The 140,280-nt window shown below is 48.6% G+C and overlaps 6 protein-coding genes and 1 long non-coding RNA gene across 8 annotated transcripts; 2 read left to right on the forward strand and 5 right to left on the reverse strand.

Moving 5' to 3' along the window:
- Positions 1–1,633: 1,633 nt before the first annotated feature.
- NT5C1A (5'-nucleotidase, cytosolic IA) lies at positions 1,634–16,039 on the reverse strand. The gene is made up of 7 exons (XM_090271572.1): positions 15,983–16,039; positions 15,684–15,837; positions 8,456–8,623; positions 7,895–8,024; positions 6,327–6,449; positions 4,137–4,321; positions 1,634–2,364 (listed from the first exon to the last, which is right to left on the reverse strand). The coding sequence occupies exons 2-7, from the start codon at positions 15,807–15,809 to the stop codon at positions 1,999–2,001; spliced, it is 1,098 nt and encodes a 365-aa protein (XP_090127698.1). The 5' UTR covers positions 15,810–15,837; positions 15,983–16,039; the 3' UTR covers positions 1,634–1,998.
- A 5,029-nt stretch (positions 16,040–21,068) lies between these two features.
- On the reverse strand, positions 21,069–32,206 carry HPCAL4 (hippocalcin like 4). Its single transcript, XM_090269174.1, has 4 exons — positions 32,071–32,206; positions 26,432–26,601; positions 26,056–26,271; positions 21,069–24,744 (listed from the first exon to the last, which is right to left on the reverse strand). The coding sequence occupies exons 2-4, from the start codon at positions 26,591–26,593 to the stop codon at positions 24,547–24,549; spliced, it is 576 nt and encodes a 191-aa protein (XP_090125300.1). The 5' UTR covers positions 26,594–26,601; positions 32,071–32,206; the 3' UTR covers positions 21,069–24,546.
- Positions 32,207–36,024: 3,818 nt separating this feature from the next.
- Positions 36,025–41,011, forward strand: LOC150014668 (small nuclear ribonucleoprotein F-like). The gene is made up of 4 exons (XM_090268260.1): positions 36,025–36,084; positions 37,253–37,434; positions 37,658–37,752; positions 40,956–41,011. The coding sequence occupies exons 1-4, from the start codon at positions 36,025–36,027 to the stop codon at positions 41,009–41,011; spliced, it is 393 nt and encodes a 130-aa protein (XP_090124386.1).
- A 5,115-nt stretch (positions 41,012–46,126) lies between these two features.
- Positions 46,127–56,705, reverse strand: LOC150014669 (uncharacterized). The gene is made up of 2 exons (XR_016509680.1): positions 56,633–56,705; positions 46,127–46,481 (listed from the first exon to the last, which is right to left on the reverse strand). It is a non-coding gene; the product is annotated as an uncharacterized LOC150014669 (long non-coding RNA).
- Positions 56,453–72,328, forward strand: PPIE (peptidylprolyl isomerase E). 2 transcript variants are annotated; one of them, XM_090269175.1, is made up of 10 exons: positions 56,453–56,663; positions 57,867–57,965; positions 59,071–59,114; positions 59,816–59,842; positions 60,981–61,062; positions 61,556–61,656; positions 63,910–64,033; positions 68,262–68,447; positions 71,640–71,782; positions 71,983–72,328. In XM_090269175.1, exons 1-10 carry the CDS (start codon positions 56,594–56,596, stop codon positions 72,049–72,051), a joined length of 945 nt encoding a protein of 314 aa, XP_090125301.1. In that variant the 5' UTR covers positions 56,453–56,593; the 3' UTR covers positions 72,052–72,328. The 2 variants fall into 2 exon arrangements, with proteins under 2 accessions (XP_090125301.1, XP_090125302.1); XM_090269176.1 differs by lacking the exon at positions 56,453–56,663 and adding an exon at positions 56,768–56,828.
- A 2,219-nt stretch (positions 72,329–74,547) lies between these two features.
- BMP8B (bone morphogenetic protein 8b) lies at positions 74,548–107,760 on the reverse strand. Its single transcript, XM_090269177.1, has 7 exons — positions 107,067–107,760; positions 92,798–92,987; positions 92,257–92,405; positions 83,901–84,095; positions 83,017–83,096; positions 82,354–82,464; positions 74,548–77,933 (listed from the first exon to the last, which is right to left on the reverse strand). The coding sequence occupies exons 1-7, from the start codon at positions 107,398–107,400 to the stop codon at positions 77,784–77,786; spliced, it is 1,209 nt and encodes a 402-aa protein (XP_090125303.1). The 5' UTR covers positions 107,401–107,760; the 3' UTR covers positions 74,548–77,783.
- On the reverse strand, positions 88,486–89,935 carry OXCT2 (3-oxoacid CoA-transferase 2). Its single transcript, XM_090271411.1, is given in 5 exon segments — positions 88,486–88,657; positions 88,659–88,716; positions 88,719–88,970; positions 88,973–89,627; positions 89,630–89,935. Coding segments are annotated over 5 exon segments (1,413 nt in total). The 3' UTR covers positions 88,486–88,515.
- Positions 107,761–140,280: the final 32,520 nt, after the last annotated feature.

The following is a 140,280-nucleotide window of genomic DNA, read 5'->3' on the forward strand; positions in this document are numbered from 1 at the left end:
CTACCCTACATTGCCCAGAACCTGTGCCCACTCACCCTGGGCTGAGTCCTCAAGAGGACAAAGGTCAGGCCCTGGATGGCCCTTTATCCCTTTTTCCTGCCCCCCACAAGCATTCCAGTTCTCCTGCACACACCTGGGCAGTCAGCCCCCTCATACAGATAGATGTCTGCTCACACCTCTGGGTCTTCCTGACCCACCATCCCTCCAGAGAGAACCAGACTAGCTGGTCAGAAAAGGAGGAGGCTGACTCATCAAGCGGTGAGAATTCTACCCTGGAAATGGTGATGAAGGAGCTGCAGGGGCTCCTGCAAGGGTGAAGGATTCCTGGGTGTCCCTCGGAAGGCGTCCCTTGCATAGCATCACAGTGATGGAGAGCTCATTACCTCCACTCACGATCCCATAGCTGAAGAACCTTCCAGTGCATATTTCAGCTCCTTCCTTTCTAACTGGCCATTCCCGCAGACCAGACCTCTGCACACACCCCACATAGTCCCAGGCAGGCCTTCCCCCAGGCTCCGCCTGGACAACCTCCCACCTCAGACAGCCAGTGAGCTCTCACCCCCTCGGCCCACAGCGGTAAACCGCGATACTCCGCCTTTCTGACCCCTGATGAGTCAGATTAGAGCAGTGGTTCTCAACCTTCCTAATGCCGCGACCCTTTAATACAGTTCCTCATGCTGTGGTGATCCCCAACCATGAAATTATTTTCGTTGATACTTCATAACTGTAATTTTGCTACTGTTATGAATCGTAATGTAAATATCTCATATGCAGGATGTATTTTCATTGTTACAAATTGAACATAATTAAAGTATAGTGATTAATCACAAAAACAATATGTAATTATATATGTGTTTTCCAATGGTCTTAGGCAACCCCTGTGAAAGGGTCGTTCGACCGCCAAAGGGGTAGCGACCCACAGGTTGAGAACCACTGGATTAGAGGATCACAGGAAGCAAATGGATCATCTTGTCCAGTGTTTTCCAAATGTGTAAAATTTTTGATAGGGTTGCTGTGGACGACTGTGCATTTTTCCCAGTGGACAAAGGCCTCTGGGCTGAGGAGCTAGTGGGGGCTGACATCACACTTACATCCTGCTAAGCAAGCTGTGTGCCCAGCGTGGGTACAGCCAGCCCAGAGGAAGGGCCTTTTTATAATTCATTCTAGAGACAGCGCCCTTCTGTAATCTGCACAAAGGTGCCGTATAGACCAGCAGCAGCCCTGGCACAGAATGCTTCCTTCAAAGAGGGCAATCTTATAAAACCAAGCTTTCTTAAGGAGCATTTAGAAACCACCTAAAAGATGGGGAAACTGAGGCCCATGAAGGGGAGGGACTTACTCAAAGTCATGCGGTTAATGCCAGGACAGAGCTAAGAGAGGGTCTGCTGCATGGGCAACAGCAGACCCTCCATATCACCCTGCCCAGGCTCTGTAGCTTCAGCTTCACTGGAGAGGACACTCCAGCGTCATCGCAAGATGTCGATTCAACACGGGAGGAGACAGATACCGTGTCACTCCCGAGTTGGACTGCACAACCATTCTCGGCGGTGCAGATAGACTCTTAAGAAGCTACACCATCGTCTCTTGAGACGGACGGCTGCCGACGACGACGAGAGCTAAGAGACCAACTCCCTTCTCTCTCAACACAGTGTTCTTTGCACTACACCAAGCTGGTTTTCAGCCCAGAGCCCTTTTGAGGCCTCCTGGCTCCTCTGACCCTCCCACTCCCAGTCCCAGAAACTTCCCGCTGAAGTCCAGCCCCAGTCTTACTTTTCCAGCCAGCATCCTGGCACAGTGTTGGCCCAGAATGCGGGTTGGTGAGAATGCCGGTCCAGTCTGCAGAATTGCCTACTAGTACCTCACTCAGAGGGATGAGGGCAGACATGCAGCAAGGCAGTGTGGTAAGGGACTAGAAGCGTCGGTCCACTGGACGACGTGTTGAAGGTCAACAGAGAGCTGTGCCTGGAGCACCATGGGTCAGTGAAGCTGGTGGCTCAGCTACTGGGCAGCTGGGGCCTGCTTCATAGGTGCAGTCCGCCGGGGTGTCTGTGCCACACCGTAAGGCACATGGGCGGCCACTGTGCCCATCTCCTGAGCCCCAGCCACATGGAACATCTGGTCATCAAAGAAGATGTGTGGGCGGATCTTCTCCAGCAGAGGGCCCTTGGGTGCTCCCGCGAGGAAGAGGGCTTCGTCTGTCTCCAGGCCCCAGCTGCGCAGGGTCTTGAGAGCCCGGGCCCCGGAACTGGCTGCACTGCGTGCCGTCACCAAGTAGGTGCGGATTGGGCACTCCAGCCGCAGGCCTTTGGAGTAGAATTTTTTCTGCAGCCTACCCAGAGCCTCCAGAAAGCCCTTTAAAGGTCCCTAAAGAAGACAAGGAAAGACTGTGAGCTCATCCCTCTTGCAAACACGTGCCCCCTCTCCAGCTGGGCTCCTCCCTGAAGCACTCATTCTTGATGTTTGGGGTGGGAAAGCTTCTCAAGATCCCTAACTCTCTCAGCTCTGATATGCCTGCTCAGGCCACTGTGAGCATCAGTGGGACTGTCTGTGTCAGAATAACCATACCAGGACAGCTGTTACTATGTATGTTCGTCTCTCTGCACCGCCCCACCCCTGGTACATGGGTGTCTGTCCTGCAGCTCCGTAAGTATGACCTTCTGTGTGCCCCAGGAGAGAGGATATTAAAAACATCCTCCAGGCAGAAGGGATTCCAGCTGCGAACAACACGAACAGACAGACCAATGTGTAACTGGCTCAGGGTGTCATGCTCTGGCTCTCTAGGGTCAAGGAAAGGATTTACTCTATCTACAGTGCCAGGAATGATGAAGGCTAATGAGGACACATGACTAAAGAACCAGATGATGGTAAAAAAAAGAAAGAAAGAAAGAAAGAAAGAAAGAAAGAAAGAAAGAAAAAAAGAAAGGAAGAAAGAAAGAAAACTACAATAGCTGCTGGAAATAAGGAAAGGTGGGCTTCCAATCTTGGAAACCCCTCACCTGCTGGGTGACTGGAGCAAGCAGTGATCTCTTGGGCTCTTCCTACCACTTAGTGGGGAAATTGTCCTGCCCTGATTCCCAAGGATTTTCAAGGGAATTAATAAGAATGGAAGTGAAATGAATGTTCTGGCCATGACTGGAGCCTGCTGAGGTCTTGGAGAGAGGGGCTCTGGGATGATAGAGATTTTTGTTAAAATCACAAATGGGAGCTCCCAGGAGGGCTGGAGAATTCCAACAGCTCCAACCCCAAGGAATTTCAACCAGGCTCTAGGGCATACTCTGTTCTCAGGGAGATTCCTGAGCAGTGTGACTGTGACTGAGGGTCCCTGAGCCCCTTCCCAAGGGATGGGTGGCAGGAGGTAGTTAAGGCTGGTTGGACCAAAGCAGAGGGACTGCTCCACACCCCACATCCAGCTGGATCTCCCAGCTTCCCCTTTCCTCCAGGGAGAGAAATGAGGGCTTCTTGAGAGGAGGAGAGCCTATTTAGAGGGGCAAAGGAATCTCAGAGAGGGGATGAGGGTTTCAGAGAGAGGATGGAGGCTTCAAAGAGAGAGGGTGAGTCTTTCAGAGTGTGATGGGGACTTTAGAGAAGGGATGGAAGCCCTGACTGGTGTGGCTCAGTTGGCTGGGCATTGTCCCGCAAAGCAAAAGGTCACCGGTTCTATTCCTAGTCAGGGCACATGCTTGGGTTGCAGGTTCCGTTCTCGGATGGGGCGCATACAAGAGGCAACTGATCGATTTTTCTCTCTCACATCAGTGTTTCCCTCCCTTCCCCTCTCTCTAAAAATAAATAAATAAAATCTTAACAGAGAGAGAGAGAGAGAGAGAAGGAATGGAGACTTCAGCAAGGAGCTGCAACGGAGAGGTAGGGGATTCAGAGAGGGGCTTAGAGAGAAGATGGGGGCTTCGAAGTGGGGATGGGACTGCAGTGAGTGGGATAGGGGCTCAAGAAAGGGGTAGAAGCTCACTGAGGGGAGTCAGGGGTCAAATGAGAGGGATGAAGACTGCAGGCTTGGTGAGGGAACCCAGTTGGACTCTAGGCCAATCTTAGAGCTTGGTTCTGGGCTGGAGGGGCCCACCCAGGGCAGTTTCTATGGAGTTGCCTTGCTTCACTCAGGGGTTCTGGGGAGCGTGGAGCACCTGGGCCAAGGGTTTGTTCTCGTGGGCCTTCTCATGTTCGAAGAACCTGTCCAGCCCATGGGCCTTGACAATGCGCTCCGACTCGTCCGAGAAGAGCACAGCATCCCCATCGAAGGCCACGCGCAGCTGACTCTGAGATACAGCCACATCCCTGCTGGGGCTGAAGATGGTGGCAGCTGCAATCCCTGGGCAGAGAAAGGTGAATGTTGTCTGCCTTTGTCCTGGCCCTAGGCCAGGAGAGGGCTATCTCAGGCTATCCTTGCCCACCTGCCCCACCCAGGGCTCAGAGGGAGCAAGGCTAATGAGGGCTAATATTCAGAATACCTAAAACCTGGCCCTAAGAATGGATGGTGGCTTTTGCTCTGAGCAGGGGTCTGAGGGCCCTGACCTAAGCCCAGGTTTCCCTTTAATTGCTGCTTTGTGGGAAGGTCTGAGGGAGTCCCAGGGAATAACGGGGGCACTCAGAGGACTCAGGGCAGGAGCCACTTGTCAACCAGTATGAAGGAATGAATGTCAACACTTTAATATCTGGTAAGGTCATGCTGGTATGGACTATCAGATTGTCAGTCCTGGCTGGAAGGAATGGTCCCCCAGGCCACTGATGTCCTTCCTGGAGTTCCTCACAGGCCACTGATCTAGACCTATGAGGGGCTGGGAAGGAGCCCTGACCCTGGCTTGGCCTCACTCTTGCTGTTGATTCCAGCAAGTCCCTCACCTGCTCTGAGCCCAGGTAAAATTCAGGATGGTTCAGCTCTGTCTGGAGCTGAGATCCCAGGCTGCAGTCTAGGGTGGAGTGGGTGTGGACACCCTCAGTCCACTGTCAAAAAGGCACCCAGGCGTGTCCTGCTTGAGGCGGCCTGGCCATTCAGGGTTCCATGAAGCAACGTGGGTGGCCATGAGGGGCAACACTAGTTACATTTGACTGTGGCGTAGACTCTCTGCAACCCTGAGCTTCTGCAGGAGGTCAGGGATGCCTGTCGGAAACCCAGGCTCCGGGCTAGAGCTACAATGGACAGGATTGTTGGTGCTAGGAGGCTGGAGACCTGGTCAGCCAGCTCTGCCCATTCCCTGTCCCTCATCTCTCCAAACTCACCTCCAGCCCTGCTCTTTGGGAATCAGGGATCACAGGGGCTGGGCTTAGGCAGGACTTCGGGAGAGGTGAGCCGTGCCAACCCCACAACCACTGTGCCAGCCTGAGGCTGTCATAAGTAGGACCAGGTCCTGGGCATCAGGCCAAGCACCCTTCAGCTCTGCCAATATGGGAGCCAAGATGAACCAAAACTAGCCCCAGCCCAGGCAGGGCCTCCCCTCCTGACCACCGCCTGTTCTCCAGCCTGAGCTCAAATTGCAGACATATAGAAGCACACATGCAGGCCGGTGCCAAGGCCCCAGCCAGAGGGTGTGACATCTGTGTAGGGAAGTGGCCTCTGGTTCCTGGTTAAAGATAGCCTCCTAGAGGCCCAAGCAGCTCAGAGGAGTGAGGCATCAGGGAAAGAGAGGCCAGGCCTCTAGGCAGGAGACAGTGTGAAGGAGGAAGAGAAAAGTTGATTGATAAACCTGCCAGAAGTACTTAGCTTGACAAGCCCTCTCAGGCAGTGGGGCCTATTGGCTTGTCGGCCTGTGTCAGGGGACCAAGGCTATGGCTACCACCCAAAACTGCCCCTTGAAAGAGACACATGGAGGGAAATTTTCTTTGTCAGTACCTGTGGCTGGGTCTCCTAACCTCACTTCAGCTGCTGGAATGCTGGTCATTTACCAGACTCCACTTACTACTCAGGCTGGAGTAGAAACTTGTCTCTCTCCTCATGGGCCCAGAGAGGGGCAGAGGCTGCCCATGGTCACACAGGAATCAGAACTCCTACTGACCTGGAGGATTCCTAGAAGAGAGTAGCTTTCTGGGCTGTAAGGAGGGTTTCCATGGAAGCAGAAGCTTGGGTGGTGGTGATGAGTAAAAGCATCCTTAGCATGGTAGGGCAGGGGGTGGGAGAGGGGAGTAGGTGGGCAATAAGTGGAATAGATGGGGCCTTGTTCTCAGAGTTTATAAGACAGGTCATAGGAATTAAGAAAGGTAGTCCCCTTCCAGTATCCATTGCAACCCCTAGCACCCGCTCTGAGCTTTAGGACCAGGCCTCCCATCTCAGGGACCCCTTCGCCAGACTCCCCATATTCTCCCTCCCCAGTTTCACTCACCTTCATCAATGGCTTCCCGAACTTTTTCTGCATCAGCTGACAAGTAGAGGTTGGTGTGATAGGCCTTGAGGTAGCAGATGGGGCTATTCCCGCCCGTCATGCAGAACCTCTCAATGAACAGGTCTGGGGAAGAGGCAGAGAATACCCAGGTGATGCCTCAGTCAACCCTTAGGGCCTCACAGTGGTCCCTCCATGTCCAATAGCCACCATCTTGGTTCTGAGTGGTGGTGTGGCACTGGAGAGGTTCTCTGACTGATTTTAGGCCAGTGATCCCCCTCTCTGAGCCACTCTTTCTTTCATCCATGAAATGAGGATGATCACATCTCTGGAACAATTGCCTGGCTCATAGTAACATCCTCTTGTCAGGGAATCTCACTACCAGACAAGGTGAGTCCCAATCCATGAATGACTCTCTTGGCCATACCTGATTGGATAGGGACAGACACCTGACCCAAGCTGGGCCAATTAGATTCTCTTACAGCCTGGGCTGATTGTCACCTAGTACCTATGTCTGTACAGGTTGTAAAATATTTACTGGTTGGCTGCTGCCCTGAGTCCATTGAGTTAGCCCAACACTACACCACCCTTCAGGCAGGACAACTCACAATGGGAGGGGTAATGCCAGGCACAGCAGGGGTTCTTCTGGACAGGCTCCAGTCCCATAGGTCCCATCTGTCCTGATTACTCAGTGCCTACATCACAGGCAGTTAAATATTTTGAATATCACTCCTGCTCCCAGCAATTTGAAATTAGGATTAAAAAATGCCAACTGGACTTTCTTGGTTGCTTAAAACAAGGATTGTAAACTTAAAAATGTTGGCCATGTTCAGGAAAAGCAGAGAAGCCTGCCTAGTTTGGGGAGAGAAAGAGACAGGCAAAACAAAAAGCAAAATAAAGAAACAGACTTGCTGAGAGAAGCAGAAGTAAGGGCTCATGTGGCCCAGAGAGAGAAGAGCCAGGAGAGATTTCCAGTTCTTGGATTCAGGCCTTGATAGCCCTGATTTTACTTCTTGTCCTGTGGTTCTAAGAGACACTCTTGTAACCTAATGAAAGATTTTTTTCAACTTAAACTAGCTATGAAGGGTCTATTACTTTCAGTCAAGAATTTGAGTCAAGCCACAAAGCCCCATCCACTCTGATGACTGCACCTGTTCTCCCAGCAGCCTTATGAGGCCTGTTAGCCCCATTGCAGATAGAGAGACTGAGGCACGGAGGCAGCAAGTGCCCTGCCTGATCATATAAGGAGTGGAGCTGAGCAGTGGTATGCTGGAGCTGGCTTACACTGGCTTGCAAGAACTGAATGCTAAACATTCTGGACTTTTTAAGCCAGTTAGATTATTTGACTGTTGTTTGCTTGAAATCAGCTGTGGTGGGAATGTTTACACCCTGATAATGGCAATGCTACAATTGGGTTTTTTTGTTGTTGTTTTTGTTTTTTTTAAAGAACCAGCTTACCAGTACATCACTGGGTTTGGGGTTCTAGTTGGTATGCCCTTACCCTGCAGAGGTGTGGCCCCACCCCCAGGTGTCTGGTCGGGGTGTCCCATGGCCACATCCCTCATGCTCACCATAGTGGTTGATGCTATTGATGAGACGGACACCCACTTGAGCGTGGTTGTTGGTTACGAGGACAATGTCGAAGAGGTCCTCACTGTCGGGGTACAGCTCCCGAAGCCGCTTGTTCACAGCCTCCAGAGCCTGGATGGGAGAGGGGGCCCTGCAGCTCAGATGCCCAGGGGCTAATACCTGGAGTTGGTAGCCAGGGTTTGGGGGAGGGGGACAGGGACGGGAGGTCAGGGGCCAGGGCTCAGGTGAGATCAGTGGCCATGGACTTTTCTCCTCCTAATTTCTGCCATTGTGCGGGATGATTCACTGAAAGCATGAGTGGAGGCTGAAATCCAGCCCATGTTCTACTCACCAAACTGGCTGGTTACCCGGTATGGGGCTGCATTAGTCCAGAGGATGGGGTGGCCTCTTCCTCCCACAATGGCTCTGCCCCTAGGCAAGCTGTGCTCCTGTGGGGTAGCTTCTTCCCAGAGGGTCCCTCTTCCTTACTCAAAAACCCATGGGAGTGCTTTTTCCTAACGCCCACAAAGGCACTGTATGGCTCGCAGTGGACTGCCCCTCACCTTCACGAAGGGGAAGGCCGGCCCGGGGCTGAAGGGCTCATTCTCGTGCTCCAGCTGGTAGCGCACGTACTCCTCCACGCCCTGCTCGGCGTAGATGCGCTGCTCCTCGTCCATGCGGAACAAGGCTCGGGAGGACACAGCAATGGTGACTGCATTCTGAGGCTTGGGCTGCAGAGGGCCAGGGGCACGGCTGTCACTCCATGCCCCTGAGGTGGGTCTCCTGCGCCAGCCCCTCTGGGTACTGGGGCAGCGGGAAGACCCAGGCCCAGCCTCTGCCCCAGGAGGCTTAGTCTTGGGCAGGGGCAGACCTAGGACAGGACCCCCTCTGTGAAGGACCCAGCTGGGGACTGAGGGTGGCGATGGCTCCCCACCAAGAAGCATGATGGGATGGCAGGGACATGCCCTTGGTGAGTTTGCAATCCAGCCAGCCATCTGGACACAACACAAAAATGAATAAGTGTGCAGAGCCAAGAGTATGACTGATGCTCAAGATGGTCTGTAGATGGCTTCCATTATCAAATGAGAGCTACAGGCCCTCAGGGGGAAATGGTGCCTAGAAACATGACAATTACATAAGAAAATTTATCTCCAGCCCAGATTTTTCTCCCGAGCTCCTAACTCAGGTATCTAATGGTGCCATTGACTAACAAACAAACAACCTCAACGTGCTCAAGGCTGAATTCCCATCACTCTCTGCACCCCTAAACCTGGATGCCTCCCTCCTTCCTCCTCTCATTGCTCAGTGCCACCATGCACTTGTCACCTAACCCAGGACCCTTAAGCCAATGCAAGTCTTCCCTCTTCCTCAACTCCTTTTCCCATCAATCAGTCACCAACACCTGTCAAGTCCACTAGCCTCCATCCACTTCTTTCTGTCTTCCCTACCCTTGTTTAGTCCATCACCATCTCTCGTCTCCTCCCATTTGCCATTCCATATTGTTGTCAGGGGATTTTTCTCACGTTGAAATCTGACCATGTTCCCTCCCCTTCAGTGGTGCCCACTTTCTCAGACTCCAGTCGGTAGCCTTTAATGTAGAGTAGAAGCTCTTCATGACAGACCCCTCACTTCTCTCTCCGCTCTCGCCTGCCCATGACGCCACTTTGCCCAAGATGACCTTTCTCATGTGTGAGCACACCTCCCCGTCTTTCTCTGAGCCTTTGCACACGCCGTTCCCCTTCCTAATCTGCTCTTTCCCTGACTCTCCATCCAGCTAACTTCTACCCAACCTTGGGCACTCAAACTACATGCCACCTCTAGAAAGCCTTCCCTTATGCCTAATCATGGGTTTGCTACCTCTCCTATTTCCTTTTCCTTTCCTAGTTTTCTATTTCCTCTTTGGTAAAATTTAACACTAAATGGTAATTGCTTATTTGGTTATTTCTACTTCTAGAAAGAGTTCTAGAGAAGAAGCAGGAACCTTGCCTAAGTTCTGAGGGAGCAGGAACTATGACTACCTTGTTAATTTTTTGTATCTCTGGTACTTAGAACTGTACCTAGCACACAGTAGGAGCTCAGTAAATTTTTAATGCCTCTGAACTTTTAAGTAACGTATTTCAATAGGAAGCAATATTTGCCATGACAAATTTAACATGAACTAGAAACTTCAGTGCAGTGCTCTAATCCATTCAGATTGCTTGATATCTAGCAGGCACTCAGAGAATATTAGCCCTGGCTGGTTTAGCTCAGTGGATTGAGCGTCGGCCTGCGAGCTAAGTGTCGCTGGTTCGATCTTCCAGTCAGGGTACATCAGAGAAGGAAAACTCTGACTCCAAAAAACCTCCGCTGCCTTGCGGCATACCTCTTCAGGGGAAAGGCTAAGGGAGTAAACCCCGACAGAAAATCCGGAGCCGGAGTCCCTAAGGCGGTTTGACGTTGTAGTCAACACCGGCAACTCCTGCGGCGCACCTGAACCCAAGCTGTATCGACTCCGTCTTTCCCTTGGACCCTTCAGCTGCGAAGAGAGGGGGGGTCTGCTGCATGGGCAACAGCAGACCCTCCATATTACCCTGCCCAGGCTCTGTAGCTTCAGCGTCATCACAAGATGTCGATTCAACACGGGAGGAGACAGATACCATGTCACTCCCGAGTCGAACTGCACAGCCATTCTCAGCGGTGCAGATAGACTCTTAAGAAGCTACACCATCGTCTCTCGAGACGGACGGCTGCCGACGACGACGACTCAGAGAATATTGTTTTGGTTGATGCAAATTTGACAAACATTTACTGGTTCCTTGTGCCAGGTACCTGGGCTCTGCCTGGGGTGGTCCCGGCACAGCCTTGGCTTCTGCCCTCGGAGCTCACAGGCTGGTAGGGAAGAAAGTGAGGTAAACAGGAATGCAGAAGGGACAAAATGAGTGACAGAGCACAGGTGAAAGCCAAGTCTTGATGACGGGGGTTCAGAGGAAGTTGCCACAGGAGAGGAGGTTTTTGAGCAGAGATTTGAAGGAGTAGGGTGAAGGAAGGCATAGGAGGTGTACCCATACATGGCACACCCACAAAGGAGAGCAGAGCCCAGGGCATGGGGGTGTGAGCACAGGTGAGCCCAGAAGCGTAGGAAGGTGCCAGATTGCAGAGGGCCTTCACTCAGAGCCCCAGGAAGGCCTCAGAATTCCTTTACCACCTCCAGGGGAATGGAGACAGGGACATGCCATCACGGACAGCAGCTGGGCCCTTTATAATCCCTGGGGAGGGTGAGGATGTGGGTTGCCAAGGGACTCACAGACACCCAGAGTCGCATTACATCTCTGCGACCTGAATCGCACTGGGACCCTAATTCCCACTTTACAGATGAGGGGCTCAAGTTGAGCCTGCTCCGCATGGGCCCCGCTGCTTTCTTTCTTTCAAGCCTGGGTTCCAATCAGTTGACAGCATGGAGTGATTACCATGTGACAGGCATTGTTCTGGGGACATGGCAGGAAACAAGACAGGTGTGATCCCTGTCCTCATGGAGCTTATGACCTGTCCCCAAGGCAGAGAGATTTGTGCCATTGTTTACAAGAGCACTGTCCAATAGGACTTTCTGTGATAATAGAAATGTCCAGAGCTGTCCATGTGCCTACATGCGGCTACTAAGTAACTTGAAATGTTGCTAGTGAGACTGAGAATCTGAATTTTTAATTGTATTTAGTTTTAATCAATTTACATTTAAGTAGCTATGACTGGCAAATGGCTAGTGAGACTTTAAAACCTCAGAGAGGGGACAGAAGATCAGAGTTCCCCAAGCTTGTGAGGTAGACCTCAGTTTGCATTTGACTTTTATTCTAGCCAAGACGCTGTATTTGTCCAGCTTGGCCAGGCTAAGACAGTGGCAGGACAGGTTCCTCTCCTCTGGGGCTCAGCCCAAGTACTGTCCCAGTTACTGGCCACCACCAGGTATCTGTCTGTACTTGGGCTGGGTCCCTCCCAACCCTCTCAGCAGCTGTGAGCCTTCAAGGAAAGAAGGTAATAAAGTTAAAAGACCTAGATAAAATGAATGATAGAGGGATGGTCAGAGATGATAGGGGTGGTGTTGGGGGACCCACTCTTATAAACCCAAAAAGCCTGTTGGCCTTCAGGACAGGGCTGAGCTTGTCCTGACCCCTGGGCTTCCTGCTGTAGGGAGAGAGTCTATTATCCCTTCAAGGACACAGAATCAGCTGCCCTCTCAGCCCTCTCAGGCAGGTTCCTAAGCTGGCCACTCCAGCCCAGCCAGCCAGCCAAGGTCTCACTCCTCACTTTCTGTCCTCTGAACCTGCCAGACTGCCAGGTTCCCCTCTGGCTGACCAGCCCAGACCCCATCCCGTCCCATCTTGGGCCATTGTAAGAAAACTATCTCAGCTTCCTTGGCTCCAGGAGTCTTCACTTCTTTCTTTGAAAGATGGGGAAATAGGCCCAGAGAGGGACAGAAAATTACTTTAGGTCACACAGAAAAGTCAAGGCAGAGCAGGACAAGATCCCAAGTCTCTGGGCTCTAGCCTGGCCTCTGTCTACACAGCAGCACCCCTCCCCCGATTTGCCCCTTCTCAATAACTCCCAGGAGACTCCAACACCTGCTACTTCAGCCACTTCCCTGGGACACTCCTCCCACGAAGCCCTCCCTTTCCAGATTTGGGAGAAATGGTGAGGAACACAGTACCCACACACTGAGGATTCTAAGGGCAGGCCTCTCTTTACCTCAGAATGGAGGTCCCAAGGGCAGGCCCCTGTCTCCCCGCTCAGCCTGCTCGGACACTGTACAAGTGAGGTGGTGTCTAAGTGCCTAGAGGGTACCGAGCTGGAAGAAATGAGCTGCCCTGGCTGCAGGTGGCACTGAAGGAACAGGTGAAAGGGGTTGGCCAGAGTTGGGTAGGAGCAAGCACTTAGAGACCCTCCTAGACCTAGCTGCAGAGGGAGGTCACCCTGTCATGCGTTATCAGGCAAACCTGGGGACAATTCCTCCAGAAATCAAAAAGAAGTTTAGATTCTAGACTGGGAAGTAGGTCTGAAAGAACCTTACCTGAGACCAGGAACTCAGCCTAGGAGCACTGGCCTCCAGAGAGCCAGCGTTCTGCCAGCTCTCTCTGCCTTCTGCCGTGATGGGGACCAGGCTGGCGTCCCCCCTCTGGCTTGGGGGTAGGAGTGGGGGGATAATGGAGGGCAGCCCAGCCCCATCCAGCCTGTTCGAGGAATTTTCATTTAGGCTGATATGATTCTGCCTGTTGGGACCAAGATAGGAACATGGCCAAAGCTGTTATTTCTAGAAGAGCTTAGAGGGAGAAGGGCTGCTGGAGGAGAGAGAGAGAGAGACAGAGAGAGAGAGAGTGAGAGAGAGAGAGAGAGAGAGGTCTGTACTGAGGAAGTCCTCTGGTCCCATGAGGTGAGGGCCTCCTATGGGTCTCCAGGCTTAAATATTTCCTTCAGGCTCCTGGGAATGAGAATAAGCCCAGGCCAGGTCCTGATGTGGCCCATGAGGTCTAAAGCCCCCAAAATAGCCAGTGGGAGGAGGAGCAATGGCAGGAAGGAGCAGGGGCCAGGAAGCCAGGAGGCGCCTTGCCTCTCAGAGAATTGTGAGGGTCAGGGGCTGACAGAGAGGTCATGACTGACAGCTGGGCCTGAGTTCCCAGATTCCTTGGAGTTTGGGGAGGAAATGAATTGGTGAGCTCCACTCACCACCCTAGTGGCCAACATCCATCCCCTTCTTTCCATCCTCCAGACCATGACACTAGTCTAGCCTGCTCCTCAGACAGGGAACAGCCTCCTCACTGCTCTCCCTGCTGCCGGACAAACCCTCTCCAATCCATCCGCCACACTGCCAAGGGTGATTTTTCCAAAATGAAAATGGAAACAAGTTAATCCCTCACTGAAAAATCCTGTATAGCTCCATAATGATTTTCATGCTTTTTTAAAAAGTAGGTTAAATTTTTATTCAAATGAACTCTTGGGGGAAACCCCAGTATGCAAACTAGATATTATCATACCTTACTGGTATAAATTAATTTGATGAATTCAAATGCATTACATGCACATAAAGTATTTATTATAATGTCAACCAATGAAAACAACACAGTTGCTTGGGTAATGACAAGTTGGAAACTGGGACTTAGGATGCCAGTGCAGACTTAAGCTTCATCATCTAGTCAATTTGTTTCTGCATTTGTTGGGTTTTGCACAGTATTGAGAAAGCCCTGATTCACACCAATAAGTGGTTGCAATGATCAAAGGTGTTTGGTCTTGTTTTATACCACAAGACCCAAGAGACTCAGCAATAAGTGCCAGCAATCTCAATATACTCATTTATTAAATAGATAACAGGAAAAAGTTTATTTTGAGGTTTGCTTAAAAAAAAAAAACCCAATAATAATAATCAACCTGCAGCATAAATTAATGTTAGTGGTTTCCAATGTGCTAAAACGTCCACATAACACATTCAAGTGAGTTGTTTTATATGTGTTTAATTGTTTAAAACATACTTTGAAGAAATAAATTGAATTCATATGTGTGCAGACCCCCTGAAACATGGGGTTCCATGGAACCTAGTTTTAAAACCCCTAACCTCACTGAATAAGGTCCAGGCTTCTCACCATGGCACTCAAGGTCCTGTGTCGGTCCCTAACACTCCTCCAACTCTTCTCCCAAAGATCCTGTGTTCTCCCATGCAGTTGCTATATCTCCACGCCCTTTGCCCATCCTGTTTCTCTCTCTGCGTGGGAAAACCACCTCTTCAGGCATTAAGATCAGCTCAAATGCCACCTCTACAAAGCTTAACTTAGTGGGTAGCCACTCCTTCCCTCTGCTCCCCCTGCACCTGTAGGGTCTTTCACCTGAGCACACACCACATGCAGGGTCTTCCTCAGTGCAGTGTGAGCTCCTGAGGCAGGGACTCAACCTAACTCATTTCTCAGTCCGGTTGCTGAGGGAGCCTGGCAGAGCTGCAGGACATGACTGGTGACAGGTGGGCCTCCTAGGGTAGGGTCTTTGGAGGGAAGCAGCAGGACACTTTAAAGTCAGGAGGGTGCTCTGAGCCGGCCTCTATTCTCAGTGCCTTCCGCAAGCTCTGAGACCTGGGAAGTGGGAGTGAGCAAGGCTCAGGGGCCAACCCGGGCGTCAAGAACTTGTAGAGTGGGGAGAGGACCGCTCTCCTCTGTGCGTCCTGCAGGGCTGAGACACCACGGGTGTAGCGGGGATGTTAATGCCATGCGAGGGGAGCAGAGCCTGAGCTGGGGCGCCGAGTCCAGCGTTGGGAGCCCAGAACCAGGGGTGCAGAGCCCTGAGTACACCCTTAGGATACGGGGAGCACAGCGCTCCAGCCCAGGGCACAGGGCCCTGAGACAGACCCCAAACCGACAGGCTCTGGTCCGAAAACCGGTACCCAGATGGCAGAAACCGGAGCGCATAGCAAGGAGCCGGGTTTCCCGAGTCCGGTTACTAGGGCCCGGGTCGCTACCACAGGCGCCACTGATCGGCTGTGCCAACAAGTGCTGCCGGTGCGCCCCCGGCAGCCCTCTCCGGGAGGGGCTGAGCCGCAGGGCCTTGAGCTGGGCCCAGATGACAGCATGGGGGAAGGGGATCCTGGCGTGAACCCGAGCCCCGGAAAAAAAACAACACGGAGCAGAACTCCCAAAATAAACCCGAGCCAGCGCCAACAGCCGGGCGCATTCTGGTGCTGAGGACCTGTGTCCCCTCCCGGAGGGGCACTACATGTCCCTCTCCAGGGGCCTTACCCGGTTACCTTTTCCCTTCCCTCCCTCCACACCCGTGTCCCGTGTTTACCGATTTGGGTTTCTTCTTGGACGCGAGGTTGTCGTAGAAAGTCTTGGCTTCTTCCCAGCGCGGGGCTGCAGCGGTCTCTGCCCCCAGCCCGGGCTCGCGAGGCTCCCGGGGCTCCCTGGTTTCCATGCTCCGGCTGTGATCGGGCCAGAGAGAGCTGCAGTGGGGAGACACGGAGCTCGCGGGGCAGAGCTGCGGGAGGGAGGCGCGTCCCGGGCATGAAAAGGGGGAGGGTAGCAGCGGGGAGTGTGGGCGAGTGAGCCCGCAGGAGGGCGGGGTGGGGGCGGCGGTGCCAAACTCACCCTCTCGGTTGCCCGTGTGTGGCTGTTGTCTGTGTATGGGAGGACAGCTGGGCTCTCCCTCCCGGGCCGCCCCACGCCCGAAATGAATGGGGTGGGGATAGGTGGTTGACTTCTCCAGCTCTCAGGTGGAGGGGGCCTGAAGCGGGGCTTGTGGTCTACTGCGGATTCAGGATTGGGGGTGGGGGGTGGGGCTGACAACTTTTTTTTCCAGGATGTTGAATCTCAAAGAGAAAATAAAAAGCTAACTCCTCCACCCCTCCACCCCGCTCCGTTGCAAGCACCCTGGTACCCTGAGCGGAGTTCCCTTAAACCCGAGCCCATTCCGCTGAAGGGGAGGATGTAGTGGGTGGAGAGTTCCGCCTACCAGCAGGAGCTCGCTTCTAGCCGGACGCACAGTGGAGGGCTCAGCCCGGCAGCTCTTCCCCACCAAGGCAGAAGGGCCCTTAAAGTCTGTGTGCAGACTTGGCTCTCTCTGCCTGGTGGGGGACCCGGACCTGAGAGACTCCCAGGGACTCTGAACTCAAGTTCTTGCTCGGCCCTCAATACCCAACAGGGGGCGCGCACTCCCAGGCGCCACCTGCCAAGCTTGGGATGCTGGTTTGTCCCAGGCTATCAAGTGGCTGGATGGAGGGAGGGTAGAAGAGAAGCCTCAGAATCAGACTCTTGGACCACTATCCTGGAGTTTCAGGGCATCGGGTGAAGAGCCTGAGATGCAGACACTAATGCCACCCATTCCAAGGCACAGGCCAAGAAACAGACAAGGAGCATCTCTGTGTGAGCCTAAAAATGCGCACAGGTGTGTGGGAGCAGTAGGAGAAAATACTGGCTTAGCCTGGGGGCGGGGGCATTTTTCTGGAAGACGGTACAGGATGGAGGGACCCAGATTGACTCTACCATCCTGGGAGGAACTAACTAAACCTGTGTGAGAGGAAGGGGGAAATAATAACAATAAAAAAAGTTTTAGGATTGGGAAAGTGTGTTTCTGCTTGCCCTTCTCAGGCCCTGGTAGATTGTTTCCTTAAAAAACCCCATACTCTCTCCACATCCTGCCTGCCCTTTAGCAATATGACTTTGACACGTTTCCTACCCAGAGGTGAAATTGAACCTGAGTAAACCTGGTGTCTTGTTTTGACTAATAGAATGCTGTGGAAGTGTTGCTATACAGTTTCCAAGCTTAAGCCTTAAGATGCCTTGCAGATTCCATTGTTGCCCTCTTGGGATACAACTACTAGGTAAAGAAGTCTGGACTGTCCTACCAGAAAGTCCACATGGTGAAGCGGAACAGCCCTGGAGGATAAGTAGCCAGTGGAGAACAGTGACTTCCCTGGTGACTGTTAGTGTCAGTTGCCAGATGTATAAGTGAGGCCATCTTGGCTGTTCCAGCCCCAGCTCAACTTCAGTGGGATGCTGTGAGCCCAGCCATGAAGCAGGAAAACCTCCCAGCTAAGCCCAGCCAAACCACAGAATCATGAAAAAAATAAATAAATTGTTGTTTTAAGCACTAAGTTTTGAGGTGGTTTGTTACACAGGGATAAACAATAAAACTCTAGGAAGGGGTCAATTATCCTCAAGTGCCTCATGGAGGAGAAGGAGGTCACTTAGGAAGGACTTGGAGGGTGGTTACTTAGGTGGGAGTGAGCACCTGACACAAGGATGAGCCATCCCCACGCTGTCCAGTGACCTTGGACTTATGTGGCCTGGGTTGAAAAGTTGATCTGGGCCAGATTCCTCTTTTTCAGGAATTTGGAATTGGAAAACAGGGACTGGATAGTCAACCACAAGAGTGGAAGCTGAGGATGCTGTGAGATACAGTTGGCTTCCAAAAGGCCTGGATGAGCCTTAACGAGCTGTAGTTGTGTGACACAAAACTAAGGGCAGGGAGAAACTGTGAGCAGAATGAGCCCATGTACAGAAGACAGTAGAGACCCCATGCAAGAGGAACCACGCTGCCCTGAAAGAGAGCTGCCCCTCTGGTCCCAACAGTTTCCTAAGTCCCAGTTGAGGCCCTGGCTATACTGCCCATTTCTCAATTTCCAAGAGATTCTCCACATCGCTTCAACAAACACCCCCATTCCCTCAAAAGTTGGTGACTATTGTTTTTTGTTTGTTTGTTTGTTTGTTTGTTTTTAGCAAACTTCCCCATCCTCTTCTTCTGATAACTGACCCTGCATCCCCGCTTCCCTGCCTCCCCGGTCATAGGAGTAAGCATGTGACTTATGTCTAACTAACTGTAAAGCCCTATTTCCTTGGACACAGAGATTAAGCCAAGGAAGAACATTGGCCCCAGCTGGGCCACCCTCCCATAGGAGTGCTGGGAGATTTGACTTTTTCTCTGGGGTTATTAATTTGAGACAATGTGATCTGGGAACCCATCTTTTCCAGAGGCAGGTGAAAGATGATGGGAGATGCTCATATGGAGAGGACAATGAGGTCACACAGAGAGAGAAGCAGAAGCAGGGAGACAGGGTGCAACGTTGAGCCTCTGAATCCAGCAGAGCCTGAACTTCCCAATTACATGAGCCATTAAGTCTCTCTTTTTACCCGAGCTTGTTTGAATTGGCCTCAACTAATCCAGTTTGCTTTACTTGGTGACTTATACATGTGCCCAGGTCAGCTGATAAGGAATCACATGGAAAGCTGTATGACAACGATGATGGACTGTGTATACATGAAGGGCCAACTGTTTGAGGTTTGGGAGGGTTTCACAGAGGAGATCACTGAGATGGGAGAATGAATGGGTGGCCCAGAGTGGGGCAATGGCTTGTGTACAGGTGCAGAGCCCTCAGAGATCCCTTAGGAAAATTCAGGGTGTCTCAAATGCAGGGTGCATGAGGGGGAGGTGGGGGAAGAACAGACTTTTGAAGGCAGCAGGTGGGAGATCATGCAGGACCTTGAGGGGCTTTTAAGGAGTTTATGATGCTGAGGGCAGGGGGAAACTTTTGAAGAGGTGACATATCAGATTTGTGCTTTAGGGAGATCACTTTAATTTCTTTGAGGCAGAGAGATGGCGCAGACAGCAAGCCTGAAAACAGGAGGTGGACTAACCTGGGCTAGAGATGATGAGGGCCTGAGGGGCAAGTTTTCAGGAGATGGTAACCCAGGTCCTATACACTCCAAGACAAACAGGAGACAGGACTCCCCATTCCCGCCCCCAGTGTGATTCAGCTGGGAATAGCAGCCCCAAGTTCTCAGACTTCTGAGTCACCTCCTTAAGTTCATGGTTGCCCTGAGGCCAGGTCAGTCTCCTTCCTCCATCCTAATTGCTTCCTGCCAAGGAAGCTGGCCCCCTCCAAGCGTCCTTGAGAAAGCCCTTGTAAAAGCAATTGCGCGTTGCAGGAGAATGCAGGCACCAGCAGCTGCCACAGCTCCCAACCCCAGCCGGGAACAGTGTCTAACTGCGGGGTCTTCTGAGAACACTTCAACACCAACTCCCACCCCCAACCCCTACCATATCTGGGTCAATGTAGGGGGTCTCAGGACTCTAGGCTGGGCTCCTATGAATGGTGTAGCAAGCAGGTTACCCGCTATACAACCTCTGACTGGCAGGGCAGGTGGAGGCTGAAATCCTGGTTTCGCTCCACTTGTCAAGCTGTGCATCCTGGCATAAAAGGCCGTGTTTGTTCAGAAGAAGGGGTATGTTTTTCTAATTAGCCCAAAGGTGCCATCCACTGGTCTGGCTGCATACTTACAGCCATGCATCCACTCAGAGGGGGTTCCTTTTCCTAATTAGTACAAGAGCACACCACATGGACCACTGTGATCCTGGCTCATGGCCTTTCTACCCCCTGCCCACCACCTACCCATTTGGGCTTTTATGAAGTTTTCCCCTGGACAGAGGGAGAAACTAAGCCCTACTATCTGCCTCCACTAGCTCCCTTCTGGGGATACTGCTCTACTTTCAGACCCCATATATCAGCATCTGGTCTGGCCATAGATGATTGGACCAAGGGGTCCTACCAAAAGCTAAGCTGAACCAACCAGATTCTTTTGCTTGAGACACAGAGGGGCATTATCATCGCTGGTGAGTCTTGATACTGAGCTAGGATGCCGCAGTCACTTTGTGCAGGGAAGTTCAGAAAGTCTGGAGAGAAACAAAGGTAAAGAACACAGATGCAAATATTGCCAAGGGGATGAGAGCCTGTGCAGCCTGGAGAAAAGAGAGAGGCCCATTCTTAGTTCTAGTTCACGCAGGGCCCAATCATTCTTGATTTTCCATCTTTAGGGTCCCTTGTAACCTGCTCAACCCTTTCTTTCAACTATCGAGTGGGTCTCTTTCACGTACCAGAGTCCTTGCTAGAACAAGGACCTCAGTCCCCAGGAGTTGCTGAGGTACTCCCACTGTGTGAGCTCCCCCTCCACCCCCTCTCCCACCCCTATCCCAGCTTAGAGAGGAGTAGGGACCCTCAGCACAGTCACACCTTTTATTTACTGTTAGTGAAAATAACAAAAACCACACAGCACAGGGTTGAACAGTGAGGACAGTCACTGTGGGCACAGCCAGGAGCAGCACATCCGAAGGGGACAGGGGCCACGGTGGTGAATGAGTTGGGAGGTCCCCTTGTGCCACCCACTTCCCCTTCCTGCCCCAGACCTCCTCACTCTCAGAACCTCCACGAAGCAGGAAGGGCCACACGCGCTGGGAGGCCTGGTCCTGCACCCACTCCGGCAAAGGCAAAAGAAAAACAGAAGAGTTCAGAAAGAAAATCTCATATTTTTCTGAGACTTTTCAATGGCAAGATTTGACTTTTTTTCAAAACTGATGAATAAAATATGTACGAAATGTATTCTTGCTCCTACAATGATCCCTAAAGTCAGCACAAAACCTCACCCAGGGTGGCTCTTCAGGAAATATTTGTTGCTTTAGTAAATTTTTGTGTAAAAATATTTACAGTGTCAGCTTACTACCTTGCCTAGAAAATACAACTTATTCTCTTTTTCTCTTTCCTTTCTCTCCCCTCCCCTCCTCCTCCTCTCCCTCTTTCTTTTTGTGCAGCAGAATGGATTTCTACCTCTAGGGACACTGCCATTGTCAGGAAAAGATACAATGCCTTTGCATATAAGTTTCCTTTTAAAAATTTTTTTTATTTAAGATAAGTTATGTAATCCTGACTATAGCTCAAAGGGCTGGAGTGGCCATCTGAGGTAGACCTTGCTGATGATTTTTAGAGATAAGAAGGAGCTCATCAATTAGCCCAAAGGTTGAGTGAAAGCAGAATACGGTTAGAAGGCAGATTTTATAATTTTGCAATTCAGAGTTGCTGCAAGATAAAGAACTTCAAAGGAGAGTTTGTTTATATCAATGTTTTAACTGTCTGTGTATTTTTGAATCTATGCGAGTCATACTTCAGTCTCTGTTAACCTTGTGCTCTGTGACAGGTCCCTCTCAACTGAGGCAGAGATAGGAGGACTGCCTCTCTTCTCACAGTAGGGCCAGTGCTCTACCACAGGAGCTCTGGAGCACAGTCCTTGGGACATCCAGGAGCGTATGGGAGCAAGGCCTGGCCTGCCTGTGGCTCCTCCCATTAGCAAGACGGTGGTCCTGGTTCCTGGCCTGGCATCATGTGTCCAACACTGAAGGACTGTATGAGAATCCTTGGCATGACCAGCACACATCACCCAGGGGTATGTGTCCAAAAGCTTGGAGTGATCAAACACACCCTCACAGTTAGGACTTACCTACCAGCTGGGAAAACACAAAAGCAGGTCTCTTAGGGAGCAAGATGCTTCCAGGGTTTGGAGTCAGAAGCCTCCTAGGACAGCACTGACTTGTTAGCAGAGCTGCCCAGAAACAAAAAACAAGATACTCAAAAATGTGGAGTCTTCAACCAAGATTCTTTCTTTTTGTAAGACCACAGACTTAGCAGAAAGCTTGTAAAAGACCAAAACCAACTTAGCTCACCCCAGTCAACCTCTGTACAACTCATAGTCAAAGAAATGAGCAGGGAGAGACTCTAAAGCAGAGGTTCTCAACCTGTGGGTCATGACCCCTTTGGGAATCAAACGACCCTTTCACAGGGGTCACCAAGACCATCGGAAAACACATACATAATTACATATTGTTTTTGTGATTAATCACTATGCTTTAATTATGTTCAATTTGTAACAATGAAAATACATCCTGCATATCAGATATTTACATTACGATTCATAACAGTAGCAAAATTAGAGTTATGAAGTAGCAACGAAAATAATTTTATGGTTGGGGGTCACCACAACATGAGGAACTGTATTAAAGGGTTGCAGCATTAGGAAGGTTGAGAACCACTGCTCTAAAGGGAAGAAACCTGCTTAGAGCCTTGGGTTCAAGTCTTGATGCTGTGCCAACCCCTGACTGTGTGCTTTTGCACAGTGGACTCTCTATGCCTATTTCCAAATCTGGAGAAAGGGAATGAAAATCCTCACTTGCCTAGGCTGTGAGTGTAGAATGAACTGGAGTAGGTGGCAAGTCTTTGAAAGCCATAAGTCTGCATGTTTGGAAGTTGGGTTAGATTCAACGTTTGGGGGATAGGAACCCCACTTTGTAAAAAGCCTTCCATCGGAAGTGTCAGCTGAGCCAGGCTATTTAGTGTCTGTATCTGTGGTGCACTGACAGCACAAGACACACCTAACGGTCAACTCCTGGGAGCAACAGAACATCCTTTGCGGTGTTACTGGATAAAAGCATGCTAGTTACTGCCTAAGGATGTGAATTCCCCAGCTTTCCCATGTGGCTGGTCCTAGGCAGGAGAGAAAGAGCATGGCAACCCAGTGGCCTTGCTACCTCTGAGAGCAGCAAGAAGAAAGGTCCGGTAGAGCTTGGGACCAAAGGTCAGCATCCCTTAAGTTTCCACCTGCAGAGGGAGGACAGGTGAAGACTCAGAAGTAAAATGCATGCTGCATTTGCTTTCCTGCTGCTACGATCCACACCCCCCAATGCAGCAACCATTCCCTGCTCCCACCCTGGGTGGACAGCACCTGTATACTAGACTGTTTTCACCAGTGGTTCAAGAGGAAATCAACTGTCACTGCACATCAAAGTTAATCTCTGATCACAAGTACAGGAGAATGTAAAGTGAAAGACCTGAAGAAGCAAGGTGAATTTTCTAGCAGTCAAAGCATGCAGCTGTGTAGCCCACAGATCCACAATCAGAAAGCAGACATTGGAAAGCAAAGCCAGGGCACTGAGAAGGTGATGAATTACCTGGAAGATCTAGGATTGAGGGTTAGAAGAAGCTTTTCAAATAGAGTATGCCCAGCATATTTTTAGGCATTTGGTCCAAAAATGCAGCCTGGCAGCCTATACGGTGGCCAGGTTGCCCTCTTCTTCTAGCTCCTCTGCTTCAGTAGCATGAAAGAACAAGTCCATCCTTGAAACTAGACCAAATCCATGAAGGAACTACCAATATGTGGGAAATGCACAGTCTCACTCTTGGTAAGTCTTGTTTTGTGTGTGCGTGTTTCTGAAGACAGCACCTAATCAGGGTAAGTGTGCAATAGAGTTGTTCACTGAATTGAAAAAGATCATAAAAAAAGGAGCTGCTGATGGTGACAGCTCAGGATTAGGCCTGATAAGAAAAAGTGTTTTCTGGTGAGTTTAGTGGTATTTTCCCTCTTTCCCCCCCCCAGCTCTTTTTCCCCCATGAAAATTGGCATTTCCACATTTATTTGATCATTTTATAAGATATTGAGTAATATAAAGTATGTTTTAATATCCTAAACTAATAAAATGACTTCAGTTCCTTTTAAAGGTACTAAAAAAATAAGTATTACATAAATTTAAATTTTTCTTAAAACTTCCACTTACATGGTTCCTAGACTTCCAAACACTTTTCATTTCATCCTTCTGCAGCTGTGTGTAGAACTGAGTGGAAAGACTTAATAGTTCCTCTCAAATAAAGCAGCCTTACCACACCCTCCGCTCAGCTGTGTTCGACATCCCCATCTGGGACTCTGACCACTGGAAGTCTGCCTTACTGCTCTATGAGCTTCCAGAGGCATGAAATGTGTCTTATAGCCTACCATATCTTTAGCACCTACAGGTGCCTGACCTTGAACAGGTGCTCAATAAATGTTAGCTGAAGAAAGGACTGAATGAACGCTCCAAAGACAGGGGCCAAAAGGGTAGAGTCGAGGGGTCAGGGCAGAGACCACCTTTAAGGGATCTAGGTCTTCAGCACAGGACAGACCCAATTTGGCCCTTTAACTGGGGTGTGTGGGACTACATCCTATAAAGCGTAATCCCAGGAAGAACAGACTTTCAAAGCAGAACCCTGTTCTCCCTCCTTAACCCTGCCTGTAGGGGCAAAAGCCAACTCCCCCTGTGCCCAGTGGATGTTAGTTCTGGGCCAAGACTGGGGTGGTGCTAAACCACAGGATACCTGAGGATCTGTCTCTTTTCTAGGGTGAGGTGGTCCCTCAAAGATCTTGACTGAGGGAGCAAGAGCTTGGACAGAGGGGTAGGTGGGCCAGAGAGTGAGGCTGGAGTACCCCTCCCCATGAGAAAGGGCCAGCCAGAGAGATCATGGGGTTGGAGGTGGCCATGCTCTTCCTGGCCAGGGGCCCTGCCCCTCACCAGCCTCTACTCTCTACTTCTGCATGTCACACTGCAGCAGCAGGACAATGGATGGGTCGCTCTTGGCCGCCTCCTTGAACTCCTCCAGAGTAATCTGGTCATCCTTATCCTGGTCCATCTTCTTGAAGATCTTGTCCACACGCTGCTGGGGCGTGAGTCCATCCTGGTTCATACGCATCATGATCACGGTGCCCACCATCTTGTAGATAGCCTGGTAAGGCACAGGGGGCAGGAAGGATTGGGGGTAAATGACAGGGGTCTGAGAGTGGGTAGGGAGAACACTGGGAAATGGTGAGGATGCTGGAAGGGGATGTATGATCATTAAGACTGCTTATTTAATGAGCATCTCAAACCTGTCTAAAACCCAACTCTTCACTTCCAACCTGCTCCTCCCCAGGCATTTCCTTTCTCAAGAAATAGCAAATCCATTCTCTTTGTTGTTCAGACCAAAAACCTTGACAATCCCTCTCTCACACCCACATCCAATCCTTCAGCCAATCTTGTCAGCCCTAATTTTGCAATAAATCCCCTATCTAACCACTTCCACTGACTGATTCTCCACAGCTGTCACCTCCATCAGCTCCTGACTGGGCTGTTGTGGAAGCCTCCTAACTAGTCTCCTTGTGTGGGATGCTCTCTCCACCCCCCCACCCCCCCATAGTCTATTCTCCATACAGATCAGAAAGAGTCTTTATTGGCTTCCCATCTCACTCAGAATAAAGTCAAGTCTCTACCCCAGGCTATGAGATGCTAAGTGACTGGGCTCCTGTCTACCTAACTGATCTCCTTCCTTCCACTCTCCCCTTGCTCACTTCTCTCTACCACCCTGGCCTCCTGACCACTCCTTGAACACTGTAAATATAATCTAACCTCAGGGTCTTTGCATTTATTATTCCCTGTGCATAGAACTCTCTTCCCCAGATATCTACGGGGTATCCTCATTCAGGTTGCCGCTCACATTTCACCTCGCAAAATTGCTTTCTTCCATTGCTCTCTCTCCCTTGTGCTTTGCTCATCTTCTTTATAACACTTACTGCCTGACCCAGCATAGTTTTGTTGTTTTAAGTTTTTCTCACTAGAGAAAATGTCCCATGAAAACAGGACCTTTGAACAGTGCCTGGCACGTGGCAGGCATTCAATACATATTTGTGGAAAGAATAACAGGCTAAGAGGACCTTGGCTCTGAAGTCAGACTCCCTGGATTTGAATCACGAACCACCACCACTTGAGGCTTTTCCACGTCTATAAAATGGGGTTTCTGACAGTACCTACCCCCTAGGGTTGTTGGGTAAAGCACTTAGCACAAGGCCTGTCCGACATCAAGCGCCCAACCCATGCTAGTTAGCCACTGAATCCTGAGAGGCGAGATAGGGGGGAGATGTGGGTGCAGCAAGGAGGCTCGCGAGGCCCCGGAGCAGCGTGGCTGGAGAGGGCGGTGCCAGAGAAAGGCCTGGGAGCGAAGACAGGGGGCGCACCACCACAGAACATCCCGGCTTCTGGGATCCAACCCTAGCCAGCGCACCTCGATGATCTCCAGCATCTCCAGGCGCGTGATACGCCCGTCGCCGTCCAGGTCGTACATCTCAAAGGCCCAGTTGAGTTTCTGCTCGAAGCTGCCACGGGAAGTGACCGAAAGGGCGCAGATGAACTCCCGGAAGTCAATAGTGCCGTCGCCATTCTTGTCGAAGGTGCGGAAGGCGTGCTGTGCAAACTTGGAGGCATCGCCATACGGGAAAAACTGAGGTGGGGACGCAGGGATTCCAGCTCAGCGACACCTTGCCTGTCCTCCGGACCGCCCCCCCGAAGGGGGTGTTGCCTGGCCCCGCCCCCGCCCCTTCGGCCCGCCCCCTGAGTGCCAGGCCCCGCCCCACCCCTTTGGCCCGCCCCCGCCCGCCCACCTTGATGTACAGCTGCTGGAACTCCTCCAGGTTGAGGATGCCACTGGGGCAGTCCTTCAGGAAGCCCTTGTACCACTGCTTCAGCTCCTGCTCGCTGAACTCGGTGTTCTGAACCAGATCCTCCAGCACCTCTGGGGCCAGCTTGCTGTTGGTCTTCCCCATGGCGGGGCCTGCGGGACAGGCGAAAAGCCCTTACCTCAGCAGCGGTCCTCCGAGTCCCGTAAAACAGGGCTCTGTTTCTCTACAGCAGCCCCCACCCGTAGCAAACCCACATCCCACCGCCAGGATTCCTCCTCCCACAGCAAGGTGAGTATCCCTCCTCTCACCAACACCCTCAGCAAGCCCCATCTTCCTGCACCCGCCTCTATGCTTCACCACATCCCTTCCCATAGGATTTCCTACCTCCCCTCTCCACCCCACCTCCACAACACGGGGGCGGGGGTCCCTTCCCCTCATTACTCTCCCCCCAAAAAGGGCCTCCACAGCAGGCCACTCCTCTCTCCTCATACAGGTGTCTTCTCCCAGCAGCCAGGATCCCTAGCGTTTCAGGTCTCAGCTCTCCACGGGTGCTGCATGCCACAATCTTCATCCTCTCCTCTCCTGTTTAACCTTCCATAGCTCTCCACACCCACAGAATACAGTCTTAATTCCCTCCTTGCTATTCAGATCTTTCACACTCAGCTTCACCGGCCTCTGCAGGCTCTTCTCCTACCAGGGGCCCAAGGCAAGTTCTTCATGTGTCCCCACCTCCCCCCCACCCCCCTTGTGGCACCATCTCTCTAAGTTCTCCCTCATGACCTCCCAGGCCATCCCAGCAGGAAGCGCCTCTCCCTCTTTCTTCTGTACACACAGAAGTCCCAGCTGGTAGCATTGATGACCCTGATTACATTCATCTTTTCATTAGTTCATTCATTCCCTGAGCACTACTGAGGCTGACTGTGTGGCAGGCCCTGTGCTCATCATGGGGATAAAATAGACATGAGCCAACTTGCAATAACTCATAATTAGGTCAAAGAGGTAGGTGGCTGATTATAAAGGACCTTCAAACCATGCAAGGAATTCAGCCTTTACCCAGAGGGGACAGAAGCTCTTGGGGTTTTAAAGCAAGGGCTAGGAAGATAGCGTCCATTCCACAACCCTTACAGAATCCTTAAAATACGGCAGGTCCTGAACTAGGTATGAGGGACCCAGAGAGAAGAAATATGTTTTAAAATTTTTCCTGTGGCTACCTGTGCAAGATGACCTGGCTAGGGGGAGGTAGTGAGAGCAGAGGGGCATGCTGCATAGTTCAGGTTAGAGATGATGACACTAAGGTAAGGGTTGTGAAGAGATGAGGACAGACTGAGAACTGTTAGGTGTGGGCATTGGCAGGACTTGGTGACTGAATGGATGTAGGGTGACAGGGACGGAGAAGTTTAGGCAGATGCTCGGATCTGGGGTTGAGTGGGCGAAGCGATTTGGGGCAGATGGAGAGTCAGTCCTCAGCTGGAACATAAGCCCTTCAGGTAGCCTATGCCAGCAGAAGTGTTTGCGGAGGGGCGTACAGCCCTCTCCAGGACGCCTGGCCAGAGTACTGCCCCACCAGGCCCTGAAGGCTGGATGGACATCCTGTCTGAACTCCATGGGAGGAATGACTCTCCAGAGCTTGAGTTTCCCAAGACATGGCCTGGGAGGAGATTTTGACCTGCCTAGAGTCTTTGGAAGGCCACCAGACTCCAATCGCAGGGTAACATGTCATGAAGACACTCTAGAAAAGGAAGCCCTCAGGCCAGCAGAAGGAATGCCACTTTTACAGCCCACCCCAGGCTAGTGTGGCTTCTACTCTTTACTGTTGGGAGCTCTGTAAACAACCAGAGATTGGCCTGTTCCATACACCCTCCCTTGCTGCACGACCTCAAGTTAATTACAGGATATCTATGGGCCTCAGATTATTCTCATGGGCCATGAGGGAAATCAAGGATCAGTAGGGTTAGCTACATCCCCCCCACACACTGACCACCCTCAGAGGATGAGGACTCCTATATGCCTCCAGGAGTAGCCAGGGGGAGGGATCCATGCCATCCTCAGGAACGTAGAACTGTGGGGTTCAAAACAGCTGCACTGGAACCAGAGTCAAGGATGCCTCTGAACACCATAGGCAAAAGGAGGCAAGCTCCAAACCTAGCTCCACCTCCTCAAATCCAAAACACGCGGACAACTCTGGGTATAGTCGAGGAAGCTAGAGAACCCAGAGGTGGAGGTGTCTTGTGGGCGAGGCAGAGCCCCTTCCGTTGTCTGCTGTGAAATGTGCCTGAGTGTCTGCATGAAGTGTGGGGTGTGGGTGGGAGCCTGTCAGTGAGACTGCAGATCTGTCAGAGCGCACAGTCTGTGTCACAGTGTCTGTGTGGCTCTCACCTTCTGCCTCTTTTCTCCCCCCTCCCACAGTTCTCTGTCTGGGGCTATACCTGGTGTTCCTGGTCCCCATTTTGTCCCAGGCCCACCAAAGACTATGTCTCCTTCTTCATCTCTCCTTATTTCCTCTAGTTCTTAGTAGATCAGCAGGTCGAAGCTGGCAGTACCCTTTAAGATCATCCCTTTATGTTAGTGAAAACCCAGAGTTACACAGCAGGTCAGTGGAAGCGCCCAGATAAGCACCTAAACTGAATCCATGCTACTATCTGAACCACCCCCTCCAAATCATGGCTACTCTTGTTCATTACAAGCCTTCCCCACTCCTATCTGCCTTTTGGGGAAACCATAGCTCTGATCTTCCTCTTACCCTCAGTGGAACCTTCTTGCTAAGCTCTAAGCCACTGTGTCTGACACCCAGGAAATACCCACCCCTTGGGGTAGCCCACCAGCACCTCTAACCCAGCACATCTACAACCAAACTCATCTTCAACCTACAGCTGTCCTTCTCTCTCCATCACCCCTTCCTTCTTCCGCATCCCAAGGGGGAAATGCCATCTTAGTTACCTTTACTTTTCCCCTTTCCACTTACCCCACATCTGACTTGCCACCAAGTCCCATTCTTTTGAAGTGCTTCTGGAAACTTCACTATGTTCGTTCTCTCACCTAGTCAGGACCAGGGACACAGCCAAGGGGGCTGAAATCCGTCTGGGGCCCTGCTTGGCAAGCCATGCCTATAGGCTCAATTGCCTCAGAGGAAGTGCCTTTCTTCTGATTCCTCTCTTCCGAGGGTATGTCTTTTCTGGGTTTTCCCAGAAGTACAATATAGGCAAGAGGTGGCCATGCCCACAGACCCCCTCAAACTCCAGAATCCTCTAGAATCTGGTGTAAAGGTGCCTGCCTGTCTAGCCTCACCTCCCACTGCTCCCCTCACAACTATGTACTCCTTTCAAGCCAGGTCTCTCCCAGCCAGAACCTACCTCAGCTATTGCTTACCGGTTTTCCTCTCTCCTAATGCCTTTGCTTCTCTTCTGGATTCACGCAGCTATAATCAGCCTGTGGGCCTGGCTGAAGCCCACTTCCTAATGATCGGCCTCTCCCCACGGGGACAGTGGGCAGTCAGCAGCATGGAGGTAGCACTTGGGCATGAGCAGACCCTGTGAGGCTATGGAGTTGAGCCTCACAAGTCTTCTGACCCTCACCTGGAACTCTAAGAATTCTAGGGTGGGGCCCGATTTGGAAGAGGCCTTTGCATTAAACCATTGCTTGAGCCAGAAAAAGTTCTCCAGGCCATTTTGCTCAGTGGCAAAGAGCTTACCTGCTCCCAGTATAACCCAGTCCACTTTGGAAAAGCTCGAAGAGTGAGAAAGGTGCTTTTCTTATTGTTCCTAAGTTTGTCCTCTCATAGATGCCCTACACAAGTTCCCACTCTGCCCCTCTGTGCCTGCTCAGAACTGCCCTGCAGAGACCTAGGGGTTGTGTTGAGAACCCAGCGATGTTCAGTGAGTGTCCATTGGTGGATGACATGAGGGACAGACCCCCATTCTTCCTCCGTAGAATGGCATCAGGCTGTTTTATCTGTGTTCTCCCGCCATTGCACTGACTTCAGAGACAATGTAAGCCAGACCCAGCAAAAGGAAGGGTTCACCCAAGGTAAAGCAGAGCCCATCAGGAGCAAGGCAAAGGCCAGAATGCACTGGGGGCATGTTCTGTTGGCGTAGCCCTGCTGATCATGTACAGGCTCCTCTGCTTACCTCTTGGAAGCTGCCCTCCAGCTGTCAAGGAGCTGGCATAAGGCCATACACAAAGTCACTGCCCTCTGTGCCCAAAGGCTTCAGATGGGGAGATGGCAGCAAGGGTGGGAGGGACTGAGGGATGCAATAATCCCACACCCTCACCCAGCTTCAGAGAAGCTGGTGCTGAGATGGTTGCCATGGTGACAACAGCTTCCTGGTCAGAAGATTTTTCTCTTTTTCCTCTCCTTCCTTTGCTCTTCTCCAAGCAGCAGCCATAGTAGCAGCAGCCAGGTCTTCTCCCTCTCCTTGTTAATGAGAGGCAGGAATTGACAAACAGAGTATGGGCCTTATTGACCACCCTGGAGCTGTCCCTGCCATGTGAGCTGCTGGTCTAGGAGGGATTCCTAACAGCTGAGAAGGGGCCCAGGCCTGGGGAGTGTGTGTGTGTGGGGGGGGGTGGCCTGGACCTAGGCCTGTGTAAAAAGCAATGTCTCTTCACTGAGGACTAAAGCCTCCCAGGCCTCCTCTTTGAAACATCCTCATGATTCAGGACTAAAGGGAAAGGGTCCTGTTTTCTCATAATCAGCCATAGAACCAGAGTGTGTCACTAACTGAAGGCTGTTCAAGATCATCTCATCCAGCCCATTCTTGGTCCTGACCCCTTCCCCGTTTCATGAAAGATCAGAGAGGGAAGTGATTTGGCCAAAGGTGGACAGCACTGAGGCAAGGGCAAGATTTGAACCCAGCTCTTCTGTCCTCCAGGAGCAATACAGTCCACATGGAGATTTGGCACAATCCCTATAGAGCAGCAGGAAGATAGGAACTCAGAGGAAGTGACTGGGTGCAAGAAGGCTAGGGAGGGTACAAATTAGAAAGATATTTGAGAGGAGGAATGAGAGGACTTGGTACTTTGGCTGTGAGGGGTGAGGGGAATGGAGGAGGCTGGGACCTTGGCAGTAGTGACAGACAGGTATGGGTGGGCCGTTGCTGGGTGGAGCCCCTGCTTCATCCTTCAGCTAGGACGAAAGAGGCCAGACATGGGGTCTCTGCCTAGCAGAGGGGACGCTGTTGAGTGAATGTTGTGAGGAGAAGGGAGAGGGGAGCGTTGGGGTTTTTTAAGAGCGGGAGGAGCTGAGCGGGTCGGGGTTATCTATGGAGGTGGGAGGTTGGTATGGGACAAGGTGGATCACTTATCTCCAAAGGAGAGAGGTTGGCTGGTGCCTTCTCTAGTACCAGCAACAACACTGCACCCCCAGGTAGGTAGGGGTGTGTGTGTGTTGGGGGCCAGAGCAGTGGTTGTTCTTATCTAAGCTGGGGATAAGGAAGCAGCTGTGCCTCCTTTCCTGGGACTTACGGTGGGACCTGGACTTGGGTGGGGATCCACCCTCCAGATGCTGTCCCCTACGGCAGAGCCTGGGGTCAGGGAGATGAATCAGAGGGGGCAGGACACGAGGATGAAAATGGAGAGTGGAGGGGGAGGGGACAAGGGCCTCCGCCCAGCCCCACCCGCGTTACCTGAGGCCGCTCGCCGGGTCTCTGGATGGCTCCGAGCCTCCGCCGGCCTTGGGGACAGATTGGCTCACAGGTTGGCGGCCAGGTTCTCCAGGGTCCGTGCTGGAGCTACCTCTCAGCTCTGGTATCAATAAGTGTCTCTTGGAGGCGACTAGATTTGCATAAGCCCCGCCTCACCCCGGGCAGATTGGGCGTTGATTGGCTCCTCTGGGGCAGAGTGGCAGGCGGAGTTTCAGGTGGGGACCGGGTGGCCAGGGAGGCCCCGCTTCAGGAGCTCGCCCTGCCCGCCCGCGCTGACCTTATAGTAGTCGTGAGTAAGGAGGAGGGCTGTACCCCCACGGTACCCCTGCCCCGAGGCTCAGACCCCAGGCCACAGTCTGGGGTGAAAAGTGTCGACAATTGAAGTGAATTCTCAAAAACAACCTCACAGTTGCTATGGAAACTGGAGAGCCACAGCCTAATCTCTAAGCCTTCCCTTCCTGGGCCCCAGCGGAGGTGGGAATGGAAGAGGGGATGAGTCACAGTATGAGACCCCCTCTATATCCCACCCGAACTTGGAGGAAGGCGAAGAGGAGCTGCCAAGGAGCTGAGTGGGGGAGGGAAGAGATGGGTTGGTCAGCAGCCCACGCCTTCGCATCACCCCTGCATACACTTTCCTCCAGCAGGGAAATGGAAAAGGGGGGTGGGTGGGGTGGAGGGCACAGTACGAACGGCGAAGGACCCAACTTCCTGGCTCCACACTAGTCATGGGCTCCCTAAAGCCCCCAATTCCAAGCCTTGCCCAGACAGCCTTCCTTATTTCTCACGGAACCTCCAAAGACCTCTCGGGATCTCCCCCAGAAGGATCCCTCTGCCTATCCCATAGACCCCTCCATTCCCCCACCCTTCCGTCTTCCCTTCCCGTAGTCGGAGCCGGTCCCCAGCTGCCGCCAGTCTCCGGCCTCGGATGTTGACACAAACCCAAGGCGGTTTACACTGAGTGAGTCTGGAAGGTTTCAGGGCCCCGGGAACACCTCCTCCCCACACTTGAGGGTCTCCCCTAAGTTCGGATGGGCCGCCCCCGCTGCACTGGCACCTGAGAACTCCCGACCCAAGGCTGTGGGAAAGAACTCTTTTACTCCAAATTGGGGGCGAAAGGGGGAGCAGATAGCCTTCGGCTGGGCCACGTGCAGGGAAGGGATTTCTAGACATCTGTCCAAAGTGGGGCGGGGCGTCTGGGGGATTGGTCCAATGGGAGCAGGGATACTAAAGAGCGGGGGGGGGGGGGGTAGAAGAGGCGGGGCTTCTGCCCAAGAGGCAAAAGTTGAGGTGATCTGGGCAATAGGGGGTTAGAGGAGCTGCAGGCCAAGAGTGAGGCAAAGCTTCTCTGGCTGTTCCCAGAAATGTGAGTCCAGGCTCGCTGTAGAGCAAGAAGTGGGTCTCTCTCTCTCTCTCTCTGTCTGTCTCTGTCTTTCCCTCCCTCAACAGTCTCATTCCTGCTTGAATCCATTTTGCTGTCCCATTCTCCTGGCTGCAGACTACTATGTCTTCTCACTGGGGCCTGGGGCCCTAGCAGCTGCTCTAATTAGCAGGCAAATAAATCCCTGTTCCCTTTGGTTGGTAACTCAAGAGGGACAGGTGCTTGAAAGCCCCGACTCTGTCACTTCCTGAGCAACTTCTCTGCCCTGGGCCAGAACTCATCCCTGCTCACAAACACACCCCAAGACCTGAGGAAGTGGGGAGAGGCAGACAAGGATGCTGGAAGTGGTATCTGAAACTCCATGCGCCCCATCTTTGCCAATGATGCCACACATTACCATGGGCATGGTCCTTCTCTCTCTGGGCCTCCTGGTCTGTAAAATGTGGAAGCTGGTACAGGAGTCCCAGGGGAGCAGGGGACAAATTTTAACTAGCAGGGTGGAGAAAGACTATCACCCTGAACAGAATGAGTTGGGCTTGAATCAGATTGCTCCACTACACGTGAGCTTCTTAACAATAACTAACACAATTGAGAATGTCCTTTGTATCAGGCATTATCCTAACATTTGGTACGTGTTACTTATTTTCATCTTAAGAATTGTTCCAATTTAACATAAGAGGAAATCGAGGCTTAGAGCAGTGCAGTAGCCCAAGTTCACATAGTTAGTAAAGCTGCAGAGCTGGGATTTGAATCCAAGCAATTTGGCTTCTTCAAGTCATTATGGGGAATGACCTTGGATTGAAATACTCTTTCTAATTCCCCAAGGCACTAGAAAGGCAAAGGCCAGCCTCCTGGGAGCAGCTTCTCTGTCTGGGGCCAACAAGACATGGGATTCCAACAGAAGCAGTAGAGCTAGGAGCAGTGAGCGCAGAAGTGTTCTGAATGGCTTCTCCTGATATCCCCACCCTGGCCCTGGAATCTAGCATGTGATCCAGGAATCCCAGGTAAGCAGGGGAGGGAAGAAGGCAAGGGGCAGTTTGTAAGGCAGGATGCATTGATCCTGTTCTGGCTCTTTAAATCAGGTAGCCTCACCCATGAATCATTTCAGGGCCTGTGACTGTTTCTGAACTGCCAGTTATAACCCATCTTCACCTGCTCATAATACTTGAGACCCTGATCTTGATACTGCTTCTGCTCTTTAGGTTTGATGTTTACAACAGTAACAGCTGACATTGACAGAATTGCTTCACTATGCACCATACTCTCTGCCAAGTCCTTTATCTGCATCACCCCAGTTCCACAGATAACCACTGCCAAGGGTGACATTAAAAATATTTAACAACTCTTGCCCTGGCCGGGTGGCTCATTTGGTTGAAGTATTATCCCAGGCACCAAAAGGTTTCTGGTTCCATTCCTGGTCAGGGCACATATCTAGGTTTTGGGTTCAATCCCTGGTAGGGGCATGTAAGGGAGGCAGCCAATCAATGTTTCTTTCTCACATCTCTTTCTCTCTCTCTCCCCCTTCCTCTCTCTCTAAAATCAATAAACATATCCTTGGGTGAGGATTAAAAAATACATATATCTGCCCTGGCTGGTGTGGCTCAGAGGATTGAGCACTGGCCTGCAAACCAAAAGGTTGCTGGTTTGATTCCCAGTCAGGGCACATGCCTGGGCTGTGGGCCAGGTTCCCAGTTGGGGGCTTGCAAGAGGCAATCAATCAATGTATCTCTTCTCATGTTTCTCCCTCCCTTCCCCTCTCTCTAAAAAGTAAATAAAATCTTTAAAAATATATATGTATATCTAACAATTCTCTTCAGGCATGAGCATTACCAATGAGGACAGATGTCTGATGCCCTGCTTTAGTTCTAGGACAAGGACTTAGTAGGTTTCTGTTCTGCCAAGAGTTAACACTTTGGTTACTGGATCAAGGGGAGCTAAGCTAAGGAGATAGAGGCCCATGGGCTACTGATAACTATTTGCTAGTCAATTTGGAAGGTATTTTGATGTTTTAACAACTAGTTCAACTGTACCAGTGCATAGGGACTGAATTTCAGCCCTGGTATTATTACTTTATTTCATGGCAGTGGATGGAGGCTCAGAGAAGTTAGACAACTTGCCCATTGTAACACAGCCAGTTAGTGACAAAGTTGGGATGGCAACCTGAGTCTGACTCCAGAGCTCACACTCTGAACCACGGACTGACCTGTGCTCTGGGGAAGGGGCAGTGTCCAGAACAGAGCTGGCATTTCCACTTTTCTGCAGCTAAAGGCTGAGCCGAAGGAATGAGTTTAAGTTCTGGAGCTTTGTTGTGCCTTGTTGTTCTCAGGCTTGGAACCTTGGCAACACTTTTTCCACGTTGTTGAAGGAGCGGGCACTGCAGAGTGAGGGCAGAGCAAGCTGTGTGGAAGAAGAAACAGCGTGGTTGTGTGGGTGGCCCTAAAAATGGGCAAAAAGGGAATTGAGCCCAGCAGGGTTGTCAGTGGGGACAGAGGTCTGCAGTCAGTGGCCACTTCAATCTAGCATTCTTCCTCCTTTTGGTCATTAACAGTGCCTTTATGATGGATAATGCCTTCCTCACACCCTCCCTGGGTTTTCTCAGCCTTGATGAGTGCAGCCGGGTGACAGCTGGAATTCCCCTGGGTCCTAGATATTTCACAGTCTTCTTTGTATCTGGGAGGGAGTGAGATCACCAGCTTTCATTGCCTTCCCTTTTTCCTATTGGCTAAACAGGATTTTAAAAACACTTTCCAAAATAGAAATTTCTCTATCATATTTTTTTTTGGGGGGGGTGTCTAGTTAATACATGGTGGCTAAAAAAAAAAAAAGATGCAGAGTGGAAGTTCCCCATAATTCTTCCCTTGAGCATTACTTGGAGGGGACCTTGTGTTTTTGCCTGCCCTGCCTTCATTCTCCTCCTGCTGCTGAAGCCCTATAGTATATTGGAAAAGTGCACAGATTCTGGAGCCAGGCTGCCTGGGTTTGCATCCCAGCTCATCACTTGCCAGTTGTGTGACCACAGGCAGGTTACCTTACCTTTTTGTGCCTTAATTTCATCATAAGCAAAATAAGGATAATAATAACAGTACCTATTTCAAAGGGCTACCCTGAGGATTATAATGAGTTAATATATGCTAAGTGCTGAGAACAGATCTCACTTTGGGGAGTTACCCAGCCTGGCTTGTGTCCAGTCTTGGGGGACTATAGTTCAGGTATCCTGCCTTCCTGTGAACAAGGATTGGGCCAAATGGACTCCCTCTTTCTTTCTTTCCCAAGCCAATCTGAATCTTGAGTAAAGTGATTCAGGGGTAGCAGGTGCTTAGCACTGGTTTATTATAGGGCAGCACTCTGGTGACACCACTGTCTATACATTCCCACTCTCTGAATTCCCAAGGACCACTCAAGTGCATACCCCTTACAAGACCTGCTTCTGCTTTTTCTTTGGTTTTGTGAGCCACTGCACATCTCTCCACCCTAATTTCTTATATTTCTTTCTTTCCTAAGTTACCTAGAGGCAACTTCTGTTTGCTTGCAGAAGATACATATGGGTTTGACATATTTCTATATCGTTTACAATTCTTGATTGCAAGGGACAGAAAATCTGGCCTACAATGAGTTAAGCAAAGAGAGAATGTAGGCTGTAGATGCTCTAGGCAGGAGAGAGGACCACAGCTGGGTCAGCAGCCAGTAGCCCACAGCATTTGCTCATCCTGGGGTTGGTAAGGAAAGGAGCAAAAGAATGGATGGAGTCTCCAGGGAGCACGGGAGAGCGTGTGAACAGTGTCGCAGGGCCTGCTGAGTTTGCCCCTCAATTCCAAACCTTTTCTCAATTCATTAACAGGAAAGCCAATAATGGTGAAACTTAAGTGGGGAATGGAGTACGAAGGCTATGTGGTATCTGTAGATGGCTATATGAACATGCAACTTGCAAACACAGAAGAATACATAGATGGAGCATTGTCTGGACACCTGTGTGAAGTTTTCTTTTTAAATTTATTTATTTATTCATTCGTTTATTTTTAGAGAGAGGGGAAAGGAGAAAGAGAGGGAGAGAAACATCACTGTGTGGTTGCCTCTCATGCACCCCCAACTGGGGACCTGACGTGCAACCTAGTTATGTGCCCTGACTGGGAATTGAACCAGCGACACTTGGCTCGCAGGCCGAAGCTCAATTCACTGAGCCACAGCAGCCAGGCTGGGTGAAGTTTTAATAAGGTGTAAAAATGTCCTTTATATCAGGAGTGTTGAGGAAGAGGAAGAAGAGGGGAAAGGAGAGAATAGCATCTTTGGTGGGGAATTTTTATATATGTATTTTCATATTTCCAGACAATAAAATTTGTTTTTCACCTTGAAGAGAGAGAGACAGAGAGAGAGATAGAGAGAGAGAGAATGTAGTGGCTCAAATAACAGAAAACCCGAGGAGTAGATTGGACTTTAAGGATAGCTTGATTCAGGAGCTTAAACAATGAGATTGAAAAGTGACCTCTTTACAGGTTTTTATTCTACATAAAGGCAAGACATCTGCCAGCATCTCCAGGCCAACATACTCTCAGCTTAGAATACCACAGAAAAGAAGAGAGCTTCTCTTCCCCAGCACAGCCAGTCAACATCCTTCTCTGGTTCTCTTTGGCCTGACTTGGGACCCATGCTAGGCTCAGAATCCATCACTAATGTCAGGGGGATACAGTGTTCTGATTGGCCAGGGCTGAGTCACTTACCTACCCTTAGAACTGACAGATAAGGTGAACTCCTCCCCAAGAATATGTACCCAGGGTAGGAAAGGTGGGTCTTCCTACCAAGGACAAGAGAAGTTCCTACATCATTAAAATACGTACAAACTACTTATCAGGGTGTTGGCAGAAAACAGATGGCACTCAGATAAGTGAAGACGGGTCAGTGAGAGAACTATTTACACAGATATGGGCAGGGTTGAGAGAAATCAACAAGATATGGTCAAACACCATGAGGCCAGCGCCAGTGAATACTAGGCCTCAAGGGGCAAGGGGAGGGAGCAGAGCTGTTGTAGGAGAGAGCCTTCCAGTGGGAGCCGTGGACTTTGGTAAGGGAATACAGCCATTACCAATACATGGCCTGGTAGAGAGGGACTGAGGGTGCGGGGAATAAATATCTTTCTATAACCACGTGCCTTTCTCCTACTTGGGTTTTCCATGAGCAAACCCAACAGGGAGCCAGAGGATAAAGAAACCCAGCTGATGCAGTTCACAAGTCATCCTCATGGGGGCAGCACAGAGAGGGTAGAGAGTGGAGGCAAGCAGAGAACAAACCTAATGTGAATAGATAATTGTCTGTATCTACACACCTATAGATATATCTGTTTCAAAGAGTTACTCTGTGTATCTATGTATCTGTGTGTCTATCTAGATATATACACCTGTATTATGTATATGTATATTAGAGATCTATTATCTATCCAAGTACATAGACTTTCAAGTTAAGACAGCCCTTGGACAAATTACTTAACGTCTCTGCAATTCAGTTTCCTGTCAATGGGAATAATAAAAAGAACTACTTGTTATGTGAGGACTTGATGAGGATAAGGTGCTTAGTGGGGTGCCTGGCACAAGTAGCACTACATTCACATAAATATATAAATCACGGTTAAGGTGCTACATTAGTTGGGGCAAAGGCTAAGCTGCTATAACAAATAGATACAAACATACAATAACTCAAGTGCAATAGAAGCCTATTGTTTGTGTACAGTCCAGGATTGGTGTCAGGTTGATGCATGCTTCTTAGAGGGATTTGAGACCAAGGCTCCTTCTGCCTTGTGGTTCTATCATCCCCTAGGGTCCCTAGCCAGTGAAAAGGGAAAGAGAGAGTGGGGGAAGCTGGAAGCGGTTCATACCACTTCCTTTCACATTCCAGGGAAAACAAAAAGCATTCTAGTATTTCAAAGAAGGAATTTAGAAGGGCTGGAGACAAAATACAGAGAGGTCACCCAGATACTTCTAATTGGAGGAAGACACTACCAACCTTAGGCTGGAGGGGCAAACGGGAAAATGATGCCATCCAGAGCCCATGCTCATTGCATCACTAAGTCAGTTCCTGCAGGAAGCCAGGAGCTCCCACTCTTGCTGTAGTCTGGAAGTCTAAAGTCACGCGGGGCTGCTGCTGTCACTGCCAGAGCTAGAGTTCATGGGAGCCATGCTGCTGAGGTTGCTATAGTGCCTGTCACAGCTGCCACTTCTGGAAGAGCACTGCTTGAGCAGGAACCCGGGAATCTGCACTCACCCATTGCTTCTGCTCCTACCACTCCCGGAAAAAAGAAAAATGGGTTCTCCCTCTGCCTTCCAAAGTCCCACTAATGCCTCTCATGGGCAAAATCTAATGGAAATCTAGTTGATAAAAAAAATCTGAGAAAGGCTTCCAGCCTCTTGCTCTACAGAGAAGAGCACAGTAGGATGAGAAGAGAGTCTAGAGCAAGCACATAAGTGACTGGTGCTGTAAATTCAGAGTCCTGAAGATTGTCGTTTCAGCCACCTTTATGCAGTGTTTGCTGAGAGAGGCTCAGCTTCAGAACTAGTCCAAGAATCTCTCTACCTTCCCACTAGATTTGTACAGAGGACAGAGACAAGAGGAATACCATGACTATAAAGAGAGACACAGTGTCCTCGCCCTTCATGCCTTGTGGGTGAATTCAAATTGTTCCCTGCCCCAAAGCTCTTCCCCAAACCCCAAAGAATTAGCTCATGAAGTTTTGGGGGATCCTCAGGAAGAGAGTCTGACTCTTATTTCCCACCCATAGGTGTGCTGATCTGGCTCAGTGCTGCAATAGCAGGGGTAGGACACGGTAGGAAAAAGCACTGGCAAGAAAAGACATGGTGGCAATGCCAACTGGAGAGAGGGTAAAGATTGTGCCCTTGAGCAGTCAGTTTCTGAGAGTTGCAGAAAATTGATCCTACAGTCCAGTGCTGACTAGTAGAACTTTGTGCAATGATTGAAATGTTCTATATCCAGGCTACCCCATAGGGTAGCTACTAGTCACTTAGGGCAAAATGTGGCTAGTGTGCACAAAGAACTGAATTTTCAATTTTTATTTAATTTTTATTAATTTTAATTTAGATAATCACCTGTCAGTTGTGCTTATTAGACTGGACAGCACATGTGTAGACCCTGAAGTTGGGGGTAAAGAGACTAGAGAAGGTTGGAAGCTGTAGGCTTGCTGGGACCACCACAAAAAAACATGGCCTGCTGCCAACTGGGGAACAGAAAAGAAAATGTAGTTGTGTTTCAGAAGACCATCAATATCTGAGTATGGCTTGGGATCTGGTATCTCACCAGCAGGGCTTGTAGGGATGTCACTGCTGGCTCTGAGTCAACAGACAATCAATTTGTGGTGGCAAGACTGAAATTTAGCCATATCATACCAGAACAACCAGTGGCTAAAATATTAAAACATTTCATATCAGTTGGTAAGTAGCACTTCCCCGAGTGCTTCGTGCCACCCCAGGGACCCTGCCCCCATCCCCAGGACTTCTGAACCATCAAATGGACCAGCCACTGTCCCCTACTTTGGGCCTGGCATAGCAGGGATGCTCAGCCACTGAACGCGTGTGCGCATGCACAGACACATGTACACACACACACACACACACACACACACACAAACCTATCAGTTCTTAAGACTTCCAAGGACCTTTGGGAATACAGGAGCAGGTCAAGGCATACGGTGGCCAGCCTGGCCATTAGATGAAGTGAGCTACCATGGAGGCCTCAGGGCCTCAGTCTGTGCTTGTGGAAAACCCCTGGCTTGAGTGGATGTCTCCTGGGAATTCAGAATTTGGAATGGAGAGGCACAGAAATCTCAGGGTCACTAGAGCAGAAGCACATTGATGACAGTGCTCTAGGAAGAAAGTCCTATGATCTCCTGCTGTGGGGGGCTCTAGGCCTGCCCTTCTGTGACAATTTATTGGCGGTTCAACCCTGTCTTGGAATCCATGAGCTACCCTACGACCCTTCTAATGTTCATCCTCGGCTTTTCCCACCTACCCCACCCCTTTCTCCGTTAAATTAGCTAGAGCTGGTTTCTATGGCTTGCAGCCAACCCGCTCAACCAGTAAAGGGTATTAGTTGAGGTGCAGTGAGAGGCAGGTGCCAGCAGAGGGCAGGGTGGTCACACTTTGAAGGGCCTTTGAAGTGGCCCCAAAGGTTCTGGAGGTTTTTAAAGGAAGATGGGTAGAAGAGCCAGACAGTGGGGAGAAGGCTCTTCCTTGCAGTATTTTATCCTGGCAAGGGCAGGAAGCCACACAAGGAGATGCTGATGTGGAAAGTCAGAGCCTTTGCTCCAATCACAGCTACGTCATTCACTTCACTCACTTGGGCAAGTCACTTAACCTCTTTGGTTTCCTTATTTGTAAAACTGTGATAAAATTAGAGCCTACCTTACAATATTGTTGTGAAGATTAAATGCAGTGATGCCTCTTAAGTGCTTAGAACACTGTCTGGTGCATACGCTGTTTATATATTTTAGCTGTTATTATTGCTCGTTTCACTGAGCACATAATTGAAGGGCCAGAGATGACAGAGCCAGAAAATGAGGAGTGGCAACAAAAGAGGACCGCTGGACAGTGGTCACAGACTTTAGATGCTTCCAGAGAACAGGGATGTTGTCAGAGAGCCCTTGGTGAGGAGAAGGAGGGGACAGGATGGATGAAAGATTCTGAAGGTAAAGGTTGGTGGAACAATCTGAAAAAGGAAAATGGGGACACTTTCTCCTTTGAGGTGATAGGAAAGAAAATTAGGAAAAACACTAAAACTTGGGGGCAGATGTGGAAGTCAAGAGACTCCCTCCTAAGTTGGGGCTTGGGGGGAGGGGCAGATGAGGGCTCAGCTCTCCACCTTCACAATCCTTGGCCTCCTTTTCCAGAAAAGTTCTGCATCTGTCTTCTTTCAATTTTCATTCATCATTCATTCATTTAATACATATTTATTGGATGTCTATTAAGTTCTAAGCTCTGGAAATACAAATGCAAACAAGACTACATTAGTCTGGGTTTTCAAGAGAAACAGAACTAAAAGGAGATATATCTATAAATAGATAGATTTATTATAAGGAATGGTTCTTGCAATTATGGAGGCTGAGAAGTCTCAAGATCTGCAGTCAACAAGCTGGGGACCCAGGAAAGCCGATGGTATAAGTTCCAGTCCCAGTCCAAGGCCAGTCCAAGACCAATGACCCCACTTAGAGATAGGCAGAGAGAGTGACTTCTCCCTCATTTTTTTGTTCTACTCAGGCCTTAATGGATTGGGTGAGATCTACCCACACTGGGAAGGGCAATCTGCTTTACTGAATCCCCCGATCCAGATGCTAATCTCATACAGAAACACAGACACATCCATTATACAGTTCAGGGCACCCAATGGCCCAGTCAAGTTGACACCTGAAATTAACCATCATAAAGACCAACATGGCAGCTCCTCTCTTGGAGTTTATAGTCAAAAAGGAACAACAGGCACAGTAAATCAGTAACTATTTAATTACACATTGTTGTGGTAATATGCTGTGAGAGAAATGAACAGAGTGCTGTGATCAAATAAGGGGTGCTGAATTCAATGACGGATTGGAGATTTGGGGGAGCACCTCCAAGAAGACGACATCGAAAGGACTGGAAGTGGCCAACTGAGTGAAAGAAAAGAGTGTTCTAGGCTGAAGGACAGCACGGGCAGAGGCCCCGAGGTGCAGGAGGGCAGCTCAGCACATGAGCTCAGAGAAGGCCTCTGTGGCTAGAGAGAAGTGAGTTTGCCGAGAGAGGACTGGCCAGGATTTGGAGTGGTGTCCTAAGTGCCATCCAACTGTTCTGTGGCTGGGTGTGGGTAACATGAATCGCATTTTAAGATCACTCCGGTTTCTGGATAGAGACAGTGCTGGAGGGGGCTGAGAGTGGAGGCTGGAGGGAGAGCTGGAGTGGCCAGGGGGATGGACTGGAGTGCTGATGGAGAGGGGTGATCAGGTAAGCGTTGTTGGGAGAGTCTGCAGTCCTGCTCTCATGGGCTCCCACACCTATAACATGAAGGTGACTGGGAGTCTGACCCCCATTCTGGGTATCAAGGGCATCTGGGTGCTGGGTGGGAATGTGCCTCTGCATTCGGGTGCTGGAGAGGGGGCACCCTTACTATAGCCAGCCCATGGGAAAGGAGGCGCTAACCTTGTTCCTGGTAGACAACGGGTAGTAGCTAGAGAGAGTTCTGGGGGGCAAATCCAGGCTGGAGTTCCAGCTCCTGCTCTGGGGTGAGCATGTAGGAAGGGAAAGAGCAGGGCTCGGGACAGGTCTGATTGGAACCCCAGCGGGACTTGGCTGATACTCAGTGTTGTCCTCTTTGAAGCAGGATGAATGATAAATGAATGATGGTCCTGGCTGGACCCTTCCACTTCTTGTCTTTTCTTTTTTAAAAGATTTTTTTTTATTTATTTAGAGAGAGGGGAAGGGAGGGAGAGAAACATCGATAGGTTGCCTCTTACACGTCCCCTACTGGGTACCTGGCCTGCAACCCAGGCATGCGCCCTGGCCAGGAATCAAACCAGTGACCTTTGGCTCTGCTGAGCAACAGTCAACCCACTGAGTCTTGCCAGTCAGGGCCACTTCCAGACCTTTAGATATTATCTTCTTGAAGGTGCTCCTTCACATCTCCAATCTGTCATTGGATTTAGCACTCCCTTATTTGATAACAGTACCCTGTTCATTTCTCTCACAGCATAATATGATACATCATAAACATTGATAAACAGGCCTCTTAAAATAGCCACTTGTTGCCAGGATTAAATGAGGTAATGTGTGAAAAAATACAGAGCATGGGCACTGAGCAGGAGCTCAACAAATGGAAGCTGCTTCCCAGTGGCTAGAGAAAATTTGTTTCTGGCTAAGATTAGAGTGTAATAGGGGGCTGCGAGATCTGAGCTGAGTCTGCAGCTTCAGTCACACCCTTATTTGCAGATAGAGCTGTTTACTTTGGGCCATCGGGCTCTAAAGATTGGGGCTGGAGAATGTGGCTCCAGATCCGGAAGGCAAAGACGTGGCCTGGGGCCAGAGGAGGGCAAGGCTCAAAGAGCCCTGGAGAACAGCATAGTGTCTCAAAATTAGAAACTCTGGGATGTCTACTAGAAATCTGCATTTGTGTACACTAACATTTGAAGATACTGATTTGTCCATTTTATTTATTCATTTTTAAATTTTTTTATTTATTTGTTTTTAGAGCAAGGGGAAGAGTGGGAGAAAGGGGCAGAGAAACATTGATAAGAGAGCAAAACATCAATCTGTAGCTTCTTGCACAAGTCCCAGCCAGGGATGGAACTGGCAGTCCAGGCATGTGCCCTGACCAGGAATTGAACCCTCAACCTTTTACTTTGTGGAACAACATCCAACCAACTGAACCACACTGGTCAGGGCATCCATCTTATTTATTTTAAGGTCAGGAAAACCACAGGCCAAAAGAGGAAAAATAAAGGCAGGTGAGGATCCCTGGTTGGGAAAGAAAGAAGCCCCAGAAAAGTACCAAGTTCTAGTTATAAAATAAATGTCATAGGGATATAACGTACAGCATGGTGACTAGTGTTAAAAATACTGTATTGCATATTTGAAAGTTACTAAGAGAGTAAATTTTTAAAGTTCTCATCACAAGAAAAATAATTCTGTAATTATGTGTGGTCATTTCGCAGTGTATACCAATATTGACTCATGTCGTACACCTGAAACTAGTATAATGTTGTATGTCATTTGTACCTCAATTAATATACTTATGTATGAATTTTTAAAAAAGAAAGAACTCCAGAATGAGGACACAGGGTTTGACTGCATAAGGAAAATGTCTTCTGTTTAAAAAGAACAAACCAAATACTTCTACAATTTGAACTCTGAAAGGAAAATTTGCAAGTAGGAAAAGACCTCTAATGAAATCACCCAACTTGGTGTCACCTTCCACTCCTGCGGTGGCAGACACCGTTATAAACAGGACTGCTAAGCAGGTATGCACCGTTAAGATTGGGACAGGTAATGAACTATTGAAATCCTGGCATATGAGTAGGCAAACAGTAAGTAGCAACTGTAATGAATAGTGCAATCAATTAGTTATGAATTTAAGTTATAATGAAAACTCACTAGTTCACTCAAGGCCATCAGGAACATTGATAAACAGGCCTCCTAAGATAGCCACTTCCGAGGAGCAAGGGGGCCCTGTCTGCTGCTTCGCCCACGTCCCTGCAGACAGCACACGCTGCATTGCTCATTCTTTATGAAACATATTCTGTGCTTGGGAATCATCAGTTTGTCATTATTGTCAAATTAGTCACGTCTTAGTGCCTCTAAATAGTGTACCCGTTGGTTTGGTTTTATCACTGGTGCATTATAATATTTGTATAAGTAGTAGGTGGGCAGGGTTTTGTTTTCGTAAAATATCCAGAACTGACAGAAACATTTTAAAAATGAAACTCAGGATAAAAAGACAATGGTGTTTGCGTAGTGTTTCTTTTGAACATCAGAAATGAAAACCTCCTGGATCTATGGGAGACATTGAAAAAAATATATTAATAATTGAAGGTGCTTAAGTTGTGTGGCACTTGTACCATTCAGAATGGCAATTATGTTTTGTTAAAGTTCATGGTTTGTATCAATCAGGGTTGGATCAGACAAGCAGAAATACTATGAGTGATAGAGAAAAAAGACTTTATTAAGGAATTAGAATTCATGCAATTGTAAGGATTATTCAGAGCATAGTGGGGGGCAGCATATCTCTGTTCCTCAGTGTCTGGGGCTTCACCTGGGAAAATGACAGCTGAGGGCTACAAGCCATCTAGAGACTTCTTTACACACATCAGGTGCTTGATGCTGGTGTCGATGGGGACCTCAGCTATGGCTGTTGAGGTGTGGGCATGTGACTGAGACATGGCCAACAAAATGCAAAAGGAAGTGATGTGTGTCTCCTCCAGGCCTGGTCCATGGAAAACTCCCATGCATGATCCTTTCTCTTCTCCATCTGTCCCCTCAATGGAGAAGACTTTGTGGACCTAGAAGGAGGAAAAACCCTAAGGTGGAAGAAGTCTGGGTCTCTGAATGGCTGCATAGAGCAAAGCCCTCACCAACATGCATCAGACTATGACATGAATGAGAAATAATTTCCTATTAAGTTGCATTTTGGAGTTGTTTGTTATAGCAGCTAATGTTAACTTCCCTAACTAATAACCATCTCTGGTTATTACTGAAGTTACAAATGACTAGATATTTTCACCTGGCAATATCTGGAGTTGCAAACATCCACGGTGATTCTTCTAACCGGCACGACTGTTACATAGCTCTACTTATAGTTATGATATCAAGGGTTGGTCTTCTAGCTCGTATTACCTACAATGTATTTGATGGAATTTTGATGATCTCATATGCCCTTCTTGATTAGTGGTCATAACTCCTGATGTCATTTTATTGGCTTTTTGTTAGAAAAAAGAATGCCATTGTCTTTCTATTGCCAAATTTACAAACCACTCATGTCTGAATCCATCTCTCCTGTCCCCATGAAAATGGAGAAGTGTTCCTCTCCTATCTAAAGGGAGTCCAATAGAAGTTTTATATTCTTTTCCCTCATAATCCCTCTAACAACTTTGTTCAGTGTATGCATGCTGCATAAGCTACCTGCCATTAGTCATTTAGTACCTGTCTCAATTTATCAGATCACCCGCTGATGTATCACAATGTTTAAGTAAACCTTATTTTACTTAATAATGACTCCAAAGTACAAGAGTAGTAATGCTGGAAATTCAGATATGCCATAGAGAAGCAAGAAAATGCTTCCTTCAATTGAAAAAATATGTATGAACAACTTCTGGCCAAGATAGAGGTGTAGGTACACATGCTTCACCTCCTTGCACAACCATAAGAAGGAACACAACTAACCTCAAAACAGAAAACAACCAGAACTACCAGGAAACTGAACTGTATGGAAGTCCAACAACCAAGGATTTAAAGAAGAAATATCCATCCAGATAGGTAGGAAGGGTGGAGATGGGGAGCCAGGGTGGAGAGGATGCACTGTGGTGGCAGCGAGGCAGCAGTGACATGGCAGTGGCTGTGCCAGTGGAATGGGAGGTCCCACATACACGTGTGGTAGATAAAATCCAGGAGAGACACCTGGGGAGTGATTCCAGTTCCAGGCCAGACACACAGCCCAGGGTTCCAGAGCCAGGAAAATAAAGCCTCATAGCTCTGGCTGTGAAAACCAGTGGGGGTTAGGGTGGTGGAAGAAACTGCCTGTCTCCCAGGAGAGTCCATTTAGAGGGCCTCAGTGCTCCTAGAATGTATGCAAACCCACCCACTCTGGGAGCCACCTCCAGCGCAACAGCGAGAGGGGTGCCAGTCGCATATGGAAAGTGGGTGAAGTGACTAGAAAAGGGGTGAGTGCCAAGCAAGTGGCATTGTTCCCTCTATGACCCCTCTCCCCCATATACAGAACCATAAAGTGCTGAAACTGGTCACCACACACTGACGAATACCCAAGTCTCTGCCTCTTACAACGTAACAGGTGAGCCAAGACAGGGAGTCAAAGCAGCTCTACATAATGCACAGAAACACAGGGAGGCTGCCAAATTGAGGAAACAAAGAAATATAGCCAAAATGAAAGAACAGATCAAAACTCCAGAAAAAGAACTAAGCAAAACAGACATAACCAACCTATCTGGTGCAGAGTTCAAAACACTGGTGATAAGGGTGCTCAAAGAACTCATTGAGTACAGCAAATGCATAAGGGAAGAAATGAGGGCTACACTAGTAAAATAAAGTCCACAGAGAACAAATAGTGAAGAGAAGGAAGCTGGGGTTCAAATCAATGACTTGAAACAAGGAAGCAATAAACCATCAACCAATACAGAATGAAGAAACAAGAATTTTAAAAAATGAGGAGAGTCTGGGGCATCTCCAAAAGTTCCAACATTCAAATCATAGGGATACCAGAAAGAAAAGAGTTAGAACAAGAAACTGAAAACTTATGTGAAAAAATAATGAAAGAAACCATCCCTAATCTGGTGAAGGAAATAGACATACAAGTCCAGGAAGCACAGAGAGTCCCAAACAAGTTGAACCCAAAGAGGACCACACCAGGACACATCATAATTAAAATACCAAAGGTTAAAGATAAAGAGACAATCTTAAAAGCAGCAAGAGAAAAGCAGAGTTACCTATAAAGGAGTTCTCATAAGACTATCAGCTGATTTCTCATAAAAAAAATTTTGTAGGCAAGAAGGGAATGGCAAGAAGTATTCAAAGTCATGAAAAGCAAGGGCCTACAATCTAGATTACTCTATCCAGCAAAGCTATCATTTAGAATGGAAGGACAGATAAAGTGCTCCCAGATAAGGTAAAGCTAAATGAGTTCATCATCACCAAGCTCTCATTATATGAAATGTTAAAGGGACTTACTTAAGAAAAAGAAGATCAAAACTATGAAGAGTAAACTGACAATGAACTCACAACTATCAACAATTGAACCTAAAAAATAAAAACAAGCTAAGCAAACAACTAGAGCAGAAGCAGAATCATAGATCTTGAGGTCGTATGGATGGTTATCAGTGGGGTGGGGGAAGAGGGAGAATGAGGGAAAAGGTAGAGGGATTAAGAAGTATAATTGGTAGGTACAAAATAAGGGGATGTTAAGAATAGTAAAGGAAACGGAGAAGTCAAAGAACTTATATGCACGACCCATGGACATGAACTAAGGGGGTGGGGAGAGGAATTGCTGGAGGAAATGGGAGTACTGGCTGGAGTGAGGCAAAGGGGGAAAAATTGGGACAGCTGTAATAACATAATCAATAAAATACACTTTAAAAATATGTAGGTATAGGAAAAAGCAGTATATAGAGGTGGGCAATAGTAGGTTTATAGTTGTTTGTATGGAAAAAGACATGCACGTTATGATTATAATAATACAAGAATAAACTATTGGAAGAAAAGTTGGTAAAGACGAAGGAGGAGGAGGAGAAATAACTGTTTCATGTACTCAAAACTGTAAACCTACTTTTGCCCACCCCTGTATTCAGTACTATCCTTGGTTTCAGGCATCCATTGGGCATCTTGGAACATATTCCTCACAGATAAGGGAGGGGAAGGGGTTGACTACTGTAGTTGCTTCCTGTAATTGCTGCCTCCAAGATACCTTACTGTTCTTCTCTTGCATTACCAGTTAACCGGTCAATTATACCTAGGTAACAATTCTTTAGATTAAATTCTCTCTGCTCAAATAACTAGTGTGGTTTCTGTCTCCTGACCAGACCTTTTCTGATACACATACCTTAGTGTCCTTTGACCAGAGAGCAGTGCCTGACATCTAGGTACTCAATATTAAAAGCAATAATATTTATTGAGGCTTTGTTCTAATTGCTCTATGTGTGTCATCTCATTTTGTCATTAAAATAATCTTATGAGATAGAACTTATTATCCCAAATAAAAGAAAAATAGATAATAATATGTACGAATGTTAACCTGAATGTGCCGCCAACTCAGCAAGGACACTTGATTCAACATGGAAGTTTGGACGTGTGGTATTGGGTCTTCAGATTAAATGTTAGCAAATAACACTGACGATTAGCTTTAGCATGTAGGTAATAATGTACAAGGGAGAACAGGCCCCATGAAGTCTGACTCCCAGGCCAAAGACAAGGGTGGGCTAAAAGGTCAAAAGGTCAAAAGGCATAGTTTCATAAGGAGAGGTGATTGGCTGGTTTGCACAGGTTTTTAGTTTATTGGCACAGAATTCCGTGGTTTATAATGGAGCTTGGTCCCAATTCCATTTGTAGTTTTTTGTAATTTTATTGACTCAGTAGGCCTATTAGGTTGTGTCCAAACAGTACTGCACACAAATATAACAAGTTCATCATCCACCTGATTTGTATTTTTGTTGTTGATGTTTGTTTTGTTTTTGCTAATTCTGTTTAGTTCTCCAAGAAGCAGTTACTTCAGTGCCTTCTGTGGCCCTGACTGATTTCTTTCATGTGCTGTATTAGCAACACACAGAGAAGGAAAACTCTGATTCCAAAAAACCTCCGCTGCCTTGCGGCATACCTCTTCAGGGGAAAGGCTAAGGGAGTAAACCCCGACAGAAAATCCGGAGCTGGAGTCCCTAAGGCGGTTTGACGTTGTAGTCAACACCGGCAACTCCTGCGGCGCACCTGAAGCCAAGCTGTATTGACTCCGTCTTTCCCTTGGACCCTTCAGCTGCAAAGAGAGGGGGGGTCTGCTGCATGGGCAACAGCAGACCCTCCATATCACCCTGCCCAGGCTCTGTAGCTTCAGCTTCACTGGAGAGGACACTCCAGCGTCATCGCAAGATGTCGATTCAACACGGGAGGAGACAGATACCGTGTCACTCCTGAGTCGGACTGCACAGCCATTCTCGGCGGTGCAGATAGACTCTTAAGAAGCTATACCATCGTCTCTCGAGACGGACGGCTGCTGATCGATCGATCGATCAATCGATCGATCGATCGATTAGCAACACAGGCTCAGAGCCATGGAGTAGGTAAGTTCATCTGTATATGATCAAAACTCAAGAAAATTTTCCTTTATCATCTGATTTTTACCACTGAGGAAACTGGGCCACAGGGCAATTCAGTAACCTTCCTTTGGTCACACAAATGGTGGTGACAGAACCAGACTTCAGTAGGTATGGTAGGTCAGCCCTTACTGTTTATAAAAATCAATTTCCTGGTGCCATTCTGCCCCATAGGTACTCATATGAACCAAGCCTTCCTTGGTCAAGTAGGTTGACTTTAGAGTTGGTACATTTAACCACTTTCTTATAGTTCTATTTATGGGAAAGAAATAGAAGGGAAGGGGAGACACATACACACACACACACACACACACACACACACACACACAGAGAGAGAATATAGTGTTGCTAAGATCAAGGTTAAAATCTCAGATCTGCCTTATGCTACTTACAACTATTGTGAACTACGCAAGTTACTTAGCTTTTCTAAGGCTCAGTTTCATCATCTGTAAAGTGTGAAAATAATACATACCTAAATGGGCACTTGCTTAATCTATTTTATGGCTTTAAAAACAGCATGCCAATTTATGATCCAAGACAGCCCCCTAGAGGTAAAATTAAAATACGGGCTTCATAGCTAAGCTAAATACAATCCCCCAGAGCCTTTTCCTTCCCAATTGTCCATCCAAAAACCTAGTAGTTTCTGCAAATCAAATGGCCCAGTAAGTGGTCTTTAGTATCTCCAATGTCTTTGAATTTCTTCCTCAAAGGGAACCAGGAAGGCTAACCCAGTTGGTTACTACAGGGCCAAATGGCACCAATAAATTGATTCCCAGGAAAGGCAAGTTACTACCACCACCACCATCACCAACACACACACACACACACACACACACACACACACACACAGCTTTATAAATGTTTCCCACATTTCAAAGGAACAGATTATCCCCTATATTATACAAACTACTTCAAATAACCAGAAAAAAAAAAAAAAAAGAAGAGTAAAAGCTAATCAATTAATCTTACTAGAGTAACACAGGTTCACAATCCTTTATCTTATACATTGTGGGGGTTTGGGAGATTAGAAATATTAAGCAGTGTGTAAGTTGTATATAACATCCCCAGCACAATCTGGACCAGCTTCCACAATCAAATGTGTTAACATTTATGCAGCAAAACATACTAAGCAGGATAAATAAAAACTAAAAACAGCTTCACATCAGTTTAGACAAAGTTTTGCTGCCAAATGAACTTGCTTAAAACATACCTCCTCCCTCAAAAAAGAAAATCCTATTGTTAGTTTTCAGAACTTTTTGAATGTTGGCATTGAAGATAAGGGTCATGAACCTATTAACTAATGCCAAACCAATCTGGGATGCTAGTATGAGAAAATTCACCTCAAACTCATGAGAATATTTGCAAAAATCCTAAAATAAAATACTAGCAAGTAGAATCTGCCAGTGTATAAAAATTATGTCATGACCACTGGAATGGAAATTATAGTACTACAACTGTGATTACAAGTTCAAGTTGGCAATCTGACCCATGAGAAACAAATGATTTAAGCAGGAGATAAGGCAGATGCTGTATTTTCATCTCCCAGGGAGGCCCAGCAGCTACCCCAGTATATAGGTTCTTTTGTCACTCACCCACCGGACATGTATAGCTACCATTGGGAGAGCCTACGTGTGTGGGGGTCACCTTGAGTCACAGAAGCTGGGGCCTCTATTTTCCACCAATATCTTATATGATTCTGGTTGTGTAGGCCCACAGCCTATGTGCCCCTTGACAACTCCTGTAAACCTATGCACACAACAAAAAAGGCACATATAATATCGCCCACTTATCTTAACTCTGCAGTTTCCAAGGAAACAGTATTGTGGAAGACCAAGGTCAGTGTCAGGCAGGCGTGCATTATCCAGGAGTAATATTAATTTTCCCTTGACTCACAGAAGGAAAATTTTAATATTAGTTAATCTATCACTGTGATTTGCCTATTAACTGGTTAAGGAGAAAAATCATATTGATCCTTTCAAAAATGTAGGAATGTAGAACACAAAGTTGGCTCATAATAAAAATAATGAAATTAAGGAGGGAAATTTTAAATTAATTAAAAGATATCTACCCGAAATCTAACCTTTATACTTAAAAGGGAAGTTTGGAAGTGTTTCCATTAAGTCAGGAACAAGGTAAGATTGCTCTCTATAGCCACTACTGTTAACCATTATTCTAGAGTTCCTAGACAATGTAATAAGAGAAATAAATAAGAGGTATGAGAATTAGAAAGAAACAACACTGTCTGTATTTGCAGATTATATTACTGTCAATTAGGAAAAATCCAAGAAAACCTAGAGAAAAACGATTTAAACTAACAAGAGAGTTTGGCAGAGCCACTAGGTATAAGGTCAACATACAAAAATCAATAAATTACCATCTACAGAAATAAGAAACTAGAAGGTATAATAGGTGAAAAGATACCATTCTAAATGTCAATAGAAACTGTAAAATATCTAGGAATATATCTTATAGAAGATGTGTTAGACCTTACAAAGGAAAATACAAAATATATTTTTTAATATAAAAGGAATATAAAAGAACAAATGAAGAGGTATAATATGTTTATGGATGGGAATACTCATTATCCTCAAGATGTTATTTCTCCCTCAAAATAAGCCTACAAATTCAATTCATGTCAATAAAAACTTATCAGGATTTTTTGTGTAACTAGCTAAGTGGGTTCTGAAATTTACATGAAAGAGTAAATGTACAAGAATATTCAAGATAATTTTGAAAAAAGAAAAAGGTAACATATAAAGATTTATTATTAAACTATAGAAATGAAATAGGAGACTTCTGGCCAAGATGGAGGCGTAGACAGACACACTGTGTCTCCCTCCACAACTAAGAAGGAATACAACTACCTCAGAACTAGAAACAACCAGAAGTTCCAGAAAATCAAAGTGCATGGAAGTCCAGCAAACAAAGATATAAAGGAGAAATACTCATCCTGACAGGTAGGAGGAGCAGAGCCGGGGCAGAGAGGATGAGGTGTGGTGATGGCAGCAGCGGCAGCAGCAGCAGCAGGCCATCGGAAAACACAGTCACACGTTTTAAGAAGTCAGGAGGGACACCTGGGGAGCATTCCCAGCTCCTCATAGGACCTTGCAGCTCACGGTCCCACCACCAGGAAAAATCAAGCCTCATTGCTTCTGACTGTGCAGACCAGTGGGGGTTGGGGTGGAGGCAGAAACTGCTGGTCTCTCAGCAGAGTCCGCTTGTTTAAAGGGCCCCCACAGTCCTAGAACATCCGCAGACCCACCCACTCTGGGAATGACGGCCAGGGCAGCAGCTAGAGAGGCACCATTCTGGTGCAGAAGTGGGAGAGGTGCCTGGAAAAGGGGCGAGTCCTGGGCAGGCGGCATTGTTCCCTCTCAGACCCCTCCCCCACATACAGCACCACAGTGTTGTGAAACAGGTCTCCCTGTACTGACGAAACCCTAAGGCTCCGCCCCTTACAACAAACCAGGAGCAAAAACTCTACCTGAGACTCGGAGGCAAACAAACACAGGAGCCTGTCAGAGTGAGGAGACAGAGAAGTATGGCCTAAAAGGAGAAATGGATCAAGGTTCCAGTGGGAGAACTTAGCAACGAGGAGATAGCCAACAGACACAGAATTCAAAACACTGGTGATAAAGATGCTCACAGGCTTCACAGATATGCTTGAGTACGGCAAACACATAAGGAAAGTGAAGACTATGCTAAGTGAAATGAGGGAAAATCCACACAAAACCAATGGTGAAGGGAAGGAAATCGGAGTTCAAATCAGTGATTTGGAATATAAGGAAGAAAAAAACAGTCAACCAGTGCAGAATGAGGAAGCAAGAATTGAAAAAATGAGGAAAGCTTCCCAAATTTTGCGAAGGAGATGGACATAGAGGTCTGGGAAGCAGGAGGGTCCTGGGCGAGCTGGACCCACAGGGGACCACAGCAGGACGCATCATGATTGAGATGCCAAAGGTGAAAGATAAAGAGAGAGTCCTGGGGACAGCAAGAGAGAGGTGGAGAGTTGCCTACAAGGGGGTGCCTATAGGACTATCAGCTGATTTCTCAGAGAACACTTTGCAGGCAAGAAGGGACTGGCAAGCAGTATTCAATGTGATGAAAGACAACTGCAATCAGGATTACTCTGTCCAGCAAAGCTATCATTTAGAATGGAAGGGCAGATGAAGTGCTTCCCAGACAAGGTGAAGCTAAAGGAGTTCATCATCACTAAGCCATTATTATATGAAATGTCAAAGGGACTTAGTTAAGAAAAAGAAGATCAAAATTATGAACACTAAAATGACAACAAACTCACAAGTATCAACAATTGAATCTACAAAATAAAACCGAAATCCAACTAAGCAAACCAAAATAGGAACAGAATCATAGATATGGGGATCATTTGGAGGATTATCAGTTGAGAGGGGGGAGGGGGAGAAGTGGGGAAATGGAGCAGGGATTAAGAAGCATAATTGGTTGGTACAAAATAGACAGAAGGAAGTTAAGAATAATATAGGAAAGGGTGAAGCCAAAGAACTTATATGCATGACCCATGGACATGAACTAAGGTGGGAGGAATTGCTGGAGAGAAAGGGGGGTACTGGGCGGAGGGAAGCAAAGGGGAAAAAAATTGGAACTACTGTAACAACATAATCAATAAAATATACTTAAAAAAAATGAAATAGGATAGAATTATTTCAGATCAGTTTAAAGGGGTAGAGAGCCCAGATACAGATCAAACATATTGGAGACTTGCTATATGGCAGAAAGGGCACAATCAATTCTACCGGAGGAGTTGAGGGGGGTGGTTAGAGTATGCTATAGGAACAATAGGTTCTCCATTTGGATCAGAGAGAACACATTTTAGAACATAAATGTGACCATGAACTCCCCCTGTTATAACTTTGATAACTTCTTAAGGCTGCCAAATCCTCCACATGGCTTACAGGGAGGGCCCTGCATGGTGTGGCTCCTGCCCATCTTTCCTGCCAGATGTCATGCCCGCCATGTTCTGGCCTTTTGGTTCCTTGAGTGAGTAGAAGCTGTCTCCTTTCCCTGAATTTCTTTTCTCTGCTTCCTCCTCTCTCTGGCTCCCTTCCTTCAGGTTTCAGCTTAAATGTGGCCTCAGGTAGGCCATAACCCATCGCTTTATCTAAAACAGGTGGCTCGTAATTTTCTATCACATATGTCAATCTGTCATTTAAGTATTAGTTGGCTTATTCCAAGAGTCCACACACTTCTTTCCTAAAGAGCCAGGTGGTAAATATTTTAGGCCTTGTGGGCGTAAGTCTCCTGTCCTTGTAGTTTGAAAGCAGCCACAGACAATACTTAAAGGAATGAGCATGACTGTGTTTCCATAAAACTTTATTTATGGACACTGAAAATTGAATTGCAGTACTTTTACTGTCACGAGCTATTCTTGTTTTAATGTTTTTCTCAACTATTTAAAAATGAAAAACCAGTTCTAGCTTGCAGGCTGTCCAAAAACAGGCGGCCAGGGGTGCTCTGCGGCCCGTAGTTTTCTCGCAGTCGTCTACCATTTGCGGACCCCGACTGAGTCGGCCCAGGATTGTTTCCAGCAGCACTGAGCACAAGCAGCGATGGACCCCAAGCAGCTTCTTTCACCCCTGTCCACCTACCTGGGCGCCAGATACTGCCTAGGAGAAGCAGGTGGGTTGGGTCCTCGCAGGAGTGGGCGGGATCTGCGAGCGCCACGACGCGGGGGCGGGGCCGAGCGGAGGGGTGGGGTCGTGGGAAGGGGGCGGGCCGGACGCAGGTTTCCGGAAGGAGAGCGCGGGAACAAGATGGCTACCACCAAACGTGTGCTGTATGTGGGTGAGCAGGCACGGGCGCCAGGCCGGGTCTGGCAGAACCCGATCCGAGTGGGTCCGGGCGTGGGACCCGACGCGGAGGGCGGCGAGTAGCTGTCTAGGCGGAATCTATGGCAGTATTGCTTTGCTCTGTGTGTTAGCCCGAGACGTAGAGCACCTTCCGGATCCCCTCCAAGCCCTCTAAGCTCTTAACAGGTACCCCTTCATCTCCTGGGTCCGGAGGATTGGTAGAGGAATACTATGAGCCTCCAGATCCTTGCGCCCATTCATTTTACAAATATTCATTTGCAGCGATGGCTCAGCCTTGGTCCCTGCCCCAAAGGAAGGGGTCCTCAGACTAGCCAGGTAGAAGTGAGACTAACTTAATTAGCACAGTTTGATAAGCGCTTTGGTGGGGACAGACATCGGTGACCTGGACCTGGATGCGGGAAAAATGGTCCTTCCATCTGGAGAGATGAGAGCAAATTTCCAGGATGCGGTGACGCTAGAGCGGATGATCCGGACTTAGCCAGGTAGTCAAAATAGGGGCAAGTGTACTCACTGAAAGAGAGCAGCAAAGGCCCAAGGATGTGAAATAGCCTTACACTTGTGAGCGAGTGGGTCATCTTATGGGACCCAGAGAATTGGGGAAGCAGAGGGAAAAAGGCTAAAGAGGTGGGCAGGGCTCCAATTATGAAGAGCCTGGTAAGCAGTTCGTACTTTATCCTGAGAACAGTAGAAAACCTTTGAAGGAGTTTAAGCAGGGAAGTAATGGGTTTAAATCTGCACATTCCCAAAATCGTTGTAGTTGGCTGTGAGGAGAAGGAGATCAGTTATGAAGCTATTGCAGTAATTCTGGGGCTGGATGCGGGTCTGCAAGAAGGGTGAAGAAAGAAATGTGTTCTGTAAGTAAGGGGGAGGGAGCAGATGAGAGGGGTGCTCATGTACCCTAAGGACTGGATGGAAGAACCCCTCCCCTTAGCTATAGGATGCTAACTGGGCTGCAGGGTTTTCTCAAGAGAATAAAGGACAGTGACTCAGAAGGGCCTCGGCTTTTTTGCAGGCGGACTTGCAGAAGAGGTGGACGACAAAGTTCTTCATGCTGCCTTTATTCCTTTTGGAGACATCACAGATATTCAGATTCCTCTGGATTATGAAACAGGTGAGTCCTTTTAGTGTCTCATCGTCAGAATCCTCCTACTGGGAAAAGAACTTAAAAAAAAATTTTTTTAAGTCCTATCACAGTGTATTATATGGTTGGTATATGTGAAAGTTCTGGAGGGTGCCTCAGTAGGGCAGCATGACAGTGACCTTGATGCAGAGGGAATGTTTTGAGGCTTGTGGTTGTGAACCGTAACAGCACTCTTAGAGAGTGCCATCTATTGGATTTGAGATAAAACAATTTTCAGTAGCCGCATAGGAAGGTAGATTTTGAGCTACATGGGACTCAAAATGGACCTGACTGTTGCTTCAAACTATCTGCTGGGCACCCCACCACACCTGCTTCCTTCTCAGCAGCTGTGCTATTAACAGGGCATCAGGAAAGCCTCGTGCTAACAATAAGGCCTTGGCTTCTGTGTACCTGGTTAAGTTTTCCTTTAATAGATATCACAGTTACAATTCAGTTTTCTATTTTTCCTCTGTTGTTGTTTTTAAGATTGGAGTTTTAGGCCCAGACCTATTGTCAACCCTGCATGGTTGTTAGCAAGGTCTTTAAATTCTCTGGACCTAGGATCTTTATCTGTAAAAACAATAAGGTTATATTGGTTCTCTAAGGTTAGTTTGTTAATTAAATTAACCCTGCTGGGCTTGGCCTTTCTAGGTAGATCAGCATTTTCCCAAGGATAAAGAATGAGTATCCTTACCTAGGTTTTAGGATTCATGCTATATTTACAATTGATACTCAAAATGTATATTTAGAATGAATACGTTAAATGACTTCATTTTTCTAGTTGCCTTGCTTACAAAGGTTAAGGTTTTAATTTGGCTTTGGTAGAAGAATTGAATGCTTATTTTAAAGAAACCTATAGTTTATTATTTCACTACGTTCCCTAAAAAAGAGAGTTTAATATAGCTTGAAATGTTGTTTGAACCAGGAAGAATTAAAGAATGAGATTCTTTCTTCTGAAATAGGGATTGGGTAGAATTTCTAATGTCCGGATATAGCTTGTGACTGGCTTCACTTTCCTTGTGATGATCTTTTTCTTCCCATTGCCATAAACAGTAATTACTTGTTTTGTTTTGTTTTGTTTTGTTTTGTTTTTCAGAAAAGCACCGAGGATTTGCTTTTGTTGAATTTGAGTTGGCAGAGGTGAGAAAATTCTGTTAACGTATTTTTCATCTTTGGCTTGTATGTTACTACTTATTACAAAAGGTTAGGTTTCTTGGCCTTATGCTAATACTTCCAGAGAACAAAAAGTGCTGTCCAAGGAAAAACTTCCCTCAGCCCTGGCTGGCTAGCTCAGTTGGTTGGAGTGACGTCCTGTACACCAAAAGGTTGCGTGTTCAATTCCCAGTCAGGGCACATACCTAGGTTGTGGGTTTAAGCCCTGGCCAGGGTGTGTATGAGAGGCAACTAACTGATATTTCTCTCTCACATCAATGTTTCTCTCTTTCCCCTCCACCCCCCAAAATCAGTAAACATAGCCTCAGGTGAGAATTTTTTTAAAAAAACTTTCCTCACTTAATCAAAGCGTAGACTGGTTAACATCGCAGATCTGCCAAGTCCTGCCCCTCTTGCTCTGCAGAGCTCCTGCAGCCCTGCTCTTGGAGCATTCTTGCCTGGCAGCACTGGTGATTGCTTCTCAATGCCCTCCACTAGATGGCAAATTGCTGCACCTCCAGCTCTAAATTCAGCCAGGAAGCACTCACTCTTTCATTAGACACACACAACGTAGGCAGGAACTGTAGAAGTGACTTTTTCCTGTTTTGATTTTCTGTAGAGTTCTTCTGCTACTGAGTATATGTTTAGACACCGCAAGAAGCTAAACTTGTACTGTCTTTTCTTGGCAGGATGCTGCAGCGGCTATTGACAACATGGTATGGCTGGGAATTTTCATTCTTACTGAAGTTGGTTTGGTGGTACAGAGGGGTCCCTGTTCATATATTGGTTTGCTGAGCCTCCAAAGTTACAAGGTTGCATGGGGAAATAAAAATGGTCATCGTGTGAAAAGATTCACTGGTAATTCATCACTTACAAGATTAAGCCTTGCTTGAACATCCTTTCCCCATTTATCAATAATATAAATCCTAATCATCCTTATTGTTCAGTCTCGCTGACTACCCCATGTCTAGGATAATAAATTGCAAGCACTATGCCAACTGATTGCACAGTGAAATCGCGTATTTTGCAAAAGAAGCAGGGTTTCATGAACCATTAGAGCAGTTAACAACTGAGAATAGAAATTCAGTAAGGATAATGGCAGGGTGTGTTACTGATGCAAATGATTTCAAGGTCGTGGAGAGGTCCTTGGGGAAAATGGTGAAGCTCTTGAGTATTTGTGCCCTCTTTGAGTTTCCTGGGTTTGCATATCAGATCTAAGGTGTCAGGTTGACTGTTGATAGAATTTTGTTGGAAAAAATACTGCAAATTAATCAGCATCTGCTACATATTTGTTCTACAAATTCATGCATAGTTAAAGCTGAATTTGAACTACAAGAAACTTATTTTCATTATTTTTAGTTTCATCACAATAAAGTCCCAGTCAAACGCTTTTCCCTTTACTTTTTACCGTGAAATTTTCTTCACTGCTCTAAATGGATTTACAGTAAGTGACCTTTCCTGGTGCCAATTATGCTTGGATAGTAAGGCTCTCCTTTTTCCCTGGTCTCTGTTACCCATTCACTGAATGTAGTCCTCAGCTCTCAAAAAGAGATCACTTCTCACCATTTCAAAGCTGACCTTGACTTTTGAAGATGAACTCAGGTAGTTGGAAATTACATTTACCCTTGTAACTCTGAACCCAGACTTACTACTGGTAGCACAGTTCTTTGCTGGCCTTGAAAGGTAGGTGTGGGATGGCTCCGGGGAGGCAGTTCCCTGCCACCCACAGGCTGCTCTGTGGTGGGTGCAGAGCTTGTCGAGAGGGGCTCAGGGATGCAGAGAGAACAGATTAAGAGCATGTGACTCTCCTTTAACCTAATAGAGTTTAAGCAGCTGAATTTGCCATCTTTTCAGAATGAATCTGAGCTCTTTGGACGGACAATTCGCGTCAATTTGGCCAAACCAATGAGGATTAAGGAAGGTTCTTCCAGACCAGGTGAGTGGGATCCTCACAGATTCCCCATCTTGTCCTCTAGTGTGGCCCGAGTTGCGTTTTTAGCCCTATTCCATGGAAGTAGGTGCCGAGTGCCATTGCTGATGAACAGGGCTAGAGAATGGTTCAAGTTGACGAAGGGCACGCACCACTTTTAGTTTGAGCTTCTCAGGGCAATTGTTTCCATCATAGAGAAACCCTGCCTGATTTTTTACCTTTCCCAGTTTTCTCGTTCCTGGGGTGTCCCACCAAGGGCTAGAATAGGCAAGACCACAGCTTTCCCTTCCATGTAGCTTTTTCACTTCGCCCTGCTGAGAGCTGGACTTCAGGGCGGACATTCCCAGTGGGAACTCTCCTTGCCCTTGGGTGTTCCCCACGCAGAACCCTGTGGCTGAGAGGGCCACAGGGTGCGTTTCGCTAGGCTGACTGGTGCAGCTAATTAGCAGGGGGCTGATAGTGCAAATCTCTTACCATTGGTTTGACGGTTTCCCTTCAGTTTGGTCAGATGATGACTGGTTAAAGAAGTTCTCTGGGAAGACTCTGGAAGAAAATAAAGAGGAAGAGGGGTCAGAGCCTCCCAAAGCGGAAACGCAGGAGGTGAGATTGAAGGCGGTGCTTCCACAGGAGACTCCTTTTTAAGTTTTATGGAAATTTGAAAATATATGTACAACAGCAGAGAAAATGAGGAATGAACGCTTAGTACGTTGGCGAAGGAGGTATTGAGTGAACTAAAGAGAGAGGCTTTAAGTGTCTCATCCTTGTGCTGTGGGGAGTAAACTAGTCAGCCTCAGCTCATTTTAGGTGCTGGCTTGTGATGGGCGGCTGACGAGGAGGAAGCCCACCACGAGGAAGGGTGGTGAGTGCTCCTCTTCACTGCCCCCCCCATCAGCCCCCCTCCTTCACTGTAGCGTCTGACAGCAGGCTCACGGGATTCCTCTTCCTGCCCTGACGCGGGAGAGTCAGGACAGGGTGGCGGTACCGTCCCTGCCGTCTCTGCATGGGTTTGAGGTCCTCCCTTGCTCAGAGAAGGCCGCCCTGGCGCTTTCTCCTGGTTCTCGGCATACCTCTCCCATCATTGCTCCTCAGGCTCCTTCCTCCCCTCCTGTGGGCGTCGCTTCTTTCCTGGCTCATGGCACGCTTTCTTCTTTCAGCCAAAATAGTAGCAGTCAGTCAGTTTTTCGCAGCCCCTCCCGTGCTATTGACTCCTGTGATCTCTATTTCTAGCGTTGAGCTTCAGGCATTGTGCTGCAAGTCTCACAGGCAGCTTGAAGTTGCCGAAAATGGGTGCTCTCCCTTCTCTAATCCTGTACTTGCTGTGTTCCCCAGCTTGTTTATTTGCCGCCATCCATCTACACGTTGACCCGAGACAGAAATTTGGATACAAACACAGCGTATAAAAGGCCCTCACAGTCAGTGGAATAACCCTGGGTCATCCAGTCCCCTCTTTAAAATAGAGACAATATATCATCATGTTCTGCACGTTTTTCTCATAAGTCTTCCCTGTGTCCCTCCTTCCTGATTGTTCCATCATCCTCGTTTAGCCTCTCATCTCATTTGGATAATTACAGTAGCTCCCTAACTGGTCTTCCGGCTGGGATCTTGTTCTCATCCAGTCTTTCATAAAGATGGCTAGAATGACCTCTTGAAAGCACAAGACCAACCATCTGATTGTCTTGCTGAGAACTTGTCTGTGGCTCCCCATCACCTGTCCCACAAGATCAAGTCCAAGAGGGGCTCTCCGAGTCCTTGACCCCGCCCACCCCACCAGTCTCAGTTGCACCTCTCCACATCACAGGCCCCACTTGACACTCTTGGTAAAAGTGGGATTTGTATTTCCCTCTGTGTCTTTGCTTTTGTACAGGCTGCTCCTGTGCTTACTGCCTTTCCCTTCCTAGGCAGCAAGCTGTGAGGGTGGGGGCCTTGTGTAATGCATCTTGTAAATAAAGAAAAATGCCAGGTAGGGTAACCTGATTAAGAGCATGGGCAGGGTGGGTGGTGTAAGCAGTGTAGGTTTGAATTCCAGCTTTACCACTTACCACCTCTGTGACCTTGGGCAAGTTATTGAACTTCATTGTGCCTCGGTTTCCCTATCTATAAAGTGGTCCTGATCCCAAGGGTGGTTATGAGGATTATATGAGTTACTATGCATAAAACGTTTAGAATATTTTTCTGTACATGGGAAGTGCTAGGTGAATATTTGCTGCTGCTGCTGTTAGCAGCAAGTGATAGGAAAAATATCCTCAGTACGTTTTTTAAACTGAACCACAGACAAGTTACAAACCTTTGACTTTTCTCTTTGAAACAAATGTGATAGCTCTATTAAATGTCTCCTTCTCCTCTGCTTAGCTTTGTCTACTTGGATATAAAGCAAGAACCCCTCAACCTCCTCCATTGTCTTCTGCGCACTTGGGCCCAAGCTGGAGGGCAGCCCTCCTTGCTTCCATTGTAGCCAGCCTTTGGATACACAGGGCTAAGCATAACAGGAGGAGATGGTGTTACATAAATGGGTCCGTTTAACTGGAGTGAGGTGGGCGGGCTTGAGCTGGCTGAAGGTGCTGAGAGTCATGTTGGGCCAGAATAGTGTCGTTCTGTGGCTGCGGGGGGTGAAGCAAGCTGACGTGCCTGAGGGCGAGTGTGATGAGATCACGTGCCTGTGGGATGGGGCTCAGGTAGATAGTGCTGAGGTCCCGGTGCTATGGCCCTGCCTCTGCGTCCTGCAGCCCCGCCAGGGCCCAAGGCCGTCGGCACCTTGCTCCGGCCTGCTCCCCGCAGTTGGGTTCTGAGTGTGTTTTGCAAAGAATCCTTGGGAATCAGAGTTCTCTCTAACCGAGCAATTTCTTCTGCACCCAGGGAGAGCCCACTACAAAGAAGGCCCGGTCCAATCCTCAGGTGTACATGGACATCAAGATTGGGAACAAGCCAGCTGGCCGCATCCAGATGCTCCTGCGTTCAGACGTTGTTCCCATGACAGCAGGTGAGTGGGGCTCCAGTCAGGGCTGCCAGGAAGTTAGTGCCCTTGACATTGTTTCTGACATAAATGGATTTGACCCTGAAATCTAGTAACAGATGAGTAAGAGCAGGCATTTTAAAGCTTTATTAAGTGCTGGTTTACTAGTTCTAAATTTTATTTTTAATATAAGTAAATATGCCCTGGCTGGTGTGGCTCAGTGGACTGAGTGCAATTCCGCTCAAGGCACATGCCTGGGTTGCAGACCAGATCCCCCGTTGGAGGTGTGCAAGAGGCAACCCTCTCCTTCTCCCTCCCTTCTCCTCTCTCTAAAACTAAATAGACTTCCGGTCAAGATGGAGGCATAGGTAAACACGGCTCTCCACCTCACACAACCACATCAAAATTACAATTAAACTACAGAACAACCATCCCTCAGACCTGCCAGAAATCAAGTTATTGAGGTGACTGGGAGTCCAACAACTACGGAACTAAAGAAACCACATCCATCCAGACTGGTAGGAGACATGAGAATGCAGAACGGGCTGGTCCCACACCCACGGGTGGTGGGTAAAAATTTGAGAGGGATACCTGAGGAGTGAGGGGTCTCAGCCTCACACTGGGCCCCCCAGCCCAGGGTTCCAGTGCCAGGAAGATAAGCCCTAATAACTTCTGTCTGTAAACAGGATTTGAGTCAGTGAAAAGAACTACTGGATTCCCAAGAAGTGGCTCTTAAAGGGCCTGAGTAAGGGCTTACTCAGACCCACTCCCTCTGAGCTCCAGCACTGGGGTAGCAGCTTGAAAGGCACCAGTGGCATACAGGGAGGAACTGAAGTGTCTGGCATTGGGGTGAGAGCTGGGGGACAGCTTTCTTCCAGAGGTGGGCAGAGGCCATTATTCCTTTCCTTTTTTTTTTTTTTAACTTTATTTATTTTTAGAGCAAGGGGAAGGGAAGGAGAAGGGGAGAGAAACATCAATGTGTGGTTGCCTCTCACATTCCCCCCATTGGGGACCTGGCCGATAACCTAGACATGTGCCCTGACTGGAAATTGAACCGGTCACTCTTTGGTTCACAGGCTGGTGCTCAATCTACTGAGCCACACCAGCCAAGGCTGCATTGTTCCTTTCTGAGCCCTCCCCCTTACAGAGCCACAAAGCTGGCAGGCAGGGACCATATCTGAGACTCCGTCAACCTGGAAATTCCTGAGGCTCCCCCACACCAAATTTACAGCCCACCCAAGCTGTTAACAATGGCTTTTCCGTATGAATGGCTGGTCTCATCTCAGGCTTCACATCTTCTTAAATCTTCTCAAACAAGCAACAAGGAACCTCAGTGAGACCCCAGCTCCCTTACCTCTGGCTAAGCAGCCCCACTAGCAAGCCAGCCTTGGTTCCCAGCTTGGCTTCACCTTGGAACCTCCAAGGCCAGCACAGGTAAGCAGCCATCTGCAGATTGCTTTGTAGCTCATGCTGGGTGGCCCCAGGCAGAATATAGGTGGGGGCTGACCTTGGCCTGCACCACTTGAGAACCCCAGCACCAGTACACCCAGTGGACAACTACAGACCATGTTGGAACACCACCACCCTACCCCAGTATGGCTGATCCTCGAAGGAAAGTGGAGGATGGTGTTCAGTGGCCAGAGCCAGTCTTTGCAGCTGACTGGCCTGGCTAAATCATTCCCATTGACCTGCCAACAGCAATCAGTGCTCAACTACAAGAGGAGGGTGTATTCAGCCCACGTGAGGGTGCACCTCGCGTACCCAGCTTGGGTGATAGGGGAGGCTGTGCCACTGGGCCGTACAGGACACCTACTACATTAGGCCATGCTACCAAGACGGAGTCGTAGCAGCTCTACATAATACATACAAACAAACACAGGGAGGCTACCAAATGAGACAAAGAATCATGGCCCAAATGAAAGAACAGATCAAAACTCCAAAAAAGTAATTAAACAAAATGGAGATCAATTTGTCAGATACATAAATCAAAACGCTGGTTATAAGGATTCTCAAGGCATTTAGTGAGGACCTCAACATCATAAAAAAGATCCAGTCAGAAATGAAGGATACACTAATGGAAATAAAGAACAATTTATAGGAAATCAACAGAGTGGATGAAGCTGAGAATCAAAGCAATGGTTTGGAACATAAGAAAACAAAAACAGCGAATCAAAACAACAAGAAGAAAAAAATATCCAAAAAAACAAGGGTAGTGTAAGGAGCCTCTGGGACAACTTCCATTGTACCAACATTTGCATCATAAAGGTGCCAGAAAGAGAAGACAAAGAGCAAGAAATTGGAAATCTATTTGGAAAAAATAATGAAAGAAAACTTCCCTAATTTGGTGAAGGAAATAGACATGCAAGTCTAGGAAGCACAGAATCCCAAACAAGATGGACACAAATAGGCCACACCAAGACATAAGGTTAAAGATAAAGGGAGAGTCTTAAAAGCAGCAAGAGAAAAGCAGTTAGTTACTTACAAGGAAGTTCCCATAAGACTGTCAGTTGATTTCTCAAAGAAAATTTACAGGCTAGAAGGGATTGGCATGAAATATTCAAAGTCATGAAAAGCAGGGACTTACAGCCAGACTGCTCTAGGCAGCAAAGCTATAATTTAGAATGGAAGGGCAGATAAAGTGCTTCCCAGACAAGAAAAAACCAAAGGAGTTCATCATCACCACTATTATATGAAATGCACATTGATGTTTCTTTCCCTCTTTCTCCCTCCCTTCTCTCTAAAAATAAATTTTAAAAATCTAAAAAAAATTTTTTTTATATAAATAGACTCATAATAGTTGTGCTTTGTGTCTGGCTTATTTTACATGCATAATGATTTCAGTGTCATCTGTTGTAGTATGTGTCAGTGCTTCATTTTTATGGCCAAACAATATTCCATCTCATGGGCATACCACATTTTGTTTATCCATTTGTTTGTTGATGGACACTTGAACATTGCTTCCACTTTCTAGCTATTTTAAATAATGCTGCTGTGACCACTTAAAATCCATGTATGTGTTTAAATCCTTGTTTTCAGTTCTTTTGGGTATACAGTATTCCCTCAGTTATCATGGGTATTACGTTCCAGACCCCCACCCCCCGTGAAGTAGGAACCTTACATTTATTCTACACTCTTAAACCTACGTAACTTTAACAACATACGTACACAGTAGCACAAAATCCCGCGATATAGCGAAAAATACGCAATAAATAATTAAATATAATATTTTTTTAAATCCTGCGGTACAGTGAGGCTGCAATAAGTGAGCCACGATATAGCGAGGGACTACTGTATACCTAAGAGTGGAAATACTGGATCATAAGGTAATTTTATGTCTAACTTTCTGAGGAGTTGCCAAATGTCTTCCATAGCAGCTGCACCGTTTTACCTTTCACCAGTGATGTATAAGGACTCTAATTTCCCCACGTCCTTGCCAACACTTGTTATTTTTTGCTTATCAAAGCCATCCTAGTAGCTGCGAAGGGCTATCTTGCCATGGTTTTGGTTTGCATTTCCCTAATGAATAATGATGAGCATCTTTTCATGTGCTTTATTGGCCATTTGTGTATCTTCTTTGGAAAAAGGTCTTTTCCCATCTTTTGCCCATTTATTAACTGGGCTGTTTGTCTTTTTGTTGTCGAGTTGCAGGAGTTAGTTATATATTCTGGATATTAAACCCTTGTCAGATATGATTTGCAAATATTTTCTCCTGTTCTGTGGGTTGCCTTTTCACTCTAAGAGAGTCCTTTGATGCATAAAAGTTTTAAATTTTGATGAAGTCTAATGTATGTATTTTTTCTTCTGTGAATGCTTTTTGGTGTCATTTAAGAAACAATTGCCAATCCAAAGTCACAAAGATCTGCCCCTGTGTTTTCTTCTAAGAAAATTCATAGATGATATATCCTACCGGCCCACATAATTATTTTAAAAATCAAGTTTAATCCACCCACTAAAATATCAGTATTGTTCTGTAACTAATAGAACATCAAAGGAAAGTAAGTTGTAGTAGAAGGTGCGTTTCCGCATGTAAATTTTTTTTCTTTAAAAAAAATGACCACCAGTTTAGTATGGAGCAGAGCTGGAATGCATGTATTCATGCCTCCTTTAGTCAGAATCCCCTATAGTCCTTTAAGGTGTCACTATCACGAAACTTAAAATGAAAATGTAATCAAATACAGTTTTCAGAGTCAAGTTAGAGGAAGGTTTTTTGTTTGTTTCGTTTTAGCCTGAGCACCTTTTTCTTTCCCAACCGCAGAGAACTTCCGTTGCCTGTGCACCCACGAGAAGGGCTTTGGCTTCAAGGGGAGTAGCTTCCACCGCATCATCCCCCAGTTCATGTGCCAGGGCGGCGATTTCACAAACCACAATGGCACCGGGGGCAAGTCCATCTACGGGAAGAAATTTGATGATGAGAACTTCATCCTTAAGCACACGGGGCCAGGTGGGACGCGGTGGGTGGGTGGTAACGAGTGGGGTTGGTCTGGGGCAGGATGGCACGACGGGCTGGGGTTCTGGCAGGGGGTCGGGGTCCGGAGGAGACCCAGTGAGTAACAGAGGAGGAGGGGTCAGCCTGGCTGGAGCAGAGGACACGCTCCATCGCCCTCCGTGTCCACGCTGCCCACAGCCCCTAGCTTAGCTTCTGTGGTCTGCCATTATCAGCTCCTTCTTACTGCCCAAACCCCACTGCCCCTGTCTCTGTCAGACTTACCCAGTGAAAGAGCTCAGTGGTTGGTCCCCCAGCAACTAGAGAAAACCACAGAACTGTACTGAGTGGTCCCACTTGAAGTTTATGACTGTAGTTCTTCAAAGAGCCCAGGGCAGACTTACCAGGTTTCCTTCGTGCTCAGGCCCAGAGATGACAGTTCCATGCCTTCCTCCCCTCCCAGGACGTCTACATCACCCTCTCCTCGGCCGTTTGGCCTCCTGTGTCTCTCCATACTTACCCACTCTGACTTCCCTCCAAGTCCAGGGGATGAGCTGTCTCCCTGCGGCCACCCCCTCTCCACCACTTGGCTTCTGCAGTCCCCCCCCCACCTCCTTGCGGCGCTGTGACCTCCATTCCCCTGCTCTGCTAGGGCGACCCATCTACATGAACACACGTGGTATCAGTCAGAAGTCATCCTTGGCTCATGCCTCCCCTCCTCAGCTCTCATGCCTTTGGTCCCCTTTCTAAGCAAAACTTCCTAAAAAAGTTGTGTAGACCCCCTGCTTTCTGTTCTCTCCATACTCCTCTCGCCAGACTGCGGCCCCACCTGTCCACGCTTACGAAAGAGGCCGACAGCCGGTTATCCACCGCGTCTTGTTGCTCCTCCCAGCAGCGCTGACCCTCCTAACCCCGTGCTTGTGGGCTGGCAGGACTCCTCCCTCTCCTACCTAGTTTTCCTCTTATCTAATTGGCTCCTTTTTCTCAGTCTTTGCTGTCTCCTCCTTTAACTGACCCCTAAAAATCAAAGTGGCTCCGTACTGTCTTTCCTGTTCTCCACAGAAGCCTGTTGCCGTTACCCCTTTTATCTAACTGGGAGTTTGTAGTGCCCCTCTTTACTGTGCTTAAACAGAATTTATAGATGATGATTGTTTTAAAAGTCAACTTTAAGCCACCCACTAAAATATCAGTATTGTCCTATAACTGATAGAACATCAAAGGAAAGTAAGTTGGAGTGGAGGAATGTGGGTTTCCGTATGTAAATGTTCAAGCCCAACTGCCCGATGACAGTGCGTGTTCAGGTGCAGCAGCAAGGACGCGGGTGGGCGTGTGGACCGCAGCCTGGACACCATGAGCAGTATGGCCATTGGTGACATGATTTTGCAGAATGGAAAGGGCAGCTGGTTCAATTCTGAATTAAACAAAGAATAGTATTTTCTTGATTTATGTAGTATTTGCAAATAATAACTTTGGGCTTGAATGTATAATGCAATTAGGTTGTAGGTACAGATAATTGTAAACGGATCTTTCACACCCATGTCTGGCAGCATATTTGAGAGTCTTAGAGGAAATGGGACATTCTTCATTAAGTGGGATTTTGCAGATCATCTAGCATTTCAGGCCCCCTCCTGCTAATGCCAGCAGCACTCCATAACATTTCTGATAATCAAAAACATTTAAATTTCCAAAGGACTCCTAGGGATAGGACCAATGCCATTGAGAACCACTGGCCAGGCAACTTCTAGTCCCAGGCTTTCAGTCGCCTCTGTTCCCCCTCCCACACTAGCCTCAGGCCCGTCCCTCCCTGCCCCTCCCCGGGGCCCCCCACAGCGTCACACGCCCCACAGCTCTTGCTCTTCAGCCGACACACATCCTCCACCTCTTCGCGTTTCAGTCACTGACGCCACCATCCACCTGGCCGGGGAGTCAGACACGCAGGACTCCTCCCCGACCCCTGTGCTCCCTCACCCGTACGGCGGGCCCCTCTGTCTTCAGTCACCTCCTGGCCCGGCCTCTCTTCACCCCCCTCCACCACCAGGGCTTCCGGGCTTACCCCCGGTTCCGCTCTTGCCTCTCACCCCTCGTGGTCTAATATCGGGAGGTAGAGCGGTCCTCCCAGCTAGACACCCAGGCACGCCATTCTGCTGACAGCCCTCCCAGGGCCCCGTCCCCGTAGGATCCGGTCCAGCAGGGCCGACCGACCTGGGCCCGGCAGCTCCCCAGGCGCAGGGACCTGCCGCTCCGCCCCCTGTGTCCCCGCCAGTCCTGCTGCTCCTCACACCCCGGGCTCACTCCCCTCAGGGCCTCGGCAAATGCTGCTTCCTCCCGGGGGCGATCTCCCTCCAGGCTCCATGGGTCACCCCTCCCTCCCTTCTGGTGCCACACACGTGTCACCTCGTCCCAGGGGCCTGCCCTGGCCTCCTTCTCTAATGGACTTTCCTACCACCTCGCTCTTATGAGTCAGCTCCATTTTTTGTCACACGCTTGCTACCTGAGATTGTATTATAAATTTATTTTTCTACTTATTTTCTGTCTCCCTTCTGAGAATGTCAGCCTCGGGAGGGCAGGGCACAGGCTTTCTTTTCACTGTTTCCTGCAGCATTGTCTGACACAGTAAACACATAATCAGTGTTTGACTCTTTAAAGCCGTTGTGTGTCAGGCACCCTGCTCGCTGTGGCCCTGAGCATAGGAGGGGACACAGTCCCCATCCCAGGGAGTACGCGGTGCAGAGGCCTGGCCGTGAAGCGTGGCTCTCTCCCGCTGCCCCCTCAGCCCCCAAACCCGGGCCTTTTAGACTAAGCTCCGATGTCCCCTCCTCCAGAGAGCCTTCCGTGATGGTGGCACCAGCACACGTGACACACACTCAGTCTCTGTGACTGCCCTGTGCTTCCATCCCCTGCACAGCTGTCTGTCACTGGCTTCTCTGTCATGGCTGTCACAGCACAGGTCTCTTGAGTGACTTTTGCACTAGACGGAGCTTCAGAGCTGGAACCTGTGTCCAGGGCTCAACGGGCCTGGCTACAAAGCAGGCAGTAAGTGTTGAGTGAACGGAACAAAGGACAAACCAGTATAAAATGAAACCACCCTGCTTATCGTTCCATGGACTGTCAGTTGAGTGGAAGACAGACATCCACATGGTCTGTCTGTCCCAGAGTTAGTCTGGCCGAGGAGCCCGGGGTCGGGTGCTGACCTGCTCGTCCCTCCCCCAGGCCTGCTCTCCATGGCCAACTCCGGCCCCAACACCAACGGCTCCCAGTTCTTCCTGACGTGTGACAAGACGGACTGGCTGGACGGCAAGCACGTGGTGTTTGGGGAGGTCACGGAAGGCCTGGATGTCCTGCGAAAGATTGAGGTGGGTGACTGGCCAGCCCTCGGGCACAGCCGTGTGGGACAGCGGGAGCAGGCGCCCTGGGGCCTGGCGGGAGGGCTCAGCTGCTCCAGGGGAGGCCGCCTCTGCTGGGGCTGGGAATGGGAGGCGGGATGGCTGTCCCCAGGTCCCCCTTAAATCTTCACCCTCCCTCCTGTTTCTCCTCTCCTGTTCCACCCACAAAGGCTCAGGGCAGCAAGGACGGGAAGCCAAAGGAGAAGGTGATCATCTCCGACTGTGGGGAGTACGTGTGAGAGGTGCTCTCTGCACTGCGCCCGTGGGTCCAGGATTCGGCCGCCCGGGGGTCCAGCACTTGTTAAGCAGGGGTCAGTGTCACGTCCTTCCGGGGTCAGCTTGGAGCAGCTCCTCTGATGGCCTGGGAGCCGGCATGGCGCCACCCTTCCCACCGTGGATGGCTGTGCGTGGCCTTTCTAGGTCTTTGCTGCCAGGGCCTCTCCTGGGCCCACCCGTGTAGCTCCTGGATGTTTCTTCTGGTAAAATAAACTGTAATATAATAAATCCAAAAAGAAACCCTGGTGACCACTCTCTTGAGTCCTTAAACTGACCGTATGAAGCCCACTCACATTATGGAGGGTAATCTCCTTTACTTCAACTACTGGTTTAAATGTTAATCACATCTGAAATATACCTTCACAGCAACATCTGGACTGATGTTTGACCAAAAACTGGATACCATTGATCTAGCCAAGTTGACACATAAAATTAATCAGCATAGTCCCAAAAATATTTACTACCTGAACCTTCACAGAAAGTTTGCTGACCCCGAAATGAGCCACATGGTCCCAGCCTCATGCTGAGCTCTGGTCCTAGTGTGTGCAGCCAATGCTTGGAGCCAGGGTGGGCTGGCTTCACTCCCCTTCCATATTCTGGTTGGCCAGGTGGCTTTAAAGATCCTTCACCTGCAGAAGGCTCTGAGCAGGGACTGAGCCCTGTAGCCACACCATTCAGAATCCAATGGGCTGGGTTTTTAATCTTGAGATCCGGATGAGTCAGGAGGCAGGAGAGGCCTGTGCCTTCCACCCTGTGCTCCCAGGATAGCTCCTGCCGAGGGATGGTGGCTTTCTGGCCCCCGTGTATCAGGTGGACTCCCAGCCTTCAGCTGAGCGCCGTCTGCTGCAGCTGGCCAGGTTTCTGTCTCCTTGTGGCTGGGATGTACCACATAGTTAGCCCTGAGCTCCCAAGAGACCCTCTAAGCAGAGGGCCCCATCTGTGTATACCACAGCCACTGCAGGTCAGGCACAGGCGTGGGCAGGCTTTAGTTAAGTGGGGGTGATGGCAGCAACTTCAGGGCTTTTATAACAACCAAGAAAAGATGTGTGTGAAGAAATTAGCACAGCCAGCCTCCTGAGAGAGGACTGACTCCTGCTATGGGGACCTGGCCGCATTCTGCTCTTCCCTGAAGGCCTAAGGAGGCTGAGACTGATTTCCCTAAATTTGGGAAGCTTAGCAGGTTTGGACTCATTGGGTGCCACTGCCCCTCCCAGGGGTCCACCAGGTGTTATCTCACTGTGTCCACATTGGGACCCTCAACAGAGGTAAACCAAGGCTCAGGGGATGTGAGTGCAAAGGTCACGTGGGACAATGTGGCAGAGCTGTGGCCAGAAGCTTGGCCTGTCATAATGAAGTCCTGGGAGGTCTGCTGGGCTCTAGCCTCAGTCTATGGCCAGTGCCCAAGGACCCAACCTTGCCAGGCAGGAGGAAGGCCAGTAACCTGGCTGCCTACTTCAGCAGCTCCGCACAGCACCGACCCTCATTGCTCAGGAGGGCTCTGGCCTATGGGGAGTAGACACCAGGGTGCTGTGGGGCCTTTGCTGCAGCCTGAAGGTCAAAGCTGCTTTCCTAGGACTGCCTGGCTCCCACCTAAGGTGGACTCCTTGTCCACGTAGCTGTTGCTCTAGGACTGAGGACATGGGGCTCGGTTTTGCCAATTCATTCCCTAATTCCTTCAGGGCTGGGCCCTGCCCTTGTCCTGGCCCTCTGACAGCAGCACCAGCGAGAGACCCAGGGTTGTGGCCCCAGGATCAGGCCTGTGGCTGCTGGATTTTCCTCTCTAGCAGCATATCTGCCTCCATATGCTGTTGGCACGACGCATTTGTCACAGTCAAGGCAGCCTCTCAGCAACCCTGAGGAAGGAACTGTGGGACTACGTTTTTAGTAGTGAAAGCTGAGTCTCACAGAGCTCAGGTGACAGAAAACTAGAAAGCCATGTTTTCAAAAAATATTTATTAACAGGGAAATTTTCACCATATAAGAAAGTGGGAAAAGCATATCTCAAAGAAGTTTAATACAATAGGATAACAATCTTTAAAAATACCTATCTATAATACGTAAATCTCTATATGTTTATCCTAAGAGGAAAAAAAGCCTAGAAGTAAATTCACAAAATATTAATAATGTGTTTATCTGAGTTGTAGGACTATGGTGACTTGTATTGTTTTTGTTTGCTTTTATTTAAACTTATTTCCAAAACTGCATTATTTTTATAGTAAATGAAAAACACATTTTTTAAAAAAAGGTCAGGTGTTTGCACGAGTCCTTTGCACAAGTAGGAAAACCTGGCAAGGACCAACCCCTGTTCAAATTGCTCACAGGCCCTGGCCAGGTGGCTCAGTTGGTTAGAGCATCATCTTGATACACCAGGGTTGCAGGTTTGATCCCTTGTCAGGGCACATACAAGAATCAAGCAGTGAATGCATGAATAAGTGGAACAACGAATCGATGTTTATCTAAAATCAATAAATCTAACAATTTTTAAAAGGTGTGGTACATATACGAAAAAATGCAAATCGCTCAGAGGCACTTGTTGGGTACTGAGCACCCTCTACAGGACAGTGGGATCCCCATGTCAGGGAACACAGCGAAGTTTCTCAGCCCTGGACATTGCTGGCAAAACTGGGCACTTGCCTCAGGCCTTTCAAGCAGGTGAAAATTCCAGTCCCGCCCTTGAATGATTGCAATGTGTAGATACTTTAAGGAGAAGCCCAGCTCTGAAATTAATACACCATCACCTGCAGGACACATTCTGGGACGAGGTTTGGTGGATAAGCATGGAAGGGGCTCAAAATCAGCAAACTCCTTTGTAATAGTATCAGCAGGAACCTGTTGTGAAGCATTTATAAACCAGACATGGTCCTAAATGTTTATGTACATATCTGGTCCTTCTAACAGCCTGGAAGGAAAGAGCCAACATCCTGCTGTGCAGAGGAAGGACCAGGATTCAAATCTATTTAGCTCCCAGAACCTGTACTCTCGTTCTGCTGCCTCTTTCCAATTTCTTGGGGATGTTTCCAGAACATGTGACTTCCCTACCTTAGTTAGAAGACAACTTGATCTTGAGGCCAAAATCGTACTGTCACTACCAAGGCTGACGCGCATTTCTCCTCAGCCTGTTTTTCCATGTGTCCTCCCTTCCCGTCAACTGTCAATGACTTTTCATTGCTGTCAGTGGGTGTGCACTGACCACCCTTATTTATCCTTCTGGTCTGGTGTGGCCAGATAAACAAGCCGTGTCCTGAGTAAGAGAAAGGGAAATAGTGGCTTCTGTGCTGCATTCCTGCCAGCCTGGGCCACCCACTGTAGCTGCCACGCGTGGCTCAGCAAATAAGATAACTTATGGGATACAGCGTATGGGCTCTGTGTCCACAATTGTTTCACTGCTTGGGGCTTTTTCTGTTTGATTTCATTTGGTGACTAGATCTCAGAAGTTGTTGGAAGTCTGATGGCCAGGTGGGTAAGCAATGACTTACTGTTTTTTAATTGTTCGACAGCTCCTATTCATTCCTGCTGTGCACAGCTTGATTGACAGGAAAGGCGTATGTCATATCTACAAACCTTCAGGTAATCTGACAGACATTTCTGGTGCACCCCTGCCTATGCCAGGCCACTGCTGGGCACTAAAGATACCAGGGGAAGTAAAACACTAGTTCTTAAAATAATTGGCTAATTTTAAATTTGCAGTTACCTAAAAGACAATCCTTGATGTTGGGAAGAGAGGACTGTTACGTAAGTAATAGAATGGCAAATAGGTTCCATGTTATGTGCCAATTTGTGACGGCCACCTGGTTCATGACTCGGATTTGTGATGGCCGCCAGAGTTCCAAGTTCAGGGTTATGAGGTTGCAGCTGGGCTCAGTGCTCAGACACGGATTCCTTGGCTGAAGGTCCTTGGGAGATCAGAAAGTGCCCTGCCTTCATGTTAAAGATAGGAAATGAGGCCCACAGGAGGAAGCCACCTACACATCAGGTCTCCTGACATCTAGGCCAAAGCTTAGATCCCTACACTGATGGAGAACTCATTACCTTACAGTATGGGCCCATGGGAGGGTGTCCTCCCTGCACTCGCTTACAGCGTCCCTCCAGGTCTGGGTGTGGCGGCTGCTGCTGCAGCACAGCCCCAGCCTCCACCCCTGCCTGCTCCAGGCCTGCTCTCCTGGCGTCTGTCCTCAGGGTGCAGAGTGAACCCCAGGGATGCACGTCTTTGGGCACACAGGTCGTTCTGCCTCTGTGAGCTGCGCCTGTGGGTTGGGGTGGGCCCAGGATCTTCTATTAATGACACAGTATTTCAGGGTTCGGGCAGCTGGACTCTGTCTGCTCCAGCAGGTAAATTACAGGTTTAGCGAGTCAGAAATCAAATAAACACTCCAATTGCTTCTGCTGTTCCAAGAACAGTGGTTTCCGGGAACCTCCCCACCCAACTCATCCTAATTACTGCCTGTCACTCCCCTGGGACAGGGGCCTTTTCTTTGGCTCACAGGACCAAAGAAAAACAGGATGGGGCTCCTGGGCACACGGGATGACGCAGGCTTTGGTGGCCAGCCTGTTTTCGAGAACTTATGGACACAACAGGTGCTGACAGGTCCCTGTCCTGGCCCCACACCTGGTCACAGACTGCCCAGTGTCACAGACACATTGCCCTGGCTGGAATGGATTGCTCCTTAGCAGGAGATGGCAAACAGTTCTCACTTCACATGCCACTCTACTGTGCTGGCAGCGCTGCCTGGCACTCTGTTCTGATCACAAAATTCCATCCAGATTTGGAAGTAAAAATATCAGGGTTGATTATTGATGTCTGCCATGTAGAAAGGAAAGGAAAATTATGTCATATGTGCTGGACACTGTCATCCTGGCCCACCCAATGTATGCCTGACTCAGTAAAAAGATAACTTTCCCACAGAGCTGAACTCCCAGTGGTTCAACATGGTGACAGATAGATGGGTCAGTGAAGCCCCCAAGATTTTTTGTTTCTCCAAAGGCAAAATTTCAATGCACTGTACGTCTTCCCCAGAAAGCAGAGACAGATCAAGGGCAGGAAGACAGAAGATAAAAGCCATTGGCTGTAGCCCTAAACCATGTTGTTCATTCAGCTCTTTCTGGAGTTGCCTACATGCCTTCCCATGGCCAGCAGTTGGGTAATTCAGATCTATAAATATAAAGCACAGAGGGCAAGTCCATGCTCTTTAACAGAAGTGCCCAGAAGTCCCAAGGTTTGCATCTGAGAAGGACAGGCAACCAGAGGTGGACAAGACCTGTCTACATATCCCCAACCCTGCAATGGATAGCAGAGGGCCTGACGTGGCCATCTTGGGTTCCAGGTGCTCTGAGGTCATTCCATATCTGTCCATGGCCTGGGCCAATGCGTACGGGCAGGTCCTCAGACAGGGCTTCTGGGCCAACCCCAAAGAGCCAGTTAGCATAGGCCACTGGGGGAGAGGGCTGGGGCAGAACCCAGCCAGATGACTAAGACCACCAGGACTGCAGGCCAGAATCTATCACAACCTCAGGCAGGGGAGGGGGCAGTGGGGCCTGAGAGGATCCACCCCTGGAAGGAAGGAGGGAGGGCATGGACATGTGGATCTCTGAGGACTCTGTGCCAGTCCTGCCTGTGGTCTGGCTGGGTTTGAGGGTCTCAGCCTCTGCAAAGGGGCTGGTCCGAGTGGGAGACACTACAGTAGCCGGGGGTGGGGCCTCAGTGGCAGCCGCAGGCCTTGACCACCATGTTGCGGTGTTTGCGCAGGATGACGTTGTTGCTGCTGTCATAGTAGAGCACGGAGGTGGCGCTCAGCTTGGTGGGCGCACAGCACGCCTTGGGGACTGTGTCTGGCTTCATCAGGTGCACCTGGCCAGGGAGGGGGCAGCAGGCGGAGGCATGAGCACACGGACTTCTCCCAGGTCCCGCCCAGCCCCTGCCCCCAGCTCCTGCCTGCCCCTCCGCTGCTCCATTAGAAAGTCTGCCCTTCACGACCCCTTCCCTTCCCTGCCTCGAGGCCCTTAGGGCACAGCCTGGGCACCAGCTTGGCCCCTGCCACACCCTCTCCCCTCAGACCCTCAGACTCTGCTGGTCCCCAGCACACAGTGCACCTAGTGGCGGGTCCCTCTGCCTGAGGCCCCTGGAGCACCGCCCCCGCACTCCTCCCTCTTCTCTGTGCTTCCACAATGTCCCTGATCATGTCTTGTCCACCTTTGCCGTTTATGGTCTGTCTCCCCCTCCTGTGGCCCAGCAAGTGTGCAGAGAAGAAATGGATAAAGCCTAGGCTTCTGGGTTCACCCTCAGGTGTTCAGCACCATTGTTTCTCGGAGCACATTCACCCCTCAGAACAGCTTCTAAGCAAGTGTCGTTCCTGCAGATGAAGGAACTGAGGGCACACAGGCCATGGGGGGAACCGAGGGCGCACCGGCCACGGGGGGAACCGAGGGCACACAGGCCACGGGGGGAACCGAGGGCACACAGGCCACGGGGGGAACCGAGGGCACACAGGCCACGGGGGGAACCGAGGGCGCACAGGCCACGGGGGGAACCGAGGGCGCACCGGCCACGGGGGGAACCGAGGGCACACAGCCCATGGGAGCTGCAGCAGGACTTGGACCAGGGGAGGTGATCCTGCTCTCTCCTCCTAAACAGCTCTGCCCACCAAGAAGGAGCCTGATTGGGGAGCTATTTCAGCCTCCACACAAATATTTATCCTGAGACTTGGCAGGATGAGCTGAGTTTACACTGGACTCCTCGTCAGGGCCCCAAACTGATGGGCCCAGTGGCAGTCCTGAGCCATTGGGGACAAGAGAGAAGAGGAAACCTGCTTCCGTGTGTGTGTGTGTGTGTGCGCGCGCGTGTGTGTGTGTGCGTGTGTGCACATGTGTGTGTGTGCGTGTGTCTGTGTCTGCTCTGAGGGCCCGGGACCACCCAGCCCTCACAGAGGCTGTAAAGCAGGAAGGACCTGGACGCAGCTGTCTGATGGGGAGACCTGTCTGGCAGCCTAGTCTCTGTCCCCCAGTGCCCAGCCTTGTCCCTGAAGCCCCAGCTCTGAGCCCACCTACCAGGACTGTCAGCTGGGCACTGGGCAGGCTGGGGCCCAGAGCCTCACTGCAGCCCACCGGGGAAGCTGAGGCCTCTGTGGGGACACGGGGGACACTGCTCCCCAGCTTCTCAGCCTCCACACATGGTCTCTGGCCTTGGCATTCACAGGCCTACGTGAAGGAACCAGGCAACGCCTCCCTGGTGTGCCAGTCATGGGGCTCCAAGTGGCTAAACACCGGGCAAGGTCCTTCCTGACTTGGGACACTGGAGAGTCTCTGAGTCCCAAGGAAGGCAGGGATGCTGCCTTTCTGTGACTCCACCCTGGACCAGGGCTTATCAGATCAGTGACAGAAAGACAAACTGTCTTTTATTCCATGTGGCACCAAACAGATCAATTTGCAGAGCCTAGTGTGCCATTCCATTCTGTTTGCTTTTGAGCCACTAGGAGACCACATCAGAGGTTCTGTTACTTTGGGTATAAATCGCACATCTGTGGGTCTCAGTTTACTACTCTGCTAAATGGGTGTAATGGTACTTTTTTCATTTCCAACAGAAACGTATCTCTCCCACATGCCTTATGGCTGCCACGCCAGTACAGGGGGCACAGAAATATCCCAGGCATGGTCCCTGCTCTCATCCTCAGTGGGGAGGGGAGGTGACACAAGGGGAACACTCCAATAGACAACCAGGACCCACGGGAGTGGCACAACAATCACAGCAGGCCTTCAGCGCTGCAGGAGCATTGGTGCTGGTGACCGCCCCTGGCAGGGAAGGACCATGGGAGAAGCACGAGGGGCAGTCAGTAGCTGGCTGGTCCAGGGCAGAGGAGGCCCTCCAGCTCAACGGCAAGTGCAAAGGCAGGAAGGCAGGGAGGTGAAAAACCCATGGCACACACTGGCGCTGAAAGCGTGTGCAGGGAGGTGGGGGCACTGGGATGTGTGCTGGGGGCATTGGCGGGGTCGGCAGAGCAATGAATGAGGGGCCCCAGTCTGAGGCTGAGAACTCAGACTTTTTTCCTGAAGACAACGGGAAGCGAAGGGAAGTTTCTCAGCCAAGAACGAGGTCACGTTTGTGCTTTAGCGAGACCCGCCTCCAGCTGCTTTGTTGGATAACAACCCAAAGTGTGAGCCTGGAGGGACACTTTCCTTCTCTAGGTCCCCAGAACACCCCAAGCCCCCCCCCCCCCATCATGCCACAAGCCTCCCTGAGTCTTCTCTTCCTTCCCAGGACCCTCCACAGGGGAGGCCAGTCCTCACAGCCTCTCCTCTCCTGTGCCTGCATCTCACCAGAGAATCTCACCTGTTCTCAGAACCCAAAGACCAGCCACATAGGCCACATCTCTCAGTGAAGAGCTCCAGCCCAACCTCCTCTGTACTCCAGACTCTGGGACCCAACTGTCCACCCCACTTAGCCACATGGGATCTCACTGGGTGGTGGCAGAGCAGATGACCGATTCCCCCAATCCTCCCACCCCAACAACAACTCTGCCCCTTGGGCCTCACCCGCTAGTTGGCTCAGCCTCCCCTAGAGGCCCCTGGTTCCTCCCCTTGTCCCTCCCGCCCTGATCCTGAGAGCCACCCTGCCTCCACTGTCTACAGGGCCCTGGCTACTTCTCCCTAGCCACCAGCCACCCTGGTCCTCTTTTCAGGTGACTGTAGTGACTATAGTATCCACCTCACTGTCTTCAGGCCTCCACCCTCCACACATGGTCAAGTCCCCCCACCACAGCCAGAGAGATGCTTCTAAAGTCAGTCAGGTCATGACACTGCTTCCCTAAACCCCTGCAATGACATCTCAGTTTACTTGGGATGAAACCCATCCACCTGCCCAAACTTACCAGGGACCCCAAGGCCTGTGTTAGGGACCCCTGCCCACCCAACATCCCCTCCCTGGGCCCTCCTTCGCTCCTCTCCAGCCTTGCCTCCCCACAGGCCAGAGCCCACCCAGCTGCTCCTCTCCTGGGGCCTGTGCACCTGCTCCTTCTGCCTGGAATGTTCTTCCTCCTCGTTCAGAGGCCCAGCCTTCCCTTCTCACAGGATCCACCATCCTGGCTGGTCCCAGGCATGTGTGTCAATGACAGCCCTGCCCCCATAAAATGGCAGCTGCTGTCCTGTTTGCACCACGACAGCCTGAGCACTCACTCCCGCTGACCAACGTGGGGGCCTAATGCCTGGACAGAGGTGGGGGAGGAGAGAGCGACCCCCTGGAGGTGCAGGTGCAGTGGCCACCCCACACCCCTCACAGGGCCCGGGAGATGCACATGCACGAGAGACGGGTGGCCGTCACACGTGGCCTCTCACCCCTGAGTTTCACCGAGGAAGGCAGCCCCCGGGGTCCAGCAAATCCCACCTGATTTGAGAAAGGAGGACCCACAGGGTCAAAGCAGCTTTCCTTACACCCATGTCCTCTCTCCCTAAAGCATCACCCTGACAGCCTCTCGCATGTAAACATATGGCTCAGGCGTACCGGGAACTAGGGGTCTAGGCAAGCGTTCTAAAAAGAAGTCTCAGCACGCGCATGCACACACGCACACGCGCGCGCGCACACACACACACACACACACACACACACAAACCATCTAAAGCATGAGCAATAAGCAGCAGCGATAGTCCTCACGGAAATTATTTCTCAGCATTAAAGTTACCCCAGACATTAAAGTTACCCCAGATACCGGCGCATCAAAGGCCACACCGTCTGTGGGAACAGGAGCCGGGAGAACCAGGAGAAAGAGCTGACGGGGAGCGAACGGAGCGGGAGCCCCAGCCCAGGAGAGCCCGGTGCACAGGGCTTACGGGCGACTCTCCGCGCTCACCGTGAAGAGGGTGGGTGAGCACACACGCCTGCCTCTCACCCCGTGTGCACCTGTCACAGGAGGTGGAACAATCCAGGGTACACGGGGCCCGTGAGCTCAGAGCACACAGGTGCCCAGGTGGGATACATGTCTGTGGGGTGTGTGCATGTGGCCACAAGCAGGCCGCCTTTATGAGTCTGGGTCCCACCAGACGTACCTGCACATGTGTGTGCACGTGTGTGCGTACCAGCAGTGAGTCTACATACAGTGTGGTCACACAGGGACAGCACCTGCACAGGTGTGGGAACTTAACTACATGTGCACGCAGCCAAGGCCCCACGCGGAGAAACTTCCCTGAGACCCCAACAGGTGCTCCCGTTCACCTCCTACTGTCCGGCCCCTCTTCTCAGGGCACCCTCCCCTGGGGTCCCACAGGACAGGTTGGGTACTGACCAGGGACTGCACGATGGCATGGTTGGTGGCGTTCATGCAGGAGTCCAGCGGGAAGGAGCACTCCCCCTCACAGTAATAGGCTGAGTAGCCTTGGGGGGCGATGACCCAGTCCTGGGTGGGGGGAAGGAAGAAGGTGAGTCCCACCCATGAGGCCCCTCTAAGCCCCCCCGCCCCTCAGCCCCTGTCACAGGAAGATTCACGGCTGCCCCTCACCCTCCCTCACTCAGCCTCAGGGACCTGTCAACTCACCCTTGTGCCCCGGCAGCCCCCCAGAAGCTTGACATGCACCCCAAGACCCTCAGCAGACAGGACTGGAAGCAAGCTCTGTCCCTGGCACCTGCCATCAGCACTCGGCATCCTCCCCCGAGCCCGCCCCCCGCGGCCCATGGGTCCTGCAGCGGCCACCCTGGCTTCAGTCTTCCTGTTTGTAACTCTGACACTTTATGGCTCAAGATTCACATTATCTCCATTTTCATAGTTTTTACCAAAAAAGCACCTTTTCACTATAAAAGAAAAACATTCTCCTTTTAGAAAACTTAGAAAACAGAAGAAAATAATACATGAGAAAATAAAATTGCCCATAATTCTACCTCCTCCTGAAGCCACTTACAATCTTCAGGTGGGGATTGTCATTTAAGAACATGAGGAGGGAGTAGCAATTACCAGCCAGCCGAGGTCCTGGAAGCTGACATAGAGCTCGTGCCGACGGCAAACCTGCCGACTGTGGGAACCATGGATGTCATCTGCAGGGGACAGACGGTACAAGGTCGTTTCTGGGGTCCTGCCCTGTGCAGCTACCATGGGGGCTCCCAGGGTGGGGGATGCCCTGATGGGCACATTTGTGGAATAAATCAATGATGGAAAACTAAACTGTTTGATCTCACAAAGCCCATCCCTGCAGCTCTGCTGGTGCCATGGCCCAGCTCAAGGACCTCCGGTGGCTCCAGATGGCTCCAGAGTCACCCGTGCTCAGCCAGCCGCCCCTGACTCCAGCCTGCAGGGCTCCTGATGCTCCAATATACAGCCCCGGGGACCTTTCTGCCACCAGGCTGGGGCACCTCCTCCTTTCCTACTGAGACTCGTCCTGCCCTCTCCCTCCTCTCCCGCCACACTCATCCCACAGGCCAAGTGGCTCACGTTGGGGCCAAAGGGCCGACTCCCATGAAGGGAAGGCAGGCACACGGGCAGGGCAGGCTTGTCCCTGATCCTCAGGGTCTTGGCCTGGTGGGGAGACCTTTGCCTCAACAGCTGTGCACCCTGCAGGGCGCCTGGGAAAGAACCGAGGGCCACAAAGGCAGGTGCTGCCCGGAGGAAGGGCACCTGACTCTGCCGGACACAGGGGAGGGCAGGGCGGGGACTTCTGGGTGGCAGGGAGGCCAGAGAGTGCAGTCGCTGGTCCACAGGGGGCATGGGGCAAAGGGGGGTGTCAGGAAAGGTGGCCGGAGGGTGACCATCAGCTTGACCCCTTCTGAGGACCAGAAGAGTCTGTCGCCACCACTGGTGCTCGGCCAAAAGCCTGCGCAGACCCAGGCCGCCGCGGCGCTCACCAAAGATCCCCGGGAGCTTGTTCGGCTGCGGCAGCTCGTTGGTTTTCTTCAGCAGCCGCCTCCTCAGGGGCCTCACGGCCCGAGGAACTCGCGTGGGGCTGGGGCTCTCCCTGAAGAACGTGACCATGAAAGGCTGTCTGGGGCGTGGCGCCCATCGCCCCAGCAGACCGGCCGGGCCGGGGTCCACGCTGAGCCCTGAGACGGAGAGAGGAAAGAGAGCGGTCACCTGGGACTCCGGCTCTGCACATGGACACGGCTGCGACCCCTGCCAGGGCCTGGGCGGGCCCAGGGGCGTGAAAGCTGAGGACCTCGGCTCCCTCATCTGGAGACCAGTCCTGAGCCCAGCCCCAGGCCCCAGGCAGGCAGGTCTGAAGGAGATGGTGACAGTCGTGTACACTGCCCTTCGTGAAGCACCTTACAGCTGTCAGTGTCATTTCAGACTGATGACGTCACTCGTGTTTGCAGTAATCCTGGGCCTCATGTCACTGAGACCCTTCAGAGTCACTCCGTGACATCCCAGAGCCCCATGGCCAGGGACCCACTTTGGTCTGAGGACTCCTGGGCCTGAGGTCTACCTTCCCCCCATATTTCTGGGGGTGTTACTGGCAGCTGATTGGAGCAGCTGCCAGGGCTTAGCCAGTGCTTGCTCTGCTGAGCGGTGCCCAAGAGCCGGGCACACACTGTTTCCTGATGCCACAAATAGACACCAGGCTCAGTGGGGCAGAGACAGTGGACCAAAGTCACAGAGTCGAGGTTTAACACAAGTCCAACTCCAAAGCCCAAGTTCTCATCCACAAGATCTGGTTAGTGGTTCAAAAAGAAAGAGAGATGGGGCTGCGGGCAGAGACATGCTTGGGGCCTCAGCCCTGGAAATAGTGAGGATTTTACCCACAGCCGCTTAAAGGCTGAGGCCACCGTGAAAAACACTCATTAGCACTGCAGATGTCGACTCCACCAAGGAAATGATCTCCCTGGACGTCTTTGTGTTCCCAAATGACCTCTTGATGTTTTAATTGTCAAAGCAATATAATAACAACTATAAAAAGGCTTTTGAGAAAAACTCATACACCATCATTTACTTAGAGATTAGTTTATCGTTATACATTTAGGTTACTTCCTGGCTTTCATTATAAAGAAGAGAATGAGATAGAACCTCTTCATTTTCTTTTCCTGTGGAATTTTAACAACAGGAGTGTGATTACTAACTCATTTTTCGGTTTCTTAAAACACAGGGACAACTGTTCCACTTCTGTGTATATTTCCTCAATGCTGCAACACTGACACACACACACATACATACACATACATAAACACACACCCATGCATTTACATATATAGTGTACATAGGTCCACAAACAAAGGTATATTATATTCGTTCCATTAGCAGGTCTAATAGGATGCTTCATTATATACTACAGGTCAAGGACGTTACCTGCCCGACCCACAATTCTGCTCAAGGGTCAGCTCTTAAACAGCTGTGCTTTACACCTGTGTCCAAGGGAATTGGGGAACTGAACACCTAATTAATCCCAAGACTAACCTTTGACCTATGACTTCACCTGCCACAAAAAAATGCATTGGGCCCATCGGGGGCTCCATTCAGCACCAAACCTGCTAAGACAGAAGGTTGCAACTGCAGGAGCTGTTGCTGGAAGGAGGGACAGAAGCTGTTGGGAGAGTTTGGGTCATGGCAAGTTGCAATCATGAGGACACAGTGGAACCATGAGGACACAGGACACAAGACACCTGAAAGGCCTGGGAGAGGCCTGTGAGGAATGAGGCCAGGACGAGGAGGCCACAGTGCAGACAGGAGCGCAAAGGTGACCGTCATCAACATACCACTGGAGTGGAGTTCTGTGGCCCAGCTGGAGCCTGGGGACAGTTCGGGACCAGGCAGCCCTCTGGGCCTGTGTGTGCTGCTGCTGGGGTCCCTGTTCCCTGGAGAGCCCTGTCCACTGAGGGGCCGGGGGACTGATTGGTCCCCTGAGGCTGTGTTCACTGTTCGCTCTACTTTGTGCACCTGTCAGTTCAAGGGTGTTATTGGGCTCTCCTGGGTGTAGAGAGAATGACAGAGCAGTTCCATGGGCAATGTCACTGAGACCACATGCCACAGAGGCAGGCCTGTGGGGGGCACAGGGGAGCCTGACCAAGGATCCTGAAGCAGCTGATCCTCAGTCCCCATTTCACAGAAGCAGAAACTAAGGCCCAGAGAGAGCAGCATCTGTTCAAGGTCCAAAGCCCGAAGCAAGCTGCAGCCCAGGCAGGACAACCCTACCGTTCCCCAGCACCCTGTGCAGAGGCCTGGCTGGGGGTGGCGGGTGGGGGGAGGGCACAGGGACCGACCCCTGGTCTTTCAGGAGACCTACTCTGAGAGGCCTGGGAAAGGACCCCCTGGCCCTCCTTCCAGAGCTCAGAGCTCCCCTCCCAAGAGCTCTGCTTTTTGCCCATCCCATCATGAACAGGGCTCCCTGCCTTCTTCTGACTGTTACATGGGTGGGGCCCTAGGCCGCCCAGCTCTGGCAGGTCCCTTTCCAGAAAGACAGTGGTGGGAGCTTAGGGGTCTCTGGGGACCCGGGTCCCTACCCTTAGACCTGACCATGTGAGGGTGCTGGCAGGCACCTGTGTGGCCATGCCTGGAGATGTGGGCCACGCAGGACTTCCTCCTTAGGCCCAGATGGAACATGCTGTTCCTCTGAGTCAGGGGGGCCCAATAAAACTTCCCGCTCCACCCCATTTCTGAGTCTGCCCCATCAGGGTCCAGATGTCTTGGCAACTCACCTGCCCTATCCTGTCCCAGGGCAGGTGTCAAACCCTAAGTCATTCCCCTCCCCAAATGTGCCAGGCCAAGATGGCTGCCTTCTCTCCCCCAGGCTCTGGGTGGCACCTGGCCCTTCCCTGCAGCCCCTGCACCAGTCATGGATGTGACCTTGGTGCCACATTAAAGGACACTTGGGGTGCATTGTTGAAACCTTGAAGGGAATCCCAGCTGTTAACCTGGTCTGTTTTTGTTCCATAGGTGTGGCTTCTACCCATGAGGATGGGAAACTCCATCCTTTTCCTTCTTTCTACTGCTTAACAGCCCTGTAACTTGTCTGCCCCCCAAACCTCTGCCTGATCCACACTGCTGATGCAAAGTTCTCCTGACACCCAGGGCACTTCTGCCCAGAAGCCCCCAAAGGTGCCCCTGTCCACTCAGTGACATTCCATGCCACCCACCCCAATCTGGTCATGGTCCTTGGCCACTTCCCCACCACCACCACCAAACGGTCCCCTCAGTGAGCACTGTCTCCCACCTCTCCATTCCAGGATCTGCCTGAGGCACCGATGAGGCCTCCGGGAAAAGCCTTGCTGGTCCAGCAGGAATTTCCTGTCCTTACCCCCCGGGGTTCGTGTCGGTTGTGCGCCCCCTAGAGCTATGCTGAGGAAGTGCAAGCTCCATGTCAGGTTGTAACACCCCCTCCATCCCCAAACACACACATAAAAACTCACTTTTTTCTTTGTTCTCTTTGACATGAAGGATTCAGGATAAACTACCTCACAGCCCCTTTTGGATTATAAGAGAGTATTAACAAGAGGCTGGATTGGGCTCCACAAGAGAGGAAGGATCTCAGTGTCTGTTCAGGATGACACAGGAACACTATAAGTTAAGATGAGAAAACCCATTTCAATCCATTGGTTAGGTTTCTACAACTCCTCCTCTCATAAGCCATAGCCTTTGGCAACACACAGGTGGACTGTTTATGGAGAAACCTTCCCGGTGGCACGTCAACACCAACAGGCTCTCCCCCTACAGCAGCTTCCATTACCCAGTCACTGTCCCACTGAAGAGGTCTTGCTTTCTTTCTAGAGACACCTATTTAGCAACGAGGAGGAGACATCTGGAGTTGGAGGGGACGAGGCTGCAGGGAAACAGAATTTAGTCGCAAAATGAAGGGCCACAAAAGAAAAGTCAGAAGGGCCAAAAGAGCCCTGGCTGCTGTGGCTCAGTGGATAGCCGGCCTGCAAACTGGAAGGTCAGTTAGATTCTTGGTCATCTCCCTCTCTTTCTTCCTCTCTTTCCCTCTCTCTAAAAGTAAATAAATAAATCTTAAAAAAAAATAAAGTTGAGAGAAATTAGAAAGGAAAAAAATAAGGCCAAAGGAAAAACATTTCATTCAGGCAGCATGTCTCGGATCACAAACAGACTTTAATGTTTGTAGTTTTTCATTGTACTAGTGAAATGGAGCCTCAGCTATACCCTGGGTGGAGCAATATATTGCCTCCCTGATCATTTTCCCCTGCATTCATGATTCATTCATGAGGGAAGAAATCCTTCCTATGGGGTGACCTCAAGCTGCACAGATTTAATGTAAACATCACAGTGAAGAGGGCATCCAATGTCTGTGGCGACTGTAGCAGAGCTTTCTCAGTACTCACAGACCATACAAGATAAACATCTGTGTTCCTTTTGTTTTGTTAAAGTCAGTCCCTCTTGAGAAAACAAAGTCTTTCTAGCCTGAGATGGCAGGAGAAAACTGCTTATGAAATGAATAAATGTGATTCCTGCCTTCCTTTGGATGAAATCCTGAGGTTAAAATGGAAAACACAGCCTCTGTGAGCAAGGCCACCTTCCCAGTTAGGGTGTCACCTGCTGCATGGGTCTGACATTGGGCGAGAGGGCAAACGTGCTGCCCGTGCTGTTTTTGATGTCCTCCCTGGTCAGGCCTTCCCAGAACTCAATCAGTGTCAGTCCTTCCTTCTTGTGCACACCAAACAGACTTTTCCATGATGATCTGGTCCACACACTGCTTCCCAGTCAGGGGCATTGTGCATTTCTTAAAATTTTGGGTTTGTTGGCCTTGCTGCTATGCTCCATGGTGACTACTACTCTGGTCTTGATACTGGACACCAAATCCATCTCACCTCCCATTCCCTTCATCCTCCTTCTGGGGATCATCCAATTAGCCAGGTCACCATATCTGGAAAACTGCATGGCTCCTACCATGGTCAGGTAGAGGTGTCCCCCTCGGATCATGGCAAATGAGTCATCGCTGGAGGAAAAACAGCCCCCGGGAAGAACTGTCACTGTTTGCCCACATTGATGAGATCTGTATCCACCTCCTCTTTTACTGGAAATGGACCCAAGCCCAGGATTCCATTTTCACTGTGAAGATGAACAGTTAAATTGGGGCTGATGTAGTTGCTGGCCAGAAGAGGGATTCCTATGCCCAAGTGGGCATACATGCCATCCTCAAATTCAAGAGCTGCTCGTTTGATGATTCGCATCCTTGCATCATCCAAAGACCCGGCTTTTCCATCTTCATCTTTCCGAATTGTTACATGCTGAATTCTTTTCTAATTCTTTCCCCCATGTATCATGCGATCTATGTAAATGTGAGAAATATGAATATCTTCTGGGGCAAATGACCCCACATCCACAACTTCTTCCACCTCCACCACTGAGGTTTCCGCAGCTTTACACATGGGCATGTTGAAATTCTGGGCGCTCCTCCTGAAGATGACATTTCCCACACGGTCGGCCTTCCACCCTTTCACCAAAGCAAAATCCGCTGTGATGGCGTGCTCCAGGAGATAGTGCCACCCCTGAAACTCCCTCATCTCTCTGGGCTGACTCATGACGGCGATGTGGCCATCATGGTGGTACCTGACGGGGGCGCCTCCCTCCTGCACCAGGGTCTGGTAGGTGGTGGGCGCAGAGAAGGTGGGCCCCCCCGGCCCCCCCTGGCGTGGATGTGCTCGGCCAGGGTGCCCTGGGGCATCATCTCCAGCTCCAGCTCTCCAGCCAAGAACTGGTGCTCACAGAGCGCATTCTCACCCACATAGGAGCAGATGATGCGGGTGATCTGCCTGGTCTCCAGTAAAAGGTCCAGCCCGAAGTTGTCCACGCTCACGTTGCTGTTGACCACGGTAAAGTACCTCACGCGGGTCTTGAGCAGCGCCCCTCTCAGGTTCTCTGGAATCCCACACACCCCGAAGCCGCCAACGGTGATCTTCGCTCCATCGGAGATGTCCTTCACGGTGTCCACGGAATCCATTTAGAACTTGGCACGGGCACGAGTGCTGGTGACGAAGCTGCAGACACTGCCCGAGCGTCAGGCGGGGACACAGCGCCTGAGAGAAACCCCTAGGAGCCGAAGGGTGGCCATCCTATTATGCTGCTCTGGGGCATTCCAGGATAGACCGTACCAGGAACAGGCTTTGTGCGCGCCGAGCTGCTAGTCAAAGAGCAGGGAGGGCGCCCATGCGGTGATGCGCCAGCCCGTTGGTGCCCCCAAGACGCCCAGCCACTTCTCCCACTTGAGGGGCATGGGAGATGCCCAGCCTCCCGGCCCAGAAACAGCACACAGAGAGGTGGTGGAGGGGACCTGCTCAGGACTGTCCACTCTGACAGTAGGGGAGGGGGTGCATCCACAAAGACCATCTGCTTAGGGAGTCCCCAGTGGCACCACTCAGCAGAAGACTCAGTCACAGGTCCCCTTCAGGCTCCATCACTGAGCCCCTTCCCCAGGTGGCCTGCTCCAGTTTTAAGACTCTAAATCCACTTTCCTGTCAGTGGTTCCCACCCACACGTGTGTCTCCAGCACATACCTGTCCTGGAATGCTATTTTTATGGACCTCTGCCAGGGCTATGAATGATATTGGAGCCCAGAGAGAAATCTTCATTTCCTACCTCAAACCTGCCCCTCCTCTTGTTTCCCCAACAGGCAAGAAAAAGATATATATATATATAATGTGTGTGTTTGTGTGTGTGTATATATTATATATATATAATCTTTTTTTTTAATCCACTGGCACACAGTGGATTTTTAAAATAGATATACTTCTCAATCCCTTCACCACTGGTTCTCAGAGGGTAAGGGGGCTGTGGGACGGAGTGAAAAAGGTGAAGGGATTGAGAAGTACAGATTAGTGGTTACAGAATAGTCACAGGGTGAAAATATAGCACAGGGAACAGAGTCGATAATATTGTAATAACTATGTATGGTGCCAGGTGGGTGCTGGAAATATCAGGGGAACACTTCTTAAAGTGTATGATTATCTAAGCACTATACTGCACACCCAAAACTAATACAAAATAATGCTGAATGTAAATTGTACTTAAAAAAAATATATCCGCTGGCTCAGTCCACTTTACCCTTGAGTCCTCTACCCACTTTTCTCCATTTCTGCTGCTACCAACTGCGTCACAGCTCTCAGCTGGATACTGTGGCTCCTGGGACCTCTCTGGCTTCACTTCACTCCTGTCCCCAACAGTTCACACATCCTGCTAAAGTCAGGACATGTTTAATTCATGCAAATGATCAATAAATAAAGTTTTTACTTTACAGTATTTAAGATGTAGAGAAAAATTGCAGATAGTATAGAGCATTCCCATGCATCCAGACCCAGCGTCCCCTGGGAACATTTCAATTACTATGGTACATTTGTCACAACTAATGGACCAATGTCAGTGTCTTCTTATTAACTAAACAGCACTATTTATTCAAGTTTCATTAACTTTCCCTAATGTCCCTTTTCTCTCCCAGGATCCCATTCTCAGGCACCTCTGGGCTGTGACAACTTCTCAGGCTGTCCTTGTTTTTGATGACCTTGACAGCCTTGAGAAGTACTTGTCAGACATCCTGTAGGCTGTCCTTCAATTTGGGTCTGTCTCATGTTTTCCTCATGGCTATGCAGGGGTTATGGGTTTCGGGAGAAGACCAAGAAGTATCCTTCTCACCCCGTCATATCCAGGGTACACGGTGGCCACATGACTTATTCACGGGAACCCGGATCACCTGGCTGAGGTGGTGCTGGTTGGCTTTTCTGCTGTCAGGTTGCCTCCCCTCCCCCTATACACTGTTCCCTGGGAAGCCAGTCACTAAGGGCAGCCCACGCCGAAGGGGCGGGAGCGATGCCACACCTCCTCAAGGGATCTTCTGTAAAAGCTGAATCAGATCCTGCCATCCTCCACTGCTATTAAATTCCAAAAGCTCCCTAAAAACCCCAACCGCTTACCCTGGTTTACCCGAACTCAGAATGCCCCTGCCCGCCTCTCTCAGTCTCCTCTCCTCCCACCCTCTCCCTGACCCGCTCTGCTCCAGCCACGGCGGTCCCGTGCTGTGGTCACACACGCCAATCTGGGGTCCACCTTCAGGCTTCCTATCCCCACTGCCCAGGATAAAGGAGGCTCTGCCCCCAAACACCTGGAGAATGAATGAACGCGTGAGTCCTCCTATACATGAGAAAACAAAGGCCTGGAAGGGTAAGTAACCTGCCAAGGTTTCAGTGGGAAAGCTGCTGGGCTGGGATTCAACCCAGGCCTCTCCGATCAGAGCCCCAGGAGAAGGTTTGCTGCCCAACCCCAGAGTCTTACCGTCCTCCGTTTCCACATAGAGGCGGAGTCCCAGGTCCTTGTTACGGTTCAACAGCCAGCGGTCACTGGCTGCTGTCACGTCCAACACCAGCCAGCCCTCGTCCTCAGCTCGGAGCGTCTGAAGATCCAAAAAGAACAAGTCAGACTCCCTGTGGATACGAAAGAACAATTAACCGAAGCCGGCACAGCTGCCTTTGTGTTTCCAGTGCCCACCTGGGGGACCACTCATGGGGCATCGACCCTCCTGGCTCTGAGCTGGGCGCCTTACTGCTTTACCTCACCATATCTACCGTAGAAAAGTGCTACTGCCCCTGTGGACAATGGGGAAACTGAGGCTTGGCAGCTCAGTGACCCATCCAAGGTCCCACAGCCAGGACAATAGGGAGGCGACTTGAAGCCAGGGCCTTGGGCCAAGCATCCTTCATCAGAAGGGTGTGCTCCCAGGAAGCTCCCTATCTGTCCTCTGGGAAATGTAGCCCACAAGGCCGGGCCAGACACACCGACAGAGGCTTGGCTGGGAGGTGGGGTGTGGGGCAGGCACCTGTTGGCTCGCTCCCTGACCACCTCAAACACGCTGACGTGGAGGGTCCTGTTGAGCGGGTGGGTGCTGGGCAGCTTGTAAATCCGGAACTCGGCAGCTGTGACCGTCTCCCCTGCTGGGATCTGGGTCAGGTCAAAGCGGAACTCCTTCCAGTGGGGCTGCTGGTGGCCCAGGGTGCGGTCGAGCTCCACTGCAAGACAAAGCAGGCTGGTGTTCACTGCTGGTTTCGGGCTCGGGCTCCAGGGTGGCAGGGCCTGGTGGGAGCAGGGGCCTGGGCTGCCTGGGGAGAGGCGCTTCCTCCTTGGGGACCGGGCTTGGCTCCATCGTGCTGACAGGACCCCGTGAGCCCCGTTGTGAAGTACCCAGCACAGCACCTGACACGCAGCCGGGTCCAGCAAGGGCAGCTTCCATTTCTGGCCCCCACGCCTCAAACCCAGCAGGTCCTGGCTCAGCTCCTGCTGGCTCTGGGACCCACAGAGGAGGCAGGGACGATAGATCCTCCTCTGGAGAGATGGACCTCAGGCCCAGGGCAGAAAAGGCCACGTGGTGGGCACACACATGACTGAATGCATTTCAGAGTCTATCGATGTGTGTCGATGGGATGTGGGGGACAGTGAGCGCTCACAGCTGGCACTGGAGCTGGGCCTAGAGGGGTGACAGTAAATTTGCCAGGAGGTCATGGGAAAAGGATGCTGTAGAGGAAGGGATGAGCGTGAGAAAAGGCCTAGAGCCGAGGGACTAACAGCACAGGCAGGAAAAGAGCAGCCATAAAACACAGCAAAGGGCAAAAGGATGGCAGGTACTTTTGGAGCAAGATGAAGGAGGAGGGAGAGCCAGAGGGAGAGATGGGAAAGAATAAGGAGAAGCAAGGTAGGAGTGATAGCTCCTGGAGAGGCCCTGCCAAATGCTGGGGAAGTTGAAGGGTCCCATGGTGTGGTGCAATCTAAGCAGGCTTCCTGAAAGAGGTGACATCTGAATTGGACTTGAAATATGGATGGAGTCTTGGCAGGTGAAGAGTTGTAGGGAAGGCATTCTAGGCAGAGGGGACATTGAGTGCACAGGTTGAGTGGGCCAGGGCCACCCACACATCAGCGGGGTTGGGAATGGAGTATGAGTCTGGCTGTGTCCCAACTGCAGAGGGTTGGAGCTCTGGCCTAGGACCATGGGCTATGCCTCTGGCCAGTGGTGGGCCAGGGTTCCAGGCAGCAGGGGTGCAGGTGATTGACGTGGAGTGAAAGCTGTGCGTCGAGGCGGGGTGAAGCACAGGCTGGAGGGGAACCCAAGGTGGCCCCATTGTGGGGCTGGCCCAATACTTTGGGCAAGAGGCCTCGGGTTCAGAATGAATCCCACATTTCCCCCAGCTGCCGGAAATGCCCAGGACAGTATATTTAGGGCCATCTCACTTTAGCCTTCTGTCACTTTCAAATACTAAAAATCTGTGTTTCCGGAAAGCAGGGGCGGGAGCCGCCCAGCACCTTCCCCAAAACCCAACACTGAGATTTTAATTATATGTCTGAGAGTCTTTTAAAAAATTCTCTCTCTGGCTCCTGGGCTCAGTGACCACAAGTCACCAGGCGGGTGGCGGAGGTGGATGTGGGGAGCACTTCCTGTCCTCGCGGTGGGACCCTGGTCCAGTGATGGATGGGGCAAACAGCTGTGCTGCGTGGAGCCAGCAGACACACGTGTTTGGGCAGGAGGCGATGAGTGTTTCATCCCCAGACTGGGAAGAAGAGGAAATAAAATGTCCATCGTTAGATAGGGCGCGGGACATGCAGCAAATGCCCAGCGGGAGCCAGGCTGTTTCAGACACACAGGTTGGCATCAGGTTCCCCCGCACAGGCAGAGAGCAGGGAGGGCAGGGTTCTGGACAGACAGACTCATGCACACACACAACTTTGGTGACAATCCTGTTAATTCTGAGACCACACAGACCACCTCCACTACGTGGCTGTTTAAGAATCCCGGATCTGCAGGATAAAAGAGGTCCAGGCTGTTGGCTGTCACAGAGTGTGGCGCAGAGTGAAGGAGAGTCATTCCTTCGCACCCTTCATCAGACCCTGTCAAAGCGTCGTTATGTGTATCTATCCCCAGGCACCGCGGGAACTGACGGCTGGGTCACTGGGAATCTGCAGGCCTGACGCTGACTTTCATGTTGGATCCACCGACTGAGCGAACAACCCACAAACCTGCCAGGTCCACGCAGGCACCACGCCATGCGGCCTCCCTCCTTTGCAGGGCGAAGAGCGCCTTGTTCACCTGAACTGACTCTAGTTCCAAACTTCCGTTCTGTGAGTTTTGATAAGCCACCCAGTAGCTTCAGCACAGGAAACTGCCCACCCTGGCTGCCCCAGGCAAACACCAGAAGGTGGGAAACTTTTAGAAAAAAGATTTTCATCAAAAATGATGAAATTTCCTGAGGTGTGGAACGGGGTAAAGAGAGCGACTCATTTATCTGACGGTCAGTGGGGAGAGTGGGAAGAGGATACCTGTGGATTTGCAGCTTTTTCAGTGGTTCTTGCTTTGCATTAGGAAAGATATTTCCCCAAAGTGGTGTTCTGGGAAAGCATTTTCTGGCCCCTCTATTTCCTCCCTGTTAACTGTGCAGATCCAGCCGGCTTTAGCCAGTGAGGCAGCTTCGGCAGCGTGGAGCGCTCTGGCCACTGGTCATTGCAGGCCTGGCGCTGCAGGCATGTACTTCCCCTCTTGGCTTTGTCTCCTCCTCTGTGAACTGGGAATAAAGATATTGCCCAGCTTTCCTCACAGGCTGTGAAAGAGCTTTGTAAACAGGCAGTGGACTGGGCGGGGTGGCCGTTCAACAGGAGTTTAGAATAAGCCTGACTTGCAATTGCCCAACTTTGTGCCAAGATGTGATACTGTCAAGAGGCCATGGCAGAAAATCCAAGGCTGTGGGGTGGAGGGAAGGGGAGACTCAGAATGATGTGTTTCTAAATAACTGTACTCATTTGATGATTTATTTATTCATTACTTTATCAAGTTCAACCTATCACAATTATCAAGTTCACACTGTATGTAATACTCTGTGTTGGACACCGGAAATACAAGACAGAGAAGTCATGTCTCTGCACTTGTGGAGTTTACAGTCTAATGGGGGAGACAAAAAAATTTTAAAAAACAAGTAAAATAGGGGATGTCATATCTCTCATAAGTGAAAAGTAGAGGGTTATGGTAATGGGAAAGGGGTGAGGGCTTCTTTTCATAGGGTGGTCAGTACCGCATTCCTTTGAGAAATAGGTAAGAGCGAACGTGAACATTCTCACACGTTGCTGGTAGCAATGCTGTGGAGAGGAACGTGCCAATATCTTCCTGCAATACCCTAGCAAAATGACATAGGAATTTACCCGTTGACGCAACAATACCAAGGACACAATGGCAAACGTGTGAGAAGCCATGAGCACAAAGCTATGCCTTGCTCAATAGGGACCTCTAAATGTTTATTTTCCACAGAATTATAAAACCTGCCAAAAATGTTCAAACACTGAACCAGCTTCTGTCTTGGGAAGCAGCAAACAAATTTAGTTTCTGAATGGCCTTAATGTGGCTTCCGGAACAATAAACAATCATGAATCACCATGCACTAATAGGACTCTGGGCCTTCTCCTCCAGCCCGATTAAACAACCTCTGGGTCCCACATTCGCAGGAAGGGCCCCTGTGGGCAGGAGGTGGCCTCTGAGGCCCTGCATCCACCACTCACAGGCTACACCTCCAGATGCCACACCCTGTGTCCACCAGTCCGACACCAGCAAGGCCTTTGGCTATTTTTGTGTCCTGGACAAAATTGAGAGTCACCCAGATGACCTGAGTCGATCTTGTTTCTGTCCAAAAAGTAAGACTGCAAAAGAACCCCTCTTCCTCCAGCCCAGAGCAGCTGTTAAGAGAATAGAATCTTCTGACCTGTCCGTCTGTCCTTCCTGCCCTCAAACCATTCCCCAGCCCCACAGGGCCCCAGGAGGGGCCTAAGCTGGGCTCTGCATTTCAGGACCCCCCTGGGTTGGCCTGGCTCATCCACTCGCCCTCCTGGGCCTTCTGGCTGCCAACACCCTCCCTTGAGTCCCTCCTCGAAGCCGCTCTCCCCTGGGTGGCCCCCATGCCATGTCTGAAGACTGCTTTCCTCCCAGTCCAGCTGTAAAAGCCCTCCATCTCCTCTGACCCCACAACAGGTCAGCCTGCTGGTCTCCCCATCTCGGGGCCCCTGTCCCTGGTTCATCTGCCCCCGTGGATGGGGAGCAGTCTGAGGGCAGGGACCAAACAGTGAGATGTGGAAATGGGAGGCTCCGTCCCCTTCTTCCCAAGGGCTGCGGGTCCCCAGGACAGTGGCTCAGTGTCCAGCACCCCCACCCTTGCTGCTGGTCTGGGAGTGGCTTCCATGTCACAGTATGCGCTCCATCAGAGGACACTCATGCTTTTCACTTTCCTGGGGGGCTTGCTGGCCCTAAGGTGGAGGGTAGGCTCCCCCAGGGCCCCACAGGTGAACGGGCTTGGCCTGTCAGGCTGTCCTGTTGGTAACAGAGGCCAAGGGGCCCATTGCAGACCTAAAACAAGGCCTGGGTCCCCACGGCCTGTGCAGGCCCATGGAGGAGCCACAGAATTGATCACCTATGGATTCTGCATCCTGAATGGCTTTCTCCCACCAGAAATCTCAGCGCTGCCGAGAGCAGGCCCAGGGTTTCATTGCTGAGGTATTTTTAGTCAGTTCTCATTACTGACTTTTTTTGGAGCTCTTTCCATAAATGGCTCTGCACTCATAATTACCGGTCCGGGCCTCAGACGGCTTCAGACCCCAAATTAAAAGGGAACACCCGCACACTCCACCACATCAAGCCCGCCAAGGCCAAAAATAGATCCAAGGAGATGGGAGCAAGGAGGATGCAATTCCTCCAGTTCAAACCCAGGGAGAGAACTGAACTGTGGGCGTTTTCCAGAAAGATGTGGTCTGGGTGACACATCCTTCTCTCCTGTGGGGAATGTGTTCCCAGGAGGAGATGGGCTGATGTGCCTCCATTCTGTGCCTCACCCCTGGAGGAGCCCCCATCAGTAGACAGGGGTGGGCACATTCTTTGGTCAGAGCTGGAAAGGCCTTTGAGGCAATCCTGCATAGGTGGGGAAACTGAGGCCCAGAAGGGGCAGAGACTTGCCAGGGGTCACTTGTCAGGTTAGGGGTCCTTTGTGTGGACTTTCAGACTCGGAGCCAATATAAAATGAGTGGCCCTAGGGTTCCTCTGAGTGGCAACACTGGGATGGGGGTCACCTGTCTTCAAGGTTCTTCTGTCAGCAGGTGCCCTGAGAACACCTGCTGAAGCCACCTTCCTCCAGGCAGAACCCTGCAGAGACTTGGGGTCCCAGGGGAGGACCCAGGGGAGGCCCCAGGGACATGCTGTACCCATTGTCACCTTCCAAAATGACAGAGAGGGGTGGCACCACCGGCCAGGCCAGACTCCTTCACTTGGTCCTGCCCCTGCCTCCCACTGAATTCCTCTTTCTTTCAGCTTTGCCCACACGCTTTGAGCGCCTGACTCAGAGACTAGGATGCATAGCAGGGGGAGGGGCATGAAGAATCAGATTTGGTCCCTGTTCCAAGGTGGTTCATGGTTTCCTGGGGAGGAGCAGAAAGGAGGTAGACACATCCCTGAATTTACAGGTAGAAAGCAACTAGAATCCTAAGAACAACACACATGAAAGAGCATGAAGACCATAACCACGCAGGATGCCTTGGGGAAGGGGGTCAGAGACGCTTTTCTAGAAAACATGTTTGAGAGTGGGAGAATTCTGACAAGCAGAAATGGAGATGGGTGTTCTGGTCAAAGGAAGAGAGGTGAGAAATAATGTGCCAGCTTTCATTTTTTAAGACTTGACCTGTGCAGGGCACCATAATGTGCACATTACACATCCTATTTCAGGCCATGCTCACCCAGGCAGCCTAATCAGAACCGTGTTCTTCGCCAGTTGGAGAGGGGCGACGATAAACACAGCAGCCCTCACCGTATTGACTGCCATCTTGAGCAGTGCCTGGCATTTGCTAAGTTTTTAAATGCCTGACCTATTTAACCACTGTACGGTGACATGGGTATTATCTCAATTGTAAAGCTGAGGAAACTGAGATGCAGAGATTTTAAGACAACTGTTCCACATCTCTCAGCTCTTGAGTGGTAGACACACGATTAAAAATCCAGTGTGTCTTACCTCGGAGTAACTAACCACTCTGATCTTCTCCCCCAGGGCTGACCCTCCTGATGCTGTGATCCAGTTTTCACTGCAGATCTGGGTACTCAGGAACTGGGCCAGTCACTTACATTCTTTCAGACTCAACTTCCTCCTCTATCACCTGGGGGCAATAGTACTCATTTATCCCAGACAAGTGAGAGAACACTGAATAGATGAGGGTTGGGGAGGAGGAGTTAGTCATTAGGAACTCACAGGGCACACCATCCTGGTGACCAGACAGGGTTTTGGAGAAAAGGGACCCACCGTCAATTCAGAGGAAGAGAAATACCTTTGGAAGCCATCAACAAAATGAAAAGGCAACCTATGGAATGAGAGAAAATATTTACAAACCATGTATCTGATAAGGAGTTAATACCGAAAATATATAAAAAACTCATACAACTCAAAAGCAAACAAAAAACAACAATCTGATTTTAAAATGGGCAGAAGAACTGAATAGACATTTTTTCAAAAAAAATGACGTACAAACAGCCAACAGGTAGAGAAAAGAGTGCTCAACATCACTAATCATTAAGGAAATGCAAGTCAAAACTACAGTGAAATATCATCAAAAAGACAAGATAACAGATGTTAGTAAGGATGTAGAAAAAAGGAAACCCTTGTGTACCATTGCTGGCAATGTAAATAGGTACTACCACTATGGAAATCCTTGTGGAGGTTCCTCAAAAAATTAAAAGTAGAACCACTATATGACCCAGCAATCTCGCTTCTGGGTATTTATCCAAAGGAAATGAAAATAGAATATTAAAGATATATCTTCACTCCCATGCTCATTGCAGCATTATTCACAATATTCAAGATATTGAAACAACCTATGTTGTTTCCACCAATAGCCATCAATGAAGAAGTGGATAAATTATATATATATATATAATGAAATATTACTCAGCCATGAGAAATAAAAATATTCTGCCACTTGTGACAACATGGATAAACTTTGAAGGCATGATGCCAGGAGAAATAAGCCAAAGATAAATACTGCATAGTATCACTTATATGTGGAATATTTTTTTAATAAGTCAAACTCATAGAAACAGAGAGCAGAGAAGTGATTGCCAGGGGCTGCGGGTGGGGGAAATAGGCAGAGGGTGATAAAACAGTACAAACTTTCACCTGTAAGATGAAGTCTGAGGATCTAATGTAAAACATGTTGACTACAGGGGACAACACTGTACTGTATAACTGAAATTTTCTAAGAGAGTAGAACTTAAATGTTCTTATAAGAAAAAAAAGGTTAATATGTGAGGCGATGGATGTGTTAATAAATTAGATGGGAAAAGAGAATTCCTTAACAATGCATACATATATCAAATAACCACAATGTACATTTTAAATATCTTACAATTTTATATATCAACTATACCTCAGTAAAACTGAAGTAAATAATTTTTTTTAAAACAAAGACCTTTGGGCATGTGGTCATTCCAATAGTAAGTTTTTAAGATGGATAAAGGATTTACTGTTAATTAAAAGACAAAATAGCAAAACAGTGGGCATTTATGTCCCACTTTGTAAAAAAATAAAAATAAAATGTTAGTATCTATATTAATTAAATATCAGGTCTGGTTGGGGAGCTACACCAAAAGATTAAAATGATGAGTTTCAGTGTCATAACTTCTGGTCAAGATGGAGGACTAGGTAGACATGCTTCGCCTCCTGGCACAATCATAGAAAGAATTACAACCAGACCTCAAAAACAAATAACAACCAGAACTGTCAGAAAATCAAGCTATATGGAAGTCCAACAACCAAAGATTTAAAGAAGCCACATTCATCCAAATGGGTAGGAGGACAGAATCATGGAGACGGGGCAGGAGAGGCAGTGTGGGTTGGACAAGTGAAGGTGGAACAGATGGTCCCACATTCACATGTGCTGGATAAAAGTCAAGAGGGATACTCTGGGAGTGAGTGATCCCAGTCTCATGCCAGACCCCACAGCCCATGGTTCCAGCACTGGAAAGATAAATCCCCATTACCCCTAGCTGTAGAAACCAGTGGGGGTTGGGGTGGCTGAAGAAACTGCCAGATTTTCACTGCTTAAAGGGCCCGCATGGTCTTAGAATATACACAACCCCCAGGGCAGCAACTGGGAGGGTGCCAATTGCATTCCAGGAAGTGGATGAAGTGACTGGAAATGGGGCAAGTGCTGGACAAATTGCCAGAAGCCAGGCAGTAGCATTGTCCCCTAGGATGCCACCACAAACAGAGCCACAGAGTAGTGAGATGGATGGCCCCACCTTGGCAATTACCTAAGGCTCCACCCCACACAGGTTCCCTTGCTTCTAAGACAGGGAGTAAAAGCAGCTTTACCTAACACATAGAAACAAAACAGGGAGGCTGCCAAATTGAGGAGGCAAAGAAATATGTCCCAAATGAAAGAACAGAACAAAACCCCAGAAAAAGAGCTAAACAAAATGGAGACAGCCAACCTATAGATGCAGAGTTCAAAACACTGGTGATAAGGATGCTCAAAGAACTCACTGAGTATGACAAACACCTAAGGGAAGAAATGAAGTTTACACAACATGAAATAAAGAAAAATATAGAGGGAACCAACAGTGAAAGGAAGGAAGCTGGGATTCAAATCAATGATTTGGATCAAAAGGAAGAAATAAACATTCAACCAGAATCAAAAAGAAACAAGAATGCAAAAAGAATAAGGAGAGGCTTAGGAACCTCTGGGACAATTTTAAATGTGCCAACATTCAAATCATAGGGGTGCCAGAAGGAGAAGAGAAAAAGCAAGAATTGAGAACTTATTTGAAAAAATGAAAGAAAACTTTCTTACTTTGGTGAAGGAAATAGGCATACAAGTCCAGGAAGCACAGAGTCCCAAACAAGTTGGACCCAAAGAGGACCACGCCAAGACACAACATAATTAAAATGCCAAAGGTTAAAGATAAAAAGAGAGTTTTAAAAGCAGCAAGTGAAAAGCAGAGAGTTACTTACAAAGAAGTTCCCATAAGACTATTAGCTGATTTCTCAAAAGAAACTTTCCAGGCATGAGGGGACTGGCAAGAAGTATTCAAAATGATGAAAAGCAAGGACCTACAACCTAGATTACTCTATCCAGCAAAGCTATCATTTAGAATGGAAGGGCAGATGAAGTGCTTCCCAGACAAGGTAAAGCTAAAGGAATTCATCATAACCAAGCCATTATTACATGAAATGCTAAAGGGACTTATTTAAGAAAAAGAAGATCAAAACTATGAACAGTAAGATGACAACAAACTCACAACTATCAACAACTGAATCTAAAAAACAAAAACTAACTAAGCAAACAGCCAGAACGGAAACAGAATCATAGGTATGGAGATCATTTGGAGGGTTAGCAGCTGGGAGGGGGAAGGAGGAGGAAGGGGGAAATGGTGCAGGGATTAAGAAGCATAACTGGCAGGAAAAAAATAGACAGGGGGAAGTTAAGAATAGTATAGGAAAGGGATAAGCCAAAGAACTTACATGCACAACCCATGGACATGAACTAAGGGCGCAGGGGATTGCTGGAGGGAAGGGAGGCACCTGGCAGAGGGGGGAAAAAAAGGGAAAATTGGAACAACTGTAACAACATAATCAATAAAATATACTTAAAAAAATAAAATGATGATTGTCTCTAAGGTAGAGGGAGGATTACTAGGGACTTCCATTTTATGTTTCTAAACATATAATCTGAATTTTCTATAATGAAATTCTATAATAAATCTATATGATATGAATTTTCTACAATGAGCATGAATTAGTTCTATAAATCCCAAAACAAAAAGAAGTTTTTAAACAGGATTCTCAGTTTACAACATACATTCAGTACAGTCCAATTCAGCAGCACTTACTGGACCTAATGATAAGCCAGGCCTCGAGGTGGGTGGAGAGGCAGTTTCTACATAGGAGAAGAACAGAGTATGTACAGGCAGGGAGATCACCTGCAGTGTACCTTTGGGAAGATCACCTCACTTCTCTGAGCCTCATTCTTCTCCTTAAAACAAAGATGTGACAGTAACTATGAGATGGAAATGAAGAAACAGATATGGAGGTCTGGACATGAGGTCACCCCTAGGTGTCATCTCACATGATCTCTGATCAGCCCTATAGGGTCACTACCATGAGAGTCTCCATTTTACAGTAGAGGATACTGAGGCTCCAAGAGGTGGGCTAGAAAGTCCAGATCACACTAAGAGTAGGTGGCAGAGTCAAGATGCAAATTCTGTCGAAGTCCCAGGTCAGTACCCCCCACCCCAGTCCTGTGTGCTCTCCCACTGTCCATCCTGTCCTGGTGTCCAGATAGAGGGTGTCACTGTCTAGAGTTGACAATCTTCTTTATGGCTCCTGTGTTGTTGTCTGTCTCTCCCACTACAAGGTCATCTCCCTGAGGGCAAGGACTCCGGTTCACTATTACAGCTCAGTAACTAGAACTGTGCCTGGCACAGAGCAGGTACCGCATGACTATTTGCTGAGTGAATTGATGAAAAAATTCCCTAGTAAAAAATCAAAGAAAGTGACTCTGGGGCTCATGGAGGTAAAGAGTCAGCCCTTCAAGGTCATAGGGCTGAGCAGGACCTGGGCTGGAGTCCTGCCTCTCCCAAATCCAACAGCCTTAGTTTGTCAATATGCCTGTCCTCAGTTGCCTGAGACCCAGGAATAAATTAGTCTGGTGCAGGGAAAGGCCGGGACAAAAGTGAAGATGGTTCATTCGTTTCTGGCTGCATTTCTTCCTGAAGTGCTATTCATGCCTCAGCTTCTCAGTCTGGAAGATGAACACCAGACACCACGCTGACGTGAGGTGGAGGATTCAGGAGGAACAAGCGGAATTGGTCCTTCCTGTCTCTTTCTTCCCTCAGGAGGGGCTCGGCCAGCCTGACAGAGCCACAGGGTAGAGCTGGGAGGCCCCTTGTTTTTCTGACACCATCACTGTAGACTGGATGGGAACACAGAGGCCCAAAGAAGAGAAGCAGCCTGACCTTGGACATGGAGGACCAGAACCTGGGTGTTGCTCCAGCTCAGGACTGTCCCTCCCGGAGCCCAGGCAACACTAAGGGCAGGCTGTCTGCTCCACGTGGATATCTGCCCTCATTACTGTGTTCTGGCCATAGGAAGACAAGATTCTACAAGGCTAAGATTGACAGACAGGCCAGGCAGGGCCACCAGGTCTGGTCACGGAGGCCTAACCCTTGGTCCAGAGACCTAGGAGAGGCCCATGGCCACTGGATCCTACAAGCTGCCATTGCTGGTCACGGGCCTGGCCGGCACCAGGCCTGGCTTCTCAGGAGCCGGGTGAGGCTGATAAGAGAGGTGGAGCAGGAGGCAGCAGGTGTGGGAGACTGGGCGTGGGCGCTGAAGGCTCAGAGGCCTGGGGCCTGGGCCTCCCAATGAGGAGAGCGTCCTGCTAGGTGTCTGCTCCCTCACATCAGCCTAGGTAATTACCAGCTAAAACCACTCTCACTGAGGTTTCTACTAGTGCAATTAGTACGTCAGAATAAAGAGGGCCCTTCTGACAGCTGGCTGGGCCCGCCCACAACTGGGCTTCCACCAAACAAGGATAAGCCTGTTGATCCTGAGGGCCTTAGATTTTAATGAAACACGCTGAGATGGTTGGGGAAGAAGCTGGGGTTGGAAACCACTGCCTGGATGATGTCATGTACTTGCTGTGTGGCCCTGGGCTGGCCATTCTACCTCTCTGAGCCCATGAATGAGGCTGGATGAAAAGAGGACTTCAAAGATATGGAACTTCAAATGCTAGGTTTTATTCTAAAAATAGGTGGAAACACCTTTGGCTAGCTTTTAAAATCTGTTTCTGGATTTTACACATGTAGAAGACACATGGGGACATTCCTGTCACATCCACACCAAGGCTGGGCAGCAGCTGGGAGGAACCAGAGTCTGCAGTAATGAGGCCCAGGTTCACCCTAAAAGAGGGGGCTGACTTATTGCTCCTCCCCTGTATCAACCAATCACACAACAACTCTGATATGCACTGGTCACTAAAGAGGGACCTGAGGGTCAGAGAGGGGAGGGACTTGCCTAAGGTCACACAGCAGAGTCAGGAGGGAAACCCGGTCTTCTTGAGCTCAGGGCACTGCTTGATTCACAGCAGCAGCTCCCACTAGGGCTGTGCACGCCTTGGCCCAGGGGATGCTGGGGGAAACAGGACATGGGCTGGGCGGTGACTCACTCTAACAGATGGCTCCCTTGGGGGCATTTTCCGGGTGACTCCATCCACAGCTCTTCTTGGTCCTGAGCCATGGGTCAGCTTGTCCCAAGGACAGAACTCCAGTCTCTGTTCCACATACTCTCTGTCCCTAGTCCCCAACCTGCCCTCTAACCAGGAAGGCAGCATCCAGGACCCAGTGACCCTAGTCCTGTGCCTGGCATTGGGCTCTCAGCAGAGGTTAACAGCTGCCTCCTGCTACTCACTCCCCCACCTCAGCCCACCATCAGTTCTGGGTTGAGAGGGACAGAGGTCTCTTTGGCCTTCCCCTCTTCCTGCCCTTGTGTAGGAAGCAAATGGCTGAGGATCCCACCCTGCCTGTTGCTGCTCCATCCCCTCGGTTCCTCTGCCTAAACCCCACTGCAGGCTCCCTCTGCCCTGAAAGCCTGCTCTCCTGTCAGCAGAAATGTCCTTGAGAACCAGATGTAGGGTCATACAACCTGGGCCTGTCCTGGCTCGGCCACATAGAGGTTGAGCTATCCTGGGTGTGACGTTGCCTCTCCCAGCCTCACTGTCCTCATCTGGGTGATGTGGATGAACATCATGGCTGTTAACTGGGTTGTTTGGGGAATTAAGAGTGATGCTGTAGCCCTGGTGGTGTGGCTCAGTTGGTTGGGCATCACCCCACAGACCAAAATTTTATAGGTTCTATTCTCCATCAGGGCATATGCCTAGGTTGTAGGTAAGGGTACATGCAAAAGGCAATTGATCCGTATTTTTCTCTCATGTTGATGTTTCTCTCCCTCTTTCTTTCTACCATCCCCTCTCTCTCTCAAATATTAAAAAAAATGTCCCCTCCTCACAAAAGGAGTGATGTTGTAGGTGAAGGGAGGCTGGTGGCATTGGCAAGGGTCGTCTCCCAGCTCTCAGTCCCTCAGCTCTTCCCACCCTGAGCTCAGCTGTAGCCCGTGGACCCCCAGGTCCAGTCTGGCATCTGCCTGAGCCCACACCGCTGCCCCTCACTTGCCACAAACAGGAGACAGAGTGGATGGGGGATGAATATTCATGACTGTAGATTAAAGGGAGCTTAGTAATGGAAAAAAAAGATCTTTGAGAATTTAAGGGTAAAAGGCGCCAAGATTTGGCGGCAGAGGAAAAGCTGGGCTTTGCCTGGGAGAACGATGAGGGTCCAAGCTGCCCACCCGGCCATTCCTCAGACCTGGACATTCACAGCACGTCAAACCCTGTCCCAGGTGCTGGGCGTGAAGGACAAGACCACAGACTGCGCCACTGAGCTGAGTCTACTCCTTCCCCATCTGATCCCCTGACAGCCACACCCCCACCTACAGGTTCCGGAGCTCTGCCCCAGGGAGGAGGCTGCTGCGGACTCAGGACATCTGGGTTCTACTCTCTGGCTCTGGTCATTTTGGTGATGTGACCCGGGTTTTCTACAGTGAACTTTGTCCCTCTCTTCAGTGCTGTCCTTATCACACTGACAGCATCACAGCCTCTGTTTACTCACCCGTCTCCCCAGGACCGGACTGTCTTCCTGGCACTGCCCAGGTCCACCTGACATTACATGATTCCTACTCTTGGGCGTGTTTGGGGGCGGGGTGGCTGTACACACCCCAGGGACTCACATTCCTGCGTCTGCCCCGCCCGACCCACACACAGCTCACTGACCCCCACACCCCTTAACCCTGGCCACCCTAACCTGGGCAGTTCCCACTCCCCTCTGGCGCCCTGTCCACCACACGGTGACTCCTGGTGCACCGCAAGCGGCACCCACTGTCCAAGGTTGTGCACTCTCCCCTGCGGCCTATGTTCCACCTTGGGGTCGCCCGGACAATCGGCTCGCTGTCCCCACACGCCCCGGAACCCGCACTCACCCATGTTGACGAAGCTCATGACCAGGTCAGCGCGGCCCAGGCCCCGCTGTCGGGGGCCACCGTCCTCATCGTCGTCGCCGGCCATGGCATGGTAGAGGTCCAACATGAAGAGCGGCGCAGACGCGGGCAGCCGGGCGGCGGCGGGCGGCGCGCGGGGTCGTGGTCTCCCGGGTAGCCCGAGCACTGCCAGGATCTCACGCTGCAGGTCACGGCGCTCGCGCGGACCCAGGCGGCGCTGCGGGCAGGCGGCCGGGTGGCGCGGGCTGGGGCCCCCGCCACTGAGCGCGCACAGCGCCAAGCCCAGGAGCCACAGGGGCCCGGGGCGCGCAGCCATAGCGGGCAGGACAGGGCCGGCGCTCACTAGGCGCGCATCCGCTTTGCTGCCGGCTGGGGCCCGGGGAAGCCAGACGGCGAGCTGCGGGCCGGGCCGGGGGCCGGTGAGACTGGAAGGTAGTTGGTCACGGCCGCAGCGCCGTCACTGGAGAGCCCTTCGCGGCACCTGTCTCTACTCTGGGTCGGGTGCCTGTGGCCGCCAACACCTGGGACAGAAGCTACTCCAGGGACTGCACACCGTCTGCCAATATGTCTGTCACCACTGTTCCCTCCAGTCCTCCTATTGCCAAGGCCCGCACAGGCCAGGCGCTCAGGGAGGTGGGGACCCACGAGCTCCTGCTCAGCTGGACCTGTGCTGTGTCTGTCCCCAGCGCTGCCGCGGCCTCCTGGGGTCCAGTGCCCAGCCCCCGGGGACCGCCCCCTCCAGGCCTAACCAATGGGGACACGGGGGCGGGGCCAGTGCCGCAGAACCCATCTGCTCTGGAAGAGCTGAGTTGTAATTGATGTCGTGGGTGTGACGCCCGGGAGATTTGACCTCTAGTGGGTGGTGGGCGGATCCGAGGGATCCACAGACCAGCCCACAGGGAGGTCTGGGTCGTCCCGGGCTGCCCTAGAAGCCTCTGGCCAAGCCTTCGGGTGGGTTCGGGAACTTCTGGGTAGAGGCTGGGTCAGGAGAAAGCAATAACCTGCGCTCCCGCAGGCCGTGTCCTTGAGCGCCCTCGCCGGGCGGGAATCCCGAGTCTTGGTCTGGCCAGGGAGTGACCCGGCCGCCCCGCCTTGGTGCGCTGTGTCCCCCAAGGACCCGAAACAAGACCTCAGTCCCGTCTGGAAGGGCTCTGTGGGTGCGAACCAGGCGCGGAGAGTGGACGCCTTCTTCTGCCAGCACAGCCGGTTCCAGGTTCCCTGCCACCTCAGCTCCTGGCCGGCCACCCAGTGCCTTTCCTGCTGTCCCCTTGCATATATTGCTGAGGGCTTCTCCCTCCCTGACGCCAGCTCAGTCTGCTCCCAGTGCAACCACTCACCTGGCTCCCGCATGCCCTAGCCAACTCCCCAGAAGGGCCGCCTCCGTTGTTCCAGGGGCAGGTGGTCACCGCAGGCTGTCCCTGCGGACCCTGTGCTGATCCAGCCAGGCTGGAGACGCGCATTCACCTCCAGCCCAGCCAAGGAGCTCTGGGGCCCTTCCTGAGTTCGGGGAACGCTTTGCGCTTCCATATTGTGAAGGCCCTCCACGGCTTCTTTCACCCTTGGCAACACTAGGTATTATTGTCAAACACACAAACAAATCTCTGCCAATATGACAGGTAAGAATAGCTTTCTGCTGTAGTATTGTGCACGTCGGGCGGTTGCTAACTGCTCTCTTCTTCGTGAAACACTCTCCTCCCTTGGATCCCTGCTTTTCCTCCTTCCCCCTTCCTGCCCACTTCCTCAACACTGACATCCCCCTTGCGTTCCTTCCCAGTCCTGTTCTCCCTCTTAGACTTTCAGCCTGGTGATGCGCTCACCCACCTGAGAGACTCGGGAGCCATTATAGGTCATTCCTAAATCCCAAATACATCCCAGCACAGACTCTACTCCTGGAGGTCAGAAGTTAACATTTAATTGCTGATGAGAAACGATCAAAGCCAGTAACCTGGGAGCCCATGCAGACCTCTCCCTCGTGATGGCAGTGTGGTCTACCACTATACCTTCTAATGCTTCGTAAATTCCTGAGCCTTTCCACACCCTCCTACACTACATGGTTCACATCGCATCTTCTCCACCCAGGACGCTGTAACAGGCTTCCAACTGGCCTCCTTGGTTCTCATCTCATTCTTCCTGCCTTCCTCACCCCTCATTCCCCAGACTGTATTTCTCAATAAAAATCTGACTTCCATGGCTTTTCACCGCTAACAGCAGAATTTCCCAAACTGAGGTTTTTGAGGGGTTCCTACAAAAAGGAGTTTGGTAAACACTGTTTGCTGCATTTCCTCCAGGAGAACCCTAATGCAGTCTGCACTTTGTAAGCTCTGAAAAGTCCTGCAGTAAAGAAACTTGCTTAGCTTTAACTCGATGTCTTCCCAATGCCTTTGACCATGACTGCTGGGGTTTCTGAAGATCACATCTGGAGACCAGGAGGGCACTATGTGATCAAGTGCCCAGTACTCAGTGTTCTGGCATCTGCCAGCTAGTCCCTGCTGTTGACCCCTCTTCACAGTCTTGCCTAGCCACTAAAGGTGTACACTTTGCTTCAGTCAAATAGGACCACCTGGGACCCCTCAACTGTCCTGCTGTTGACATTTCTGTTCATCAGCACATGTGGCTTCCTTTACCAAGAATGTTCAGATCCCCTTTGCATGCCTGGCCCATTATTACTTCTCTGTAAGATGCAGCTGAAGCAACAACTTATCTTTCTGATGCCATCTCCACCTTCATGGGTAATTAGAACTCTCCCCTTCCCAACTCACTCATTTTATCAAACTGAAGGACATTTATTTGTTCACATTTGTTCCCTCCACTTCCTCTCTCCACTGTGAAATTATTGAGGCAGAGATTGATCTTTGGATCCCAATGTCAGACACATATTTAGGGTCTCAATAAACACTTGCTGAATTTACTAGTCTCTGAGAAAGGAGTAGCCTCCAACCTTCATGATTCCTTCCATTAAGACTTGTTCAGCCCTGACTGGCATGGCTCAGTGGGTTGGGCATTGTCCTAAAAAGCTAAAGGATGTCGATTTGCTTCCCAGTCTGGGCACATGCCTGCATTGCAGGTTCGGTCCCCGGTCATCAGGACCTGATCAATGTTTCTCTCCCTCTCTTTCTCTCTCCCTTCCCCCCTCTCTGAAAATACATAAATAAAATCTTTCAAAAATTGTTTGTTATTGCATGGGAGGCGATGAACTGAAGCATGAAGCAGTGTTGGAGTGTGGGTGGCCAGTGGCCAGCCAGTCTCAGTCTCTAGTTATGTGACTGGTTTTCTTGCACACCAGCCACAAGTGCAAATCCACAAATTTTCACTACTGAAACCACAAGATTAAATTCATGATCTCCAAGACCAACTCTATATAGAATATAAAAATGAAACAGCAACTTAAAAGAATAGAGAACAACTTTCCATAAGAAAGATACTACAGGAATGTAAATAATCCAGTGTTACCACTGAAACCTTCATCCTTTCATTTTGTGATCTGAGGACCTGTTTTATCCCATCACAGGGTCCTGTCCTAAACTCCTTATGTAATGATTATATCTGACCCAGGGCCACCACAGGGTAGATGCACAATAATGCCTCATTAAATAACTGCTGAGGGACCTAAAAGGTGACTCACTCACTTTCCTGGCTGGCTGTATATAAGATGTTGGGAAAACCCAGCCCATCATGTTCCCAAGGTGTGCTTACATGGTAAGAAGAAACAAATAAACATAATGAGATGGTTCTGTCTTCATGGGGAATCTCCAGGCAATGGGTCAGGTCGCCTCCTATTAAAGAACTAAGTGCTCCAATTAAAAGTCAGAGATTGTCAGATGAGTTGGGGGGGGGGGAGGGGAAAAAAAGCAAGAAAAAATGACCAGCTTTTTGTAAGAGATGCACTGTAAATATAAAAACACAAGTTGAAAGTAAATGGATGGAAAAAGATATGTCATGAAAATAAAAGAGTAAGAAGGCTGAAGTGGCTATAGTAACATCAGGTAAATTAATCTTCAAGATAAAGGATGCTATAAACAGAGTAAAAAGACAACCCACAGAATGGGAGAAAATATTTGCCAATCATATATCCGATGATAACCAGAATACATAAAGAACTCCTACAACTCAACAATAAAACAAACAACCAATATGCCCTGGCCGGTGTGGCTCCATTTGGGTATCATCCCACAAACTGAAAGGTCTCCAGGTTCAATTCCTGGTCAGGGCACTTGCCTGGGTTACAGATTTGTCCCTGGTCAGAGCACATCCAGAAGGCAACCAATCAATGTTTCTCACATTGACATTTACTTCCCTCTCTCATTCTTCCCCTCTAAAATGAAAAACAAAACTTTAAAGAAAGCAACCAATTTAGATATAAGTAAAGGACTCAAATAGGCATTTTTCCAAAGAATATGTATGGATAGCCAATAAGCACAGGAAAAGATGCTCAACATTACAAGTCATTAGAGAAATGAAAATCAAAACCACAGTGAAATGCCACTTTATATCCATTAAAGTGATAGTTATTTTTAAAAAACAAAGCACAAAATAAGAAGTACTGGTGAGGATGTGGAGAAACTGGAACCCTGGTGCATTCCTGGTGGGGAATGTAAAATGGTACAGCTGATATGGAAAACAGTCTGGTGACCCCTCAAAAAGTTAAACATAGAATTACCATAATGACCTAGCAGTTCCACTACTGAGTATATATCCAAAATAATTGAAAGCAGGGAGTTGCATAGATATTTGTATACCAATATTCAGAGCAGTATTATTCACAATAGCCAAAAGGTGAAAATAATCCAAATATCCATCACAGATGGAGAAATAAGCAAAATGTGAGATATGCATATGAAAGAATATTATATAGCCCTAAAAAGGGAGAAAATTCTGACACATGCTACAACACGGATGAACACTGAAGATGTGCTAAGAAGCCAGACACAAAAGGACAAATATTGTATGATTTCACTTTTATGAGATACTTAAAGTGGTCGAGTTCAGAAACAGAAAGTATAATGATGGATGTCAGGGGCTGGAGGAGCCAGGAATGAAGTTATTGCTTGATGGGTACAGGGTTTCAGCCTGGGATGATGAAAAGAGTTATGGAGGTGGCTGGTAATGGTTGTTGCACATCGTCGTCGGCAGCCGTCCGTCTCGAGAGACGATGGTATAGCTTCTTAAGAGTCTATCTGCACCGCCGAGAATGACTGTGCAGTCCGACTCAGGAGTGACACGGTATCTGTCTCCTCCCGTGTTGAATCGACATCTTGCGATGACGCTGGAGTGTCCTCTCCAGTGAAGCTGAAGCTACAGAGCCTGGGCAGGGTGATATGGAGGGTCTGCTGTTGCCCATGCAGCAGACACCCCCTCTCTTCGCAGTTGAAGGATCCAAGGGAAAGACGGAGTCAATACAGCTTGGCTTCAGGTGCGCCGCAGGAGTTGCCGGTGTTGACTACAACGTCAAACCGCCTTAGGGACTCCGGCTCCGGATTTTCTGTCGGGGTTTACTCCCTTAGCCTTTCCCCTGAAGAGGTATGCCGCAAGGCAGCGGAGGTTTTTTGGAGTCAGAGTTTTCCTTCTCTGGGTTGTTGCACAACATTGTGAATATACTTAATGCTACTGAATTGTACCTCAAAAAATGGTTAAAATGGTAATTTTTGTTTTGTCTATTTTACCACAATAAAAAATGTAACCAAAAGTAATGTCTAGACATTTTTACTCAAATCAACTTCTAGAATGGAATAAACAGAGTGCTGGGGTCAGGTATAGAGCAACTCTAACATCTTACAGTCCAGTGACTATGCATACAGGCACACCCTAATGACAGAAAGTCTACATTGACAACTTTATGCGCTCCTGAACTGGAAGACAAGATAAAGGCAAAGAGCTCAGTGGATTGAGCACTGGCCTGTGAACCAAAAAGCTGCCAGTTCAATTCCCAGTCAGGGCACATGCCTGGGTTGTGGGCCAGGTCCCCGGCTGGGGGCATGAGAGAGGCAACCAATCTCACACATCAGCTTTTCTCCCTCCCTTCCCCTCTCTAAAGATAAATAAATGTTTAAGTTCCACACCAGCTATCTGACATTTAACTTTTCTCAGCCTCCGACTTCTCATGTGTTAGACAAGGTCATAATTGTACCAACATAGAGAGCTGCGTTGATGGCATGACAGCTGCCCCTCCTTCACCAAAGGGCGCAGGGCATGGAGTCCCAGGATCCCAGCTCCACCAACTCGTCAGCTGTGGGACTCTCTGAGCCTCATTTCCTCTTCTTTAGAACAGGCATAAACGGCACATGCCTCCGTTGGTCGTTAGGCAACTTACTGTTAATTATAAAATAGCAACAACAATAATATAGCCACCACTTCTTGAGAACTTCCTCTGTGTTAGGTGCTTTGCATGACTCCTCACAATACTTCTATTAGGGAAGCACTCTCCCTACTCTACAAGAACTTAGTCATGGTGAGCCTTTCTCAGGAAATGGCAGCTGTATCCTTTCTGTGAGCAGGGCAGCGTGGCCTGTGTGAAACCATCAGTGTGTGTGAAGTTCACAGCTGGGGCCAGAGCTCAGCCACAATTCAGAATCTGTGCCCACCATGCCTCCCCATAGGTGCTGAAGGTCACCTGGCTAGGGCCAGGGTCCAAGCTGCTGGGAAGTTGGGTATCCTGGGCTCTTGTCCTACTTCTGCTCCTGATAGGCTCTGCCACCTTGATTGGTCGCTCACCCTCCCTGGCCTCAGTTTATCTTATTGTAAAGTGAGAGATAGGGGTCAGATCCCAGAGTCACCAAGATCTCTGACCACAAAGAAAGACTGAAGGAAATTCAGGGAAAACATGGAGTCCGTTTCTAAATTATCAGCTTCTCTCTGCCCCCTGGTGGACACCATCAGCCTAGCACTCAGGAGAAAAGGACAGCCTGCATATAGTGACTCCCAGGGCTTGGGGACTAACTTTGACTTCTGCCAAGGTTCCTACTCCTCTGAGCCCCAATCCTCACCTTTATATGTGGATAATAATAATACTTACTTCTCTGGACTTATGTGAGGATAATACATGAGAAGTGCCTGGACAGAGGCGAGTATAGCCTAGCCAGTCAACAGAAGCCAGGTCCTACAATTGAGATGGCAGCCCTGTCATCTGTGAAGAATGTAATGACTACAAGCTTATAAAACGTGTTTGTTATTAGAAACCAAAGTTGTTTGCTTAAGCTGTAAATGGGTTCATGGTCGCTGTGATAATTAACCCACTTTTGGTTAAATAAACTCAGCAGCCTCATTTTACTAATTATTTTCAAAATACCAAGTTTAAAATATTTTTCCTTCTTTTTCTTCTTCTGTTCTCTTTCCTTAGTTTCTCACTTGATCTTTATTGTATCCTTACTTCCTGTTTTTAGGGGTTTGTTCTATTGTTCTTTTTCACCATCTTAAATTAAATGCTTTCCTTGTTTACTTCTAACACTTTATTGACATATAACTTAACAACATAAAATCCCCGCTGTTTTAAGTGTACAATTGAATGGTTTTTAGTACAGTTACAGAGTTATGCAACCATCACATGATATAATTTTATCATATTTCCATTAACCCCTGCCCCCCCCAAAAGAATCATCATACCCATTTGTAGTTTATCCCCAATCCCACTCCCAGCGGTAGGCAAGCACTAATCTACTGTCTTTCTTTATAGATTTTCCTCTTCTGAACATTTCACAAAAATGGAATTATGCAATATATGACATTTTGTGTCTGGCTTCTTTCACTTAATATAATGTTCTTAAGATTTATCTATGTTGTAGCATCTAGCACCTTTGCTATTTTTTATTGCTGAATAATATTCCATTGCATGGACATAGTGCATTTGTTTACTCATTCACCAGTTGATGGACATTTGTACGGTTTCCATTTAGGGGCTGTCTAAAGGTCTGTGTCTGTAACCCCGATATCTGAAGCCTCTGAGGGTCTGTTTTCTTGTATATTGGTTCTACTGGTTTTGTTCATTTTAACTTTACTCCTTATGTGCTTGTTCTCTGTGTGTATCCAAATCCTGTCCCACTTGCCCTGCAAATTTTTGGAAGAACAGCAGGTCCTTGAAATAACAACATTGTTTTCTTATAATGTTGATGAAATGCCATAGGAAGTTAACTCTTGTTTATATCAATGAGTCTATGGTAAAAATTGGTTTCATTGTACGTTGTCTTCTTTAAAGTTCTAGAACCTATTGACAATGTTAAATAAGGACTTAAGGCACTACTCAGCCTCTCAGCTGTCTCCCCCCCCCCCCCCCGCCAGGGAAAAGCACAAGGCTCACCTCCCTGAGCCTCTTCGCTTCTAAGAGACTTGCGCCAGTTGGTAATTCTTTACTAACTTGTTAACATACCACTGCCTTTGTGTTAATGATCTATTGCTGAAAAACAAATTTACTACTAAATTTAGCAGCTTCACATATTAAATCAAAATGTATTACTTTATATAGTTACTGAGAGTCAGGATGCAGTCATTGCTTAGGTGGGTGGTTCTGGCTCAGGGTCACTCTGGAGGCTGCAGATATCTGAAAGCTTGACTGGGGCTGGAGACCCACTTCAAAGATGGCGCACTCACACCTGGCAAGATAGTGCTGGTTATTGGCAGGAGGCCTCGGTTTCTTCACCTTGTAGACCTCTCCAGAGGGATGCTTGCATTTCCTCATAATACAGCAGTTGGCTTCTCCCAGAGTAAATCATCCAGGAGTGAGAGCCAGGAGGAAACCTCAATCTCTTTAATGACCTGGATGCTCACTGTCACTTCCCCCTTCTTCTAGTTCTTAGAAGTAAGTATGAAATCTGACCCACACTCTAGGGAGGGGGATTTAGGCTCTACCTCTTGGAAAGAGGAATATCATAAATTTATGGACATATTTTAAACCTATCACAGCTGTTAAGTAGAATGCTTTTTTAATGATTTAGTTCAGGTTTTCTAGCTGTCCTCAGGAATAAGTTCGATCAGAATTCCCCAGTCTATCCTAACTTGAAGTACAACTATAAATTTGTTTTTTTATTCCAGAAATACAGATTATTTGTTTTATTTTGTACTGATTCTTGCCTGCTAATAGATATACTAGGCTCTTCAGATTTGAATGTAGTCATAAAAGATATTCCAGGTTGTGACAGATTATTATTGTTATTTCTTCTTTCTTCTTCCTCCCCAAAACCTAAGATTCATATTTAAGATATTTTAAAAATTAAGAAAGTTCCAGCCCTGGCTGGTGTGGTTCTGTGGATTGAGTGCCAGCCTGCAAACCGAAAGGTCACCAGTTCAATTCCCAGTCAGGGCACATACCTGGGTTGCGGGCCAAGTCCCCAGTTGGGGGCATGCCAGAGGCAACTGATGGATGTATCACCTGCACCCTGATATTTCTCTCCCTCTCTTTCTCCATCCCTTCCCCTCTCACTAAAAGTAAATAAATAAAATATTTTTAAAAAGAAAGAAAGGAAGTTACAGAATTTCTTGTCTCTTCATTTTGGTATTTGCTTTTAATGTTTTATTACAGTGCTTAAATTTGCAAATATCAAAGCATTGCATTTATCCAAATTAACAAGATTAAAATGAACCAATAAAAGTTCAGTAAAAACTAAAATATTTACAAGCAGTAACAACTAGATAACTAGAGGGTGATAATAAACTGGTGATTCTTCTGAAATACAAGAGTCTCTGTCAGCATGGCCCTGTCTGGTGTGGCTCAGTTTGTTGGAAAGTTGTCCCATGCACCAAAAGTTTGGGGATTCAATTCCCAATCAGAGCACATGCCTGGTAGGTTTGATTTCTGGTGGGAGCATATATGGGAGCCAACAAACTCATGTTTCTCTCTCACACTGATATTTCTCTCTCTCCCTTCCTCTTTCTCTAAAATCAATAAACAGTCCTGGCTGGTGTGGCTCAGTGGGTTGAGTGCTGGCCTGTGAACCAAAAGGTTGCTGGTTTGAGTCCTGGTCAGGCCACATGCCTGGGTTGTGGACCAGGTTCCCCAGCTGGGGATACGAGAGGCAACCAAAACCGATGAATGCATCTCTTGCACATTTATGTTTCTCTCCCTCTCTTTCTCCCACTCTTTCCCTCTCTCTAAAATAAAATAAATAAAGCTTTAAAAATTGTTTAAAATCAATAAACATATTTTAAAAAATATTTTCATAAGTAAGTAAATAAGAAGGCCCAGCACGGCCATATTGTCACACTGCTCATTGACCTTGGCTGAAGTCCCATCTAGTACTATTGTTTCTAATACTACACATGCCTACAGGGCAGTAGACCTGTTGGTAAGTCCTGATGCCCTACAACAATAGCTTGAAGTTAATCACAAAATTTATATCATTAATTAAGTTCATAACTTGTTACAGTTGCCATTGTGCTATTTGCCAAGTGCTACGAAAGTACTTCAATATTTTAGCAACTGGTATAGCAATGCCTTTGACACTCTTGCCTACTCATCAGCTTTGTATATGTAAGGTTATTCATTGCAGTAATGTTTGTGGTAGCCAAAGCCTGAAAGCAAACCAAGTGTCCATTAATAAGGAAGAAACTGGCCAAATAAACTATGGAACAATGCATGACCCATGGACATGAACTAAGAGGGGATTGCTGGAGGGAATGGGGTACCAGGTGGAGGGGGGCAAAGGAGGAAAAATGGGACAACTGTAACAGGATAGTCAATAAACTATGTTTTAAAAATAAAATAATAAACTATGGAACAGCCCCATAGTGGAATACTCGAGAGTTGAACAAAAGAACAAGAATGGTTAAGCTACAAGATACATTGTTAAGTGAAAAAGGTAAGATGCAGAGTGTAGTATACCCCCCTTTAAGTAAAAAGGGGGTGGAATAAGAATGTATATTCATATTTGCTTGTAGTTATTTACATGAAAAGGATACATAAGGAACTAATAAAATTGATTGTTTATAGAGGATGGAAGAGGTAGAATGCAGATAGTGTTAGCAGGGAGACATCTTAAAGCATATAAGAGTTATCATTCTATATATGGTTTCTTGAATGTTGTAAATATATCACTTAGCCAAAACATTCAATAGAATTTTTTAAAGGGTGGAGCCCTGGCTAGTGTGACTCAGTGGACTGAGCCACCAGTCTGCGAACCAAAGGGTCACCGATTTGATTCCCAGTCTCAGGGCACATGCCTGGGTTGTGGGCCAGGTCCCCAGTTGGGGGTGTGCAAGAGGCAACCACACATTGATGTTTCTCTCCCTCTCTCCCTCCTTTCCCCTCTCTCTAAAAATAAATAAATAAAATCTTTAAAAAAATAAATAAAAATTAAAAGTGTTGAATTAATTAATGGTCCATAATCCTCAGGAAGTTATTTTTCCTAATAATCTTTATCTCAGTTTCCCCAGGTGGCCTAGAGGACTGCTAAGGGCCTCCCCTCACTGGCTGCCTTACTTTCTGGACCTTCTGCAGAACTCTAGTCCACTGCTTCGGCCTCAGCCCTGCCAGAAGCTTGGAAGGGGTCTTCCTCCTCTTAAATTGGGTCAGGGCTGCCAGCATTTCAGGCCCCCTGCTGCTCCCTGGGGCCACTGAGCCAGAGGGCTTGTTCTCCACCTGGTTCTGCAGCTGGAGGGGGCAAGGGAGATCACACTGAGGGAGCAAACAAGCTCTATGCTCTACCCAGGCACTTTGTCTGCACTCACTGATCAGAGGGTGCCACTGCTGCCAGGGTTCGGGGTGGTAATGGGGCCTTGAAGCTCTTATCACATCCCATGCCTCCCCCACCCCAAATGGCCGGTGTGACACCCCTCTACCCACTGCACTAATGACAGAACTGTCCATCCCAATTGTAGGCACTTGGCTTCTATTGAGTGGCTAGTGTGAGCCAAATACTTCAGTATATACTCGCTTTCATCCTTACAAATGTCTGAGTTGGCAGATAAGGAAACTGAGACCTAGAGAAGGTTTGGGGTAGAAGTAGGGAAGGGGAAGAAAAAACGGTTAAAGTAACTTTTCAATGAGGGAGGCAGGACCTCTGGGCCTGAGTGGAAGGATGCCGGGAGCTGGGTGTAGTTGGAATATATGGAGCAGAAAGACACCAGGGACAGAGGCTGCAGGGGTAGACAAGGTCCCTAAGGAGCCCCTTGAGGGATTTGGACACCTGCCTGAGATGAGACATTTATAGGTCTGGCCTTGTGGTGCGGGCAGATGGGGTCACTGAGGGGAGGTGCAGGAGCACTGGACGGGTATGTGGGGCGGGAGGTGAAGTTATTGAGGGAATCCAGGGGAGAAATGGTGAGGTTTGGTCTAGCGGATGGAGAGGATGCAAGAGGGGCGAGAATCAGCAGGCTTGGTGACTGATTGCATACGAAGGTCGGGGAGGAGAAGCGGTGATGAAAATGATGATTGACATTTATTGGTTACATTCTATATCTGGGGCTCAGGAGTTTCATATGCACTATTACACTTAGTCCTCACAGCATCCTGATGATGTTGGTACTGTTGCAATCCCTATTTAATAGATGGGGATCAGGACTGAGAAGTGGGAACTTTGGCAGAAGTCAAAAAGCTAGTCCTGGGGAACGCGGAGAAAAAAAAAAAAAAAAAAGCTAGTCCTGGGAGTCAGTATCTGCAGCCTGTCATTTCGCCTTGGGTGGTAGGCTGGTGGTATCCACCAGGGGGCAGTGAGAAGCCAGGAATTCAGAAACAGGCTCCATGTTTTCCTGAACTCCTTAGACTTTCTTTGTGGTCAGAGATCTTAGTGATCAAGGAATCTGACCCCTATTCTCACTTTTCAATAGGATAAACTAAGGCCAGGGAGGGAGAGTGATCGACCCAGGTGACAGAGCCTATCAGGAGCAAAAGTGGGACCAGAGCCCAAGACTCCAACTTCCCAGCAGCTTGGACCCCAGCCACAGACTCAGACCCTGAGCACCTGTGGGGAGATGTGGTGGCCTGGATTTTGGATTGTGGTGGGGCTCTGGCCCCAGCTGTGAACTCCACACACACCAGTGGCTTCACACAGGCCACACTGCCCTGCACACAGAAAGGATACAGCTGCTGTTTCCTGAGTTCTACTAAGTTCTTGTAGAGTGGGGAGAGCGCCTCCCTCTTAACACTGTTGTGAGGATTTGTGCAAATCACCTAACACAGAGGAAGTTCTAAGAAGTGGCAGCTATATTATTGTTATGGTTGCTATTTTGCCCAGCATGTCATTTATGCCTGTTCTAAGGAAGGGGAAGTGAGGCTCACAGCTGGCAAGTGCTGAAGCTGGGATCCTGGGACTTCGGGCTATGGTGCCCACACCTGCCTTAAAAGGGCCTCTTCCTTTGGACAATTCTTGAACTGATTCATCTATCAGGTATTTGTGCAGAATGCTACCTGAGCCTGGCCCTGTAGTGGGCATGGGGTGTCATGCCCTGGGCCCTGGGCAAATGATGGGGGTGGAACAAGCAGAAACTGGGGTTGGCCAGGCCCAGAGCTTACTGGCTGCCTGGGTTTGGGCACTGAGTAGTGAGCCTGTGCTGTAGGAAGCCAGGCCTGCGGGTGTGGTCTCAGAGCCACCTCTGCCTGACCAGGGCTTGTTCATCTTCCACAAAGAGTCACACATTGAAGTTCAGGTGGCCCTGATGGCAGTAGTCAGTAAAGCACAGGACTGGAGTAAGACTTGATGCTGACCTGGGGCTGGGAGTTGGGCTGGGGGCTTGAGGCCAGTCCCTACTTTAGTGAAAGAGCTGCAGTGAGGTGGCCTCTTGTCCAGATCCATGTTCCTGAGGTCTGGCTCATGAGAAAAAGGGAAGAAGAAGGAAATGGCCATAGCGCCCCTGAGGAGTTGCTAGTGGTTTGTGCAAGGTGTGTCCAACAAGAACATCACCACCACCCTCAGGGGCCCAGAGTCTTCTCCACTTTTCATTCTCCCAGGCCCCTAGGCCACATTTACTCCCCCAAATGCCTGCTATCAATTAAACCTAAATCCTTTCGCAGGGCCATTGGTTATTTATCACAGGTGCATAGTCTGCACCTCTGGCAAGCCAATGCTACAAGCTGGACCTCCTGACTGGGCCCTGGCCCTGGAGCTGTGAAACCATCTGCTCTGGACACCCAGGGGGAGGGTGGCAGGGACAGGAAGTTCAGGCAGCCCAGCAGAGCCCCTGGGTGGAAACAGGCCTGGAACCTACCTGTGCAGTGTGGGTGAGGTGAGGGCCTCCCTCTGGGATGCCCACCACCCAGGCCAACCAGAAAAGTGTTCCAGGCTGGGCACGCAAGCCTCTCCACAGCTTCCTGAGGCCATGTAAGGACCCGACCTGGCCTGGCCTGGCCTGGAGGTCAGATTTGTCAGCTGAGGAGCTCAACGAACAAGGAGAGGAGGCCAGTCATGGCAGGAGGGCTCCTTTGTTCCAGGTATTTTCTCAACAGTGGGGCTGGGCTGCCTGCCAGGTGCCAGGGCGCGGCTCTGGCCTCCCGCCGAACAAGCAGCTTTGCCGCCAAGGCCTGTACCTGGCTCAGCAGCTCCTTCCCGCGCTTCCTCTGCCAGGCCCGGCAAAGTGAGTGGCAGGACCTGTGGGGCAGACAGTGGGCCGGGCTCCCAGCCACCCAGCCTCACGTCAGGAGAAGGGACTCACTCAGAGCTCCTCACGGTGTCTGGCACTTAGAACTGCTACGTTCTTCCAGGAGAATGGGTGAAAAATATGAGAATTCAAACTTTTGCTCAACAAAATATGGTAAAGCTGCAATGTTGGACATGGCTCTGTCTTAATACGAGTCCCAGCTCCACCACTGACCAGCCGTATGACCACAGCAAGTTACTTAACCCCTCTGTGCCTCAGTTTCTTCATCTGAAAACTAGAGACTGTAGTTGTACCTACCTCATAGAAGTGTTATGAATATTTAACAAGTTATTGCATGTAAAGCTGTTGGAACCAAATCTGGGACACTGCAACAGCTGAGGAAGTTTTTGCTGCGATCACAGTGGTGACATCGGTGAGGATGGTGACACAGAACAGAAGCCACTCAGGCAAGCTTAAGTAAAGGAAAGGAAATTAATACAAGTGACATGGAACCCAAGTGTAGGGCCTCAAAAGGAATGAGAATTAAGATCTTAAAAGCCATTGAGCAGCCAGGAAACTCTCTGCTCCCCTCTGGGTCTCAACCTCCTCTATGTCTCTGAACACATGGCCCAATCTGAGCAGCTTTTGCTTCTCAGGTCAAGTGGCCAGCAGAAATGGTCTGGCATCTCTGAGTACCAATGGCAAAATCATGGGAGAGAGAACCCATTGTCAATCTGGGCCATACACCGAGAGCATATCAGTTATGGCTGAGGACTGCCAGGGACCCAGTCCAGTGGGCAGTCAGCTGTCCAGAGAGAGCAGCATGGGCGGGGCAGGCGCTCCCAAGAGCATCCATCTACTCCAGTGGCGCTCTGCCGTGGGGTCGAGACCTGCGCACTAGTCCTGCTGTTGCCTCAGGAAATCCCGTGTCTCTGGTGACTTTGGCTGTTCTGTTTACCCAGTGCTTTCCATAGTCTGTAGTATAGCCCTTAAGTTGTGCTGTAATTATTTGTTTATGTATCTGTCTTCCTCACTAGACTGATTTTCATTCATTCTTTCAATAGAATAATTATCTACCAAGCACCCACCATGTGTTAGCGGAACAGAGATGAATCCAGCCAACTGCCCTCCCGGAGGCTCTGCCTGGCTTGGCCTGTGCTCGTGTGAAACGAGTCAGCATCACTGTCCAGTTCTGCCCAAGTTCAGTGCTGGGACTTTCTTTCCTACATCACTGACGCTCAGTGTCAGGATCCCACCCGTTGTGTTATAAAGCTTATAAGGTTCCTGGGCTGTTAGGAAAGGTGGGTGTTCACAGAAAACGGCTCAGATGGGCCATGGCGTGGGGCAGGGGGGCTCCACTTCAGCGGGATGAATCGAGGGCAACGGCAGGCAGCTGACAAGAGGAGGACGTCACCAGCAAGTGAGGAGCAGAGCAGGGACTGTGGCTCTCCAGGACAGATGACGCAGTGCTGACGCAGGGACCATGGCCAGTTCCCCAAGCTGGCTCGGCGGCCATAACGCAACCCCTGGCCCACTGCGGGGCAGTCTCTCGACACCAACTCTCTGCTCCCCTCCACATCTTCGCTTCTGTCTCAGACCACTCTGATCATCTCCAAGATCAGCTCCGGTTCCCATCCCCGACCTGAGGGACCCCTAACTAGCCTTCCCATGACCAGGATGGTCCAGGCACTCTTCTTCTCCCTTCTAGTCTACTAGTAAGCCAAAAGCATTACAGCCCGCTTCCATCTGGGCTTTCCATTTCCCTCCTCTCCCTACAGCCCACCATGTAGCTTTCCGTACTATCATGTAGGTGTCCACACTGAAGCCTACTTTGGAAGTTGAAAAACGTAAACATTGTTTTTCCTCTTTTTTTCTTTGCATTCTTGTTATAAAAGGACTAATTCTTGAAGGCAATGTGAATGCCCCCCACTGACTAGGGGGCAGGTCACATACAAGGAAGTGGGGAGAAGGTACAAATATTAGTATTTCAAGATGTTTTCCTCCTACACCCATCATCTAATAATTGTAAAGACAATGCAATAGGGTCTCTAGTTCAGGTCTGTAGAGCTCCCAGAACTTGGGCATGTGGTGGGAGGAGCCCACGGAGAGGCCTGTGCAGTGCAGGTGATGCTGAGCTGAGCCTTGAAGAGCTGGGTCAGAATTTCCAGGGAAACAGTGGTCTAGGGGAGCATTCCAGACAGTATCAGTGGGACAGAAGAAATATGGAAGGATGGAGGAAAAGTTAACTGTATGCCCATGCACTGTTTTAATGAGTACTTTAAAAATAGTAATTTAATCATCATAACAACTCTTGAGGACCAATTTTTTAAAAGATGAGAGGCACAGAGTGGTTACATTATTGACCCAAGAACTCATGGTTGGCAAGTGGAAGAGCTGGGACTGAAGTCTGAGAAGTTTGGCTCCAGAAACTCTATAACCCAAACTGTTCTGTCTTGGGGATTTGAGAGTAGCTTTGTAACGGCTGGTGGGAGTTTCGGCTGAAGGCGTAAGCAGAAAGACCACAGAAGACCTCGTGCACCACCTCCTGAGCTCAGACTTTATCCTGCTAGTAAAGGGAAGTCCATAAAACTTCTAAAAACTTGAGGAGAGAGACAAAGATGATTCAATTAGAAGGATAATCGATTGAAGAGGCAGGACCAGAAGCACAGACCAATTAGAAGGTTGTTTTAACACCTATATGGGAGTCAGTGTGACTCTTTAGAGCAGTGACACTTGGAACAGAAAGCTTCCAGGAATGCTAAGTGGGTAGGATGGTGTGAAAGTTATCCACATCCTAATGATTAGAATCTGCAAATGTCACCTTATATGGCAAAAGGGACTTGCAAATGTGATTAGGTTAAGGATCCAGAGATGGGAGATTACCTTGGGTTATCTGGGAGGGCCCAATGCAAGTCACAATGGTCCTTATAAGAGGATGATAGGCGATCAAAGTAGAAGGAAGAAGGCAATGTGATGGTGGAAGCAGGGAGGGAAGTGATGCAGCTACGAGCCAAGGAATGTACACAGCTATTAGAAACTGAGGCAATGGGTCCTGGCCTGGTAGCTCAGTTGGTTAGAGCATCATCATGCTATCCCAAGGTTGTAGGTTTGATCCCCAGTCAGGGCACATACAAGAGTCAACCAATGAATGCATCAATAAGTGAATCATCACATTGATGTTTTCTTCCTTCTCCTCTCTAAAATCAATAAAAATAAAATTAAAAAATAGAATTTCCCCTAGAGTCTCCAGAAGGAACCAAACTTTTTGATGCCTTTATTTTAGCCCCATAAAACTCATTTCAGACTTCTGACCTCCACAACTGTCAAATAATAAACTTGTGTTGTTTTAAGCAACTAAACTTATAGTTATTATTATATCAGCAATAGGAAACAAATACAGGGTGAGTACAGGAAACAGTTTATTCTTGTATTATTATTATTTATTTATTTATTTATTATTGTATTAGTTTTCATATGAATAACTATAAGCCTACTTTAAGGCCTGCTGACCAGGTAATTATAAAAGAAGGAAAGGGAGGGGTCACAGAAAGGGTTGAGGATGAAAGTCAGGATTTTGGCTTGTTTGATGGGACTGGTAGTGAGATCATGATATCAGGATTGCGAACAGTGAGGAAGGGGCAGTTTGGGGAATGGTGGGAGAGTGGTGTGTTCAGTCCTGTACACAGCAAGTTGGAAATGCCCACGGGACACCCAGATGTCCAGGAAGAAGGCCTTGAGCCTGGGACAAAGCTTAGGCACCATCTATGTGCACAGGCTCTGGTCTGAAAGTCAGGGATACTTGTGGCCAGAGACACAGGTTTCCTTTTCTAGCTCATACTCCATGATGTGGGGTCCAAAGTCTCTCCCAGATGGCAGCTGTCTTGCACTTCATCCCCAGGGCTAACATCTTCCTCATACCCTTCTTTGGACTGGGTGGTCAACTTGTTCCAGATGGCAGGATCCAAAATGACTCTTCCACGGAGGTGCCCAGTATGTCACCTCCAATGGTACAGGCAGCCTCTCACCCGCCAGGGCCTTGCAGGGCAGCCCAGGGAGCAAAGGTCCAAGTAGTCACTCCTGGGTGAGCTCCATGAGCTCCTGAAGGGCCACCCCGTCCCACATGTCCATTTGAAGATGCAGCTTAGCATATAAGCCATTTTAACTCCAACTATACCTGTGGGCAGCACTCAGGTGTGGCAGTGACAGAACTATCTCAATGGAGTTTCCCGTGGTTCAAACTTTCAACATTCAAACACAGAATACAAAATGTGTGGGGTAAAAGTGACATATCATTAAAAAAACAAAGTCTGCTTTTCCTGAAGAACAGGTGGGAGTAAAGCTCGAGAGCGGGCCATTCAAGAAGACTGGCCAAGGAGAGGAGACCCTGGCCCAGCTTCCAAAGTTAGGCCAAAGAAGGGAAGGGGGAACGCTTACAAAACCATACACCCGGGGCTGACACACAGGGGGAATTCAAAGGAGTCTTGATGAATAGATCCTTTTGTACTTTATCTTCTATAGAATATAAAAAGGAAAGAAAATGTGGGAAAATATATGTAACAATAAGAAGATGTTTATTATCCAAATAACTGAATTAAGTATGTAATTTATACAAGTGTGAAACTGGATTCTACTCAGAAAAGGCTTAAAATGTAAACAGTATGAATATAAAGTTACCTTAGGAAAATGATGGTCTTACCAGTGAATAAAAGAAATGCAAAAATAGGTACCAAAGCCCTCAGTTGGTGGGCCCATGGGAAACAAGGAAACCACCAGCCTCAGCTGACAGCAACGTGGCCGCAAGGACAAGAGCTATAATAATGTGTGCACCATCCAACAGGGGTCCTTGGTTGCACATACAAGAAATCCACTTAAGCAAAACTGGGGATTTTGATCAGGAAACAGAGGTATCTCAGAGCCCACAGAAGCACCTTAGGCCTCAGGAGGTCAGAAACTAGGACCCAGAACGTCCACAGGAACCTCTTTCCTCCTTGTCAGCAACCCTCACACATCTGCTTCTTGTCTCGTTCTCTGCATCTCTTTCTGCCAGGTACCCACATGCACACAACCAATATTGATTCTGTGTGTATGCCCAAACATGGCTGTTCCACAGCCGTGTTCAGGTGTGCCCAGCCAAGACTGAGCTGCAATTTGAAATTCTCAGGAGGACTGTCATTGGTCCTCCACTGGCCTGTCAGCAAGGACCCAGAAAGGCAGGGTAGCTCCTACCTCTTAAGGGGTCTCTGACCATTTTTCTCCCACTGGAGGATCCTTCATCTCTATGTAAATTAGTGAATGTGATTAGATAAACAGGAGGAAATGTCCCAGGGCAGAGATCAGAGATCATTAACCTGCCCCAAACTTCCGAGGTCCAGCCGTCCAGCCGGAACATCAGAACATCCAGAACATCTGGCTAAACTTTTTCCTGCTTCCACGTTCCACATCCTCATTACGCCTTTCAGTCCATTCTCCACCTAGCAGCCTGACTCATCTCCTAATGTAAATCATATTTATTCTGCCCCTGCTAAAAACAAATAGACAAAACAAATCAAAACAACAACACCAAACAACCCTCTTCCACTCCTTCCCGTTGCAATTAGAATAAAACCAAAAATCTTTACCATGGCCTATCAGCCCTACCAGAACTAGCCCAAAGTTGCTTCTCTGACTTTACCTTGTATAAATCTCTGCCTCATTCACACTGCTGTAACCACACTGGTCTTCTTGCTAGTCCTCAGATATGCCAAGTTTGTGCCCACCTCAGGGCCTCTGCACTTGCTGCTTTCTCTGCCTCATATTTTTTCATGGCTGACTCCACATCATTCCAGACTCAGGTGATATCATCACCTCAGAGGGTCTCCGCTGATCATCTGATCTAAAGTAGTACAGCGCACCCCAACACACGTATGCTCTAGTCATTCTCTACCCTGTTTTTCAGTTTAATGCATAGGACTTAATACTTGTTGAAATGGTCTTATCTGTTTACCAGTATATATATTTTTCTCCCTGATTAGACTGCAAGCTCCATTTGAGCAGGGACCTCGTCTGTCTCACTCTTTGATATTTTCCCAGCAGCAAAATTGAGTCTGGCACTTAGGAAACACCAAAAACACTCAAACCAAAGTCTGAATAATTTGGTTTCAATATTATGTCTAGAGGCACCTCAGGGCAAAGATTTAGGAGCTGGATGCCCTGAGCTCACCTCCCTCACTTCCTAGCTCTGTAAACGGGCACAAGTTATTTAAGTTACCTTTGTTTCAGTCTCCCTATAAGCAAAATGGGGAGAACAGCACCCACAGTATTGTCTGAGGATTAAATAAGTTCCCACATGTAAAGCGCTTACAAAATGCTGGTCACAGAGTACGCATGCAACATGTTTTCACTTATATAAATTCCTTATTAATCTTTAGTCCATTCATTTGAATTCTTAAAGTCCATCTTTCACTCTCCTGCCCTCCATAGCTCCTCTTCTTTATTTTCAGGCCTCTGTCAGTTCCCTCTGTGTTCTGAGAGTCCATCTGAAGTTTGTTTTCTTTGCTAACGTGACGCACTGTGCTCACCCTGGCCTTCGTTGCTTCCATGCAGTTTTTTAATCAACAGTCACATTCTAAAATCTCCTCCACAGTTTTTTATCTCAGATTTTTCCATTTGCAGGGTTGCTGGTTGTAAGTTAATTATGCACCATCTTTTTGAAGCCTATTGCCACATCAACCAGGCATTGCTTCCGCTTTCTTCTCTTCCTTGCAATAGGTGTTTTGGGGGAGAGGGTGCAGGGGGAGCTCCTCTCAGTCTTCAGGGAAATGACAAATCCCCTTCTGCAACTGTGAAATACTTCTTACTGACCCTTATGGAGGAAGTCTACAACCTAGGATGCAGACCAATCATCTTGGTTTGCTTGGACAAAGGGGCTGCCCAGGACGTGGGCCTTTGAGTGCTAGAACCAGGAAAGTCCCAGACAAAACCAGATGAGCTGGTCACCCTACTCCAGCTGTAGACAACATCAAGGAGGACACAGACATTCCTCCAAATCTGTCACAAAAGGAGGAAACCATTTTCCAGTACTTAGCTCTACCAGCCCTTGCAAGTGGCATTTAAACATGTGAGAGTCTCCCAGAAATAAAGAAAACAACTTCCTTTAACCCCACGCTTCCCTTTGGCAGCCACCCTCTCTCCTTCCTTTTGTAGCTTCAAGAGCAGACCACACTCACTGGGACTGCCCTCCTTCCTCCCACATTCCTCAGGTCACTGAGATGTGGCTTCCATTTGCTAACCATCAGCTGAGCCTTCTCTTACACCGGTTACCACGGTTCCCTCACCACTAACATCCATGGAATGTGTCTCGCTCCTGACAGGACAAAGCCTCTGGACACACTCTTCCTGCTCCTCACTGAAGGTCTTTCTTTCCTCTTGGCTTCTGTGGCCCGAGCCTCCTGCTGCTCCGCTCTCTCACCCCTCTGTTTCTGGTGCAAGCTCCTCTTCCATAATGGTCAGATGTTCCCCAAATTCTGTTCTAGACCTTTTCTTTTCTCACTACACCCCCTGCTCCAGTGACCTCATCCTCCACAGCTTCAAATAACATCAATGCTGTTGACTTAGAGATTCCTATCTCTAGCCCAGAATTCTCTCTGAAACCTGAAAAGCCAGTTCTTCACTGTATTTTCCATTAGGATTCTCTGCAGACACTTCAAGCTCAACAACTATCGAACTGAACTCATCCTCTGCTTTCTGCCCACTTCTGTTTTCTCCAGTGTTCCCCATCTTGGCCAAAGAAACCGCCATCAATCAACTGCTCAAGCGAGAAACCTGAGCCTTATTCTTGACCCCTTCCCCTCCCTCTCCGCCAATATTTAACCAATCATCAAGTGCGGCAAAGTCTACCTGCCACATACTTTAACCACAGTCCCCCTACCTCACCATTGCCCCAGCCAGTTCATTCTCCACGTTGTACTGGTGATCTCTCGGGTAAACACATCTGATGTTGTTATCTTGAGGTTAATGGTTTACAGGGCCCTGGATGATCTGGTTCCTGCAGACCTCTCCAGCCTCTCTCCTAACACTCCCCTTACCTGACTCACTCCTGTTTTTACTAGTGTTTTCTTAGATGCCATTTTCAGGAAGACTTCCCAGACCTCCCTGAACTGGGTCAGGTATTGTACAGTTGTGCATGTTTCCCGAACATCTCCATTATATAGTATTACCACATCCGCTGACTTAGCAGGGAAGACTTGGAAATCTTTGAAGACAGGAATTGTCTTGTTCACTGATACATATCTCTAGCACCTAGCACTGCTAATAGTAAGCACTCATTAAGTCTGCTGAATAAATTAACAAACAGATGTTCCTAATTATAAAGCTCTTATCTGTTTATTAGATGAGGCTTCCAAAGTCCTTTACTTGCCTTCATGTGAGTCCAGTTCAAGCCACCATGGACTTGAAGAAAAATACAACTACTTTTTTGAAGTGATCATTCAAAATATCTAGAAGTAGGGATGAGAGAATGGAGAGGGAAATAGCTAGAAGCTATTGATACAATAGAAAGAACACAGCTCCTAGGCCAGGAGGAAAGCAGAGCTCCAGTCACAGCTCTGCTCTTCTTTGTGCCACTGTGGGTGACCCACTCAACCTCTCTGGGCCTCAGTTTCCCAATCTGTGAAATAAAATGGCTGATCTAGATCTGTGACTTTCAAAGTGTGTTCCACAAGGGGAGGAGAAAATCAGAAGGACCAGAGGCCCTTGTGACCCGCCCAGACCCCAAGCTACTCTGTTTTGATCTGTATTCTATATTGGAGTTCAGGTAAGATTTTATTTGGAGGAAGGAAAAACAAAAGGGATCCACAGCTAAAACAAGTTGGAAAACAACTGAACCAGATGATCACAGAATTCTCTGCGCCTATTACATGCTGACATTTGAAAGCCATGAGTGCCACTATCAAGAAGTTAACTCTGGCCCTGGCCAGGTAGCTCAGCTGGCTAGAGCATTGTCCTGATAAGCCAAGGTTACAGGTTTGATCCCCGGGCAGGGCACATACAAGAATCAATCAATGAATGCATAAGTAAGTATCACAACAAACGAATGTTTCTCTCTCTTTCTCTCTTCCTCTTTCTCTAAAATCAATAAACAATTTTAAAAAATTAAATAAAAAGAAGGTAATTCCTAAAAATCATGTGAAGAGCCTGACTGTGAGTTTGAAGAGGGTGAGTTGGCACCTCCATCTGCCTTCAGGAATCCACTGGTTTTCATGGGATTCTACCTCATTACGCTGATCTAGTAGAACAGAGACATTTTTGAATCCACAAATAACATTTATATAAAGGCCTTTACACCTCAATCCCCTTGATATTAACAAGGAAGCTCAGGCAGAAGACATAGGCCTAAATGACTTAAGTCAATTTTCAGGTGGCTCATCACCCTGTCTGGTGACTCAAAGCCTGAATAGGTCACACCTGAGAATGCACGGTCCCAGGGGCCTTGTATAGACATGGCCTCACTTTTGTGTGGGAAGCACTCAGTAGTTAACATATGCCACTGAGGGATGTAGTCAGAAGACCTGGGCTCCTCTCTTAATCTGCCATTTAATGGCTCTGTGTCACTGCTGTGGACACCTATTGTTTTGTCTATTCTGCATCAATCCCACGCCCACTGTTTCTGAAAACTGTTTCTTTTCCCTCGGCCCCATTCTAGTCATATGGTTCTATAGGGAGTTGTCATGTTCTTAGGTAACCAACGGCTTTCCTGCTTAGTCCAGGAGGAGACAGCAGAATTCAGCTCTGTTCAGAGTCCTTCGTGAGATTTTGAAACTTGGGATGCAGGTCCACTTCTCTGCAGTGGGGAAGAGCTATGAGAAGTGAGGTATGGAAACATCTTATGATCATTTGAAGAAAATTGGAGCAAATAGTAAAATCAGCACGCAGAAGAGAAAGGAGGGACAGAAACAGTGCTGGTGGCATGGTGTTCCTAATGCTCAGCTGCAGCTGACCTGCCCCTCGGAAGGGGGTCAGTTATTCAACTCATCCTGGGATTTCATGAGTCACAAAAACCCTTCTTTAGAACATGGTTGGCACAGTGCTACGTGAGGACCTGCTTGGTTCAAATTGGCTTTTAGTCCTTACAACTAAATCGATACCAACCCTACATTAAGTCATTTAAATAGTATGAGTCTGTTTCCTCATTTGTAGAAACTACTTCAAAGATATTTGGCAAGAACTAAGGAGATAGCTAACGTTATCAAAACCATATGACTATAAATATGTAAGGAGTGACTAAGACACATGTCTAATGTCAAGTGCTACCTAGGTGGGGCTTAGATTTGCATAAGATCATCCCTGCTGCTAGAAAACAACTGTCTTGCTGACTAGCAGGCAGTAACTGCACAGTGGATACTCATTGCTTGTCTGTCCAGTTGCCCTCTCCTCCCACTGACCCACACATCCTACTTCTGGAAATCACACCACTTCCACTCCATCCATTTGGTTTCCATGGGCACTGCCCTATTTTTTCAAGACTCTACACCTAGCTTAGTTGATGGGCCTCAGGGTAAGCTCCAGACCCAAGTTGAGCTAATATATCTTTCCTAGGACTCTTCAAAAAAAAAAAAAAAATTGTGATACAATACACATAAAATTTATTATCTTAACTATTTTTAAGTGTAAAGGTCAATAGCGTTAAACATTGCACACTGTTGTGCAACCAATATCCAGAATGTTTTCGTCTTGCAAAATTGAAACTCTATACCCATTGAACAACTACTTCCTCCTCTTTCCAGGCCCTGGCAGCCTCTATTCTACTTCCTGCTTCTATGAATCTGGCCACTTAAAAAATATGGAATCATACAGTATTTGTTCCTTTTTGACTGGCTTATTTTATTTAGCGTATCTTCAAGGTTCATCCATGTTGAAGGATGTGTCAGAATTTCCTTTCTACTTAAGGCTGAAAAACATTGTATTTGATGTATAGACCACAGTTTATTTATCCATTCATCTGTTAAAGGATACTTGGGGATTACTTCTACTTTTTGGCTACTGTGAATAATGGGTGTACAAAATTGTCTTCGAGACTCTTTTAGTTCTTTTGAATGAGGTCTGTCTGGAAAAAGTCCAGCTGTTGTTAATATTACAAGGATGGTTTGCATAACATGGATGCAACCTGGCAGTCAAGGAGAGTGGATTGGAATGGGCATGCGTGAACAATGATGACTTCACTGTACTAGTCGGTGGGGCAGTAAACTCCATTAAGTGAGCATGTGTACTGTGTGGCCATTGCATTCCAAAGGACTGAGCAAGTAGAGCAACAAATCTGCATCAAATTTACACTGAGTTTGAACGTTTCTCCAAAGAACTATTCGGATGATTCAGAAGGCCAGGGCTATGGACAACCGGTTATTGGCAGCTTCATCACAGCAACATGCCTGCTCTTGTATCAAACCACCCAGGCAACTCGGCCCCCCTACAGCCCAGATTTGGCCCCTGCAATTTCTGGCTTTTCCCAAAACTAAAATCACCTTTGAAAGGGAAGAGATTTCTGACTGTCAATGAAACTCAGGAAAATATGACAGGGCAGCTGATGGTGATTGGGAGAACTGAGTGAGGTCCCAAGGTGTCTATCTGAAGGGGACTGAGGTGTCATTGTCCTATGTACAATGTTTCTTATATCTTCTATCTTCTTCAGTAAATGTCTCCATTTTTCATATTACATGGCAGGACACCTTCTCTACAGATCTCGTATACCCAGAAATGGAATTACTGTATCATATGGCAATAATATTTTTAATTTTTTGAGGAACCTCCATATTATTTTCCATAGTGGTGGTACCATTTTATATTTCTACCAACGCATGAGCATTCCAATTTCTCCACATCCTCATCAACATTTATAATGTCCTGGTTTCTTTTGATAGGTAGGTGCCATCCTAATGCACGTGAAATGTCCTAGCACTTTTGAACTTAGAGCCAGAGAAAGCATCAGCACTATCACTCTGATGTAAAAGCTCTAAAAGTTAGGTGCTACTGGCAGCCCTGTCTCCCACCAAATGGAGAAAGTCTGTTTGAGAGAAGGGCGAGAGGGAGTCTCCATAGCACCAAACTAGATGGTACTAGTTGTACCTGGGGTCTTGATGCTCCCCCGTCCTTGAACTTGATGAGACACCTCAATAACCATATCATAAATTCACCTTTTTGCTTAAGTTAATTTCAATTTGGCTTGTTTCATTTTGTGACCACGAGTCTCAACTTAGAAGAACAGTTCTTCAGAAATCTTTTTTGCTTTTTCTTGTCTTGATTCCTTCTTCTAAGGAGATAGGCTATAAATCATTTGTACATTTCTAAAGTCCTAAATGCCCTTGAAGAAGTAAGCCTAATGGTCGGAGTCAGCCCAAAGTGGGTTCAAATCCCAGCTCAACGATTGTTTACTGAGTGCCTTTCTCACAGCAGACCCCTTGCAGGTGCCAGGGATAACAGTTAACAATGGACAACAATTCCTGCCCTCAAAGAGCTTTCTTCTGGTACTCAGCAAACATTTGCATATCTACTCTGTATCAGCCACCACTGAGCTCTCTGAATGTGTGTGTCTGTTTACAAAATGGGAACAATAAATTACCTTCTCCATTTAGAAGAATCATTGTAAGTATGCAAGTACTGAATGTGGAGTAGCCATGTTTGCTTTTAGACATGGAGTTGTGCCTAGCAGGAACTCGCCTCAGCGGCTATTGAGCAACCCTTGTATGTCCCACATTTGTCTTAAAATGGGACTGACATCTTGGTAGAACTTACTCTCCAATGGGAACAAGAGATAACAGGTCATATGTGTTGTAGCAGGGTAATGAGGAGGTAAGAGAATATGACATGAGCACAGGCATGGGAGCCACCCACCTACTTTCAAATCCCGGCTCGCTCTCAGGAAAATCCTTTAATTCTGCTACTAGTTTCCTCTATTGAAAAGTAATGACATCGGACACTTCAGGACTTCTGGCCAAGATGGAGGCCTAGACAGACACGCTGCGTCTCCCTCCACAACTGAGAAGGAATACAACTACCTCAAAACTAGAGAAAACCAGAAGTTCCAGAAAATCAAGCTGCATGGAAGTCCAACAGACAAAGATATAAAAAGAAATACTCATCCAGACACGTAGGAGGGGCAGAGCCAGGGTGGAGAGGATGTAGTGTGGGGGTGGCAGCAGCGGCGGCAGTGGCAGGCCGGCGGAAAGCACAGTCACGTTTTTAAAAGTCAGGAGGGACACCTGGGGAGCACTTCCAGCACCAGACCAGACCACGCAGCTCACGTTCCCAGCGCCAGGGGAAAATAAAGCCTCATTGCTTCTGACTGTGAAACCAGTGGGGGTTGGGGCGGAAGAAGAAACTGCCAGTCAGCAGAGTCCGCTTGTTTATAGGGCCCCCACGGTCTTAGAATGTCCGCAGACCCACCCTCTCTGGGAACGACAGCCAGGGCAACAGCTAGAGAGGCACCAGTTCCATATGGAAATGGGAGAAGTGCCTGGAAAAGGGGCGAGTGCTGAGCAAGTGGTATTGTTCCTTCTCAGATCCCTCCCCCACACACAGCGCCACAATGAAACGGTTGCCACATACTGACGAATACCTAAGGCTCTGCCCCTTACAACGTAACAGGTGCGACAGCTCTACCTAAGACACAGAGCAAACACAGAAGCCTGACAAGATGAGGAGACAGAGAAGTATGGCCTAAAATGGGGAACAGATCAAAGTTCCAGTGGGAAAACTAAGTGACGAGGAGATAGCCAACTTAACAGACGTAGAGTTCGAAATACTAATGATAAAGATGCTCAAAGGCTTGACAGATATGCTTAAGTGCAGCAAACACATAAGGGAAGAAGTGAAAGCTTTGTTAAATGAAATGAAGAAAAATTCACACAAAACCAATGGTGAAGGGAAGGAAACCGGGGTTCAAATCAATGATTTGGAACATAAGCAAGAAAAAAACATTCAACCAGTATAGAATGAGGAAAGAAGAATTGAAAAAAATGAGAGGCTTAGGAACCTCTGGGACAACTTTAAATGCGCCAACATCTGAACCATAGGGGTGCCAGAAGGAGAAGAGGAAGAGCAAGAAATTGAAAGCTTATGTGAGAAAATAATGAAGGAAAACTCCCCAAATTTGGCAAAGGAAATAGACATAGAAGTCCAGGAAGCACAGAGTCCCAAACAAGCTAGACCCAAAGAGAACCACAACAAGACACATCATAATTAAAATGCCAAAGGTTAAAGAGAGAATCTTAAAAGCAGCAAGAGAAAAGCAGAGAGTTAACTACAAAAGGGTGTCTATAAGACTATCCGCTGATTTCTGAAAAGAAACTTTGCAGGCAAGAAGGGGCTGGCAAGAAGTATTCAATGTGATGAAAAGCGAGGACTTATAACTAAGATTACTCTACCCAGCAAAGCTATTATTTGGGATGGAAGGGCAGATAAAGTGCTTCCCAGACAAGGTAAAGCTAAAGGAGTTCATCATCACCAAGCCATTATTATATCAAATGTCAAAGGGACTTATTTAAGAAAAAGATAAAAATTATGAACATTAAAATGACAATAAACTCACAACTATCACCTGAATCTAAAAAATAAAAACAAAATCCAACTAAGCAAACCAGAATAGGAACAGAATCATAGGTATGGGGATCATTTGGAGGGTTATCAGCTGGGAGGGGGGAGAGGTGGGGAAATGGTGTAGTGATTAAGAAGCATAATTGGTTGACATAAAATATACAGGGGGATGTTAATAATAATATAGGAAAGGGTGAAGCCGAAGAACTTATATGCACAACCCATGGACATGAACTAAGGGGGGGGGTGGGATTACTGGAGGGAATGGGGGTACCTGGCAGAGGGAAGCAAAGGGGAAAAAATTGGGACTATTGTAACAACACAACCAAAAATATATACTTAAAAAAAAGTAAAGACATTGCCTCATAGAGCTCTTGAGAGGACTAAATGAGTTATTATGTTTAAAGTACTTAGAACATGACTGGCATGTGGTGCTATACGAGGACTTGCTAATATTATATTATGGAAACACATAGAGGAGACAATGGAAGCTTTGTCTGAAGAGAAGACATCAGACTTGGGCCTTGAGGGATATGTAAGAGTTTACTAGGTGAAGAGTAGGGTAAAGGGCATTTCAGATAAAGAAAACTAAGAAACCAAACTAACCCATGAAAAAATCATATGCATTAAAACAATAACAACTAAGAGCTGAACCTAGCGGGTGGCACATAGTCCAAGGCACCGTTTCTGGCCCTTAGCACTGCAGACCACCAAACCAGCTAGAGCTTGCCCTGATGACTTCCGGGAACTGACACCGTAACCATAAACCAACACTTCAGTAGCATTAACCACTTCTCCCCAGTGAAGCAACCCCAATTCATAGCTACAACTTACTGGGCACTGCAGTGCCAAGCACTATGCTTTCTTCAAAAGGACCTCATTTAATCCATAGGATGTCCCCTGAGATGGAGGCAGTTAACTCCATTTTATACATCAGGAAACTCAGGCTGCTTGAGCAACTTTCCCAAGGTCACACAGATAGTGCATTAAATAGGAGTGTTCAAGCTCCAAGTACAAAGAGCAGGGTTTTTTTCCACATAAAAACAAGTCTGGCGGTAGGTAGTTTCAGCCCTTTGTCCAGTTATTCCACAATGCCACCCAAATACCTCCTTTCCAATGCCACCCAAATACCTCCTTTCTTCCCTCCGCATCATCTTTAGTGTTAGCACTGGGCCAAAGTCTCCTTCAGTCTCACGTTCCCTGTCTTTTAAATTCTCATCTTAAAAGCTCACCAGGCAAGATTTTGTCAAGCTTTAATTTTTGAAATATTTCAGGGGTCAGCTCATACAACTCACTGATTTCACAGATGGGAAAATGGAGAGATTTGCCCCTAGCAAACTATCAGCTAATTAGTCAAGCCAGCCTGGAATTCAGTGCTCTTTCTCCGTTACTAATTTAGTGGAGACTGCAAGTTGCCCACCAAAATCTGTTCTCCCCTTCTTTCTTGGCACATGGCTAGGCTACATTTCTCAGTCTCTTTTGCAGGTAGGTGTGGCCACGACTATAAATTCTTGCCAATGGAAAGTGAGAAGTTCCCGCACCACTGTGGGATCCAGGCGGTAAGGCATCAGGAGCGTTTCCTCTGTGCTTTGCCCGCTTCCCACTGGCTGGAACCAGCGATGACCCAGCTTCAACCATGCAGGTGATGACAATGCCCCCGAGATTGGAGAGGCAACATGATATAAGGAACCTGTGTCCCTGAATGACCGCTTGGAGCAAAGCCGCCCCACTGACCTGGACTGCTCACTTCAGAAATGTTAACTCCCCTCAGTGTTATGTGAGAAACAAACTTCTTTGTTCTTTTAAGCCACTGTGTTGTTGAGCCTGTTACAGCAGCTTAGCTTTTTACCCTGATACAACCATGCAACTTCCTTTGTGTGTGTTCAGAATAGCTTTACAAATGACCAGCTCACCATCTTTTTAGAAAATAGCCTTAACTTCCCAAGTATGTGATAATCAAATAACGAAATTCCTTCCTGTGGCTACAATCCCAAGATTTCTTCATCCTGGTTAAAAGCTATTTAACAATGGAAACACATCATTTATGGAGAGACCCACTTAGTTTTCATGCTTTCATGCAATTATTGCAACAAATATTTGACTTTCTAGATGCTGGGGATGTATAGACAGGTTTCTACATTTAAGAAGCTTGCTTTCTAGTGAGTGTTGGTTTTGTTTTTAATGTTGTGCTGTGTTTTAAGCAGAAAAATCCTCTTTATAGAATGTGGAACAGAGGCTAAGGATATAATTACTGAGAGTTACAAAGGGTCAAATCATGTACCTATAGGTCAACTGTTCTCTTGCTTAGCCCTAAAAATTAAGCAAAATATTTTAAAGACTAAGAATCCAGCTCCTTTTCAAAGTATTTCCTAACCACTTAGAACAGCATTATCTGAATTGTAATGTGTCCAAAAGCCTATCAAAATTTTTACTTTATGTCGATTATATAGCAATAAAACTGGGGAGAGAATTTTACTGACAGAGGTAGATGGACCTAATAGCTTGCTGAGTGTTGGAATTAATTACCTAAGCCATTTAGATAGCACTGCTACTTCTGGAGACTCTGGGTACCTGGACTTGTCTGGGGATTAGCTAAGGCCAGATGGTTTGAGACTACATTCCTCCTTCTCACTCCAGGCTGAACAGATAGCCCCAAGCTGGTCTCTAGGATCCTTCCCTGTCCTCCAATGAGATTTGCTATGAGATTTAGTTGAGTGAGAGGTCTGTCCTGGCTTTGCCACAACTTGCTCTGTGACTCATGTTTTATGCCTCCATTTCCCCAACTGTACACGAAGGTGATATGGCTCCTTCCATCTCTGCCTTTAAGATAATCACTAGAAAGAACTCCTTTCCTTCCCTACACTCAACAGCAAAGTCGTTCAAAGGGCAGCAGGCAGAGAAGGGAAAATCTGCCTCAGGGCAGTGAGTGCTTCAGACCAGAGCACCAAGCTGACAGCTAGTGTCCTGTCTTCCCCAGACTGTGCTGCTGCTGGGGAAATTCCATTGGGCTGAATTTACAATTTCTAAGAATAGGGGCACCAGGCACAACCACGGTGAGTTTACCTTTGTAGGTGCTTCCTTAGTATTAGGCACCTTGTTTTTTCCTTCCAAGAAATTCCTGATTTCCAACTGCCAAGAGCAGCAATTTTCAAATGGTGTGCTGTAAGGATTTTTAAAACATGCACTACCTGACTATTCAGTCAGGGGCACTGACCTCTTTTCCCTTAGAGTGTCAGATGAAAAATGACAATAGCCATCTCAACAATAGCCACCTGATGTGAATGAATCAAACTGACACCTATTTTCTTTTTGTCAGATTGGCAAAAATATCTATTTTTGGTGTGCCGCAGAATTTTAGTAATTAGTCTGTGTGTGCCATGAGATGAAAAGGATTGAAAATCGCTGCCACAGAGATAGGAATGATTTCAATGTGAAGTTGCTGCTCCAGGTATTTCAGATGGAAGGATTAAAGGCTTTTTGAGGTAGGATTATTAAAACTAGTTTTTCCTGCTTGTCCACTAAAACTTTTTAAAAGCTTTAAAACACATTTAGCAACTTGAATGAAGAGCATTTCAGAAAGACTAAGGTTCTTGCCTAAAAGCGGTCAGCTTAACACAGCGCTCAACAGCCTCAGCCCTAACGTCTGCCAGCTTCGTCTCAATGCCAGCCCTGCCACAGACAAGCTGCGCTCCTTTGCTGAGCCTGTTTTCCTCCTGGTTAACAGGAATAGAAACAGCTTCTCCCTCCCAGGGCTGTGTGAGAAGATATGCATGTAAAGCGTTGGTCATGCTTATCTCCACTTCCAGTGGAAGATGTGGCTTCCCAGAAATAGTTAATAAACTGATTGGGAAAATTCTCCCATGTTTAAAACAAATTTTTTTTAATCCTCAGCCAAGGACATATTTTCATTGCTTTTAGAGAGAGAGGGGGAGAGAGAAACATCAAAGTGAGAAAGAAACATCGATTGGTAGCTTCTTGTATGCACTAGGACTGGAAATTGTATGTGGCCTGACCAGGGATAGAACCCGCAACCTGGGTATGTGCCCTGACTGGGAATCGAACCTGCCACCTTTCAGTTAAGGGATGAAGCTCCAATCAACTGAGCCACAGCAGCCAGGGCAAGGAAAATACACCATGTTTA

The sequence above is a fragment of the Furipterus horrens genome, unplaced genomic scaffold, assembly GCF_987537825.1.
Source record: "Furipterus horrens unplaced genomic scaffold, mFurHor1.1.pri manual_scaffold_3, whole genome shotgun sequence".
NCBI classification, from domain to species: domain Eukaryota; kingdom Metazoa; phylum Chordata; class Mammalia; order Chiroptera; family Furipteridae; genus Furipterus; species Furipterus horrens.

What these genes read in the sequence shown, in the direction of transcription:
- BMP8B (XM_090269177.1), bottom strand. Translation starts at nt 107,400, where the DNA reads ATGGCTGCGCGCCCCGGGCCCCTGTGGCTCCTGGGCTTGGCGCTGTGC. An exon ending in GTCAGGGAGCGAGCCAACAG is followed by an intron (nt 92,406 to 92,797) that starts GTGCCTGCCCCA and finishes TCGTATCCACAG; the next exon opens with GGAGTCTGACTTGTTCTTTT. An exon ending in TCCAGGACCTCGGCTGGCTG is followed by an intron (nt 82,465 to 83,016) that starts GTAATTGCTACT and finishes CCCCCCACCCAG; the next exon opens with GACTGGGTCATCGCCCCCCA.
- NT5C1A (XM_090271572.1), bottom strand. Translation starts at nt 15,809, where the DNA reads ATGGAAACCAGGGAGCCCCGGGAGCCTCGCGAGCCCGGGCTGGGGGCA. An exon ending in CGGCCTTCCCCTTCGTGAAG is followed by an intron (nt 8,025 to 8,455) that starts GTGAGGGGCAGT and finishes TCTCCCATCCAG; the next exon opens with GCTCTGGAGGCTGTGAACAA. An exon ending in CAATAGCATCAACCACTATG is followed by an intron (nt 6,450 to 7,894) that starts GTGAGCATGAGG and finishes CCTCTTCCCCAG; the next exon opens with ACCTGTTCATTGAGAGGTTC.
- PPIE (XM_090269175.1), top strand. Translation starts at nt 56,594, where the DNA reads ATGGACCCCAAGCAGCTTCTTTCACCCCTGTCCACCTACCTGGGCGCC. An exon ending in CAGCGGCTATTGACAACATG is followed by an intron (nt 59,843 to 60,980) that starts GTATGGCTGGGA and finishes CCATCTTTTCAG; the next exon opens with AATGAATCTGAGCTCTTTGG. An exon ending in CCTTAAGCACACGGGGCCAG is followed by an intron (nt 68,448 to 71,639) that starts GTGGGACGCGGT and finishes TCCCTCCCCCAG; the next exon opens with GCCTGCTCTCCATGGCCAAC.
- LOC150014668 (XM_090268260.1), top strand. Translation starts at nt 36,025, where the DNA reads ATGGATAATGCCTTCCTCACACCCTCCCTGGGTTTTCTCAGCCTTGAT. An exon ending in GCCTTGATGAGTGCAGCCGG is followed by an intron (nt 36,085 to 37,252) that starts GTGACAGCTGGA and finishes ACAGTGTCGCAG; the next exon opens with GGCCTGCTGAGTTTGCCCCT. An exon ending in GGAGCATTGTCTGGACACCT is followed by an intron (nt 37,435 to 37,657) that starts GTGTGAAGTTTT and finishes CACAGCAGCCAG; the next exon opens with GCTGGGTGAAGTTTTAATAA.
- HPCAL4 (XM_090269174.1), bottom strand. Translation starts at nt 26,593, where the DNA reads ATGGGGAAGACCAACAGCAAGCTGGCCCCAGAGGTGCTGGAGGATCTG. An exon ending in TCCAGCAGCTGTACATCAAG is followed by an intron (nt 26,272 to 26,431) that starts GTGGGCGGGCGG and finishes TCCCCACCTCAG; the next exon opens with TTTTTCCCGTATGGCGATGC. An exon ending in AGATGCTGGAGATCATCGAG is followed by an intron (nt 24,745 to 26,055) that starts GTGCGCTGGCTA and finishes GTGCCTTACCAG; the next exon opens with GCTATCTACAAGATGGTGGG.